General features: G+C 43.3%; 3 protein-coding genes and 1 long non-coding RNA gene across 7 annotated transcripts; 2 read left to right on the forward strand and 2 right to left on the reverse strand.

Moving 5' to 3' along the window:
* The first annotated feature begins 15,666 nt into the window (after nt 1-15,666).
* Nucleotides 15,667-30,348, forward strand: hhla1 (HHLA1 neighbor of OC90). Its single transcript, XM_088014773.1, has 13 exons — nt 15,667-15,798; nt 16,022-16,078; nt 16,906-16,989; nt 18,887-18,970; nt 19,152-19,235; nt 19,304-19,387; nt 20,971-21,027; nt 21,182-21,262; nt 22,226-22,258; nt 23,089-23,919; nt 27,319-27,457; nt 28,961-29,043; nt 29,972-30,348. Exons 1-13 carry the CDS (start codon nt 15,708-15,710, stop codon nt 30,013-30,015), a joined length of 1,752 nt encoding a protein of 583 aa, XP_087870899.1. The 5' UTR covers nt 15,667-15,707; the 3' UTR covers nt 30,016-30,348.
* A 3,726-nt stretch (nt 30,349-34,074) lies between these two features.
* Nucleotides 34,075-45,627, forward strand: oc90 (otoconin 90). Its single transcript, XM_088014774.1, has 17 exons — nt 34,075-34,117; nt 34,280-34,348; nt 35,635-35,854; nt 36,793-36,899; nt 36,974-37,105; nt 38,271-38,321; nt 38,811-38,861; nt 39,370-39,480; nt 39,656-39,709; nt 39,861-39,977; nt 40,594-40,752; nt 41,392-41,547; nt 43,007-43,123; nt 43,209-43,380; nt 44,169-44,278; nt 44,852-45,083; nt 45,378-45,627. The coding sequence occupies exons 1-17, from the start codon at nt 34,075-34,077 to the stop codon at nt 45,625-45,627; spliced, it is 2,151 nt and encodes a 716-aa protein (XP_087870900.1).
* A 32-nt stretch (nt 45,628-45,659) lies between these two features.
* On the reverse strand, nt 45,660-104,919 carry efr3a (EFR3 homolog A (S. cerevisiae)). Of its 4 annotated transcripts, none has more exons than XM_088015026.1 (25): nt 104,526-104,919; nt 104,195-104,330; nt 85,061-85,137; nt 83,917-84,044; nt 83,693-83,843; nt 78,040-78,161; nt 74,956-75,105; nt 70,308-70,448; nt 66,051-66,129; nt 65,389-65,524; nt 64,677-64,754; nt 61,689-61,856; nt 61,491-61,605; nt 60,314-60,365; nt 59,393-59,565; nt 59,242-59,317; nt 57,267-57,428; nt 55,207-55,338; nt 55,009-55,076; nt 54,486-54,613; nt 50,935-51,020; nt 50,774-50,822; nt 50,238-50,341; nt 50,076-50,125; nt 45,660-49,437 (listed from the first exon to the last, which is right to left on the reverse strand). In XM_088015026.1, the coding sequence occupies exons 2-25, from the start codon at nt 104,202-104,204 to the stop codon at nt 49,332-49,334; spliced, it is 2,541 nt and encodes an 846-aa protein (XP_087871152.1). In that variant the 5' UTR covers nt 104,205-104,330; nt 104,526-104,919; the 3' UTR covers nt 45,660-49,331. The 4 variants fall into 4 exon arrangements, with proteins under 4 accessions (XP_087871152.1, XP_087871151.1, XP_087871154.1 ...); XM_088015025.1 differs by having other exon boundaries at nt 50,774-50,825; XM_088015028.1 differs by lacking the exon at nt 64,677-64,754 and having other exon boundaries at nt 104,526-104,918.
* Nucleotides 104,920-126,092: 21,173 nt separating this feature from the next.
* LOC106928773 (uncharacterized) lies at nt 126,093-128,889 on the reverse strand. The gene is made up of 2 exons (XR_001420523.2): nt 128,591-128,889; nt 126,093-126,604 (listed from the first exon to the last, which is right to left on the reverse strand). It is a non-coding gene; the product is annotated as an uncharacterized LOC106928773 (long non-coding RNA).
* Between the last annotated feature and the right edge of the window lie 15,290 nt (nt 128,890-144,179).

Here is a 144,179-nt window from a genome sequence, read left to right on the forward strand (position 1 = left end):
GCATCCAATCAGGTCATTTATACAGAAATGACCCCAGAGGGCCGAGAGGAGCGGCTTCGTCGTCCATCGCTGCTGTTAGCGGTTGCAGCTTCTGCACCAGATTTACAGACCAGAAACATGCAAACCTTCGTATGGACAAAAAAATGAGGTTAAAATGTGTGACAAGTTTCTCAGTGCAGAACAGAGCAGAAAGTGGCTGGAGACGGATATGAACTTCTAACATGTAGAAAAGCTCTAAGAACCACCAGGTTCCTACTGAACCAGAACCCAGGAAAACCTGAAGCTTCAGAGGCTTCAGAGGCTGTGAAACGCTTCGTAAGAAACTTTGGGAAGTAAAAAAACATTTATAAAAGATGTTTTAACCTTTAAATTATGGGGCTGTGTGTAAATCTCAGATTTCTGACAACATTTTGAAGGATCAGAAAACTTCATAATGTGAAAATAAATTTGAAATAAAAAATAACTCACACAGAACCTGCTCTTGTAGCATTTTCAAGTTTCTCAGCTGAGATTTATTCAAGGCTTTCCCTAAAATGACCCAAACAGAGAAATATAATCAATTCTGATTTATTTTGGATTGTCTGAATAATTTATTTATGTTTGATTTACAGCAAAGTGTTGCTCCATTAACCTATTTCTGAGTCATAAACAGCTTTAAAAAGTGAAATCTGAAGGTTTTTAAAAGTTTTCTACATTAGTCGATGTTAATGTTGCTGTTTTGAACTCTGAGGTTTTTCTTGCTAAAGACAAAAATATTAATTTTAGAACATTTTGACTAAAGTTTACTGGGATTTTATGACAGAGCAACACAACGTAATGCAACATAGGAAAAGCAATGCTTCGCTTTCAGGTTTCTACAATAAATAATCAAGTCATTAAATTGTAAAAAGTGAAATGAATCCTCCTGTAGCAGCTGCCTAAAGTGAACCATAAAGTTGTAATTTCACTGCGATTAGCTGGTGCATGTTTTAAAACTTAATTCTTTACTATTTTTGCTATCAATGAAAATAATGTACTTATTAAGAAAGTAATTAAATCTACTGCTAATCTTTTTTATATATTTTGAAAAGTTAAACACTAAACTTATTATATGCTAAGATAAATGCATATTTAGCTTTGTTATGTTTGAATTGCTCTAAAATGGTTCAAAATCATTTAAATATATACCAGGCCTTAATAAATCTAGTGTAGGAAATGTTATTTATCCTACTTTGCAATAAGACATTTATATATACTTAAAGTTTCTTAATTGTATTTAAATCTTGTCCTATTTGTAATTTTGAAATCTGGATGTTATGAACGACCTGGAAACATTTTGAGGCCTGAACTGCTTTTCCTACTTTACTGTAGAATCACAGATTGTGACGTAAAACCTGAAAAACTTTGAAGACTTGATTTATCAGCTGGTATCGCATGTAGAAGCAGATAATACCACACCGAGCCTCCGCTCTGCTTTTATTACTCTACTATAAACTCTATGTAACAATCTCACTCTGTGTAGACGGTTTTATATTTTTGAAGCGCTGCAGATCTGCTGTATATTTTAAAAAGAAAATGTAGATTTAATAGGAAAAGCAGAACTCCTTGGAGGTGAATTCAAACTTGTTAGTCTGTTTTTTAATGAGCCGTAAGAAGATGTTTCCTCAGTTCCTTCAGCTGTCAAGAATTTTATAACTTATAGGGAATAGTTTGAATTTAATGGGGTTGTGTGGAGTAGCTATAAGTAGTCAGTTTTTTACCTACTAGGTAGGACTCAGTGTGATCTCAGTGACTTGTTAAGGACATTAGTTAGTGTGAAGGTGGTGAATGTAGCTGATAGTTGCTGTCACACTAACAGAAAAACCAACTCTCAAACTAATTTTCAAGATAATAAATGAGCTAACTGTAAAGCTAACAGGCTAATAGTTGAGCTAACAGTCCCATCTTCACCACGGGCCATTTGTTGGTCAGAAAACCTTTATGATTTGATTGTTGTGCTCAGGGACCAGACTCACTGCTACTAGCAATACAAGCTAATGTCGTTGTATTTTATGCATTTACCGACTAGAGAATATGCTGACAAACATATTTTATTCAGCAGGATATGTGACTAATTTTAATAAAAAATAAACAGAAGGATGAAAACTTTGCTAAGTTTGCCTGTTGCACCAAAACCTCTGACTTCACAGTTCAAACTGAATTTGGATTTCTCATTCATTTCAAACTTGGACTCAGATTTTTACTTCTGAGTACAAATGAAATTCAGAGTAAGTGTCAAACAGAACAGCTTTAATTCAGGCTAATGGTTCGGTTTACTCTGAAGCTATAGGCAAGGTCACCCTCAGCTAGCATGGTGCTAAGTGTTGAGCTAACAGTTGATTTACAGCCTTATAAATGTGCTAATAAATAATATGCAATGCTAACAGAGCATTAGCGGGGCAGAGTCTAATGTTTAATTACTGACCTCAGTGTTGAGCTATAAGCAAGACAACCGTCAAGCTAATGGCAAATCCACAGCTGTCAAGCTAACAAGCAAGATATGTCAAGCTAGCAGTTGGGCTAACAGACTTGCAGTCAGATTGACTGCCTGCCTGCCAACTTTATTTCCAAGTTATGGTAACAGCCAAGCTAACAGTCAAGCTAATGTTGCAGCTAGCTATGAAGCAAACAGATAACATTTAACTTTACTGTTGTGTTCTGCTAACTTTAAAACAAAGCTACATGTTAGAGCATAAATCTAAAACTTTCGAGTACAAAGGTAAAGTCCTCACATTAATTATTCCATCCTAAGTTATTTTAGGATGGGAGTTTTGGACCAAGATACATTTAGCAGCTCTTATATAGTCAGATGAGTAACGGAGAATTGACTGAAGGTACTGATAAGATACTGACTTCTTATAGATACCTCAGACAAACCCAGTGGTAGAAATTCAAACGGTTCCTTTAACTCCCTGTTGCTGCATCAGTCAGAGGCGACTCCAGTGAAATGGGCAACACGTTCGATTATCTGCTTAATCTGCTGCACAACAAATATAATCTGTTCCTCTAAGACACTTATATAAAACAAAATGTTGTAGGATTAGTTGTCACTGCACAGGCAGGATAATCTAGTAATCTGTATCCCTGTAGAGATTCACTCATTCACTCATTCATTCATTCATTGTGCCTCAAACTCCATCCAGAATGATTCAGTCATTCATGATTTAGTGTTTCGGACGCTTCGCCTCAGTTTATGAACGTGATTTAAAATCTGGTTTCTGTAAATCCGGTTCAGACGTTTCTGCTGTTTTCGGCTCAGTTGCAACACTCAGACCAACATGTAAAGTTTTTACTGTTTCTCTGTTTTTCTTCCTGTTCTGGTTGAAATGTTTTGATGTTTTCTTCTTCATTATTGTTCTTTAAAATGTTTTGCACAACAATATCTTTGCCTTTAGTTTATAAAACATTTTAAATGCATGCTGTACTTTTTTCTTCCACCTGAAATTCAACGTGTGGCTTCCTTTCAAATTGACTGACCTGCATCCATCAGTGAATCGCACTTGAAGAATGAGAGTCGACATCAAAACACTGTTAAACTTTATTTTTTTAATTAGAGAAAATGTCTTCCATGACGGGAAACAAACTGCAAAAAGAATAATGCTACCAAAACTATAAAATACCAATTCTCTTTATTACACCTACTGAAAACATCCAGTAATATTTTATATTCAGTAAAAAGTGTTTCAAATGAAAATGCTAGCATTACTTTTTGCAGTGAAAAATTGTCACTTTAATTTATTCTCACTTGAATTAAATCGATTTTATTACGTCAGAAACTTTTGTCCATTTTTTGCTTTTATTTTATTTGTCTTTTCATTTTGTCTGGTTTATCTGAAACATCTTCAACACAAGCAAAAAGTCATCAATCCAAATAACTTAGTGCAACTACCTGTTGTATTTTAATACAAACCAACATTTAGTAAAAGTTTGTCAGAACTCTGATGATGTAAAAACTTTTAATCAAATTAAATTCACTTAAATCAGATCAAACTTCTTCACTTTCAGCTCAGGTAGATGCCTGAATTATTTCTATTTGCTAAAAGCCACGATGATGATATTTCATCCACATTTTAACTGGTCAGCAGATATTTTATAAAAATATCTGTAATCTGTAATTTGTTTCTGTTTGGATGTTTTCAAATCAAATATTTTCTGTTCATTTTGCTTAATGTGAAGTTTTTCCCTCGTCATCCATGATGTTTTAAAATGTTTTAAATGTTTCCATCCTGACAGATTTAAAGATAAAAATGTCTGAATCCAGGTTCAGTTTCTTCTTCTTTGTTTCTTTGCTGATTAATTGTAATTTGGTTTTTGTATTTTGTGACTTTCTGACTGAACATCAGAACTGGATCAATATATTTCATTGATTGGTTTTAAATTTTCCCTTCAAAGTTTCCATTTAAACTATTGAATTGTTTTCTAGTTCATTCAAGTTTAGTTTTAAATTCAGACTCTGCTTTCTGTCCTTACATTGTTTCTGTTTGTAATGAGGGAAAATTTTAATTTCTCTGTTTCTTGGACTTTAATTTTTATTGATGAACATGTAGAATTGGAATTGATTTTTAGTCTGCGGTGGAAACGCTGCAGAGTTTTTACATTTTCCACAGAACAATGTCTGAACAAACTTTACTTCCTGGTTCCAACACCTGCATCGTTCTGCTGATGAATGAGTGAAAATGAAACACCTGGACTCTCCGACACGGTTCAGATGGAAAACATGCTGCTCACATTTTCTGTTTTTGCAGGAGAATAAAAGCCGTCCCACTTTAACGGATAATTTAAAAAGAACAACCATGATGACATCAAACTGTCTCATCGCGATAAGCATGCATCCGAGTCGCGCCGTTTCTCCGTGTTTAATAATTGTGACTGAAAAGGAGCACTTTATGGCATCATGTAGTTCAGAAGGCAATACTGCTCGAAGAAAAGTTGTTTTATGAATGTTTGTTTCCACGGTGAGCGGCGCCTCCTGCACTCGACCTGTAATGTTGCTGGACGTTTCGATTGCTACTGATTATTTGTGCCTTGGCCTTTTGCAGTTACGGTTTTATCTCATGCTTTTCTCGCGGAGGCCGTCAGACTCCGAACGCAAAACTGTCTGCGACGTCTGGACAGAGCGACGGGACTCTGTCCCCTCATGAGGACGTTAGAGACATCGACGGGACTCTGTCCCCTCATGAGGACGTTAGAGACATCGACGGGACTCTGTCCCCTCATGAGGACGTTAGAGACGGGACTCTGTCCCCTCATGAGGATGTTAGAGACATCGACGGGACTCTGTCCCCTCATGAGGACGTTAGAGACGGGACTCTGTCCCCTCATGAGGACGTTAGAGACGGGACTCTGTCCCCTCATGAGGACGTTAGAGACGGGACTCTGTCCCCTCATGAGGACGTTAGAGACGGGACTCTGTCCCCTCATGAGGACGTTAGAGACGGGACTCTGTCCCCTCATGAGGACGTTAGAGACGGGACTCTGTCCCCTCATGAGGACATTAGAGACATCAACGAGACTCCGTCGCCACATGAGGACGTTAGAGACGGGACTCTGTCCCCTCATGAGGACATTAGAGACATCAACGAGACTCCGTCGCCACATGAGGACGTTAGAGACGGGACTCTGTCCCCTCATGAGGAAGTTAAAGACATCGACGGGAATCTGTCCCCACATGAGGACGTTAGAGACATCGACGGGACTCTGTCCCCTCATGAGGACGTTAGAGACATCGACGGGACTCTGTCCCCTCATGAGGACGTTAGAGACATCGACGGGACTCTGTCCCCTCATGAGGACGTTAGAGACGGGACTCTGTCCCCTCATGAGGACGTTAGAGACGGGACTCTGTCCCCTCATGAGGACGTTAGAGACATCAACGAGACTCCGTCGCCACATGAGGACGTTAGAGACGGGACTCTGTCCCCTCATGAGGAAGTTAAAGACATCGACGGGACTCTGTCCCCACATGAGGACGTTAGAGACATCGACGGGACTCTGTCCCCTCATGAGGACGTTAGAGACATCGACGGGACTCTGTCCCCTCATGAGGACGTTAGAGACATTGACGGGACTCCGTCCCCACATGAGGACGTTAGAGACATCGACGGGACTCTGTCCCCTCATGAGGACGTTAAAGACATCGACGGGACTCCGTCCCCACATGAGGACGTTAGAGACATCGACGGGACTCTGTCCCCTCATGAGGACGTTAGAGACATCGACGGGACTCTGTCCCCTCATGAGGACGTTAGAGACGGGACTCTGTCCCCTCATGAGGACGTTAAAGACATCGATGGGACTCCGTCCCCACATGAGGACGTTAGAGACATCGACGGGACTCTGTCCCCACATGAGGACGTTAGAGACATTGACGGGACTCTGTCCCCACATGAGGATGTTAGAGACATCGACGGGACTCTGTCCCCACATGAGGACGTTAGAGACGGGACTCTGTCCCCTCATGAGGACGTTAGAGACATCAACGGGACTCTGTCCCCTCATGAGGACGTTAGAGACATCGACGGGACTCTGTCCCCTCACGAGGACGTTAGAGACGGGACTATGTCCCCTCGTGAGGACGTTAGAGACATCGAGGGGACTCTGTCCCCTCATGAGGACGTTAGACGTCGATGGGACTCTGTCCCCTCATGAGGACTTTAGAGACGTCGAGGGGACTCTGTCCCCTCATGAGGACGTTAGAGACGGGACTCTGTCCCCTCATGAGGACGTTAGAGACGGGACTCTGTCCCCTCATGAGGACGTTAGAGACGGGACTCTGTCCCCTCATGAGGACGTTAGAGACATCGACGGGACTCTGTCCCCTCACGAGGACGTTAGAGACGGGACTCTGTCCCCTCATGAGGACTTTAGAGACGTCGAGGGGACTCTGTCCCCTCATGAGGACGTTAGAGACGGGACTCTGTCCCCTCATGAGGACGTTAGAGACGGGACTCTGTCCCCTCATGAGGACGTTAGAGACGGGACTCTGTCCCCTCATGAGGACGTTAGAGACGGGACTATGTCCCCTCGTGAGGACGTTAGAGACATCGAGGGGACTCTGTCCCCTCACGAGGACGTTAGAGACGGGACTATGTCCCCTCATGAGGACGTTAGAGACATCGAGGGGACTCTGTCCCCTCATGAGGACATTAGACGTCGATGGGACTCTGTCCCCTCATGAGGACTTTAGAGACGTCGAGGGGACTCTGTCCCCTCATGAGGACGTTAGAGACTGGACTCTGTCTCCTCATGAGGACGTTAGAGACGGGACTCTGTCCCCTCATGAGGACGATAGAGACGGGACTCTGTCCCCTCATGAGGACGTTAGAGACGTCGAGGGGACTCTGTCCCCTCATGAGGACGTTAGAGACATCAACGAGACTCCGTCGCCACATGAGGACGTTAGAGACGGGACTCTGTCCCCTCATGAGGACGTTAGAGACATCGACGAGACTCTGTCCCCTCATGAGGACGTTAGAGACGGGACTCTGTCCCCTCATGAGGACGTTAGAGACATCGACGGGACTCTGTCCCCTCATGAGGACGTTAGAGACGGGACTCTGTCCCCTCATGAGGACGATAGAGACGGGACTCTGTCCCCTCATGAGGACGTTAGAGACGTCGAGGGGACTCTGTCCCCTCATGAGGACGTTAGAGACGTCGAGGGGACTCTGTCCCCTCATGAGGACGTTAGAGACATCAACGAGACTCCGTCGCCACATGAGGACGTTAGAGACGGGACTCTGTCCCCTCATGAGGACGTTAGAGACATCGACGAGACTCTGTCCCCTCATGAGGACGTTAGAGACATCGACGGGACTCTGTCCCCTCACGAGGACGTTAGAGACGGGACTATGTCCCCTCGTGAGGACGTTAGAGACATCGAGGGGACTCTGTCCCCTCATGAGGACGTTAGACGTCGATGGGACTCTGTCCCCTCATGAGGACTTTAGAGACGTCGAGGGGACTCTGTCCCCTCATGAGGACGTTAGAGACGGGACTCTGTCCCCTCATGAGGACGTTAGACGTCGATGGGACTCTGTCCCCTCATGAGGACGTTAGAGACATCGACGGGACTCTGTCCCCTCATGAGGACGTTAGAGACATCGACGGGACTCTGTCCCCTCATGAGGACGTTAGACGTCGATGGGACTCTGTCCCCTCATGAGGACGTTAGAGACATCGACGGGACTCTGTCCCCTCATGAGGACGTTAGAGACATCGACGGGACTCCGTCCCCACATGAGGACGTTAGAGACATTGACGGGACTCTGTCCCCTCATGAGGACGTTAGAGATGGGACTCTGTCCCCTCATGAGGACGTTAAAGACATCGACGGGACTCTGTCCCCACATGAGGACGTTAGAGACATCGACGGGACTCTGTCCCCTCATGAGGACGTTAAAGACATCGACGGGACTCCGTCCCCACATGAGGACGTTAGAGACATCGACGGGACTCTGTCCCCACATGAGGACGTTAGAGACATCGACGGGACTCTGTCCCCACATGAGGACGTTAGAGACGGGACTCTGTCCCCTCATGAGGACGTTAGAGACATCGACGGGACTCTGTCCCCTCATGAGGACGTTAGAGACATCGACGGGACTCTGTCCCCTCATGAGGACGTTAGAGACGGGACTCTGTCCCCTCATAAGGACGTTAGAGACATCGACGGGACTCTGTCCCCTCATGAGGACGTTAGAGACGGGACTCTGTCCCCTCATGAGGACGATAGAGACGGGACTCTGTCCCCTCATGAGGACGTTAGAGACGTCGAGGGGACTCTGTCCCCTCATGAGGACGTTAGAGACGTCGAGGGGACTCTGTCCCCTCATGAGGACGTTAGAGACGTCGAGGGGACTCTGTCCCCTCATGAGGACGTTAGAGACATCAACGAGACTCCGTCGCCACATGAGGACGTTAGAGACGGGACTCTGTCCCCTCATGAGGACGTTAGAGACATCGACGAGACTCCGTCGCCACATGAGGACGTTAGAGACGGGACTCTGTCCCCTCATGAGGACGTTAGAGACATCGACGGGACTCTGTCCCCTCATGAGGACGTTAGAGACATCGACGGGACTCTGTCCCCTCACGAGGACGTTAGAGACGGGACTATGTCCCCTCGTGAGGACGTTAGAGACATCGAGGGGACTCTGTCCCCTCATGAGGACGTTAGACGTCGATGGGACTCTGTCCCCTCATGAGGACTTTAGAGACGTCGAGGGGACTCTGTCCCCTCATGAGGACGTTAGAGACGGGACTCTGTCCCCTCATGAGGACGTTAGACGTCGATGGGACTCTGTCCCCTCATGAGGACGTTAGAGACATCGACGGGACTCTGTCCCCTCATGAGGACGTTAGAGACATCGACGGGACTCTGTCCCCTCATGAGGACGTTAGACGTCGATGGGACTCTGTCCCCTCATGAGGACGTTAGAGACATCGACGGGACTCTGTCCCCTCATGAGGACGTTAGAGACATCGACGGGACTCTGTCCCCTCATGAGGACGTTAGAGACATTGACGGGACTCCGTCCCCACATGAGGACGTTAGAGACATTGACGGGACTCTGTCCCCTCATGAGGACGTTAGAGACGGGACTCTGTCCCCTCATGAGGACGTTAAAGACATCGACGGGACTCTGTCCCCACATGAGGACGTTAGAGACATCGACGGGACTCTGTCCCCTCATGAGGACGTTAAAGACATCGACGGGACTCCGTCCCCACATGAGGACGTTAGAGACATCGACGGGACTCTGTCCCCACATGAGGACGTTAGAGACATCGACGGGACTCTGTCCCCACATGAGGACGTTAGAGACGGGACTCTGTCCCCTCATGAGGACGTTAGAGACATCGACGGGACTCTGTCCCCTCATGAGGACGTTAGAGACATCGACGGGACTCTGTCCCCTCACGAGGACGTTAGAGACGGGACTATGTCCCCTCATGAGGACGTTAGAGACATCGAGGGGACTCTGTCCCCTCATGAGGACGTTAGAGACGGGACTCTGTCCCCTCATGAGGACGTTAGAGACGGGACTCTGTCCCCTCATGAGGACGTTAGAGACATCGACGGGACTCTGTCCCCTCACGAGGACGTTAGAGACGGGACTATGTCCCCTCATGAGGACGTTAGAGACATCGAGGGGACTCTGTCCCCTCATGAGGACGTTAGACGTCGATGGGACTCTGTCCCCTCATGAGGACTTTAGAGACGTCGAGGGGACTCTGTCCCCTCATGAGGACGTTAGAGACGGGACTCTGTCCCCTCATGAGGACGTTAGAGACGGGACTCTGTCCCCTCATGAGGACGTTAGAGACGGGACTCTGTCCCCTCATGAGGACGTTAGAGACATCGACGGGACTCCGTCCCCACATGAGGACGTTAGAGACATTGACGGGACTCTGTCCCCTCATGAGGACGTTAGAGATGGGACTCTGTCCCCTCATGAGGACGTTAAAGACATCGACGGGACTCTGTCCCCACATGAGGACGTTAGAGACATCGACGGGACTCTGTCCCCTCATGAGGACGTTAAAGACATCGACGGGACTCCGTCCCCACATGAGGACGTTAGAGACATCGACGGGACTCTGTCCCCACATGAGGACGTTAGAGACATCGACGGGACTCTGTCCCCACATGAGGACGTTAGAGACGGGACTCTGTCCCCTCATGAGGACGTTAGAGACATCGACGGGACTCTGTCCCCTCATGAGGACGTTAGAGACATCGACGGGACTCTGTCCCCTCATGAGGACGTTAGAGACGGGACTCTGTCCCCTCATAAGGACGTTAGAGACATCGACGGGACTCTGTCCCCTCATGAGGACGTTAGAGACGGGACTCTGTCCCCTCATGAGGACGATAGAGACGGGACTCTGTCCCCTCATGAGGACGTTAGAGACGTCGAGGGGACTCTGTCCCCTCATGAGGACGTTAGAGACGTCGAGGGGACTCTGTCCCCTCATGAGGACGTTAGAGACGTCGAGGGGACTCTGTCCCCTCATGAGGACGTTAGAGACATCAACGAGACTCCGTCGCCACATGAGGACGTTAGAGACGGGACTCTGTCCCCTCATGAGGACGTTAGAGACATCGACGAGACTCCGTCGCCACATGAGGACGTTAGAGACGGGACTCTGTCCCCTCATGAGGACGTTAGAGACATCGACGGGACTCTGTCCCCTCATGAGGACGTTAGAGACATCGACGGGACTCTGTCCCCTCACGAGGACGTTAGAGACGGGACTATGTCCCCTCGTGAGGACGTTAGAGACATCGAGGGGACTCTGTCCCCTCATGAGGACGTTAGACGTCGATGGGACTCTGTCCCCTCATGAGGACTTTAGAGACGTCGAGGGGACTCTGTCCCCTCATGAGGACGTTAGAGACGGGACTCTGTCCCCTCATGAGGACGTTAGACGTCGATGGGACTCTGTCCCCTCATGAGGACGTTAGAGACATCGACGGGACTCTGTCCCCTCATGAGGACGTTAGAGACATCGACGGGACTCTGTCCCCTCATGAGGACGTTAGACGTCGATGGGACTCTGTCCCCTCATGAGGACGTTAGAGACATCGACGGGACTCTGTCCCCTCATGAGGACGTTAGAGACATCGACGGGACTCTGTCCCCTCATGAGGACGTTAGAGACATTGACGGGACTCCGTCCCCACATGAGGACGTTAGAGACATTGACGGGACTCTGTCCCCTCATGAGGACGTTAGAGACGGGACTCTGTCCCCTCATGAGGACGTTAAAGACATCGACGGGACTCTGTCCCCACATGAGGACGTTAGAGACATCGACGGGACTCTGTCCCCTCATGAGGACGTTAAAGACATCGACGGGACTCCGTCCCCACATGAGGACGTTAGAGACATCGACGGGACTCTGTCCCCACATGAGGACGTTAGAGACATCGACGGGACTCTGTCCCCACATGAGGACGTTAGAGACGGGACTCTGTCCCCTCATGAGGACGTTAGAGACATCGACGGGACTCTGTCCCCTCATGAGGACGTTAGAGACATCGACGGGACTCTGTCCCCTCACGAGGACGTTAGAGACGGGACTATGTCCCCTCATGAGGACGTTAGAGACATCGAGGGGACTCTGTCCCCTCATGAGGACGTTAGAGACGGGACTCTGTCCCCTCATGAGGACGTTAGAGACGGGACTCTGTCCCCTCATGAGGACGTTAGAGACATCGACGGGACTCTGTCCCCTCACGAGGACGTTAGAGACGGGACTATGTCCCCTCATGAGGACGTTAGAGACATCGAGGGGACTCTGTCCCCTCATGAGGACGTTAGACGTCGATGGGACTCTGTCCCCTCATGAGGACTTTAGAGACGTCGAGGGGACTCTGTCCCCTCATGAGGACGTTAGAGACGGGACTCTGTCCCCTCATGAGGACGTTAGAGACGGGACTCTGTCCCCTCATGAGGACGTTAGAGACGGGACTCTGTCCCCTCATGAGGACGTTAGACGTCGATGGGACTCTGTCCCCTCATGAGGACGTTAGAGACATCGACGGGACTCTGTCCCCTCATGAGGACGTTAGAGACGGGACTCTGTCCCCTCATGAGGACGTTAGACGTCTATGGGACTCTGTCCCCTCATGAGGACGTTAGAGACATCGACGGGACTCTGTCCCCTCATGAGGACGTTAGAGACATCGACGGGACTCTGTCCCCTCATGAGGATGTTAGAGACATCGACGGGACTCTGTCCCCTCATGAGGACGTTAGACGTCGATGGGACTCTGTCCCCTCATGAGGACGTTAGACGTCGATGGGACTCTGTCCCCTCATGAGGACGTTAGAGACATCGACGGGACTCTGTCCCCTCATGAGGACGTTAGAGACGTCGAGGGGACTCTGTCCCCTCATGAGGACGTTAGACGTCGATGGGACTCTGTCCCCTCATGAGGACGTTAGAGACATCGACGGGACTCTGTCCCCTCATGAGGACGTTAGAGACATCGACGGGACTGTGTCCCCTCATGAGGACGTTAGAGACGTCCTGCAGCCGCCGTCTCCGTTCTCAGGCAGGTTTACGTGAGGAAAAGACGGCAGCTTCTTACTGAAACGTTTTTATTCAGTTTAATTTTAGGAACGTTTGGACATTTTTACACTAGTGGCCTTCAGAGCTCTGCATCATTTCATTTATTTCTCATTTCAGTTTGAAAGAAAAACTACAGTTGCTGTTTTGATTCTGTCCTGAACCACTTTGGATATGTTGTTTTTATGATATAATATGCAAATGTATTCTTACTTGATTTTTTTTTATTTTGTGTTTTCAATTGCACCAGTTATTAATAAAGTAATAAACTGAAAACTGAGTCATTTTACTTCTTCATATTTGGAAACTTTGTCTTTGCTCCCATTTAACTCCCAGGAAACTTGCAGGTTATTTTTATAAAACTTTAGTGACTTTTCTAAACTGTTTTTGTTGTTCCATAAATATTATTGAATCTTTAAAAGTTAATCTGTGGGATTTTCTTTAAAGTTCAGGTTTTCAGTTAAAATATTAAATATGAAGCAAAATGTTTGATTGTTGGATTTGGTGAAATCAGAAATTTGGACTTTTGAAACAATCATTTAGTTTTTGTGATGCTGCTTTTGAAATTCAACATATTAAAACTTTGTAGATCAGAATGAAAACTACTGAAGTATTTTCTCCAGGTCTGTGAAACGTTGGACTCAGACTGAATAGAACCAAACAGAACCGGATCAGAACTCCAGTGGTTCTGATCCGAGCGTTTGCTCTGACTGCAGTTGGTTTTTCTTTTTGCGCTGCATCATGTCTGCTGCTGTTTTTAATTGTTTTGTTTTGTGGAGGTTTTTATTGGTTGGATTGTTGTTTTTATCGATAATGTTATTTAATGACTGTAATGTTATTTAATGTTATTTAATGTCTGTAATGTTATTTAATGTTATTTAATGTTATTTAATGTCTGTAATGTTATTTAATGTTATTTAATGTTATTTAATGACTGTAATGTTATTTAATGTTATTTAATGTTATTTAATGTCTGTAATGTTATTTAATGTTATTTAATGTCTGTAATGTTATTTAATGTTATTTAATGTTATTTAATGTCTGTAATGTTATTTAATGTTATTTAATGTTATTTAATGTCTGTAATGTTGCCACTTGTGATGTTTCCTCAGCAGGAACCAGAGAAACGTTTTTGTCTCGTTTTGGGTTATTTTCTGACAGACTTCTTGTTTCCTCCGGAGGAATCGGTTCCCTGCCTGGTTCCTCCTGAACGATCCGACATGAACGCCGCCTGCTGATTGTCTCTCTGATCTGAGGCTGCAGCAAATCATTATGACCGTTTAACTACACTGTAAAAGTTCCCACCTCTTCTCAGGCTGAAATAATTCACGGCCTGCTTGTTTCTCTTCAGACCAGGAAACTGAATAATAATTTATAAAAATAGTTTCCAGAACCTTCTGATCACACTGAGCTGCTGTTTGTGTTTAATTGGATCCAGATTGAGGATCAACATCTGAGTTTAGACTTTATCTTTGTTTCACTTCGTTTTTTATTTTTACTTTGATCCCAAAGTGAAATTAAATGTAAGTCGTTAATTCAGATTCTTCAAAGAGATAGTGATGGTTGTTGGTGGGAAGATCTCCTGCAGCAGTGTGTATTACAGCTGGTCTGAAGAAGCCTCTGACTGAAGACGCTCTGTTTTCCCTCTGTGTTTTGACATCCTGAACAAGCACAGTGCCACAGTGGGGAGAAACGTTCCGGTTTAACAGGAATCAAACCTGCAGATCGGATCATGTTATCTGGCTGAAGCATTTCGGATCAGTTGAAGGTTCTGGAGAAAATGTTTTTGTTGTTAAATAAAATCCAGCAGGAGCCGGGCTGCAGCAGCGGACGGGCTGCAGCAGCGGACGGGCTGCAGCAGCGGACGGGCTGCAGCAGCGGACGGGCTGCAGGAAGTGTCCAGAACCTTAAACTGGTTCTTGGTTCATCCGGTTTCTGCTGGTGGAAAATATCAGCTTCTTAACTTGGTAACATTTGTTCTTCCTTCTCCAAATCGACCAGAGTGTGAAAACGTCTGCACACATGTCCTGTCAGGTTAACTTCTGGACTTTGACTACACCACTCCAAGATAACTGTCCTGGTGAAATCAGAACTTTGACTAGGACTCACAGTGATGCTGCAGAGTTTCAGCTTTCTATTTGCATAAAAACTTGATCTTCCTCCTCCTCCCTGGACATTAACAAAGTAAATGTACTTCATGAAATAATCCTGTGTTGCCTCAGCGTTAGTCTCTCTTGCTCCCTCTGCAGGTCAGTGTTGTGAACTGCAGCCTTTCTGCAGTTTTCCCTGGAGGTCTGGTGTTTCTTACAGCGAGCTGCTGCAGGTGGTGAAGGATCTGAATTATTCTGAACTCTCCAAGCCGCCGGCCAGCTGCCAGCAGCTGCTGCTCAGAGGGGAGAAAACGGCCTAGTTGAATCCTCTGACCGGCGGTGTGTGTGACTCTGAGAAAGTTTGACAGTTTCATTCTGCACGGCTGAAACGCGGTCAGATCTCCTCTTCCTGGTTTTCCTTTGCAGAGATTCTGCTGGATTTTAAGGTTTTCTTTTCCTCCTCGTGTTGCTGCAGCTGCCGTGTTGCTGCAGCCGCCGTGTCTGACGCTCTGCAGCATCATGGCAGCTCTCAGGAGGCTTCTGCTGCTTCCTCGCCTCCAGTTAATCACCTGTGTTTCTGCAGCTTCTCTCCTCATCCTCTTCAGCCGAGGTTGGTCCATCAAAGCTTCTGATATTTAAAAATAACTTATTTTAGTGAATGTTCACTTTCTATCTGCAAAAAAAAAACTTTTTAATATATTTATGCATGAATGTAACAGCAGAAAATAAAATCATTAGAACTGTAAAGCTCTCATAGTTTTCATGTTTGCTGAATCCCATCAGTCAAAAACTTATAAATCTTTATAAAAGTTGTAATCTTTGTTTCTGAACAGATTTCAGAAGCAGCATGCAAGACGAGCGACACAAGAGAGACTTTAGTAATTTCTCAGGTATTTTTTCTCTTTCAAAAACACTTTATTACAAATTTCTCCTGATAAATTTAAAACTTTAGACACAAATTATTCAATAAATTTTAATAACTGACCATCACAAAATGAGAAAATACTCCGTTATCTCCTGTAGTGAAAAATAAACTTTTCTTTCTGTTTAATTTCCAGAAATTGTTTAGTTTTCATTAATGTTTCTGCAAAATATTAAATTAAGGTCAGAAAAAGTTTGAAGCTCAAAGTTTCCTGATGGATGAGAAGAACTTTCTAAAACTTGCAGGATTATAAAACACTTGAACAAACTCACACAAACTGTTTCTGAACTCTGGAGTTTTTCTGCAGAACTTAACGGATATATTATGGGATGTAGAAGGTTCTGCAGGACACTTTCCACAATCTGGATACTTTCCCAGAACGTTTTCCAGAACTTCCTGATTGTTTGCATGGATTCAAGCAGATTGTTTTCTGTAAACTACAGAAACTAGAGCCGGTCACAGAAACCTGAAGGTCAGAACGACGACAGCGCTGCTCTGGATTTATTGGATGTTTTCCAGTTTTCACAACGTACTGCTGATATTTCAAGGCACTTAAAAGGTTTTCTAGAACATACAGGGTGCTTTCTAGAACTTGCATTGTGTTTTCCTGAAAGTAAAGACTCTTTCCCAGAACATTTGAAAGCAGATAAAATAACCTTAAAACTCATCCTGTTGTCTGAGTTGTTTTCATTCATCTAATATAATTTGATTTCTGCTCCATGTTTAGACGTGACTCTGTATCAGTGATTCTGACCAAACCCAGAATAATCTCCGTCTCTCTGCTTCACCTCCCAGAAATCCCAGCGGAGAGCGCCATCGACCCCACCGCCATCGACCTCACGCCTCTGGTCAACACGCTGATCAATTCCAGCCAATCAGGTACGTCGTGGCAGTGTCGCCGCGTCGTGTCGCCGTTCTGCTCCGTCGTGTCGCCGCTCCGCCGCGTCGTGTCGCCGCTCCGCCGCGTCGTGTCGCCGCTCCGCCGCGTCGTGTTATTTAAACATGTCCAGAGGTTCTTCCTCTGGACGTGTTTCCAGATGCTGGCGGCGCATTTCTCTGTTCAGACTGCTGGACATGATGTCCAACCATCACCTGCTGAGGACAGAGACACGTCACGGTGCAAAATGGGCAGGGGGGACCAAGAACCAGAAGCTGATGAAGCTGATGAAGCTGAAACTGATGAAGCTGAAGCTGATGAAGCTGATGCTGATGAAGCTGATGCTGATGAAGCTGATGAAGCTGATGCTGATGAAGCTGATGCTGATGAAGCTGATGCTGATGAAGCTGATGCTGATGAAGCTGATGAAGCTGATGCTGATGAAGCTGATGAAGCTGAAGCTGCTGAAGCTGAAGGTGATGAAGCTGAAGCTGCTGAAGCTGAAGGTGATGAAGCTGAAACTGATGAAGCTGAAAGTGCTGAAGCTGAAGGTGATGAAGCTGAAACTGATGAAGCTGAAGGTGATGAAGCTGAAACTGATGAAGCTGAAAGTGCTGAAGCTGAAGGTGATGAAGCTAAAACTGATGAAGCTAAAACTGATGAAGCTGAAACTGATGAAGCTAAAACTGATGAAGCTGAAACTGATGAAGCTGAAGCTGCTGAAGCTGCTGAAGCTGCTGAAGCTGCTGAAGCTGCTGAAGCTGCTGAAGCTGCTGAAGCTGAAACTGCTGAAGCTGCTGAAGCTGCTGAAGCTGCTGAAGCTGAAACTGATGAAGCTGATGAAACTGATGAAGCTGATGAAGCTGAAACTGCTGAAACTGCTGAAGCTGCTGAAGCTGCTGAAGCTGAAACTGATGAAACTGATGAAGCTGATGAAGCTGAAGGTGATGAAGCTGAAGGTGATGAAGCTGAAGCTGATGAAGCTGCTGAAGCTGAAACTGATGAAGCTGAAGGTACTGAAGCTGAAACTGATGAAGCTAAAACTGATGAAGCTGAAGGTGATGAAGCTGAAGCTGCTGAAGCTGCTGAAGCTGAAACTGATGAAACTGCTGAAGCTGAAACTGATGAAGTTGATGAAACTGCTGAAGCTGATGAAGCTGAAGCTGCTGAAGCTGCTGAAGCTGAAGCTGCTGAAGCTGAAGCTGCTGAAGCTGATGAAGCTGATGAAACTGATGAAGCTGATGAAACTGATGAAGCTGAAGCTGATGAAACTGATGAAGCTGAAGCTGATGAAGCTGATGAAGCTGAAGCTGATGAAGCTGATGAAGCTGAAGATGATGAAGCTGAAGCTGATGAAGCTGATGAAGCTGATGAAGCTGAAGCTGATGAAGCTGATGAAGCTGAAGCTGATGAAGCTGAAGATGATGAAGCTGAAGCTGATGAAGCTGATGAAGCTGATGAAGCTGAAACTGATGAAACTGATGAAGCTAAAACTGATGAAACTGATGAAGCTGATGAAACTGATGAAGCTGATGAAGCTGAAACTGAAGCTGCTGGTCGTCATCCTGTCCTGAAACGCCCCTGAGGATGAAGGAAACGTTTCTCTAGATCCGGATGTCAAACCCATTTTCCTTCTGAGCCAAACCAACATCATGAATGTTCTCAGGTTGGGCAGAACGCTGATAAAATGCGTTAAACTGTTAAAATATCAATAAATCCTTAATGATGAACATGTTTTCAGTTCCTCCAGGTTTTCATGAGTTTTGTGATTTTGCAATAAAAATGTGATTTTGGTTTAGAAAACCTTCTGGTGATGTGAGGTGATGTCTTCATGCTTGTTGTTTAGAAGTGAAGGGTTTCGTCTCTCTGACCGGCCCGGTGCTGCTGAATGTGTTGCAGGCTCCCGCCAGCTCTTCTCCCTGCTCAGCGTCTCGTCCTACAGCTCTCTGGACCTGCACAAACTCACCCTGCTGGTTTACAACAGTAAATACGATTCACTTCTCTCACATGTTTATCAGGCCTGCAGGTCTCACTGCGCTGCTCAACATGTGCAAATACTGCCACCTGGTGGAGCCAGTGTGCTACAGCTGCAGTCACATCATTTTATCTTGGTGATAAAACAAATATTTAATAAAGCATTTCTCTTTGTTTTGCTGTGTTTTAGTCTCCAGTATGAAGAGCTTAGAAAGCGGTCTGTTCAGGAGGCGGTTCTGCTACTGCGTCACCAACGACACCAACGACCTGACCGGTGAGAACCCGGCTCCTCCCGACCCAAATCTGCAGCTCTTCTCCTCATCATAACCTTTTCACCCCAAGATTTCACCGCCATCCTTCTGGACGTGATGGGAAACTCAACCAGCTTCCTGCAGGAGCTGTTCAAGTCTTCCTCCATTCTGTCAGGTGTGAGCAGGACGCCTCCGTTTGAGCTCAGATTAAACACACCCAGAATAAACACTCAGATTAAACAGCTCAGAACACACTCAGATCAAACACACCCAGAATAAACACTCAGATTAAACACACTCAGGTTAAACACACTCAGATTAAACACATTCAGATTAAACACACCCAGAATAAACACTCAGATTAAACACACTCAGGTTAAACACACTCAGATTAAACACATTCAGATTAAACACACTCAGATTAAACACATTCAGATTAAACACATTCAGATTAAACAGTTCAGATTAAACACACTCAGGTTAAACACACTCAGGTTAAACACACTCATGTTAAACACACTCAGATTAAACACACCCAGAATAAACACTCAGATTAAACACACTCAGGTTAAACACACTCAGATTAAACACACTCAGATTAAACACATTCAGATTAAACACATTCAGATTAAACAGTTCAGATTAAACACACTCAGGTTAAACACACTCAGGTTAAACACACTCATGTTAAACACACTCAGGTTAAACACACTCAGATTAAACACACCCAGAATAAACACTCAGATTAAACACACTCAGGTTAAACACACTCAGATTAAACACACTCAGATTAAACACATTCAGATTAAACACATTCAGATTAAACACATTCAGATTAAACAGTTCAGATTAAACACACTCAGGTTAAACACACTCAGGTTAAACACACTCATGTTAAACACACTCAGGTTAAACACACTCAGATTAAACACACCCAGAATAAACACTCAGATTAAACACACTCAGGTTAAACACACTCAGATTAAACACACTCAGATTAAACAGTTCAGATTAAACACAAATACGGTTCTGGTTGTGCCTGGTTCTGGTTCTGTTTTGATCTGGTTTGATCTGGTTTGAACTGGTTTGATCTGGTTTGAACTGGTTTGATCTGGTTTGATCTGTTTTGAACTGGTTTGATCTGGTTTGATCTGTTTTGATCTGGTTTGAACTGGTTTGAACTGGTTTGAACTGGTTTGATCTGTTTTGAACTGGTTTGATCTGGTTTGAACTGGTTTGATCTGTTTTGAACTGGTTTGATCTGTTTTGATCTGGTTTGAACTGGTTTGATCTGGTTTGATCTGTTTTGAACTGGTTTGATCTGGTTTGAACTGGTTTGAACTGGTTTGAACCGGGTCCGTCTGCAGGCCCAGACAGGAGGAAACGTCTGCAGGAGAGGAGCTGCAGAGGAGACGGTTCAGTCCAAGGAAAACCTCCAGGACAAATTCAAGTTCTGCACAAAAACAGAGCAAATATATTTAATTTAATCAGCCCAGGAATTAATGAGGGAAGATCTGGATCAATGTTTCCTCCAATGATCCAGGAATAATTTCCTGGTCGATGATCTGAGGATGATCAGCTTCAAACTCTAAGAAAACAAGAATGAGAAGGACAGAAGTTATTAGGAGGATCAATATGCAGAATATTGATTGATCAGTTTAATCTGGAGCGATTTGAGGCCCTTAAAGTTCAGCGTTCAGCTCTGGCTGGAAACTTTGGCCTGTTTAATGTCTGATGTGTTTCCTGTTTGTGTCTCAGTCAGCCAGAGGAACAACTCCGACTGCATCTACATCTGTGTGATGGCGGGGAAGACGGGTAGGTAAAGATCTGCTGCGGCGACTTCAACCAGAATCATCTGTCATGTTTTCCCTCAGAGTCTTCAAGGCTGATGGAAGAAAACATTCTAGCTTCTCTAAAGGAAGTGAATCTTCCCGGAGCCTTTTGTCTGACTGAAGTGCGTTTTGTCCAGGCAGAGAGCTGAGCGGCTTCTGGGACGACGGCTCCGTCACGCCGCTCTTCAACCAGACGATTGTTGAAGGACCAAACAGAGGTTTGTTTAATCTGCTGGGAGATTTAATCCAGGTGCACTAATTATAAACTAAATAAACCTGCTGTTCGTTTCAAACTTAACCGTTAAAAGCTGCATGTTTTGGTTCCCTCCCTAGTGATTGTACCAACCTCCTCAGAAAGTCAGTTTTCTGCTGAGGCCTCTAACGAGCATCAATCAGTGCAGGTGTGTAAAACCAGGGAGAGACTAAAACATGCAGGATGCCTCCAGGACCCACTCTGGACACCCCTGGTTTAAAGCAGAGATGATTGTCAAGACCAGAATTTATATTATTTGCATTTTTAGGAAGAGGCTTAAAATTTTATTTAAAAAAAAAAAACTTCCCAAATAAACTTAAGAATTAAGGAGGAAAATATGAATCTGTAATATTTGGGATATGGATTAAAATCAGATGAACTGTTTCAGTTTGCTTTTCATATTCCTGAAGGTCTGAATAAAATGTAAAATAAAAAGAATAAATATGGAAAAATCTGTTGTCTGCATTTCTAAATGTGTTTCTGTTTTATTTACTGAAGTGAATCAAATATTTTAAATAGTTTTACAGAAAAACTTGTTTCATGTAAAAAGACTTGAACTGTGTGATTAAAGCTGTAAACTTATTTGTTAACATAATCTGTTGTAATATAATCTACACTTACTTTGTTTCCAAAGCTCTTTTAGCCAAACCGGCTAATGTAGCATCGTGCTAGCTTCTGACGCTGCCAGGTTTAGCTAACGCTAACAGACAGAAATTCAAACGTTTGTTTTCAGATTTATTCATCTGCTGTTGTATAAACTTTAAACTTATTTCTGTTTGATATTAATAATTTTTTGGTCTTTTTATGCAGCAGTTTCTTCTGTCATGTTTTCACACATAACTTAGCAAACAATAGCTTTATTTCAGTGTATTTTTTATCAAACAGGAACATTAACATCTGACCTTTGACCTTTCTGTCTTTCTTAAAGTGGCGAACCTCTCCTCCATTCGACTTCCTGTTGGTGAGCGGACTGCGTCTTAAAAACCAGATTATTCAGCTGTGATCCAGGTGTTAGTCTAGACCTCAGCTCAGGTTTGGTTCATTTCACTCAAAATCTGTTTCTCAATAAATCTCCATTATTTGGTTTAAGCTCAGCGGCATCTGCATGTTTACAAGTTTGATTCCTTCACTGATTCCTTCAACGCAGCAAATTATTAGATTTAAATCCTGTGAAAATAAGAATCCATAACAGCAGATGGAAAATCCATGAATTGTAAGGAAACTTGTTGCCTATATACAAACTAGTTGATACTTTTCAGAGCGTAAAGTTCAAAATCAGAAGACAAAACTAACTTAACTTTCAGCGAGAGATGTGAAAAGATGTCAATAATTACTGAATATTGATCAAACGTATTTGCTTGTCAGTTTGGTTCATTTAAAAAATGGGAAAAATGTCTGATAAGTGAAACAATCTGCCAAGTTAGTTTTGTCTTATTTCACATTTACTGCGATATTTACTCAAGAAACGGGACAAAAATCCTTTATTAGGATGTTGTTTTGCAGTGTAGCAGGTCATTTCCTGAAACCTTCATGGGAACTACAAAGTACTGTCCTGGAAGCTAATATTTGCCTTTGCAGGACTTATAAAGTACTTTTACTGGTTGCTCTTAAGGAACACTTTCCCAAAACCTAATGATCATTTCCTGGAAGTTGTGAGGTAACAGTTCTGACAGCCGGGTCCATAAAGGTACTGAAAGTAATTATTTGGTCTTTTAACTTTCTCATTATGCTTCTTTAATCTTAAATTTGATGCAGAAATCGTGACGGTTTCATTGCTCATGTTTCCTCCAGCTTCGCCACATCTGAGCAGAACATTGTCAACAACGTTAAAGGTCACGACCTCCGTGGCGGTCACACCGACGTCCTCCAGGCCTCCAGGCTTCACTACAGGACGTCCATCAACTGAGACGCCAAACATCAGGACGAGCCAAAGCGTCTCAACTCCACAGATCAGAACAGCAGGAGCAGCAGAGGCGACATCAGCTGGAACCACGAGACGACCAGCCAGCGCCGCTGCTGCAGCTCTGCCTGCAGTCACAGCCCGACCTCCTGCAGCCGCAACCACATCAGCAGCCGCTGCTGCAGCTCCGCCTGCAGTCACAGCCCGACCTCCTGCAGCTGCAGGCACATCAGCAGCCGCAGCTTCAGCTCCGCCTGCAGTCACAGCCCGACCTCCTGTAGCTGCAGCAACATCAGCAGCTCGAGCCACAGGCGTAACCGCAGCCGCTTCTTCAGCTCTGCCTACGATCACAGCCCGACCTCCTGCAGCTGCAGCCACATCAGCAGCTGCTGCTTCAGCTCTGCCTACGATCACAGCCCGACCTCCTGCAGCCACATCCACATCAGCAGCTCCAGCCACATCCACATCAGCAGCCACAACCATAGCCGCAGCTCCAGCTTCAGCTCCGTCTGAGGTCACACCCCGACCTCCTGCAGCCACAGCCGCAGCCGCCGCCCTGAAATCACCTGACAGTCTGGTGGAAACAAGCATTTCTCCAACATCTCCTCTACAAACGACCTTCACTAGACCTTCAACCCTCCGACCAGCAGGACAACCTGCAGAGACGACGCCGAGCAGCAGAGACAGAACACCTGACCGGCCCAGAGAAACGGAGAGACCAGGTAAACGCTGAGCAGGTGAACACTGACCAGGTGAACACTGACCAGGTGAACACTGACCAGGTAAACACTGACCAGGTAAACGCTGAGCAGGTGAACACTGACCAGGTAAACGCTGACCAGGTAAACACTGACCAGGTGAACACTGACCAGGTAAACGCTGACCAGGTGAACACTGACCAGGTGAATACTGAGCAGGTAAACGCTGACCAGGTAAACACTGACCAGGTGAACACTGACCAGGTGAATACTGAGCAGGTAAACACTGACCAGGTAAACACTGAGCAGGTAAACACTGAGCAGGTAAACACTGACCAGGTGAACACTGACCAGGTAAACGCTGACCAGGTAAACACTGACCAGGTGAACACTGACCAGGTGAACACTGACCAGGTGAATACTGAGCAGGTGAACACTGACCAGGTGAACACTGACCAGGTGAACACTGACCAGGTGAACACTGACCAGGTGAACACTGAGCAGGTGAACACTGAGCAGGTGAACACTGAGCAGGTTTCTGAGCAGGAAGGCGGTCAGCTGCTGATGAAAGGCCGGGTGTTTTATGATGGGAGGAAGTTCTTAAAATCAAACATTTTAAAGGTCAAAAGTCACTGAGTTGGGAACTAAATACTTAGTTTTCAAGCTAAATATTTATTTTCCAAACTGAACATGTAGGTCCAAGCTAAATATTCAGCTAATATAAAAATGTTTTTCACAAAAATAATTTATGGATGGATGAACCGTCTTAAAAGTCTTAAACCTGCATATTAGCTAAACATTTAGCTTGGACATAAATATTTAGTTTCTAACCCAGAATGTAGTTAGCAACTGGAATAGTTAGCTTGGCTGCTACATATTAGATTAAAAAATAAATATTTAGTTTTTAAAGTAAACATTTACCTCTGACTTAAACATTTAGTTGTGAACTAAATGTCTCTTTTTTAGCTTCCTGACTAAAAGTATCATTTAAAAGCTAAATGTTTAATATTTAGTTTGGATTCTGACATGATGAAAATGTGACTTTGGACAATGAAACCCACATTTTTCTTTATAACAGGTTATATAAACAAAAATATGCTTTTAAATTTTAAAGATTCGCAACCTGTTGGATTTCCAGGCAGCTGAAAATGTTTCCTGATTTATTTCTATATCAAGTTTTTCCTCCAGATCAGAGCAACAACTATCGTTTCCCCTCTTCAGCATCTTTACTGCTGGAACAATGAGGAACTTATTCTGTAGTGATTTCCTGCAGCGCAGCGTCTCGTCTGACGTCAAACAAACATTAAATACGTTTTTATTGCTTTTCTTTGTCACATTGAGACAAAACAGAGACATGACTGACTGATATGAACATGGAGGAGCAGCTTGGAGGCATCGTCATGCTGCTGTCCTCCAGCTGAGTGCCGGTACCGCTCGGCCCGCTTGACCCGAATAGAGCAGCATCAGAACCGTCCGCCGTCATTTCTGGGCTCATCGACGGCGTCTGATTCAGTTTGAGGCTGACGGGGGGCGAGGCGGGCGGAGGGGGTGGAGATGCTGCAGATGGAGGAGGCAGAGCCGGAGACGGTCGCCATGGCAACAGGAGGTGCAGCCCTTCTTTATGGAGGAGATTTAATACAGAATAGCACCAACGCTTAAAGAGGAATGATTAATAAATATCTGCATTTTTTATTAGATTTACATAAATACCAATTGTTTCTTTATTTTAATTTTAAGGATTGGTGTTTTTATGCCAATTTTTCTTTTAAATCTCTTTTTTGTTTTATTTATCAAGGTAATTTATTTTGAAAATTCACTCTAAAGTTTTCTTTGTTTTTTTAATGTATTTGAAAGACAAAAGATTTAAAATGTTGGTCTAAATCTGGAGTTCAGGGTGAATCTTGGCTTGGTCCGCAGTTCTCATCAGAACCACTAGATGGCGGTAACATCACACTGCAAAAGCAGAAGAAAAACCGTCCATCCTCCTCCATCACCTTGACTTTTGCCTAGCAACAGGCGGAGCTGCAGCAGCCTGCGCAGTTTGTCTTTAGTTTGCAGTAAAATGAGCTTTTAGCTGCGCAAGTTGCTGCGGGCAGAGAAACACGAACCACGATCTGATGATCGATCTGATGATCGATCGGCTGATCAATCGGCTCCGATCAGCTGGGAGGGAAAACTGAGAGGGTTGATCTGATCTGATCTGATCTGGGGAAAAGATGCAGTTCAGGTTTATATTCATGTTGATTCCTTTGTCAAAGGTTTGCATGCAGATGATGGAGCAAAATGACAGAAACAGACGAACATGTTCAGAGGAATCTCTACCTGAATCACATGAACTGGTTCACCAGCAGGAGGTGATTCAGTCCTTTGGTTCAGGTGTGTTGGACATCCAGGAGCTGTTGGACGTCACCACTGGGAGGACTGGTTGGACGGAGAGTTGGAGGGAGGAGTTCATTCCCACCAAATAATCTCTGAAATTTTCTAGGAAGAAAAATTAAATTTCTGAGTTTGAAAAAAAATCAGAAATTTTAAGATTAATCTCAAATGTTTTAGGAATAAAACATTAAATGAGTTTATGAGTTTGAAAAGTTGCAAATTTTCTAGAAAAACGTTGAAATTTCTAAAGAAAAAAAAAAGTCAGAATTTTTTTAGTTTTTCTTTAGTAAATGTCTGAGATTAATCTCAAAATTTCAGATTTTTTTTTCTAGAAAACGTTTCTGCGTCATAAATGTGTGTAAGTGGTTCCATCAGGCAGTGACCAAAGCATCTGACGGTTGGTGAGAACAGGCTGAGCAGAGGAAGCCTTACAGGTTGGATCAGCATCATGACCCAAAGCAAACCAAGTCAGAAAGTTAAAAATAAACAAAGGTTTTGGTGTGGCCTAGTCAAAGTCAGGGCTTTAAGCTGGAGTGAAATGATCTAAAGCAAACTGTTTATGTCCTAATATGCTCCAATGTACCTGAATAAAAACTTTTCTCCAAACCAGAGGCTCAAAATTTCTCCACAGAGATTTAAAGATTTATCAATAATTAAAGATTTATCCTTAATTAATGGATAAAATAATTGTAAATAATTTACTGAGTTAATATTCACCTATACTTGATCTGAATTGTGCTCCTTTCTGCAGGGTGAGTTTCTAAATGTCTCCTTAGTTTTGTTGAAATCTGTTTTATGCTAATGAGGAGCGGTTGCTCCTCTAATGGATTAACGACGTTTGTAACGAAGAATCTCCTGATTTGAATTTAAACGTCGATGCAGCAGGAAACCTTTTCCTCCCAGAGATTCATTATGTTTGCTTGTATTTCACCTTTTGCTTGTTGGTTTCTAATCTGTAATCAGGCAGCAGATAGAGACGCAGACCTCAGGGACTGTGGATGTGCTGAGTCTCTGACTGAAGTGACCTTTGACCCTGTCTCTCGAGAGGCTGTCCCTGGAGGAGGCCGGAGCCCGGCGGCGAAGCGGAGACGCTCGGCGAGCTGAAGCTGCAGCCCTGCATCCTGGAGCTCTGCCGGTTCTTCTCCCAGTGCCTCTGCAGGCCGCTGAGCCCGACGCGCACCAAAAGGTTTCCATACGTTCCTGAGTGACTCCGCCGCCCCCTACTGGCCAGGCTGTTAAATTATCCATCATCGGGTCAGATAGAAGGACAGAAACATGCAGGTCTAAGGTTAAAAACTCTTTGGTTTGCGACTAAAAGGAGTTTTTGCAGATATTCTGGAGTCGTTGCAGCTGGTTGAGCAACAAGAATAATAATCCCAACAAGGGAACCATAATCTGAGATAAACACACAAAATATGTTTATTGGCAGGTTGGATTCAGGAGAAACTGAGCAAGATTAACTGAAACGTTTCCAAAACGAGACCGGTTGTCTCAGATGGAGGTCGGAATGTAGGCGGACCGGGAACTGGAGAACTTTGGGTCAGTTTTCCTTCCAGAAAAAAGTTTGATGGTCTGGTCTGGTCTGGTTTGGTCTGGTCTGGTTTGGTTTGGTCTGGTCTGGTCTGGTCTGGTCTAGTCTAGTCTAGTCTAGTCTAGTCTAGTCTAGTCTAGTCTGGTTTGGTCTGGTTTGGTCTAGTCTGGTCTAGTCTAGTCTGGTCTAGTCTAGTCTAGTCTAGTCTAGTCTAGTCTGGTCTGGTTTGGTCTGGTCTGGTCTGGTCTGGTCTGGTTTGGTCTGGTCTGGTCTGGTCTGGTCTGGTCTGGTCTGGTTTGGTCTGGTCTGGTTTGGTTTGGTTTGGTCTAGTCTAGTCTGGTCTGGTCTGGTCTGGTTTGGTCTAGTCTGGTCTGGTCTGGTCTGGTTTGGTCTGGTCTGGTCTAGTCTAGTCTGGTCTGGTCTGGTCTGGTCTGGTTTGGTCTGGTCTGGTTTGGTTTGGTCTAGTCTAGTCTGGTCTGGTCTGGTCTGGTTTGGTCTAGTCTGGTCTGGTCTGGTCTGGTCTGGTTTGGTCTGGTTTGGTTTGGTCTGATTTGATCTGGTCTGGTCTGGTCTGGTTTGGTTTGGTCTGGTCTGGTTTGATCTGGTCTGGTTTGATTTGATCTGGTTTGGTCTGGTCTGATTTGATCTGGTCTGGTTTGGTTTGGTCTAGTCTAGTCTGGTCTGGTCTGATTTGATCTGGTCTGGTCTGATTTAGTCTGGTTTGGTTTGGTCTGGTAAATCATATGATCATCTTCTTGCTGTGGGTCGGCCTGACTCGGATCAGAACTTCATTCTGGGTCGTTGTTGACTTTAACTTCTACCGTTGGTAGCTGGTCGCCGCCTTCTGGACCTGGAGGGTTTTCCACTGAGAGGAAACCTTCAGGTAGAACCAGAACTCTCCTGATGTAACCCGTTACCATGGCAACCCAATCTGATACGCTGGTTTAGGAGAAACCCTGGAGATGCAACCAGCCTGGTGTCACAGTGAGGGGAGGAGAAGGTCTGACTTCAGCTCTCCTGAAGTCACTGAAAATCGTTTCTGAATTTCAGTGACTGCCTCAAGTTTTCATCCCCGTCGTTCTTCACTTTTCACCAAGATGAATGTTTTATTTCTGAATGTTTTATTTCTGAATGTTTCATTTCTGTTTGCTCTGACAGATACTGTGACGACAGCTTCCTGTGGTACGAGGAGCACACGTTCGAGGTGTGCCGAAGAGTCAAGAGAGTTTCCTTCTCCAGAAGTAAGTGACTGTAGATCCGAGGCGAAAAACTGAAAACGACGTTTCACAGAAACTAACCGGTCAGAAAATGAACCATTTGATTGGTTCGTTCTCCACCTGCGCTGAGACAAACATGGAGTTAGTGCCTCAAAAATGGCACGGCATTTAAAAAAAACACAATTTCACCTTAAAATGTTTCTTGTATATATTTATTAAGACGTTTTTGGCAACATGAGAAGAATCTGAAACACGTTCTGCAGCCGAGGCGCCTTGACGAACATCTAAGACCAGTTCCTGTCGCCTCCATCTGATTTTTGGTTCTGCGAATAAATAGATTCATGTTTTGATATTGAATTAGATCTAGAATATTTATTTAACTTTTCACAGTTTAGCACAGAAGTGAAGAACAATCCATGAAAGTGACCGAGCCTTTTCTGTAGGGCCCCTGAGCCCAGAGGCTTTAAAGCTTTTTATTTATTTGTGCAGAATGTTTTTGAAGCCGCAGCCCAGGTTTGTTCATTAGACATTATTGCTAATTATTTAATATTTCATAACATCAAGACAGGATATAACTGTTGGTTTGTGGAGTTTTTAGTTTATCTTTTATATTTTAATGGAAATGATGTAAATCCATCTGTAAAAAGTGTAAAATAAATAAAGTTACATCTACAGAGAGTCCCTTTAAACCTCTGAGGGGTTTTCTCATTAAGCGCTAATGAACACAGATGAATCAGTGGTGTTACTATGGCAACCTGGATCTTCATTAAACGCTTAGGTGTTTAGGATCAAAGTTTCTCTTGATCTTTGTCTGACGCAGCAGAAGGAGGTCTGACTGCAGGTCCATCATCGTGTTTCCGTCGGTTCCTGTTCCAGCACAAAGCTCTGAAGTTCTTCCTCTGGTGTCGGGTTCCCGGCTGTAACCTTCTCGGTTCTCCTCCTCCCTCCACAGATCTGAAACAGAGATGCTTGTCTAAGATGTGCAACAAACTGTGACCCGACAGGAAGCGGCAGAAACAAAGAGCCGTTCATCTTCCAACAACAGCTGGAAGCTGCTGGTGATTCACAAAACATGCAGTTTGCACCTTTTATCTGGATATTAATCACTAATCTGCCATGCAAAATATAAATAAAGTCTATTTAAGAGAAGAAGCTAGTTTTAAAACATTAGTCTTTATCGGTTGCCTCTGTTTACAGTTTGTTTTAATCCGACCTGCAAAAAAACAACAAGTTGATGAATGTAAACTTTAATCCATGTGACTTTGAAATATTTGATCTGTTCTTCATGTTTAAAAAGTAAATGGCTGTTTAATGTCATGAAGAAGAAACATGACGAATAATCTCAGTGTTTTACCCTGAATGTGACGAACATAATTCAGCTGGAAAACAAACACATTTCAGAAGAAAACGAGGTTTCTGTTAAGGATTTGTAGTGTGAGCGTCTCGTCTATTTATTACTCCTCATGCTGCAGGTTCATCAGATCCAGTGTTTGCAGAGTTCGGAGGATTTTACCCATAAAAGGCAGAAACGTTTATCTGTAGAAAACCAGCAGAGAAACTGGTTTTCGTTCTGGCGGTCAGGAAGTTGCTGTGCTTGAGTTTTGGTTTGCATGTCGGTAATTTGGCTTTTAATTCATGAAAGATGCTTGTTTACTAACATTTCTGCAGTCTTATTAAAGTATTTAAAATATTTCAAACTGTTTGATCGGCTTTTTTAAAGATTTCCATAAGTTAAAGGAAGTAAACGCCATGTTGATCGTTCCTCTGGGACGTTTTTAATAATTTCTTATCTTTAGATTTTTTTAGATCTGTGGTGAATTTGAGTTTTATTTTATCTGGAGTCATTTTTATGGAAAAGCTGCTTCTTTTAAGCCTTTTCTCTCTAAAAATCCTGACTTTCTGTTGGGGACAAAATCTCTTCAGAACATTTTTCATGCTTTATGAGGTCAGAACTCTGTGGCTCTTCGTCCAGTTTGGGAATTTAAGGCTTTATTTATTCAGGAAGCAGAGCTGGTAGCAAGTTTTTAAGGTTTTTATCTCAAAAGGAGTAAAATTATTCCTGGACACGTCGAGGGAAGTGAGGAACAAATCTGGATCTTAACTGTTTCCTAGAACAATATTCCCAAAGAGCCGTTTGCCAAAACCGCCTCAGTTCATCCCTGTTTATGTGAAGACCTCCTTCAGGAGATGACAGCGACGTCTGTCTGTCTCTTCTGGTCTTCCTAGAAGGAACAAACCTCCATTCAGACCTGATCCAAACTTTGAGTCTTGGTTTTTCTTCGTTGCTCAGTTTTCATCCAGCAGCTCTGAGGGAATCGTTGGAGCTAAAAGTTCATTATTTCTCTCATCCAAACATTTATTTTTACCTGTTTTCATAGATTGAATTAAATAAACGATAAATGTAAATAAAGCCGTGGATCTTTTGATGTTGGAGACGTTTTTACTTCGGATCTTAGAAACGGGTCAGATTTTCATGAAAAGCCTTCAGATGTTCTGTCACACCTGGATCCTCTCACCTGTCCGACTCAAAGCTTCCTGTCGGCCTGCTGCTCCGGCGGGCCGGCCCCTCCCTCCTGGTTGCACTCATTGATCCGAAGTCCCGGGAGGATCAGATGAGACCCGTTTGATCCTCCCGGGTCGCAGATCCAGAACCCTGCTGGACAAAGGCGGCTCTGTGGATCCCCCTGCTGGACCCGCCTGCATTTATAAAAAACCCTGACATACCTGCACGGGAACCGAACCGGGATAAGCTTCTGCTCAGGTGTCACCCGATAGCCGGTAAGAGCTGGAGGCTCCTTCCTCCTCCTCCTCCTCCTCCTCAGGTCGGAGTGATAAACAGCTACAGAAGCTGAGGATTCATTCTGCTGGGAACAGAACCTGACCCACTTTGGCTGGAGGCAGCAGAGCGAAGGAACAAACTCCAACGTCTGGAACACAAATAAGGTTAGACCTTCCAGTTTGTTTGACAGATGCATTAAATGGATGTTAATATTTGTTGTTTTCCTGTTAAATAAAAATGTTCTGTGAATATTCAGGCTGATATTAAACAATAAGTTGATTTTTAGCTGAAGGAAGTTCCTGCAGATCCTCTCTGGATGTTTCTGTCGTTTGGAGGTCGACTGAAAAACAGGCAGGCGAGGTCGAGTCAGAGCAGCTGGAAGAAAACAAAGCAATGAACAAAACTACAGGAGGACTTCAGGGTGAAGATAGAAGAGGTCTCCAGAAGTCTAGAGTTTATTCTTCCTCATGTTGGATGTTAACTGGGACCAAATCCTGGAGGGTCGATCAGTTTGTTCATTTTTGAAAACTTTTCTCTGGGTTTTCAGTCGGACTGTTTCAGTTTCTCACCAAATTGCTCCTGGATGCCAGAAAAGTTGCTCTTTGTTTCCATTTTTGATCCTTTGCTGCTGGAAGCTCTCAGCTTTTCTTCTCCATGTGTTGGAGACAGTCAGGAGAAACGGCTCCACCGGGCCTCCGCTCTCCGTCCTGGTTCTTCTGTTCCAGTCAGTCATGGTTTCCTTGGACAGAAGTGGTTTCTTTACTTCCCTTTCTTCACCTGCTGCCATTGTTGAGGAAGCTCTGCACTGGTGGCAACATGATTTTATTGGAGTTTACTACATGAAAAATCCCTCAAAGTCCAAACATGAATTTCTTTAAATTCTTCTCAACACGTCTTTAAGTTTAGTTTGTGTTTGATTTTTGCCATCTTGCCTTAAATCAGCTTATTTGCTCCTGTTTAGATGTAAAATCTGGATTAAATCACAGTGCAGGGCTGTGCATGCAGGTCCAGCTCAACCTCAGCAGTCATCACTCCTCCACTACCGTGCTTGGCTGTTGGTATCAGACGTTTGTGCCGAAATGTCCAAAATACAAACCCGTCGGATCGTTTCATGATTAGCATTTAGCATGCTAACAGGCTGTCGTATAATGTTGTTTGATAATCTGGGGCGGTAAAGCCGGAGCTCCTGTGCCTCAGCAGGCCGCTGTCTCCATTAACACGGAGGCTCAGGCTCTTCAGCTGACATTAGAGATAAAGTGTAGCAGCGAGGCAGTGATATCGCTTCCCGCTGCAGGTGAAACCCAGCCGGCTCTGTGAAGCATCAACAACCCACTTGTTGGTGTGGTGGAGCAGAGCCACAGGTGGGCTGAGCGGTTTGGAGCCATTAACCGCTGATGCAGCGGGCGCTGAAGGTCTCGTCTGGCGCAGCTGCAATAATCATTATGGTGATGGGGGTAATTTATGGAGCCGGTGTGAGATGCTGGAGTAAATGCAGGTCTCTGTTACAGCCGATGTTCCCTCCTCCTCCCTGATGGCTGTGATGAAGCCGACTATGATCGGCTGGCTTCATGTTCTCTCTGCACCAAATAAAAACATTAAAGGAAACAAACTGCAGCAGGAATTTATGTAAAACTGAACAACAGTCAAACTGAAACATGGCAGAAATCTGAATCACTTCCTGAAGCAAAAACAAATCTGATCCTGTGGAGGGTGAAATGTGATGTCATTGACACATGGAGGGCATCAACATGGCCGAATTTAATGCTTTAGTGTTTTTGATACGACGTTTTATCATTAGCTGCTGCTACATGCTGTGTTGGTAGCATTTAGCATTAGCTTCTACAAAATAGCTTGTTGGTATTCTGTTTTAGGATTAGCTTCTACAAAATAGCTTGTTGGTATTCTGTTTTAGCATTAGCTTCTACAAAATAGCTTGTTGGTATTCTGTTTTAGCATTAGCTTCTACAAAATAGCTTGTTGGTATTCTGTTTTAGGATTAGCTTCTGTTAAATACCTTGTTATTCTAGCACTAGAAGTGTTTAGGGATTCATTATGTATCGACATCAGTGCGGATGTGACGGTGTTTGGGGTCAGAGTTGGTGACCGTGGGGTCACCATGAGCTGACCGCCGCCTTAAAGGGCCGGTGCGGATCGCAGCTCTGAATTTTTCTCCAATAAAAGCTTCATAGTTTTCATCTGGAGGCTTCCTCCATCTGTTCTTGTTTTATTGTGGCTCTAATGTTTTTCCAATCAGATTTTCTCTGCAGGATCTCATCATGCTTCTGCTGTGGATCTTCATGCTGCCGGCTGCTTCCTGCAGTGAGTTTCACCCAATCACTGAGCTCTAGGCAGGCTGCTCCCTCTCTGCCCTCATGCTTTCCTTTATTTGTGTAATTACACTAATCACACAATGATTAATCAATTAACTGCTGATGTGTTAAATGTTGCATGCATGAATTAAATCTCCTCTTTTTTCTGCAGCGCTCTCCGGCAGCTCCGTGTTCTGTCCGGACCCAGAGGGCAGCAGCCGAGACGCAGGTCATGTAATTGGTGAGAAACATCCTTTATTATTGTTGTTTTATTTTTTATCTGGAACAATAAACTTCAGGCATGTTAACGGTCACCACACAAGCTGCTTGAATTAATCCTAATGAACCAGAGGAGCTGAAGGTTCAGCGGGTCGAGAGGATGAATCAACGAGCCGAACCGGATCACAGCCTGCAGGGAGGAACGTTTCCTTCAGGGACTTTCATCTTTACTTTAATTACTTTAATTAGCTGTTATTTACTCAAAGCAAAAAAACTAATAATCAGTTCCTAAACTTTCTCTCTCTCTTTAAAAACAGCCTCAACAGTTATTGGCACCATGTGAAACATAATAAGCATCAGAGTAAACTAATGTTTCAGAAAATGTTCTGTTAACTCGTTTGGATCATTATTCTGCTGAATAATGACTCATTTTTAGTTTTCCTGTAAGAAATGATTCTTATTTAAAATCTGAACTCATGCAGTCTGATGAGGCAGAGCAACAGTCCCACAGCATCACTCCTCCTCCACCGTACTGAGCAACTTGTTTCACAGCAGACCCACCGGGAGAGTTTGATGCTGAAGAGCCTCAGTGGACGTTCGCCTGGTTTCTGTTTGTTTTCCCAAATTATTCACAGAAAATCAACTTTTTTTTTTTTCACAGAGCAGATCTAAAATATTCTAAAGAATATTTTAGATCTGCCTGGGAAGCTGAAATACTTTAGTTTAATGTTTAACGACACATTATTGGTTGGTGTTTACAAAGCAGCCAATCCAGAGGCTGCATTTATTTTCCTTTGTGCTGATTGGCTGATGCCAGTTTGAAGATCTCATGTCATATTTATGATCCAGAGAATCAGAAAGTCGTAGATTACTGATTTAAAAGTTTGAGACATTTTCTCTGTTAGTAAAGAAAGGTTTTAAAACTGTTTAGTTTATTTTGATAGCACTTGTTGATGCCAATAAATTTGTCTTCAGTGATTTTTGAATCCCTCTGAATAAATGCTACATCAGATGATGGTAAGGAGTGACCGATGCTGCCAGCAGGAGATGTTTCATATGATGAAACGTTACAAAACACGCAAAAATCTGCTTTAATTATGACACAAAAAGATGATTTAAAGCCCTCTTTAAGTAATATTAACATTTAAACCAAAGTTGTGCAGCTGTGAGAAAACAAAGCTACTGATTATTACAAAATGATTGATTATAGATTAATTTTTTGAGACTGAGTGTAATAATCATACATGAACTCTCCTCTGGAAACCTGCAGACAGGATTGTCTGTGAGACGGACAGAAATCTGCTGAAGCTTGGTTTCGATTTGACCAGCTCCATCTTCTCCTTCCTCCGTCAGACTGTCTGGGTCTGCGCTTCGTCTGGCTCCACGCCGTCTTCGATAACTTCCCCTCACTGCTGAGCTTCGTGTCCAGGCTGCGGTGTGCATCAGGGCTGTGTCCGCGGGACCTGGAGGACTACGGCTGCTCCTGCAGACATGTGGCGTCTGGGAACCCGGTGGATCCTCTGGACACGTAAACGAAGCCCAGATGATTCCCAGATCCTCATCTCATTGATTAGAGGAGAATCTGTAAACTTTGATGCTCATCTGAACACATTTTAAGCAGAAGAAGAATTTGGAACAATGATTAGAAATACATTGACTTCTGTAAATTTGATTTTCTTTAGAAACAGAGCTGGATTGTAACCAGTTATATTTACTTGAGTAACTTTTTTGGAAAAAAAAAAACTTTTAGGAGTATTTGGGACCTGCCATGCAATGCATAGGGAGAGCAGTCATGGCAGGCACCTATTGTTCTACACCCAATAGAATGTCTGGATATTTGGGGCATTTGTGAGCTGCAGCTAAAACGCTGGGTCCGAAGTGGTGGGCACATTTCTGCAGCCCCATGTAAATTTCTTCAGGAAATTTCTAGTTTTACTATGCTGTACTTTCTACTTTTACCTGAGTAATTTTATTATGAGGTATTTTTACTCTTATTTGAGTAAAATTTCTGGATTTTCTACCCACTGAATGAAAAACAAATATGGTTTAACCAAAAATTCAACAGACACAGAAACACACCTGTAGTTTTTGTTAAAGTTTAATAAGTTTTTTATTGAAAGGAACTGATCTGGGAAAGACTTGTTTTACCTGATTTTATTATTTTTTGTTACTTATATGAATTATTGTAATTTTTGTCCTTAAAATACTACAATTTCCACTTAACTTTATATTTTGATCCAACCGTTTATTAAATGTTTAGATATTAAATAATTGATAATTTGATCAGTTGCTCAGTAGTTGAGTAAACCTTTTACCAAATACGCTTTTACTCTTGAGTAAAATACGTTGAAGTATTGCTACTTTTAATTGAGTGTAATTTTTGGGTTCTCTGCCTCTGGTTAGATATAAAATGCTGTCAGGTTTAAGTAAATCTCATGTTTTTGTTGTTGTTTTCTTCTGCTGCAGCTGTTGTGCAGCTCACAGGCAGTGCTACCAGAGTGCTGCCCCCTGCAGGCAGCGGCTGCCTCTGCCTCCGTATAACTTCTCCTGCTCCGCAGAAACCAGCAGCTGCGGTGAGTCTCAGACTGAACAGAACCTGGAGATCCTGTCTGAGGATTTGGGTTCATGGTTCCTCTTTCTCCTGCAGACGTTGGCGACCCGTGTCAGCAGAGGCTTTGTGGATGCGACCGAGCCGCCATCGACTGCTTGACGCGGAGCCGCTGCAACCCGAGTCTGAGGGGCCTGACGGAGGCCGCCTGCTCCGCTGGAAATGCTACAGGTGGGTTGGATCGGTTACATCCGTTTTACAGCAAACTGTTCGGATAATTATTAATATTTATATTATTATTATTGGAAATCTCTTATCAAGGTACATCTGACGTTATATTTGACCTGTTGGTGGTAAAATTGGTTGATCTTAAATAAGCTGGTTTCCAGCCACAGACTCCTCCGTAAACTGCTTTCATTTATTAACAATGACATTAAGTGTTTTTTTCTTTAAGTAGATGCTAAACTGAGATTGGAATTAGTTTGGATGTTACCACGATGTCACGGTTTGTTTTTAAGTTATAGTCAAAAATTACCAATCTAAATATTTAGCTAGCTAACTGGCTACATAGAGCTAGCACGTTTAGCTCTAGTTTGGAGACAAACTAAATATTTAGGTTTGAGATAAACATTTAGTTAGCAAGATTAATATATAGTTTTGAACTAAATATATAGCTGGCTAACCAACTATTTGGCTCCAAAGTAAGTATTTAGTTCACCAGCTAAATAAAATATTTGGTTAGCTAATTAAGTATTTAGCTAAACCGCTTCAAACTAAACATATTTAGCGTCAAACTATGACATTTATAAATGAATAACTTAGAAAAATTAATCTTTTTTTTTCTTTGACAGGCTAAATAACCCAAACTGCAGTAAAATCTTTTACTGTTTAATTTTACAAACTACAAATATTGATTTATGTATTTAGATTGCAAGAAGTCAGATTAGGTTCCAACCATTAGATGGCAGCAAATTGCTACAATATGATCCTCAGTATGTGTAGAATATGCATCACTTGGCATCTGTGGAAAATAACACGCCTCTGTGGCTGTTTGAGAAAAAAGACACAATAAGCATAGAAGGGTAAAGTCACCTGACCTTTAACCTCTACTCTTAGTGGGCGGCTGCAGATTTCTGGTCACTGGACCCTGATGTTTGACTGGTTTCACTGGTGTTCCAGAAGTTCCTGAATGGTTTATGCTTTAGTTTCTGAACTTGAGTCAATCTAAAATTCTCCTTCTGGGTTTGATGCTGCTCTTTCAAATTCTGGTTCTGTTAATTGGGTTCTGGTTTCTGCAGCAGCTTGACTCATTTTCTCATCTTCCTCCTCTCTTCCTGATCCGGGTCGGAGTCCGGTCAGCGGCTGGGATCTGTCATTAGTCTGGTTCTCGTTTCAGATTGGCTCGGTGGCGCCGTGGCAGCGGCTGACGTCGTCGTCAATGGAACAGGTGAGGCTGAGAGGACGGAGCCTCCACTCGTCTCTGGACGGTGCGTCACGTTTGGAGAGGGTCAGAGCGCAGCAAGCGGCTGATTCACACCTCAGCCAATTAAAACAACGACCTCCTGACGTCTCATCCTGCAGCTTCCTGCCCACGTTCATCTGGGAGGAGAAAAATCATTGAATCACAGAGCAGAGTGTCTAAATATAGCTGCAGGAAGAGGCTGAGCTGCTCTCAGACTGAGTTGAAGTGGAGGTCATTAAAGTGGAGAAGTCAACTTCACAGAGAAAAGTTAGTGGAGCCTGCTGGAGGTCTTCAAGGCTTCAGTCAGAGTTTTTGTCTTTGAAAGCTGACGCAGGCAGCCTCTGTTTGAACCAATCAGAATACGACGATTGTTCCACCTCTGAAGGACGAGCTCAGCTTAAAATCCTGCTAACGTCCAACTGCTGGCTCTTTTCCTGCCTGGACTCTAACCGGCCTCATCCTTCCTCTTTCCAGATGTTCTCACAGCAGCAGAGCGGCTGTCCAACGCCGCCCCGCCGCCCGCAGGTGAACATCCTGGATCCACAGGAAACATACCACACACTTTATCCTTCTGAATAATATTAATAATTAACTTTAATTCTGTTTAATTATGAGGATTTTAGAGAAAATAAATCGTTTTAACTTCAATAACAGAAAGTAATGGCAGTTTAGCCTCACATTCTTTGTATATTTATATTTATCCATAATATCCATAATATATTATAGTTATAATATATATAATACAATATAATATATATAATGTGGATAAATAATACAGCATATTAATTGGTTAATATGTTGTATTGTTATAGGAAAAATTAATTGAATGTATTAATAAAAGGAAATGATAAAAGTAACCAAGCCAACTTTATTTATAAACATTAAAGATAAAAGAGACGAACTGTAGATTATTGATTATCTTCCTGATTATCTTCAGGTTTCTGTGGCAGCTGGAGAAGACCATGACAACAAACACGTCATTTTTAATCTTGGTTCTTTATCAAACCTACTTTTACATCCTCTGAACCATCAGAACCGGACCGGGCGATGATCGGTGCTGTGGAAACCCAAACTGATCCGGGTGGGCTGGACGGGGAATTCATCACCGGACCACCAGAACCAACCGTCCTCCGGACCGGTCCTGGTACGACCAGAGAGGAACGGCGCCGTGCTGCGTCGTTTGCAGACATGAGCAGCAGAAACGGATTTTAAATGAAAAAGTTTCTCCTGCTCCTCTGAAGCCGAATCTGTTTCTAAAAGACGCACAAAACTGAAAATGTGAAACTGAAGTTTCACTGCATGTAAATGTTTTCTTGCAGAGCAGTGGGAGGAGCAGGCGGCAGAGCTGAAACACCAGAGTTTGATCTCTAATGGTAACGTTTAAATCTCCTGTTTCTGATCTTTTTCCTGAGCTGCTAATTAATCCATTTGGAGCTGATGGTCCCACAAATGGCACCATAAATCATTTCTCTGCCCACTGAGTGACTCACTTGGCTCAGACATTTCCAATCTCTGCATCCACAGGCCTGGGAGAGGCGGCAGCAGAAGAAGAAGTGGAGTGGGAGGACCAAGCTGAAGATCAGATGACCCAGAGTCCTGCACAAATCAGCCCAATGACCCCCAGGAGCCCCAGGAGCCCCGGTGAGCCACAGAAACATGGAAACCAGTCTGTTTTTAATGCAGATATTATGTTTCCTGATTCTAACAAGGAGCAGAGGTTCATGTTGCTTTTTTATAATTCACATGTCACATTTTTGTAGCTTTTATGTTAGAATGTATTTGTTACAGATGAAATGTTCATTAAAGTTGTTCTAGATCCTCCTGACTGAGTCAGGAATGTAAAATGGTTAAACTGCACCAGAATCTGATCTGTTTTGTTTTTAGTTTTAATAAAAAGCTGAAAGCAGCAGCTCAGGGTTCTTCCTCCTGTCCTCCTGCAGAACGGGGGAGGAAGTTTAGATTTTCTGAGATTATTGAGGAGGAAAAGTTTCTTCTTTCCTCACCAGGTGGGAGGTGCCAACGATTTATCTCAGGTTTTTAGGAGTGTGATTTCGTCAACAGCCTCCATTTCCTCACCATGTTTAGGAGGAAGGAGAAATCCACAACAATTGTCTTTGTTTTGTTGGTGTTAAGAACCAGATCGTCACCTGGTTTGATGTCAGACTGTGAAAGGGGCGGGGCTAAGCTCACAGCTCAGGATGACGAATCGCTTCCCATCGTTGGATTTTACAGCTGAAACCTTCTGAATCTGCTGCAGATCCAGTCCAGTTGGCCCCAAACGGGCCGCCGTCTCCATGGAGCCCTGCTGGGGTTTATTATGGGATGGATCAGACAGCGACGCAGATTCCTGCTGCTGGCGCCGCGCCGTCGGTTCTGACCACAGCATCCCTGAGGAGCACGCTGCTGGACGGAACCGGTAAACGTTTTAACAAGAAATGCTAAAACCGCTGAAAGTCACGCAAATAAAACTAGAATGAATGTTTTAGAGTTATTATATAAACATTTCATGATGTAAAAATGAATTGAGCTAATCTGATGTCTGACTGTTTATCCAACACTGAAACTCTGTGAATGAATGTGGAATAAGAAATCCATTTTTCCCATCATGCTGGTTTTAACGGTCATAACTCACCAGTTGATGCCACTGGTTTCAGGAAACCCCGGAACGCTGCAGGAAACGTTCCAGCATCCGTTCTGCTCTCTCTGCAGCTTCATAAAATCAGGTTCTGAGCTGCCGGGTCGTCCGGCGCCGGTTCCCTGCCAGGTAGAAAACCTGCAGCAGGTGGAGGAACCGTTTTCCTGTCGACTGGGTCTGTAGTGACGCCCTGAGGCTCTGGGACAGCGGAGCTGGGAATCCTGGCAGCTATCAGGCCAAACATTAATGAGCTGCTTCTAGCAGCTTTATGTTGGCTCCAGCTGCAAAGGAGGGAGGTCGGAGGTCATCTGAGGGTCTCTTCACTTGTACTTCCTGTTTCCTCTGTAGACGGCTGGACTCGGACTTGGAGACTCGGTGAAAATCAGGAATCTTCTGATCTTCACCTTTAATCTGCTGCAGGTGTGGAGCCTCTGTCACCTGCATCTCCAACCATCAGCCAGACCAAACCCACAGGAAGCTCAGCGTCAGCTGGGAAATCTGCACCAATCACAGCGACGACGACGCCTCTGTGTGAGGAAGAGGAGGAGGAGGAGGAAGGCTCGCAGGAGGAAGACGGTACCGCTGTTAAAGCAGCTCAGGGTTTCATACATTAAACCCATAAAACCTGAAGTCACTGAGCCGCCATCTTGGTAGGCAGCACAGCAAAGCTTAGATGAACCATGACGATTTAACACGCCTGACCAATCTGCAGAAGACGGATGCATCAACAAGATGGCTGCTGTCGAGATCGAACCATAGCATCTCTATACCAGCTGTAGTTACAGTTACAGATACCTACCAAGATGGCTGCCTTAGTAGAAGTGTGGCGTCACATGAGGGCTACGTACAGAGTTAACTGTCTGAGGAGGATAATCAGTTGATTTCTGACCATTTAGTGGTGGGAAGCTCATAAATCACAGATTAAACAGCTGTGTCCGAATTCAGGGTCTGCATCCTTCGAAGGACGGATTTGTAGGCTTATTACGTCATAGCGTGGCGACAAGGCCTGTCCGAATTCAAAGACTCCTTCAAATGCTCCTTCTTTTCCCCAGATTTGAAGGATGGGTCCGGTGTATCCTTCACGGCCCACGATATCCCATAATTCATTGCGGGTTCCAACTGGGCATTCAGGCAGAGCGATAATGGCGGCGAATAGCGACAAATTATTGAACTTTATTACACTTTAAATGACACAACGTGATTTGGTTCAACATTTTTAGGCGAGAATGTAAGTGTGTAAATCTCAAATATCTGCTCGGTTCATCAATACATCATCTAATTACAATATTGCTCTAACATTTTCGGACCTGTCTGCTCCCGCTGCTTTAACAGCCAGCTCCCCTCCAGCTGTCAGCCGGCCAGGCGCTCCAGGTTCAGTATACCGAGAGAAAACGCCTAACTCCTGGCACATTGTTATAAAAACTCCCGCTAGCTTTCCCCAATGAGTGGGAGTTAAACACCGATATTATTCAGACAGGTCTGGTTGAAAATGTTTGGTTTTCAAAGTATTTCAAAGCAGAGCACATCGGTTTGATTGATTAATTAAAGTTAAGCCTTCAAACATAATAGGTTTATTTAACCGTAATGTCCTATCTGCGATGTGGAGAGTATTATATTTGTAAATGAATAATTTGTATTCCTTGTAGAAAAGTGCAGTTCACATTTGAACATTTTATAATCAAAGTAAGAGATTTCCTTTTTGCTATGGAACATCCTTTACTATAAAAGGTGAAGAATAATATAGAAATCAGTAATACATGACTGAAAAACAAACTTCGGCTCCGTTGGTTTTTCTCCTCTCTGCTTCGCGCTGTCACCGTTGCTTGGCAACATGAGTTACGCTGAGGTGGGGGCGGGGACAGTTGGTGAAGGCTACACCTGTCCGAATCCACAGGTATTTTTCTTCCGGCCTCAGTTTATTCCCGGCCTTCGAAGGACCCGTCCTACTTACACCGGTCCTTCGAAGGATGCAGACCCTGAATTCGGACACAGCCTATGTCTCACAGGAGGTGAACCTGCTGATGTTTGTCATTAGGGGCGGAGCCAGGTCCGAAGAGGGCGGAGCCAGGTCCGAAGAGGGCGGTGCCGTTCTTCGCCTGGTCTCTGCTGGAGTCCGTCGGTCTGACCGACATCCAGCAGCCGGGCGGCCGAGGTGAGCCGCAGGTTGGGCCTCAGGACGTCCGTCGCTGGCGGTGAGACGTTTATCACATGAGCTGCTGAATGTGTCGTCCAATCAGAATGCAGCTCCTCCTTCAGCGTGTACGGCGGCGACGGCCGGAGCCGCAGGGAGCTGCCGGCGCTGGGGGAGATGCTGCGCTGCCTGACGGGGCGATGTCCGCACGAGTACGAGATGTACGGCTGCTACTGCGGACAGGAAGGGGCGGGACTTCCTCTGGACCAGCTGGACAGGTCAGCACGCCCCGTGGGAAGTTATTTACATAAAATACATTCATTCATTTATTCGGTAATTTATTGCTTTTTTAAAAACTTTATAATTGGAATTTTTTAGAATCATTAACGTCTCCAAGCCTGACCAATTTTCAGATTTGATAGGAATAATTACTGAAAAATAACTATATTTATAATGTGAATTTTCTCTTTGATAAATGGGCACAGTTATAAAAATAAAGTATAAAAATAAACATGGATACATATGAAATGTGAATATTAAACATAAACATCTTAAATATTAAGCCTTCTAAAAATTTATTTTCATTATCAAATATTGTGAATATAAACATTTTAAGTGTTTTAATTATATTTCAGATTTTAATATAAACATTTATATTGTCTTAATAGAAGCATTTTTAAAACATTTTAATACTGCTAAATAGTTATTCCAACTAAAATATTAATATTATTTTCTGCCTTTAACTTGAAATTTCTGAATTTTTTCTCTGAGAAAAATGTTTGGTAAAAGTTGAAAAATTGATTCTTAAAAGCAGAAACATCACATTAAAAAGTAATCAATTCAAAGTGATGTATTTATTTTTCTCAGTCTTTTAACCCTTTTGTTGTTCCTGATTTTTCTTTATTTCTGCTGTTTTTTGGAGGCACTTATTTCCTAAAGTTAGCTAAACTCAGGTAAAATGTGTAACGATGCTGTCTCCATGGTAACGACTCCCAGCATGTTTACTAGTTACTTCCTGCATAACTCAGTGATGGTTTCTGAGCCTGAAAGCTGCTCTGCTCCTCAGATGTTGCTTCTTCCATCGCTGCTGCCTGAACCAGATCGGCTCCATGGGCTGCCGGGCCGACAGGAAGCTCAACGCTCGCATTTCCTGCGAGAGCCGCAACAAACCGCGATGTGAGTGCAGGTTTAACGTCTGAGAAACTTCTCAACATTCAGCATAAATCAGAACGCAGAAGAGGATTATCAGAATGGGTTTAACAAGTTTTTCCTGTTCTGGAACGTTCCTGTTTTCAACCTGGAAGCTGCTTTCTGCAACGTGTGAACTTTGAACCCACAGGCTGCGTCCTCAACCCGGGACCAACCAGGTCCTTTCTTAAAGTTAGACGTTCTAAAATTGGACCTAAAGATCCGTTCAAAGATCACAAATGTGACTTTCAGTTTAATGCTTTTATAAGAAGTGCAGGTTGCTTTCCTTGAACTTTCCTGCTATTAACCCAGAACCTGAACTCCAGCAGTTCAGAGGAAGAAAATGCAGAGGAAGAAAATACAGACTGCTTTATGTTTCAAACTTCACAGGTTGTTTCCTGGAACCCATTTCTCTTTAAGGAGTCAAAATGTCTCTGAGCATAGAAGTCACTTCCCACAGCCTCCATCAGGGCTTTAATAAGTCATGAAGGTTCTGAAGATGTTGGCAGGAGGTTCTGATGTCGTCCAGATTCTGAATCCTCGTTTCCATTTCCTCTGCAGGTCGGGGCGTCACGGTGTGCGACAAACTGCAGTGTGTGTGCGATAAAACCACAGCAGAGTGCATGGCTGCAGCGCGCTTCAACCACAGCCTGCCGTCGCAGCGCTGCCGCGGCCCGGCGCCGCCCTGCCGCCGGGCCGGCAGGCCCGCAGCGGAACCGGCCCGGTCCAGTGAGGAGAGCAAACCCAGCCAGTCTGAGGAGCCTGAGACGAGTTCTGCTCAGTATTCAGACAGGTGGGATACGGAGAACCTCAGGGCCGACGGCTCGGGTCCATTTCCACCTCGAAGAACCTTACAGATCCAGTTAAAGGGATTTTCTGATGTTTTATTAGTGGAACTGGGTCCTGTGAAGAACTTACAACCAGCGGCAGCAGGCGATAAAATCTCCTTTATTAAATCTTAGTCAACAATTCCTTACTGTTGGAATAAATAAAATGTTACTTTTTATTTTAGTGTGTGGCTCCAAAACAACTATTTAGGGTAGGGTTAGGGTTAGTAGTTTTAATTAAAACAAATGTCTGTTTGCAGTGATCAAAGTTCTGATGTAATGAATGAAGAGACGCCGACTCCGGCTGGGCCATCGAGAGCTGAGACCAAAGAGCTGCAGACGGTCAGCGGGGTTCAGCAACCGGCAGAGAGACCGGGGGAGGAGGAGGAGGAGGAGGAAGCAGAGGAAGAGGCAGAGGAGGAGGAGGAGGCAGAGGAAGAGGTAGAGGAGGAGGCAGAGGAAGAGGCAGCAGAGGAAGAGGAGGAAGCAGAGGAAGAGGAAGAAAACTAAACCGACCACAGAAAACGTTGCAACTCAAACACTTGAATAGAAACATTTTATTTGAATCTCCAACATTACATTTCAACACATTCTGAGACATTATCGTAACGCCGAGGCTCTGCTGCAGCTCAGGTTCAGGAAATGACATCATACAAGCCAATCATCCAGAGTTTAAGTTCAGGTTAGTGAGTCCAGAACAAAAACACGACATTTCCTGAACCTGCAGGAAGAGCTGAGCCGTGGCGCCATCTAGTGGTCATAAATCACTGATTAACAACTCTGAGCGTCAGTGTTTTATCTTTGAAGGTGAACAGACGAGACATTTCTCTAAAACTGGCACAAGAACACAGACTGCTGCACCACAGACGAATAAAACGAGAAGGTTTCGCTGTTGCCGTGGAAACGAGCGGCTCCATCCTGGGCCGTCCCACAGTAAGGCCGGTCTGCCGTCTAACCACCAGCTGAACATAAAAACATTTCCATTCGTACCGTTGTGCCGTTTTTGTGCCTCAGAACCGTTTTAAGTGCAAACGGGGGGAACCGCGATCCGTTTGGGTTTGAAATGACAGAGCTGGTCTCTCTTCCACTCAGCCGCTAATACTGACAAACATTCATGTGCAAAAAGCAAGGAGTGGTCCAAACCCGGAGGTCTGGTGGCGGGTTTCTGTGCTGGTGAACTGATCCCAGTTTGACATGATTTCTGACCAAACGGCGACAATCTGGTGAAAAAAGGTTTAAATCTAAATAAAACTATAACAGCTCATTTCAATCAAAATAATTTCTATGATTCGAGACAAAGATTCATGATCCAATTCAAAGATTCATGATCCAATTCAAAGATTCATGATCCGATTCAAAGATTCATGATCCAATTCAAAGATTCATGATCCGATTCAAAGATTCATGATCCAATTCAAAGATTCATGATCCGATTCAAAGATTCATGATCCGATTCAAAGATTCATGATCCAATTCAAAGATTCATGATCCGATTCAAAGATTCATGATCCGATTCAAAGATTCATGATCCGATTCAAAGGCTCAGCGACGACAAACAAGAAACGATGATTCAGCATTTTTTCAATGATATGTCTGAAATCTACCAGGCAGCAACTGAACCATGTGATGCATAAAATGTACAAAAATATACGATCTGCTGCGTCAGCGACATTCATCACGTTTTCCAGCCACGTCTAAAACAAGCCAGTCTCCGGACCGGACCGGGCGGTGAAACGGGTTCTAGACGGATCGGGTTTCACAGCGTATTTTATATATAAAGAACGAATCATGCTGTTAGTTTGGGAAGGTCGGGATTCACAACCGGCTCCGGTTCGACCTGAACGGAGCCACTTTGGTTCGGGTTCTGTACAGAAGCTGGTGGGCGATCTCAACCTGCTCGGCTCTCCTTACAGCTGCACAGGTAAATTATTACTAGACAACGATGTGGATCACGTTGAGATGAAGCAGCCCGTCCTCTCCCAGAACCTCAGGTTCCTACAACAAACCGTCCCTGAAGTTAAAGTCTCATCTCCAGGAATCTCAGGTGAAATCTGAACAGGCTCCCGGTAAAAACCGCCCAGTACCTTTTATATCAGCCACCAAGATTATGGAAAGATACTGGTGGAGAAACACCAGACTGAATATCTAGTTGCTAGAAAGCATTTGAAAAATCTGTAAAATATTTAGATTTAATTCAGGAGCTGAAAGTTTTGCAGGATTAACTTTTATTTTCCAGCATCTTCTAGGGGAGAGCGGCTCTGCTACCATTAGCTTTAACTTCAGTAAATAATGTTTCAGTCTGAAACACTCCTGGTGGTCACGGTTGGTACTGCACCTTCAGGAGCCCCCATGTTGATCCGTTTCCATCTTTTGGACCAGAACTCAGCGACAGTCAGCGGTTCTTTCTGAACTAACAGATGTTCTGCAGGTTTGGTCTAGTCAAAGTAATGAAACCAATCTACAGTTCAGCTTTAACAGGCTCAGGTTGGTGAATAAAAACCATCAAAATTCACTTTTCAGGAAACACGACGAGCTCAACGTACGACAGAACCACCGGGAAACGATTCGGACCAGATCCAGCTCGATGTGCCCGGATCGTTTGCTCATGTCTGACCTTCAGCCTGGAGTCCTGATCAGACCAGAGGATTACAAAACCAGCTGCAGCCCGACCAGAACCAGGAACCTCCACACTCAGAACCGACCCACTTCTGCAAACTTTACACCTTCGGGTTTAGTAGCCATGACAACAGCCTCTAAGATTTTATTAAACCTGCTTTAAGAAACTCCAGGAATATCGATGCGATTTAAAGTGTTGATGAGGCTCACGAAGTCGTTGACATACCTCATAATCTGGAACTAATCCCGCGGTTTTAATCCCGGCCCGCCTGGTGAACCGAGCTGGAAGCGAACTCTGACAGAAGGGCAGCCTTCCTAAAACCACCATGGTGCCGTAAATACGACGTTATGGTGGGAAAGTGTCGCATCTTTAGCCAGTTAGCTGGTCAGGCAGTAGCCAAACAAGCTAGCGCTTTAAGTCCTTAAATTGTGATGCACTGCCCCCTGTTGTCCATGTGCTGAACTGCATGACGCTGGTGTTGATGTTGGAGCGTGACGGACAGACCGGGAAAGTAAACGGGTTGAAAACAGAAGTGCAAAAATTAATTATGACTGCGGTTGTTTCCACTTTGTTAAATATGTGGCAGCCATGTTGGATTTTTATCTCAAGGTTCATAAAAATTGTAATTCTTCATTATTCTGCTTAATAATGCATGAATGTTGAAGCTTTTCTGTTTATTTTGGTCAAACAAACTGAAGAAATATTTCTTCCATCAGATCTAAAATATTTCATCGTAATTCACAAGACAAAGTAAAATATGTCAAGATTTTTCCTTATCCTTAAAAAGCTAAACATGAAATTCTAGTGGCTGTGTTGTGATTAAGAAAAAATCATTTTAGTCTATGAACACAGAGGGCAGAAAAAAATTAAGATAAACAAGAAAACTTGTTGAATTACGTTAATTTTAACATTACAGTATTTATTATCTGTAAACAAAAGATTTATTTTTGGACCTTATGGTTCTGGAAAAATGTGTTATTTTGAAAATTAATCATCTGGTTCTGAAATATTTGGAAACTGATCATTTTTATCATTTTGTTCTCCAAGTAAAAACAAGACTAGTTGAGTTTATTTCTAAGTTATTCCTGGAAAATCTGACAGACAAAATCCCGTTTCACCGACTTCCTAGATTGAACAAATAGTGAGAATTTTAATCCAAGAATCGTTGTGAAAGTTGTGATTTTGTAAATCTTCAAATCCTTAAAAAGCTTCAGGAATGAAAGCTGGATCCGTTTCACCAACCGGGAGCCGTTTGAACTGAACTGGTTAGTGTTTTATGGGTAAATACAGACGATCGGGCCGATCCATCAGCTGTTCTACTGGATCCTCTGCTAAGAAGCTGCTGAACCTGCAGGTGGTTTTTATCTAACAGGATTGTTTGGTTTTTCTACACGGCGTGAAGCATCGACACGGAGAGTAAAGCGGTTTGCGTTGTTCTGGTTTTGTTCTGTTCGACCGTTTGGGTTCAGGGATGCGAATCAGAGAAACGACATACAGCCGGGTCAGCATGTCCGAGTCTCTGATTGGCTCCCTGCCGCCTCGCAGCGCGCTGATTGGAGGAAAAGCGGAGGTGGCCTTTGTTGATGTTTGGAGTCGTTCAGTAGACGCACAGGTCCGGGAACTTCATCTCGTAGACGGGAACGGACGGATGCTGGGTGTGACCCGCTGAGATGGAAACCACGCCGGACGGGCTGGGCGGCGGCCTGCAGGGAGAGACGCATCACCATGGAGAAAAACATCCCATACTGGTTTCACTGGTTTATTACTGGGTTGTGACTTTTTTTTCATTTCTTTATGACTTTTGTCAAATTCAGTTACGTTTAGTTGGTTTTACAGTGCAGCTGCTTGTCTTCATTAGTTTATTTAGTTCTAGAGGTAATTTTACTTTTTTCATACTTTAATTTTTAGGTGCCAAATTCAAAAAATATTGTGGTTATGTTTACATTGGGTAATGAAGAGTCAGCAGAAGAAGACATTTTCAAAACATGTTAATTATTGAACCACTTCAGTGTTTAATCAAAACTTTTGCCGTTTTGCTGCCAGGTAAAGTGTTGCTAGGAGGAACATGTCATAATAACTTCACATCAGCTCAAAAAGCTAATAAATACATTCATAAACATGAAAATGAAGAATATTATATCTATAATTTCAGTATGTTTTAGTTTCATAAGTGAACAGTACAGAGCCAGTTAGTTATTGTTTTTCCCCATAAATTATTGTTTTATCTTTGGCATATTCACTAATATTTTGCTCTAAATAATAAAAATCTTCTTTGGAAATCCTGAACAATGCATCTTAAGTTTCAGTAAAGCAAAGGAAACGTTTCTAATCGAAGTCTTACCGGATGGTGAGCTCAAAGATCTGGGCCAGGCGGTCGTGGAGCATGTTGGCCTGCAGGGAGGGAGGAGAGAGTCACTGCAGTCCTGGACTGAACAACGTTTGGTGAGAGTTTCAGAGTTCAGATGTTTAGGACCCGGTTCTGCTAACCGTCCTGGTTTCCCACCTTGGACTCGCAGTGGGCAGCGATCTCCTCAAACGGAGCTTTCTGGAACTTCTCCATCACCTGACGCCTCTTCTCCCTCTCCTGCTCCTCCAAGCCGGTCGTATCTGCAAGACGATCACATCGCTTTGATGAGACAGGAATACGACACGTCAGGTTCTGACTAAATGTTCTGCACATTTTGATGAAACAGAAACAGCAGAAGCATCGGCTGAGAAATGAGCTCAACCGTAACATTGATGAGGAAAAGCAGCCGTCAGGTTCTGCTGACCGGATTCGCTCTGTTAGCGAACCTTAAAGTCCAACTAACCCCACATTCAGCAAAAGTTAGAGAAAAACTGGACCAGTGGCTTGTTTGGAAATAAATATGGCAGCAAAGTTTAGGCTCACAAAACCTCTGGAACAGCGACGGTGGAGCCGTTTGGCCCAAAATGGAAACCATCACATCAGTACAAACAGAAGGCTTTAAAGCTCATCACAACTGTAAACATAGAAAACTAAAATCGTTCAGTGAGACGGGAGGAGCTGGATGATCTCACCGATGGCCTTCTTCAGGGTCTCAAACGTGATCTCCTCAGCCAGCTCCGACTGCTGGTGGGAGAAACCCAGACAATGTGATTCAGCGGGAACTCTTCACAGAATCAGCTTAAAACTCATTTTTATCTTTTCATACGTGACTGTGTCATAAAATGGGTCGGACCTTATCTGGCAGGCTGCTGGACATGATGTCCACCTGGAGAGAGATGGTGTCCACAAAACTCTTCCTGCGGGTCAGACGGTCTTCATCTGCAACAGACAGTTACAGCATTAAACTGCTGCGTTAGATAAAAAGAGCTTCAGGAGAATAAACTAAAAATGGCATCAGAACTAAAACAAATCACTGCTGGATTTTCCTCCATTTTCCAGAGCAGATCAGTCATTTGAAAGCATCTCCTGACATAATGACTGAACATTGAGAGAGCATTTCTAAAGCAGACCATTTGTGGAGAGGTGATGAATCGTTTGGACGAACTGAACCGACATTTCAAATTGGAAAAAGTCAATCTGAACAAAATGTCTGCAGGCATCGATTGTTAGAAAACAACAAACTGATTTCTCTAAATGTTTTTTCTGCACGTTAAGTCGTGATAATTTGCTACAGCAGCAGGTTGTTTCTCAGTGTCTGAGCCAAATGAATGACAGATTTTTGTACAAATCAGTGGTTTGATGATGAGCTTTAGCTTTGCAGAGCGAAATGACATTTTGTTGTGCGACAACTGGAGTCAGTCAAACAGTCTGACCATCTGTGTTCCCATAATAACGTTTTACTGTGAAGCAGTGAAACCCTGCAGACTAAAAACAGACTTTTAGCTGCTTCCATTTACTGCTGCTCTGCTTCACATTGCTGATTTAAACTCCAATCAGAATAAAAATGCTGGTCAGAACTGGAGCAGAAATGACACTGAAGTTTAGATTCCTCATCACCAACACACCATGGAGCTTTTAAATCCCTCAGTAGAGTGCCTGTCTGTTAGGTCTCCAAGCCGTCGCTTCCTTTGAGTTTTGCGTAAAAAGAAAAAGGCAAGTTTTGCATAAAATAAAGTAGCAAAATATAATGAATTAAGTAATGTAATATGCCCATTTTATATTAAAATTGAATGGTTAAAACAAACTAATGAATATTGTTGAAGATGAAATTACTTATAATCAAATATTTGTAGAAAGTCATATACTAATCGTTCTCGATAATGAAGTTTTTAAACATTCCTCACAGCTGTGTGGTTTTATAGAAGTTATTTTATGTCTGTGAGCAGAAACACACAGAAACTCCTGAGCTTCAGCCGCAGCGCTCCGGTTTTCTGTAGGGGAACAAATGGGATTCGTCCGGGCCGAACAGAGTCCGGTGAGGTTCTGAAAGCTGCCCCGCTGTTTGTTGTTGTGCAGGAGGAGATTAAAGTGCAGCAGAGTTTGACGGAGCAGGGTCAGCCGAGGTGTGAAAACAGAAGAGAAACGCGGCGCCTTATAATTAACTTTCTCCATGAGTCACGGCGACCTTTGCTGCGAACTCGGAGCAGGAATGACTCAGCAGTCGGCACTAATGAGGAACGTCGTCCCAAAAGACGGGAGATTAAAGGCGCGCAGAAAGCCGGGCTCTTACTTCACTGACATTTGCTCTTTATGTTTCATAAACTCTTTAAAATTCAGAGGAAAGCAGAGAAAAGCCTCACAGGCTGAAACTCCAGCAGGAAGAACATCGTTTACGCCGATTAAAGAGAAAATCTGATGAAAGAAAATAGTTTGCAGGTCACTTCTGAACATCATCTTCAAAAAATCTCACTGCAGTGCTGAAAACGGTTCTGTGTATTTTTCTTAGCATCCGCACGGAGTTTAAAAATATCACTACAACCAAAGCAGATGCACAGGAAAGTATTTCCCACATGAAGCTTTGCTAAAACAGAAACATTTATTTTACAACAGGAAGTAAAAGTAATAAACTCCTCCTCCTCACAGCAGAAACATAAAACACAGAGGTGGAAAACTTCAGCTAATGAAGGAGATCCCTTTTTGTGCCAACTTTGAAAACATTTGGCACATTTAGCTTCCCCTGATTAAAACATGTAAACTAATTTGACCCAAACAGCTTTGAATTTTTCTCCACAATCTGTTTGTTGTTTATCCGTTTCCTGCAGATCATTCAGGTTTTAGACGTGAAAATGTCACACAGATTCTGATTGTGTGATTTTTTTAAACTAATGTAAGTAAACAGAGTCTCTGTATCCTCATCTACTTTCTCCTCGTGTGAATCTCTTCATCCTCCAAACTAAGACGTCGCCTGGAGGCTCTTCTGCTCACACTTTCATTATTTTTGGTAAAACTTACAGCAGCGAACGTTGTGGAGTTACAACTGGAACATTTACCCTGATGTAAGAATAAAAAAGCTTTCAATAGATGGTGATGTGAAAGTGGTGCAAGTCGTGTTGCTAAACCAAAAAGAAACAGTTAATTTATTTTACTCTAAAATAAAAACAGATTAGTGCCAAACACATTTCAGCTACCAAACTACTGACATGAACTACATCCTGACATACTCACCACAACGAGTCCAGTCGCAAAGCAGGTAAAATAATTAAACAAGTTATTAAAGTGTTTTACAGTCTAAAACAACAACACAGCTTTTTGGTTTTGGTTTATTTTTTAATAGTTTGTCAGTTTTTCCTGATGGTTTATGAAAAGATTTGGATGTTTTTATAAGTTAACCTCTAATTGAAGTTTTACAAAACCATACATTTACCTCTGAGTAATATTATTTTGAAGTAATTATTTTCGTCTGATTGCGTTTTTTATACAAATATTTATTTACTCTTATCCTGGTCTTTTCTTGCATAAATATATCAAAGTGATGCATCTCGTAGTTGAGTAAAATCTTTGGTGGTGAAGCCAAACTGCCTCCAGAGAAACTCCTTCAAGATTTTCAGATTTTAGCTGAATAAACCATGTGGGCGGAGCCTGATCAGCGGACCAATCAGAACACTCGAATCCTCGGCAGGAAGGAGGACGCTACAGGGACTTTACCCAGGAAGTCTCAAGCTAAACTGAGCTCATGTCTTACCTACGGGAACTAAATCTACAGAAATCTACTGCGGCTCTACAGCAGCTTTTACCTCTGGACGTCTGCTTGCACCTGTGGATGATTTTTCCTACCGTGTAAAGAACTGAACACGAGGCAGCAGGAACAGAGCGAAAGTTTTAGTTAGAGCAAAAATACAGATTCAAATCAACCAACACTTCATTTTTACTCTTCATACTTTAATATAACATATTGACGTCTTATGCATCATTTTAGACTATTTTCTACAGTTCATGTTTATATTTTAGGTGTTTTATTTGTTTTTAACCAATTGTGTCAGTTCCACATTCTTTATAAACCTCTGAAAATTGCCAGCAATACTTTTAAAAAAGCTGAAGTCATAAGACAGACGTTAATTTAGTCTGATCAAGTACTTCCTTTGAGAAACATCTACTTCAAGTTTTAAATCATGTTACAAGCTGGTTCATATTATTCCTCTGTAAGGACCAGGAAAGTTCTAGAAAGCACCTCGTAAGTTCAACAGTACTTTACAGCTGCTCCTCTGGTCAGTAGTTACACACTGCACTGGTGCTTCCGTCATTTTAAAAAGGAAATGTCAAACATTTGCAATCTTGAATTGCTTTAAGTATTTTTTACTGATCGATCCCAACAGGTGTGAACATTCCAGAAGGAGGGTGTCGTACCTGTGACCTGGGGAATGTAAGGGATGGACAACCTCTCCGCGTTGTATCCTGGGCCTGCCAGGCACTCCGCCATGTCCGCCGTCTGGAAATACAGCTGCCTGTCGTCTTTGTCCAAAGACTCAGGAAGACTGGAGGACGACAGCAAAACATTAATCAGTAAATAAACACGATGTGACGGTCGTAAAACCTAAACCTGGTCTCATCAGCAGATCTTGAACTTTCAGGTTTAGTTATTATATTCCTCTCATACAGAATTAAAGGTCAACCGATGACCATTTAGTGCCATCTGGTGGAAAGGTGGAGGACTGCCGTTGTTTTTAAATATTACCAAACTCACTGTAATGTTTATTAGATGTAGAGTGATTCCAACAGGAGAAATAAAATAACAGGGTTTCGTGTTGGTCTGTGGTGAGTTGCTGAACAAACATGGCGGCTCCATCATGTATTCAGATGAAGACTCAGGTTAGGAACCAACGAATCCCTCTGATTTAGGTCTCAGACCTGCTGGAGAGTGCATACTTACGGACACTTGTCTCTGAAGATGTGTTCAGGCAGGAGGTACGGAGCGTCCATGTTTCTCAGCTCGATTACCTGAAGAGGCACAAATCACCAGAATTATGAGTCCACTTGGGAGTGAAGCTAAAGCAGGAAGGAGGATCCGATGCTAACAAAAACACCACATGTTCCATGTAACCAGCAGTGGCTTCGGTAGATGACGCACCTTGCTGACGTGTTGACAGAACGGCGGGTTGGCGATCATCTGACTCAGGAAGTTGAGGTACGCCGCCACCAGCGCCATGATGCCGCAGCGGATGGACATCGGCATGTTCTCCTCGTTGTTCAGAGCCATTTCCTGCAGGAAGCAGGAAGACGCTTACAGGGCAGGCTTTCTGCAACGCGCCGACTGCGTCATGCTGTCAGAACGAAGGTTGTTGTCCAGGCAACAACTCCAGCATAAAGAGCCCAACATGAAGCTGTGCAACCGTTTCTCTGCAGGCTGACGCAACATTACATAACGCATGATGTGGCTGATCCGATCACACTCCAGACACCAATACCTCATCACAGGCTGACGTCTCAGTACTCTGTTCAATAGTTAAAGTGATGGGTAGCAGTGTGCTGCACATCCATCCTGGAATACAGAAAAACCCAGCAGGTACTGAGGATGTTACTTTCTGCTACTTTCCAAAGTCCTGAGGGGGAATTTCCCAGGAGTTACAGGAGATTTTCCCAGAAAACAGAATTGCTTCCAGAACAGACACCAGTGATAAAAGTTTGCTCTACCTGGACTCACAGGCTACATTTCCAGAACCAACGTGCCCTGGTTCTGGTTTACTCTCCTGGGTCCGACCTGCTGCTGGACCTGCTGAGGCTACTTTGATTGAACAGTCTAGTGGTAAAAACCGTCAGTATAACAGGTTTGTTGTGAGCAACAAACCGATTCATCACCAACATTCAGATGAGAAATCTGAGTTCAGGATAAACAAACATGGCCGACTAACGTGATGGCGATACTTAGTGATTATATTTAATGGACTTTCTGTCCATCATGTCAGTATTTTTGTCGTCTGTGTTTCCGTCACCTTGTTTTCTCATCGTTCAACAGCTTCTCGTTCGTTATCAAGGAATGCCACACACAGACATCGGGCCGAGACGATCCAACATGTTGGACTTTAGATGGGAGCGGACCAGATCAGTCTGAACACACGGCAGGATGTCAGTTAGGATCAGAACCGACCTGATAGTCGGGACGGTTCTGAAGATTATTGGAGGAAAATCAGGACAAAAATCAGCATAAACCTCCTGAACGAGTCGTTATCCAAACCCTGTGATCTACTCTGATCTCTGCAAGAACTGATGCGTCTTTTTCCCAGAACCCAATCAAGTTTCTCCCTCTGAACTTATAGCCCACTTCACCAGAACCAGCAGGCTGCTGTAAACGGACCTTCACACTACTCCCAAACCTGACTCTGAACTTTGCTAGAACTGAGTCAACTCTCCTGAAACCCACATGGTACCGGCACATGGTACCGGCATGGTACCGACACATGGTACCAGCATGGTACAGGCACATAGTACAGGCACATGGTACCGGCATGGTACCGGGACATGGTACCGGGACATGGTACCGGGACATGGTACCGGCATGGTACCGGCATGGTACCGGCATGGTACCGACACATGGTACCAGCATGGTACAGGCACATGGTACAGGCACATGGTACCGGCATGGTACAGGCACATGGTACCGGGACATGGTACCGGGACATGGTACCGGGACATGGTACCGGGACATGGTACCGGGACATGGTACCGGGACATGGTACCGGGACATGGTACCGGCATGGTACAGGCACATGGTACCGGCACATGGTACCGGCACACCGACATGGTACAGGCACATGGTACCGGCACATGGTACCGGCACATGGTACCGGCACATGGTACCGGCACACCGACATGGTACAGGCACATAGTACAGGCACATGGTACCGGCATGGTACAGGCACATGGTACCGGGACATGGTACCGACACATGGTACCGGGACATGGTACCGGCATGGTACCGGCACATGGTACCGGCATGGATCGCCTCATAATCGCATCATAATGAAGTTACAAGTCACTCCGTCTTACAGCTGCAACATTATAAGAACCTTTTCAATGAAATACCATCTGCAAGCTCCAGGAAAACATGCAGTAAGTTCTAGAAAGGCCCTCTGCAGACCTGGGATCAGGCTACATCCTGGGTCCCAATGACCAGAGTGTGATGAGCTTCACCTGCAGAGCGACGGAGAGGCGGATCAGGTCGATGACCACTTCCTCGTTGGCCAGCTCGATGGTCAGGATGGCCAGCGTGGTGAAGAGCAGCTCGAAGTTCTTGTGGACGTTGTCTTCCTCTTTGCAGCCCAGGTAGACATGGCGGTAGAGCTGCTGGCCGTGCTGGGAGGGAAACGAAGACGACAACGTTAAAGGCTGAAACATCAGAGCTCAACGTTTCAGTAAAATCTTTCATTTCTTCCTGGATGTTCAGAAACGTTCAAACCACCAGGAGCATCATGGAGCCTCGTGCAGCGTCGGCCTCTCCACCCGACTCAAGTTACAAAACTCTCCGCATTTACAAAATCAGTTCTATTAATGAGAAAACTTCACTTTGGATCCATCTTTAACCAAGACCAGACTTCAGATATGGAGCCTGCTAAAGCAAAGACTGGAGACCAACCAGGACCCGACATGACTCCTGGTATCGACCCAAAGTCAGACATACAGAACCGTCCTTCAGACCGATGCTCTCTGAAAGGTTTTCCTTGGACTCTGGCTGCTTTTTGGAAGCATTTTGTTTGGTCCATGAATGTGTTTACCGTAAGCAAACAGAACCTGAGGAACGATTTAAACGGATCTTTATTCTGCTTTTTTCCCAGCATCCTCCATTCTCCTCCTCTGGAAGCAGAAAGAACTCAGCACGCATCAGGGATCAGTCTAATTCCTGGCAGAAACAACAGACCGACCGCCGTTTGTGGGACTGGAGCAAACAAACGGGTCTGTTTGTGTCGGTGCTAATGAAGCGTCGAGTCTCCTGGTGGGACGATGCGTCTCATTAATAGCCTCTTAACAGCTGCTGGACAGAAACGAAGCCGCCTGACAGTGAAGGATGGCAAACATTAAGGTCTGATCTGCTGCCGACGTTCAGTCAGCAGGGGGCAGCGTCCAAGGAAACACGACGGTTTTAAAAACACTCAGTCAACAGTTTGATCAACAAATGAGTCTGGGATCTAAAGATGTGAGAATTTACTGCAGTTTAACAGAATATCTTTCTTTTAGATTCTTTAAACGGCTTATTTCAACACATCGGCTTTACTTGGAAACTTAAAAGCCAAATTACTGACCCTGCTGTAAAGAGACTCTTTCCTGCTAAGATTCGGTGAATCCAGTCGTTTCTGGCTGAAAGCTGCAGGTCGAGTATGAAATAAATAACCGGGGCGCTGAGGCAGGTTAATGGAAAGCAAAGACGCCTCTAATGAGTTACATTGGGTTCCATTAAAGCAGAACTGGTGCCGGTTCCGGTTCTGCAGGCTGCAGCTGGTGTGAGAATCAGGGGTCAACCTGTTCAGCCGGCAGCGTCTTGAGGGAAATGTCACGATCTGAGGCTGAACGGCCACTTCCTGTTGGGGTCAGCGAGCTCGCAGGGCTCCTAAACGGAAACCAGCCGCACATTTCAGATGTCCTCCCAGGCTGGAACCCAGTTCATAGGATTCGGTCTCTGCTCTCTCAAAAAAAGGTCAGTTTCTCTCTAAGACTGTTTTTCTCTTTTTATACAAGCAATTCATCTAACTCTTCTATGCGAGTCAATTCAAGGACTGTGGATCCAAGAAGCGCTGCAGATTAATATCAGAATAATGAATAATAAAATAATCCCCATTACCTTCCCCATGGATGCTGAGAGGGTAACGCATGGAGAGATTAACAGCTTCTTCACATGCAAACCGAGCTCCACAACCTGAAAACTTTGTTCTTTATTTTCCTCAGCAGCTTAAGTTTCACCTTTCCTGGGATCTGAGGCTGAATCATTGAATCCGCTTTAATCCGACTCCAGTCTGTTTGTTAGAAAGTCCAGTTCAGTTGGTGAGGTGTGAACGCTAATCGACCTCTGGTCCTACTAACCTCGGTCTGGCTTCGGTAGAAGTGAACTTTGGGCTTTGGCTACAAATTAACTGTGGAAAATAGTTTGAACGAAACATAATCATCTACTTTTTACCTTTTTCATGAATGCAACATCTTGCTTGGATATTTTCTCCCTTTTAATCTTCAGAGCTGCAACGTTGGGAATGATCCTGCAGGAGGGAGGAAACCAAACCTGAGTCCGTCGCTCAGAGAGCAGGGAGGAGATCGTCCGACCGCGCCGTTACCTGATGCCGCGCAGCTTGGCGCGGTTGTCATGGCGATCAATGATGTTGTGGAGGATCTCCAGGACCAGCTGCCTCAACTCGCTGTCCTCCATCAGCGAGATGGAGAAGAGCGGGTCCAGGAAGGGAGGCGGCAGCGCCGCCGACATGGACTTGGACTTGAACCCGGAGGTCACCTGAGGAGGGAGCAGACGAGAGCCAAGTCGTTACAGCAGGGGGCGCCACCGAGCAACACCAGGATCAATTTAAACACCAAACATTTGACTAAACATGATCAGCACTTCAGCTGAACTCTGCTCCTCCAGGAGCCTCACAGATGAACCCGCTTTAACCTTTGACCCGGAGAGCAGCCCTCAGCCATCTGTGTGTTGCCGTGTCAGTCTGCTGGGTCACCGCAGTTTGAAACAAACCATTTCAGTCTGCAGCCTCAGGGTGAAGCCGGTGGCGAGCCGAGGAAGAGCAGAGACCCTCAGACGTAAGGGTTTGGATTTCTGCATGCACAGCGATGCATTCGGTGTGTTGCAGCAGCTTCTAGAGGCATGCATGTTTGCAACGTCTCTTATTTGAGCTTGTTTGCTTCTCAGCATTGATGAGGATGTGGAAGCTTTCCCAGGTTTGTGTGTTTGCAGTGTGCAGCTGCTGCAGCCTCACAGACATGCGTCTGTAGCTGCGTTTCCAAAACCATAGAAATGCACAAACTGAAATAATGAAAATTAATTCACTTAATGGAAACAAGTGGATCTCGAAAAAACACGTTTTTTGATAAGTTTTTGCGTTAGGATGAGATGGTTTTTTCAGCAGTATTTTTTATCTCTTCACATGATCAGCAGCTGGATGTTGCTACTGGTGGAAACGAAGAAGAAGACGACGACAGGAAGTGGTCGCAGGATGATGGTTTGTTTTTTCTCTCAGTCAGTTTCTCACCATGATGAGGGAGCTGAGCAGCATCGTCTGGATCCTCTTGGTTCCCTGATGCCTGAAACCAAACAGAACCGATCAGTAACTCAGAACATCTGGTCCCTGAACGCTGATAATTCACTGGATTAGACCAAGTTAAGGTGGAATAGTAAAGGTGGACTGGGAGGATGTGAAGTTGAATTGAATTGTTGACATGCTGCAGATTTGAACCTCAGCGCTGAAGGAAGGAAGCCTGTCTGAGTCAGGAGGAAGAGGAGGAAGAGGAGAACGGCGTTCATTTGATTTAGGATCATCCTTCCTGCTCCCTCAGGTCTGATGGATTTACTTGATTTTCCTTTTTCCATCTCGGCGACCGGCAGCTGAAGGCACCGCGGGGCGATCAGGAGAGAGAGAGTTTTACTCTCTGAATGACGAAGACATCAGCTGAGGGTCCAGAGACACGATGAAGATCCTCAGAGCATCAGACCGACTGAGGACGGCTGCAGGTAACGACCGTTAATAATCAATTATTATATAGATTATTCTGACAAATGAATTGAATTTAAAATTTTGACAAATTCTGCAGATTTTTCATTTAACCACTTAAAACTTTTTACACAATATTACAACATTAAAAATAACTGAATTTCTTTAAGAAAATCAACATTTTATTATAAACTGATATTTATTTTTTATTAACCGATTAGTAATTGGATAGAAAACAATTTTTTTTTGTTTGTTTTTTTACAGAATTTGAATGAGGTGAAGCTAAAACTCACTTTAGGAGAAATTTACAGACCAAGTTTTTTTTAAATGCAAAATATTTATATTTCTGTTCGGTTTTGGTTTAATTTCAGCTCTGAGTCTGTTGTTCTTTCAGTAAATGGCCTTTTTTGGACTCTGTATGCTCCAGTTAATGATTAATCGATTTCTAAATTAGTTGACGATTACTCCATTAATCGCCGGCTCCTGATACGATTCAGCAGGAAAAACGATCTTCATCTTCATCCAGTCGGTCTGCAGCGGGACAGTAAAAGGTTTCGTCTCAGTCTAGACTGGGATGTAGGCGGACGTCCATCTAAAATTATTTCCTTCCCCGTCTCTGTTAAAGTTTCTGCTGAGGATCTCTGCGGTGAGTCATGATGATGAAGAGCAGAGCGCGGCCCGGAAACCCCGGGGCGCCGCGATGCAACGGCTGACTCACCCGATCTTCACCGTGTCCAAGGTGTGGCACGGCGTCCCGTACACCGGCACCTTCCCCATGATGAACATCATGACTTCGGCTCGCTGGTAATCTGGCAGGTTTCCACCAAAGAAGCCTGCAGGGGGCAGCAGAGAGACGGGTCAGAGCTGCAGCAGCTGCGGCGCTGCTGGAGAACCGGCGAGGAGCGCGCCGCCGCACCGATGGTCTGGATGATGGCGTTCTGCACGATGCGCTCGTCGCTCTCGCGGCCGCGCACCGACGACACGCTGCTGCTGGAGTTCCTCCTGGAGCTGTCGCCCAGCTCGAAGTCCACGCTCATCCGCAGGTGTTTGAGCAGCGTGTTGAAGACCTCCAGGACCGTCGGACCTGCGGCACACCAGCAGGTTAAAACCCAACAGGATCTGGACGAGACCGACAGCTTCGCCCAGAAACAACGAGAAACCCACCAAACTCCAGAAAAACCCACCAAACTCCAGAAAAACCCACCAAACTCCAGAAAAACCCACCAAACTCCAGAAACCTGCCCAGATCTCAGCTTCTGCTGGACCCAGGGTGCAGAACCACATACGATTCATGTCTGTTTTACAATAATCCTACATAAAGACACTTGATCAACCAATGACCAATCAATGATGACGTCATGCTCGACAGGGTCCAGATTTCAAAATAAATTACTAATAAAGTGCAATGATACGGCATTTTAATGAAAACTTTGTGCTTTTCTGACACAAAATGGCTAAAAGAATTTTCCTCTGAACACTTTCTGAAATCCAGCCAAATGTTGTGAGAATCAGACGAAGTTTTAACAACCTGCCAATTTTATTCCAGTCAAACTCGTTCAAACAATAACAGCAATATTAATATCAGGAATCAGCTCATATTTTCTAATCAGTCCTTCCTTAACTGCACCTACATTTCAACCAGATATCTGAACGACTCAGCTTCTTGAAATGCTACGTATTCCTGAGATGTTTCATATTTAAAGCTTTTTCTGTGTTTTCTGGCACTTTCACTTCAGTTTAAAGTAAAAAAACCAAAACAGAGTTACAGGACAGAGAGAAACCAGAGTTTTACATTGATTACTGACAGAACAGAGATGAGGAATGAAACAAATAGTTACTGGAAACAAAAACGGTGTCTAGAAAAAGGGAAGCAGAACCATTTGGTTGGTCCTGTTATGTCATCTTTATGCATTTACAGGATAATATTCAGGAAATCTGACAAGTTAAAGAGATTCAGTCACATTAAATCCAACTTTCAGTGAATCATTTAAGCTCTGAATGATGTTTCTGATCCAAAATCCAAATTATGGAGGATTTTTCTTTTCAAACTGTGTAAAAATAAAGTGTCCATCATCCTTTTGGATGGTTTTATGGGGTTTTCTAACACTGAGATAACCAGCCATTTTAAGATTATGGCAGAAAATGTAGAATAATAAATAAATGTGCTAATCTGTGCTTGTTAAAATAATCCAGCTTCATCCCAGAGTAATTAGAAAAGGTTTGGCTCTGATGAGCAGCAGCAGCTGTTTGGTTCTGGGGTTTAAATGTGATTCAGTTTTTTCTGAAACTAAAATTAGCTCCAGGATGAGCAGACACCTGCAGAAAAGTGCAGCTCACAGTGACGGCAGGCCTAATTTATTCTGTCACAGGAAGCAACACCTCAGATTATCAGTCAGTGCTGACTGGTTCACCCCGGCTGCCTGGGGTCCCACGGGGCCCCAGCCCCCTAGAAACATTATTCACCAAGTGTGCAGAGTTTGAAATGGACAGACGGATTCTTCCAAAGCAAATGTAACAAATAAAACATTTAGATGTGACATTAAGCTGGTTCTCCAAAATAAGAGCTTAATCTACATGAGCACTATCAGCTACACCATCACAACACGGCTAACCTGCAGCTTCCCGACACTCCGGCTCCGTTTCACAACGAGGAGCGACCAGAAGAATCACACAAGTTCACTTTGATAGCATCAGATGGTTTTTCCAACAGTGTTTTAATCTGTGGCCAAACTGAAATGTCGAAGACAGAAATGAGACGCCGTGTTTGATTCGACCGTCGGTTCTTCTGGTCACTCTCCGCTGTCCTAAAACTACTCACTCAGACCTGCTGGGATTACAGGAGCATTTCTACATGGACCCGGCATCAACACGCATCCAAAGCATTTCATTCAGACGAAATATTTAAAAATATTCACTGATGCTTGAATTTACGTCTAAAGTAAAAGAACCGAACAAAACTGAAGATGTGAAACTTGAGAAATGGGATCCAGCTGAACAAAACAGTCACTGGCTTTGATTTATTAAGTCAGTTTAGGAAAAATGATCAGAAAAAAGAAATGGAGCAAACATGAAGCTAATCATTTTATAATTAGTGTTAAGAGTTGGAAATAAATAAAGAACTAAAACTGTGACATGTTGCACAGGTGATGTTACCATGTATGTCTAATATCCTTAGCAGAAAATTAATTACTGAGGAATATTTATCACCGATGCCTGCATCTAGATGCTAGTACAGCTAACAGTCAAGCTAGCAACAGTTAGCTTGTTTCTTAGCTCAGTTAGCTTGTGTCATTGTTCATCTGTAAGGTTAGCGTTTAGCTAACCAGCTGTTAGTTTGATGTTCTGCTAGGTTGCTAGCTCTAACTGTGGTTTGAGTTTTTGTTTTTAGCTGAGAGTTAAACTGCTAGCTCACGTTAGCTCAGCTGTTATCCAGCTCCTTAGCTCAGATAAAAATCATCTACTTGTTTGGTTGTTGGTTTCATTCTTCACTCAGTTTTTATCTCTAGCTTAGCTCTAAGCTCAACTGTTAGCTTAATTCCTAGCTTGGCTGTTAGCTCAATTTTTCTCTTGGGTCTTTAGCTTTGTCTCTAGCTCAGCTGTCAACTGGTTTTTAACGTGAATGTTAGCCCAACAATCAGCTAAATCCCCAGTTTGCCTTTTAGATCACGTTAGCTTGCCTAATCGTTAGCTTGCTACTTAGCTGAACTCCTTAATGAGAATTTCTCTGTTTTTCCAAACTGGCGGTTCTGACTGAACTTGATCAAATGGAAACATCTTTATGTCTTCAGTTTTGTCTCAAACAGGATGAGGTGTGGACCGCCTGATTTTCCCAGGACGCTTGTTGATGTCGGGCGAGTCGAGGGGAAAAGCTGCAGACATTTTAGCCACACTGCATGTACTGTACCGAGCCACAGATTGTGAGGAGTCGGGCTTTCGCTTTCAAAGTTGAACACGTCGCTTCCTTTGCACTCTGGGATCATTCCTGTCCACAAGGAATTTCGGTTTTATTTTCCCAAAACATGGAAGAAGAAACAAATTACAGCTTTTTTCTGAATTAATGAACGTTTTTAATTATTTCCTCTGGCGTGAGATTTTCACCTTCATTTAACAACAGAAACATTTTTTCATGGTGAATTAAAATGCTAATTTGTTTCTGCTGCTGTTCTCAAGGTGGTAACCTTCATGCCTCAGAAACATAATTTAATTACAACACGATTTACAGGAACAAACGGGAGCATTTCGATTCTGAAAGGAATAAAAATGTGATTTTAGATTTTTTTTTTTTTTTTTACAAAATTAGCATAAAATCAAATGTTTTGTCTTCAGCTTTATCTTTATTATCTATAATTGTCTTTTTGAAGAAAGTAAGTGCTTAATTTTTGCGAGTTTGAATCAAATTGAGTTTCATCGTTGATCAACCAACCATTTACTCAGAGACCTAAGAAATGTCAGGTTCTTTAAAAAAACGACTAATTTTCCATCTTCTCCAGCGAACTGCAGCGAAGGGGCTAAACGGACCTTTTCTCTGCAGAACCGGCGTTTCTACTCGATGTGAAACGGGACGTTTTCTGGTGGCGCCGCGGCTCGTTGAGGAAGCAGAACGTTTTCAGACTCACCCACGGATCCTTTAGCAGCGATGGCCACCGTCTCCAGCAGAACCTGGACGATGCCGGCTCTGACCCGCGGAGTGCTCTTGTTATTCCCGTCCAGGTGGGTCAGAACCTGCTGGATCACGTGGTGCGAGTGCTGAGCCTGGATCGGTCCGAGAAACACAAAAAATATCAAAATTAAGAACAGAGAGAAGGTGAACGGTTTTCTGCAGTCGGGTAGTAACGAGTAACTTTGGAAATATTTATTTTCAGGACTTTTACGATGCTGTACTTTCTACTCCAGTAAAATTTCTGGATTTCTATCCGCTGAATGAAAAACATCCATCTGCAGGTTTCCTGAAAGTTTTTTATTGGAAGAAACTCATTTGGAAAATTTTTCTTTTGCCTGATTTTATTTATATGAATTATTTTCATTTTGGTCCTTAAAACGTAAAATAAATTCATTCAAATTTATATTTTTGGTCCATCTGATTATGTAATTTTAAAAATTTAAATGATTGATAATTTGAGTAAACATTTAAACATATTAAAATCAAGATTGAAGTAAATTTTATTCAAGCCCAATCTCATCTGATAAAGTATAATAACCAGGATTTCATCCCAGAATGAGGAAACGTCTTCCTAAATCCTGCACTAATAATTAAAGGCAGTATTTCCATGAATGCTACCTGGATGGAGAACATGATGATTCTGAAGCAGGACACGGCGAACTCATTCGGGTCCCACAGGTGATGATTGTCCAGGTGACTGAGAACCAGAAGCAGAAAGAACCTCAAAATATGATTTTAACCAACTTCCTACGGAAAACCTTCCTGCACAAAAATGTAACTGCAAAAGAAACTCATATACTGGTCCTTCATATTTCAATATCTTTAAAAGTTTGTTTGTTTCAAACATATTAAGATATTTTCACTAGAAATCAGACCAACTTGGTCATATTTAGTGTTTTTTCCAGCAACTCGGTTGGTTCAGCTCTGCTGGTGGCTGATTGGTCGATTCACTGCAGGTTCACGGTCTCTAACTGGACCAGAACCAGACCAGAACCTTCCCGCTGTCTGAGCAGAACCAGCTTCTTTTTTAACATCATAGGAGGAAGATATGAATGAAACCAGGTGGCGTTGCGTTTTGAGAAAAATAAAATCACTGAATCGGTTTGAAACGGTAAAAATGCTGCAGAGAGAGAGAGAGAGAGAGAGAGAGAGAGAGAGAGAGAGAGAGAGAGAGAGGAAAAGATGAAGCAGCAAGAAGAAAGAAGGGAACAAAAGATGGAGGAGAGGAAGCTGCTTGGAGGAGAACGGTTCATGACGTCAATCCAAACCCCGAACCCCCTCCTCCCCGTTAACCCCAATCCCGCTATTTATAGTCTGAAGACGCTCGCCCCTCCCCCACCCGCTGCTGCCTGCAGAGTTCTGCAGGAGGACAAACGGGTCTGAGACACGCAGGCGCCTTAATGGACGCCCTTAGTATTCTCCACGCCGCTTTGCTCATGAAGGCGTTTAATATTCACGCAGCGTCTCCGACGCAGCGACAACGATTAATCTGAGGGAGAGAGAGGAGAGGGGGAGAGAGAGAGGAGGGGGAGAGAGAGGAGGGGGAGAAAGAGAGAGGAGGGGGGGGAGAGAGGAGAGGGGAGAGAGAGAGAGGAGAGAAAGCGAAAGAGGGGAGAGAGAGAGAGAGAGAGGAGAGGGGGGAGAGAGAGGAGGGGGGAGAGAGAGGAGGGGGGAGAGAGAGAGGAGAGGGGGAGAGAGAGGAGAGGGGAGAGAGAGAGAGGAGAGAAAGCGAAAGAGGGGAGAGAGAGAGAGAGAGAGAGAGAGAGAGAGAGAGGAGAGGGGGGAGAGAGAGGAGGGGGGAGAAAGAGAGAGGAGGGGGAGAGAGAGCAAGAGAGAGAGAGGAGAGAAAGCGAAAGAGGGGAGAGAGAGAGAGAGAGAGAGAGAGCGAGTACAGCAGGAGCTCCTTCACCCTCCTGGAGTCTCTCTCCCAAACTGTCGCGTTTAAACAGCAACTCAATATTCTTAACTTCAGATTAATCCATAGATAGAAAGTTTCATATTTTTTTATATTTTCTGTGTTTTTTATGCCTGTTTTGTCTAAAAATATCTTATTAGAGGAGAAAAACCACAAAACCTGCAATATTTAGCAAAATTAAATAAAGTTGAATATTTTTGATGTTGGTGTTTCAGCCTTGACCAAGTTTAAAATTAACAAAATAATTTTGATTATTTTTGGAGCAATGAGTTAAAAAGCAAAAACCATTCAAGAAAAATTCAATATTTTAATTTTTACTGCATTAAATCTTTTCAGCAACTTCAAACTGATCCAGATAAAGTTTTTCATATTCTTAAAATCTTTTCTCTGCTTTAGTGAAAGAGAAAAACACCAATTTTTTAAATATTTGTCCATAATAAACTATAGAGTGCTGTATTTTTGATGTGGGTATTTCAGCTTCGACCTGTTTGAAAATTAATAACATTGATTTCTTTATTTTTTTTGCATCATTATTTTTCAAGCAATGAGAGTTAAAAAGTAAAAACACTTAGAAAAGTTCAATAAAAACCAACAATAAAAAACTTTTAATGCATTAAATCTTTTCAAAAACTTCAGACTGTCGGATATAAATATTAATGTTTTTAATGATAAAAGGCGGCTAAAGAAGCAAAGTTTCAAAGCATCTGGAAGGGAAAGTATAACTAAACCATTAATTAATAATTAAAAAAAACATTAAACATTTATGAGAAAGAAAAACAACCATAAAATGAGCTAAATGTAAAAAACAAAGCTGAATTTTTGTCTGAGCTCAGATTCAGTAACAGGGTGTGATGCTGCGGCCGGCCTGCAGGGGGCGCAGCGCGCCAACCGGCCGGGCCTGGAGCCAGAAGTGAACATGAGAAACACTTACAGTAATAAAGTGTTAGTGTGAGAATGACACACTGCTGCTGTCTGTCAGGGTGTGTGTGTGTGTGTGTGTGTGTGTGTGTGTGTGTGTGTGTGTGTGTGTGTGTGTGAATCAAGTGTCACCTCAGATAAAAAGTGACTGGGTGTCAACAGAATGGATGGGAGACGTCAGGAGGTGAAACAAAGGCCTGCAGGAACCAAATTAATGACCAATTTGTTGCTTCATCCGCTGGATTATCTGACAGAATATGAACTAAAGACCCCGACACACACACACACACACACACACACTTAATATTTATGCCATTATTCTTTTTCCATTTTAAACCGTAAAGCTTCATATTCTAGCCTGTAGTTTTCTTTAAACATGCTGTGATTCAGAGGAAATGGTTTAAACCAACATCATTTCTGTCCCAAACCTGCTCATCTTATCAAAAATCATTTTATTTTTCCTTGCTTGAACTGTGGAAAAACTTAAATATCAATAAATACAGTAGAAGGATAATTAAATATTGTTTTTAAAAAAAGCCTCTGGGTTTCCCAGACAGGATTGTTTTCTAATTTGGAGGAGACAAACAGAGATGGTTGGACATGAAGGGAGAGAAAGCATGAAGGATGGATGGAGCAAACATCCAGACGCTGAATGACCAGCTGTTTGTTCGGTTTCCCTGCTCATCTTTCAGAAACGCAGCTCTGTTACCAGTGATAAGTGAGAAGACTCCCAGGTCAGCTGGTCGTAGAGAGAAGCAGGTGAGGAGGAAAGAAGAAAAGCTTTTAAACCAAACAAACTGAGAAGTGAGTCATGTTTCTGAAGCAGCTGTCAAACAGTAACAGCAGCATTAAAAGGTTCAGCTCTCGACTTAATTTGCAAGCATGAGTTACATATTTAGGGAAAACGTGTCACTCCAGCCTGCATGAACATGGAAATATTCAATAAAGCATTCAGGAACGACAGGGAGCCTTTTTGACTTTTTCTGCTAAAGGTTTGGGTTTTCTTCAGTTTGTGGAGTGAAAGCAGCAGCCGGGTCAGATGCACCAATAACTGACCATCAGTCTGACTCGTCCACAGCAGTTTGATGCTCAGCAGTATAACGGCAGGTTCACATGATGCTGCAGCGGATCAGCTGACCGCTGATGATCTGGTTATGAGGCTGAAGATCTCCAGGGAGAAAGGAGACATTTCAGAGAGCTGCTAATCTCCCCAGGAGAGAAGATCTCTGACCGCTCAGCAAAAACACGGCAGTGATAGTCCGATACACTCAGTTTGATCAGGAACCAGAACTCCATCATCTGCTCCAGCTGCTGCGGTTCCAACCAACCTGTTCCCCTCCTGGCCTGTGGGGGCGCTGCGCCGGAAACCACTGAAGGAAACCATAAAAACCTCTAGAGACACTGAGAGCAGCTTCCTTCATGAAGTAGAAACAAAAATGGAGGCGTCAGATTTTAGCGGTTGGAGGATTTCTCTTCAGTCTTTGGTTAAAAACCGAACCATTTCTCCTGCTAGCACTAGGCTACCATGTTAGCTTTGGTTGTATTTACCCAGAATGCCCTGCGCTGTAGTCCACTTCCTGCTTTTGGAGCGGTCTCCAGTCCGCTTGGAGTTCAGTTTCAAACCGAACCAGAGTTTACTAAAATAATAATTCGTAACAATAACCCCAAGTTAAAAATTTTAAAATAATCGTAATAATTCAGGAATAAAGAGATAATACGAGAATAAAGTTGTAATAATAAAATAAAGTCGAAGTAATAAGAATAAAGTCATAAATTACAAAGAGTAATAACATGAGGATAAAGTCACAGCTGTAAGACTTTATTCTCATAATATTAAAACTTTCTCCCTGTAATGATGGTTTTTCTCTTAACCTGCCTTTAATATTTGGTCACAGCAAAGTAAATCCACCAGCTACACTGATCTGCAACAGAATGGCTCAATAAGAGAATAATCAAGGTGGCCTAGTCAAAGTTCAGAGCTCAGCCTCATTGAAATGCTGCTGAGGAACCTTGGGAAGGAAAAATCTCCAGGTTGTACTCACACCAACACGGGCCGAACGGCGTTCTTCATGTTTCCGTAGGCGGCTCGGCCCAGCAGCTCCCTGAAGCAGTTCTCAGCCAGAGCCGCCGGGTTCTCCTCGCCATCCTGACCCGACCCGGACGGCGTGCTGGGATGCCCCGCCCTGCGGAGGGAAGCAGAGAAGCATGAGGAACAGAAAAGCTTTGCAAAGAGCAACAGAAGCCGCTAGCTCAGCAGAGCAACTGGGAAACAGGCAACAGGTCCGGAAACGGCAGCATCACGTAGCAACGCGCCGCGCCGGGGCAACGATCAATATTTCATAACAACACAGAGGCTGAGGAGACAAACCTCCAGGAAATAAGGAAAGGAGGGAAGAGAGAAGCTGACGTTAAATGAAAGTTTCATCAGAAGGAAAACCTGGAGAAGGAAACAACCAGGATGAATAATTGATGTGGCTGCAGAGGAGAAGCTGCAGCCGCATTAACAGCCAATCAGAGGCCAGCTCCTTCAAGGCCACGGCTCACATCGCAGTAATGGGACTGAGAAGTCTGACGGGAAGGTCAAAGGTCAGCTCATTGGACGGTGATGTTCAGAGCTGAGGTGTGAAATCTGAGCTGTCAGAGTTCACACTGCTGCCGGACCTTCAACGTCAGAGACGTCTGGAGGAAACAGCGGCTCAAACCAGGAGGAGGATGCTGCACACATTAGCTTCTGCTACTTCAGTGTTCACTTTAGCATTAGCTTCTGCTACATACTGTGTTCACTTTAGCATTAGCTTCTGGTACATACTGTGTTCACTTTAGCATTAGCTTCTGCTACTTCAGTGTTCACTTTAGCATTAGCTTCTGCTACATACTGTGTTCACTTTAGCATTAGCTTCTGCTACATACTGTGTTCACTTTAGCATTAGCTTCTGCTACTTCAGTGTTCACTTTAGCATTAGCTTCTGGTACATACTGTGTTCACTTTAGCATTAGCTTCTGGTACATACTGTGTTCACTTTAGCATTAGCTTCTGGTACATACTGTGTTCACTTTAGCATTAGCTTCTGCTACTTACTGTGTTCACTTTAGCATTAGCTTCTGCTACTTACTGTGTTCACTTTAGCATTAGCTTCTGCTACTTACAGTGTTCACTTTAGCATTAGCTTCTGCTACATACAGTGTTCACTTTAGCATTAGCTTCTGCTACATACGGTGTTCACTTTAGCATTAGCTTCTGCTACATACTGTGTTCACTTTAGCATTAGCTTCTGGTACATACGGTGTTCACTTTAGCATTAGCTTCTGCTACTTACTGTGTTCACTTTAGCATTATCTTCTGCTACATACAGTGTTCACTTTAGCATAATCTTCTGCTACATACTGTGTTCACTTTAGCATTAGCTTCTGCTACATACAGTGTTCACTTTAGCATTAGCTTCTGGTACATACGGTGTTCACTTTAGCATTAGCTTCTGCTACATACAGTGTTCACTTTAGCGTTAGCTTCTGGTACATACGGTGTTCACTTTAGCATCATCTTCTGCTACATACTGTGTTCACTTTAGCATCATCTTCTGCTACATACTGTGTTCACTTTAGCATTAGCTTATGCTAAATATAATGTTAGCATAGTAACTTAGTATTAGCTAAACTGTTTGTGGTTAGTGCCTTAGGGATAGCGCAGCTAGCTTCTTAGCTAGCAGTGCCCTCCACTAGCAGTCGCTCTCTCTCCGCCAGTGAAGGAAACTGATTTCTGTTGCTTGCATCCAGGATCTCAGCTCTTTCTCTCGATATTCACGCGTCTGCTCCATAATTGAGGCATCAAACTTAAATTTTCATGTCATTATTTCAGCTGAAGTCCTGATTCGTCTGTAAATCTCCCCTTTCCTCCCAACCACTGCTCTGCTGGAAGCGAAACCCTCAGAGTTCTTCCATTTCTCTCAGAACCGCCCCATTGAAGCCGCCGCAGCCACTTGTTGGGATAAAGCGTGGCAGAAGTAAATCACGTCCCCGGCAGCGAGCGCGGCCGCAGATGGACTCCAGGCGGCCGCGTCTCAGGAGGGAAGCAATGCAATTACCGTCGGCTCACGCCAGCGGTTCAGGGGAAATTAAATGCTTATTGCTTGTTAGAAGTGGGGAAATGATAGACAAAAATGAAACCTCCTGCTGTAATTGGAGGTGGATTGTTGTGGTTTAATAAAGTGGGCAGAACAGAAATAAGGTTTTCTGCTGCTAGTTAAAAAAAAAGTGTTAAAAATATGACTTTGTAGTCAGAATTTGTGTCCAAACAAACAAAAATATGGTCCATATTGAGAAAAACATAAAAAGAACTTCAGTTTTTAACTTGTTTCGTAACTTTTTGTTCTGATCCAATTATTGTTGTATCCTGTTCGATGCTGTGGGAAGGAAGGATTTCCAGTAGCAGTCAGTGTTGCATCGAATCTGAGCAGGCCTCTGACTGAAGACTGCTGTCTGACAGAGCCATGTCTGATGTCAGGCTAACAGCTCAATAGAGACGACATGTCCTTCCTGTTAGCTAGCTCTGCTAATCCACCTCATTTGCTTTTGCCGCTGCTCTCTAAAGCCCTGTGGTTAGAGGGATGTTGGAGTAGGGGATACGACGCAGAAGTTTTCCTCCTTCTCTCTGCATCTATGAACCCTCATCATTTTCATCTCCTCTGGGATTCAGGGTCAAAGTTCAGGTGTTATTTGAAATTTTGAGAAAAATAACTTGTTGCCACGTTTACGCATCATAACTGTCGAAAAGTAAAAATGTAAAAGCAGAAACACTTCCAGCTGCAGAGAACCAAGAACCAGAGGGAATAAATGTTAAAACAAGCAACAACTCAACCAAAGACGGAACCCATCAGAGCCGAGCTGCTCCAACATAAGCAGCGTTAACATTTCACAGCTAATAAAGTTATTTTTCATGTCCAGTAATCTCTGAAAGAGGAGAAAACTCCAGCTCTAAATAACTCCATGACCCCTCCTGTCCGGTTTGTCCGGTTTGGGTTCAGCGGCTGTTTGGGTTTCATCAGGTACGAACCGTTTACAGAACCTGAGTGGCTGATTGTGCAGCTGGAGGTCAGCGGCGTTTTAACGCCTCCAGATCGGCTCTGAATCGGCCATCAGGGTGGAACCGTGAACACCAGCGGCGCCTCGGCCTCCCTCCCTCTGCAGGCCAGACACGTCCGCCTCACCGAGGCAATTCAGAGAAACATGGCGGCCTTGAGCGGCGCCGTCCATCAGAACCTCGCCGCCGATCCGGAGGGAAACAAACAGGAACCAGGAAGACGTTCAGGCAGGAAAAACTACAGAACGGGTTCATTTCTGCATCGGCAGCAAAATGAGGAAAAAACTGCAGCAGGACTGAGATTCATTTAGAGGATCAGATTATTAGACATGGAGACATGAGTCAGGTCAAAGGTCAAGAGTTATTCAAACCCTAAATATATATATTTATAAATTTGGATGGACGGATTTAGAGTCCAGAGTTTTCAGAGTTTCTTCAAGAAAACAGAAACACGGACAGGACATGGATGTCAGAGAGCTGAACAGAACCAGAGAACCCACTTACACACACACACACACACACACACACACACACACACACACACACACACACTGAGGGTTCCTCCAACAGTGAGCTGAACTAAATGCTTATGATCGATAGATCGACCTCAGTGGCTGAAGATACTGACTACATGCAGACGCCCGGCGTTCTGGCCTGCAGAGCCGAACCGGTCCAGTCGCCTGACGGGGCGCCGGCGCCGCAGCCGAGCCTCTTAAAGGAAAAAGTCAGCAGAAGAAAGAAAACGGCAGCAGGAGAGGATCCAAAAATAGCTTTTTGTTCACATGGAAACCATACGGATGAGACGACAGCGAGGAAGACGGGAAGGTGAGGCGACGAGATCCGCGAGGAGAAATGAGAAAAAGAACCAGGAAGCTGAATAAACGGCAGACGGGCGTCGATTCACCGATATGCAGATTTACTAAATCTGCCTTTATTAGCTCAGAATCCACAGAAATAAGGAATAAAGTCGTTATTTCATGATTCCCATTGTTTTTCCAGAAAAACAGAAACTGTTTATACTCTAAAGCTTCAGATGAGAACCTGAAGTATTCTGGGAATTTTTCCACGTTGGAAAATTTCCATGGAAGAAATGGAATAAAAGATGCATTTTCTACAAAACTGCAGAAAAATACCAAAAATATGGACAGAAACTAGAAGGATTTGATTTTTGATATATTAAAAAAAATTGCTGTTATTTTTGAGAAGTTGAAGCTTTTTAAAGTGTAATGTAAAAACAAATTCCCCAAAATGAGATTTTACTCTCAAATTAACACACAAATACAAAATTATTCCCTTTTTTCTTTACCTGAACAACAATAAATTAAACTTGTAATATTTTAATTTGTCTTAATATTTATTTAACTTCTTTGGCTGATTATTTTCTATCATGTTGGTCTATAAACTGTTTCTAGATTATTTCCAGCCACAAATCTGAGAATTTTCTTCTAAAACCTTTGCCTCCGTTTTGATTTGAGGTAAAACAGACAGTAGTGCAGCACCGTGCTGCGCGGCACCATGGCGGCACGGCGGCGGTGCTGCGCCGCGCCGCGCCTCACTGCGCTTCGCCGCGCTGCTCCTCGCCGCGCTGCGCTGCGCCTCGCTGCGCTGCATACCTGTCCAGGTCGTCGGCGTCCTGCATGTTGAACAGCATGGAGGGAATCAGCTTGTCCATGTGCTGAGGCTCCCAAATGATGGCCTGCAGCTCATCGTTCACAGTTTTCCTCACGACTCCCTGCAGACCTTTGATCCCGGCGACTCGGATCCTGAAACACAGAGACGTTTAGTCACATAAACTCCACTAAACTGGAACCACATTTATTTTCACTAAAATGATTTCAAACACTTTCAGTTTGAGAATGAAGGTTTTCCATTTAACTGGTATTTACTGGAAATATTGAGAGGAATTTAAATAAACTGGAAGTTAAATTTGACTGAACTGAGATAAACTGGAATGTTTGTCCTTAGTTAAAGGAAGCACTAAACCGTTTAAAAGCTAGTAAAAGGCTAACAGCAGAAGGTTCCCACTAATGAGACTGAACATTTTTAACAGCTTCAGATATTTTCATTTCATTGTTTTTATCTGCAGATTCTTTGTTTTATCCAAGTCATGATGCTCTGACATCCCTTTAAAAACTTCCACTTCAGGATTAATGAAGTTTTTCTCACCAGGATGATGGAAAAGCCTTAAACTGGACTTTCCCTGCTGTGAATTAATGCAAGCTGCCCTTTAATCTGGTTTGAGATCTTATTTGCTCCCTGAATCGGTTTTGTTCATCTTGAATTGCCTCTGAACTCGATTTAAACTGGAACAAAGGGGCTCCAGATAAACTTTGTTGCAAAGATTTATGAGTTTAAAAACTTCTAAAATGATTTGTCGCATCAAACTGCCTCCAACACAAAGTGAGACTCATTTCCAGAGTCGAGTCCCAGAAGTCTGGCCCAGTCAAAGCCCATGAAACCAGGTCAGCTTTCAGCTCTGGACACAAAACTCAGAGCAATTAAACCGAAGACGAGGTCGGCGTTCCCGCCTCCGGCTTCCTGAGAATCCAGACCAGGACGAAACCTGAAATCAGAACTAAAACTGAAATCAAACTGCAGCCCACCTCCTCGTCCAGACAAATGGAAACAAACGTCCATTTTTATGCCCAAACGTTCGCTCCACTCAGAGTCCCAGCTGGCGCCGCCAAGGTTCACCAGATAATGCAGCCGCTCTGAAGGCAGCGGCCACTCGCTCAGTAAATGAGACAGAAGAGGCTTCAGGTATTGTTTTCACCCACTCCTCATCTTTATTAGCGCCAGACAGCCGCCTCTCAGCGGAGGACCACCAGCCCAGACTATTTTTACCTCCCTGTGATCAGGAGCTCCATCTTCCAAACACAAAACCTTCATTCGATTTAATTCAGTCACACTGAAGGAATAAAAGCAGGTTAATATTTCCATTGTGTCATTTTGGGTTGATATGAGGATAAAATATTACAGGGAATCATATTTACTCTCTGCCTGGAAACCAACACGGTTGGATTTCTGCCACTTCCCTAAAACGTCTTTTTGTTTCCTGTTCTTTGCTCAATGAGGGAAAACACAAATTTACTGCAGAAGATTACGGCTCAGGAAAACAGATTCACTCCATGAAACACACAGAAGTTACAGAAATATTTAACCTGGAGACAAAACAGGAAACGAGAAGGAAGAAGGTTTGAGCTGGTGCTTTCAGCCGCATCGCAGGTAGAAATCACATTTAGTTCAGTTTAATCACTCTGTAAAGGTAACAGACATAAAAATGATCAATTAATTATAAACAAAGTTCTTCATTTGAAGCAGACCTGTTCAACACTGAATCCAACCGTTTGAGCTCACATCAGTCCCACAGGCTGAGATTCTTTAACAAATTAACACAAAACTGTCGATATTCTTCCAATGCCAGAAAAAAACATTTCCTTTAATAAGAAATGCAATTAAAATCACATGATGAGTCATTAAAAATCATGCCATGATGCTGCCACTTCCTGTCGTCTTCTTCATGGTTTCTGCCAGTAGTAACATCGTTAGTCGTATCGGTAGATTAGTCGATTCTTTGGCTTTCTGAACTCGTACTGAAGGTCAGTAAATAAACGAAGGTAACTCAGAAAGAATCTTTAACTTGATTTTAATGAATTTTTTCTGAGATGAAAGTTATTCATCAGGTTTTTGTTTCTGTTCAGCAGCGATTGGATTCAGAGTTTGGTTGTGAAAACCAAACAGTCCGAATGTTCAGAACCGGCGCAGAGAAAGGCTTCGTCTCCCTCCCTACACGCCGACTCTGCCTGGTTCTTTTATTTGAGGATTAACGTTTCTCTAAAAGGCATGTTTGGTTTCTCCGTTTTTCCTCGGGTTTTAATCCTCGCGTCTCTAAATAACCTTCCTCGCCTCTGAAGATGACTAATTATTCTACCGTGTTGGATTCAGATTAGCAGCGACGCCACACGTTTCCTCCTTCAGGAAACCGGTCTGAACACGTCTGGATGCTAGCTTAGCCTTTCAGCCAGGAGCCGATTACGCCGATGGAGAGAATGAAGCTCAAAGCAGAAGAAATGCAGCTTTTTATCTTATTTATGCTTAAACACAGAGTGAATTTCTTCATGACAGATTCCTTCAGAGGACGTGACTGAAGCATTTGTCTTGTGTGATCAGTTTTTCGGTCCGTCTCTGATACCTGAACATGAAGCTGCGACTCCAATGAACCCGACTGCTGAGGACCCAACCCACCGGGGGAAACCGTCAATAAGTCCCTCCAGTCTGACAAATTCACATTATACTAATAATAAATAACTGAATTATTGAATAATAAACATGAGTCCAAACAACGAGCCATGAGGAACAACAAGTTCTTTTCTTAGGCTTTAAGTCTCAGACACAGAAACCAGAAAATGTAATAAAAACTAAACCCAATAAAGTGAATCCCTCTGAACAAGAAACGTTTCTACATTTTAGCCCCAGATGAAGGGTCAGCATTTAAAAACAAGCTGGTTTGTAAAACTGAAGGACAGCAGTTTGAATAAATCTTCTGGTCGCCAAGAACCTTCTGCTAAGAAACTAACCTAAATATTAAAGTGATGATTATTACAATAAACTGAAGTCCTGTAAACTTTCACACCTTCTTTTAAACCCTGGGAACGAATGAAACGATGTGTTTGTGATGCAGCAGCAACTGGACTCACCTGGTTCTGGTCTCTGGGTCTTCGTGAGTCGAGTGGCACATGGCGCTGAACTGGGACACGAAGAAGTCGTAGCGGCGATGGTAGGAAGGCGTGTCCTCCTCGATGTTGGCAAACTTCACAAACTGCAGCGGCCGAAGCAGGAAATGAAAAGTTAGAGAACAATCCTGACAGCAGAACCAGGTCCAGGTCCGGAGCCAGGTCCGACCGCGGCAGGACCAGAACCAGGTCCAGGTCCGGAGCCATGTCCGACCGCGGCAGGACCAGAACCAGGTCCAGGTCCGGAACCAGGTCCGACAGCGTCGGGACCAGAACCAGGTCCAGGTCCGGAGCCAGGTCCGACCGCGTCGGGACCTGAAACAGGTCCAGGTCCGGAGCCAGGTCCCAGAACCAGGTCCGACCGCAGCGGGACCAGAACCAGGTCCGATCACGGCGGGACCAGAACCAGGTCCAGGTCCGGAGCCAGGTCCCAGAACCAGGTCCAACCACGGCGGGACCAGAACCAGGTCCGACCGCGGCCAGAACCAGGTCCGACCGCGGAGGGACCAGGTCCATTTAACGTCTGATAAAGAAAATTAAAAATCTATTAAAGGAATCAAGTTTGATCAGGAGCCAAATCTTCCAGCCGAAACTAAAACCTGAGGAATCTTGACGAGTTGTGGTTCTAATAAATCACATGAAGTTTGTTTTTTATGGATCACAGCCTTCGTGTTTCGTTTCAGGCCCGTTTGTGTCGCTTCGACTCGGCAGCAACTTCAGCTGCTCTCTGACTTTCATCAGCAGTCAACGCGGTAAAACCCAGGTCTGAGCTAAAGGAGCCCCTCGCTAAGGGCTTTTCTCCAGGTGGTTCTGGTCCAGGTCTCATCAGAGCAGCAGTGAGGATAATTCAGGCCTGCTGGATGCCTGGCGGCGGAGCAGTTACGCCTCCGATTCAAACGATTGTGTTTGTTTCCCCCGGGTGAAGCGAGGCGCTCGCTCTGAAATGAGAAGACATTAAGGCCGCCGAGTGAAATGGGCTGGTTTTAACTTTATTATGCAGACTAATTGGTAAAGCGAAGCAGCATCCATTCTCAAAGTCAAAGGCGGCGAGCCGCGACAGAGACACTGACCAGCCGGCGACATTCCCATCAGCCGGCCTGAAACTCGACTCGCAGGCGGCAAGTAGAACCAAAATACAGATATATGAATGTTTTTACTCCTAGAATTGGTTCAAAAACCTGAAAATGAAAAATGATTGAAAGAAATGAAACGATGAAACGGGAACTAATTATCTGAGGCGTTTTATGTCTGTGCTCTCCATCTCAGACATTAATATAGATTTTAGTTGTGACAAACATTAAAAATATTTGAGAAAAAGATTAGTTGCCAATTATGGAGGATTTTAAAACGAGTCTCTTGACATTTTCGCTCAAACCCAGAATTATCTCCGCAGGAAATCAGCTTTGCTCGACGTCTACCAGCAACAGGGACGTTTAATCTGGTCCATGTTCTCACGCTGAGATAATCACGCTTTTCAAACGAGAAAAGTTTACCCATTTTCATCACACCAGGACCTGAAACAACCCCCGCCGCCCCCAAATTAAGTCACTTTTTACAGCTGACAAAAACTTCCACAAGTGTTTTGGCTTAGTCAAAGTTTTTAATTTCCTCAAAATCCAGGTAAATATTAGTATTTTGGTTTCAACCTTCTAAAGGATTATAACCTTTAACATATAGAGGTGGAAACACAGAACAGGAATAAGATCTGAAAACACTTTGGGAGGAGCGGCTTTAGGGGGGAGAGGAGCCCGGCGGCTTTAGGGGGGAGAGAGGAGCCCGGCGGCTTTAGGGGGGAGAGAGGAGCCCGGCGGCTTTAAGGGAGAGAGGAGCCCCTTAAAGCCGCCGGGCTTTAAGGGGCTCCTCTTAAAGGAGGAGCCCCTCCTTTAAGAGGAGCTCCTCCTCTTAAAGGAGGAGGAGCCTCCTTTAAGGCTCCTCCTTAAAGGAGGAGCCGTTCATCCATCTAAGGATGAAAGGCTCTCTCGGGCTCTCTCGGGGAGAGCCCGAGAGCCGCCGGGCTCTCCCCCCTAAAAGAGGAGCCCGGCGGCTTTAGGGGGGAGAGAGGAGCCCGGCGGCTTTAGGGGGGAGAGAGGAGCCCGGCGGCTTTAGGGGGGAGAGAGGAGCCCGGCGGCTTTAGGGGGGAGAGGAGCCCGGCGGCTTTAGGGGGGAGAGAGGAGCCCGGCGGCTTTAGGGGGGAGAGAGGAGCCCGGCGGCTTTAAGGGGGTTTGCAAGGTTCAGGTAAGTTCCCAGTAAGTTGCAGTAAAGTTTGGGCATTAATACTAAACCAACTTTCACTAATTATAAATTTGTCGATAACTGAGATGAGTTTCATATTAAAAGTTCAAGGTTTTATTGTAAAATTGTGTTTTCAACAATTATCCTGATCTATAATTATGTAACTCTTATATCTGTAAATTCTCCTGATGCTAAAGTGATTCTTTACACACTCAATTCAGAATCAATTAATTTTTTCAGACATTAGTTACAGTTTAAGAGAGTTTGGTTCAGAAACGGGTTGAAACATCAGAAACAAAGATTTCTAATAATAGCTGCGATAACTGGAGCCGACTCTGTGCTGACCATCTGTGAACCGAGTGGAAATGTGTGAAACCACAGGAGGACGAAGCAACAGAAGGAAACAAACGAGTTTCATCAAGAGTTCATGGCAGAGTCACTGCAGAGGCTAAAATTTTAATCTTAGTAATTTATGGTTTCATTATGGAAAGAAAACCAGAACTCTGATTTTATTTTGGGATTTTTGGAGCAAAATCATAAAATGTTTTATTCCCAAACCCATCGACCGACGTCAGGTTATTAGGTCCCTAAACGCTGGACTCTGAGGTTTCATGCGTCTCAACAGAGACAGATGAAAGAAGATGCAGGAAACAGCAGAGATGCATCAGAAGTTGAATCTGAGCCCTGGACATAAGCTGGTAGGAGTAAAGCGAAGATGGATGTTTGGGTTTTAATAAGAATCATTGTTCTGCTGCCTGCGGAGTGATTTATCACCTCCTCCCACCAGGGCTTGTTTTCCCTCTCCTGGGTCACCTTCTCATCGGAAAACTTTAAAAACAACAGATTTGCAGCACAGATTGAAATGTAAGGAGCTTTGTTCACAACAGTTCTAGTCATAAATGTCTTTTATATAAAGCAGTAAAAACAGCAGCAGACGTGCAGAACAAGTCTGGACGTTTTTCTCCGAGTTTTATCTTAAAGAAGGTAAAACGTGCAAAAACAGAATAAAAAAGAACAGATGTGATGAAATTACATCCAAAGAAAAGTTAAACATCATCATCTTGCATGTGAAGGATGCATCACATCATTTACACAAACAGCTGCCATAGATCTGGCGCCCTTTCTGCGTGGCGCCCACATGCATCGCCCGTAGTGCAAACTGACTCTTTGGCTGCGACGTCGACAGGAACATTTCTGACTTCTGAAGCTTAACGGTGAACCTGGACCTTCATCCACTTGGCAGCAAACCAAACAGCTCCAACGCCTGGATGAGACGCAGACGTCTCCTCTGATTGGCTGATGGATGATGAGCACCATGGCTGAATCATGAATACATCACGCGCAACCGCCATGATTTTTAATTACTTATTGCCAAACAAACTTATGCACCTGATTTTAATTTAATTTCTTATTTAATGGAAACACAGTAAATGCGAAATTGTGTTTGTTTTTTTATCAGCAGCAGAATATTTGTGCACATTTGTAACAGAAACGCAGCTGATGATATTTCTCCATTTGGATGCTGCAGTTTCAGGTTTTCTGCTTCCATGTCTTTAGCTCATGTATTTTTCTAAACTTCGTTTTTGTTGCTGCGATCTCAGTTTTGTCATATAAAATAAACTAAACTGGTGGTGATGGACTGGAAGCAGCCGACTCTTCCTGATCCGACAGAACAACGTGAAGCAGATCTGCTGCGACCACCAGGAGGACAATCTAACTGCCACGGTTCTGCATCGTTCTCCTCTGTCACAGAATAAATACCACACATAAATAATGCAGGTCCATCTGAACCCGCGGCTCAGATGGAGCGCCAGCAATAGCCGGGATGACAGAACCCAGAGGAAACTACTTTTATTTCACCTTCAGAGGGAAGGAAACAGATCTGGAAGCAGCTTCAGGATGATTTCACCGTTTCCTCTCGCTGCGTTATTGGGCCACAATGAGAGCAGAATTAGCTCTTAAACCTCCACCAGCCTCTGGGCTGCAGCCAACTCACATATTTAGCCCATTTCATAAAAATAAGGTAATAAGTTTGAGTTTAATAGCTAACTTTGTGGATTATGAGCTCATATTTTCTGGGATTTATTGCGCAGCACATGCAGGCAAACATTAAAGCACAATTACAGCGAAAGCAGCCATGCTTCTCCCTGATGCAGGGACAGAAAAAGATTTTAATATCTGCTAAAAGACAGTTAATTAAAAATGAAACTTCATTTCACAGCCTGCTTTTGTTTTTTACTGCCAGCAGCAGTTCGATTTCTGCACCATAAAGAGCAGGAACGCCAGTAAGGTTGTTCCAGATGCTGCAGCATCAATGCTGCAGCAGCAGCAGCATCAATGCTGCAGCAGCAGCAGCATCAATGCTGCAGCAGCAGCAGCATCAATGCTGCAGCAGCAGCAGCAGAGTCTCTCCTGAATCCTGGATCTGCTCTGAAGCAGCAAATAAACTTAAACCAATTCCATAAAACGTCCAGATTAATGGATCATCATCAGGTGGTTCTGATCCATAAACGCTCTAGAGAAACGGTCCTCCATGTTTTCGTCTCTGCTGCTCCTGGTCAGGATATGGAGGACTAATCCTGCCAAAACTGGCAAGAGATAAATAAATTGCTAATATTGCACCGAAAAAAAAAATCTGAACTTTAATTTATTTGGTTACACAAGAAGTTAATATTCATCATTTTCAACAGTATTAATTCAACATCATCTCCAGTTAATTTTTGCATTTCACTTCAAATCTTGTTTTATTAATTCCCCTTTTTATTTCATTAATATTTCTAATTTTTCAATTTACGTTTTTTATTAAAACATTTATTTACCGTCATGTTTTATTACATTATATTTAGTTTTTCCATATTCTGCATGTCGTATTTTACCGTCATTTTTTAATCATACATTGATTTTTCCTATTTACACTTTGCTTCATCCTGTTTTGTCCTTTATTTACACATTTTTTTATTTGTCTAAATAAATAAATCCCTAACAAAATACACAATATGGGAAAAAATAGAAAAACAAATAATGAAACATAAAAAACAAATAAAAACAATAGTATTGGAAATAAAATTAAATAATTAAATATGTAAAATTAATACTGTTGATAATGATAGTATTAATTAGTGTCACCATATCATAAAATAACTTGGGAAAATTCTTATATTTTATTTTTTTATTCAATGTTTGGCACATTATTTACCTGTAAAGTCATTTATTATCTGTATTAAAATAATAAACTGATTTCCTTTAAGCTCCATCTCTACTGGTTTCTGAATCTCCTGGAGACGTAAAGGAGACAGAAGTCGAGTTTCCGTCTCTCCAAACAGCAGCGAGTTCAGAGTGAGTTCTGGTGAAAACCTGTGTGTGACCCGGTGGCGGCGCTGCTTACCGAGTTCGTTCCCAGAACCTGCAGGTCCGGTTCTCTGGACTCCAGCAGCTTGGCCACCATGTGCAGGAAACTCTCCACAAAGGGCTTGATGCTCTGGGAGTGGCACGCCATCAGCAGCTGGTCCAGCGCCTCCATGGCGATCACCACGTACCTGCAGGCAACATGGCCGCCGTCAGACCCAGACTCCAGGTTCTGGTCCGGCTCCGTTCGGACCGGCTCCTCACCCGTAGCGATGCCGCACCACGTCTCTGCTCAGCCGGTCAGCGAGGTACGCCCCGATCCGGTCCAGCTTCTCCGGCGCCGACACGGCGTAGAACGTCAGCTTCTCCATGTCCGACTTGCTGAGGCCATCCTGGCAGAAGCAGAGCGGAGAAAACGGGTCGGCGCGGTCCGGACTCAGAACATTCCTCCCAGATCAGACCATCAGAGATTAACTGACGACGCTCAGATCTACCGCCTGACGTCTCCATGGTTTTTATTTCATTAGCTTTAACCTAAACTTAACGTCTAATTCATAATAAAACAGATTAAAACGTTAAAGCTGCAGTACGCGACTTTCATAAAAACTAAATGTTTTGTACATCTGTTGCCATGAGCAGACGGCATGAGACAGAATCTGTGAAAACATCGACCTCCTCCTCCCGGAGCTAAGGTCCCAGCTGAAGAAATGCACCAGAAACAACCAATCAGAGCCAGGAGGAGGGGCTTAGTGCTGTCAATCAATACTGGGAACACGCTACTAAATTCGCTGAAGGAGGAGGAACAACTTAACGTTTCAGAAAAGTTGTTCATCAAATGTCATCGGTGGCTATGCTAACTAGCCTTAGCATTTATGGCAGACTGCTAGCCAGGGGGATGATTGACAGCACCAAGGACCGCCTCCTGGCTCTGATTGGTTCTCTGGGAGAAGGCAGAGAAGCTTGACTTTTTCACAGATTATCTGTCTTATAACATGATTATCAACAAATCTCTAAAAACTGTTTTATAAAAGTTACACTCTGCAGCTTTGAAGCAGAGGTGTCCAAACTTTATGCCCTGATGGACGGAAAAATAAAACCACTGATAGGCCACAAAACTCATTACCAAGCAAAAATGTGTTAATTGTGAATTTTTTTCCTATTTTTCAGTTTTTAGCTGCTCAAAATTAAACCAAATTTTAATGAAATCTGCATATCATTAAAATCCAAAACATAAAAAACTCCTTCAGACTTATTATCTGTTGTGTCATCAACTGATTTCCATTTCATTGGCTAAACATTTTTACCAGTCTTAACTTCTGGTCAGGGGCCTGACACAATCATTTACAGGGCCACTTCTGGCCCGCGGGCCTCAGTTTGGGCCCCCGGTGCTGAACCCTGTTGGACTCACTTTGGGATCCTCGGGGAAGATGTTGTCCACCAGACGCTTGTACCGGGGCCTCAGGGGCCCGCAGCAGCCACACACTCCTGGGAAACGAGACAAACATGTCGGGTCAGAACCACCAGAACCTGCTGCAGCTTAAAAACCTCCAGAACCAAAACCAGTTCTGGATCCGCCGGCCCAGCATGACTCAGCTACACAACAGCCCGACTTCCTCTGCATCCAGCCGCCGCCCGTCTTCAAACACAAACCAGCTTCAGTGAGTCAATAAGACGATGAGTCAGAGTCACGGCGAGGAAGATCGGGTCGGCGGCGGGTCGGCTGGAGGCCGAGGCAGAACCCAGACAGGTTCTGACTGAACCACAGATAGATCCTAATCATTACCATACGGTAACCTGATTTACTTACATCAATAAGTAAATCAATAAGGAAATACATTTTGCTTTGGGGCTGTTAAATAAATCGTGAGAGGAAAAATAAATACACAGATATAAATAATTGGGCTTTAAGGCATTAATAAATAAAATAAAGTACGAACATGAAAATATAGAAATAAAAATATGTATGGAGAACAAATTCATGAACTCTGGAGTTTTTATGCTGGACATAAATAAAATGTTCTTTGGAGCTGTCAAAAATAAATACTGGAAGGATATATTAGAAAATAAATAGAGATGCTTGGCTGGATGCTGGCGGCAAAATAAATAACTTAAATTAAAAGAGAAAAAATGAATAAATAAAGGTGGTTGAGCTGAAAAAGAGGTTGGAGGGTAAAATTTGAAATATGTCCACAGACATTTTAAAGATTATTTTCATTCCTGAATGTTTTCTGAAATCAAAGATCCAGAAACTTTTAAAACTAAATCAATCTGCTTTGTGCAGCGATTCCTCCTCTCTTCTAGTGAGAACAACTGAGTGGACTCCAGTAACAACACACACCCACACAGTAACAACACACACACACCCACACACACACAGCATTTAACAACCTGAACCAGGTGAGTCAGGTGAGCTCAGAGTGTCAAAGGTCAACAGCGGCTCGATGAGGTGAGCTCAGCTCAACAGATGAATCGATTCAACCCCAGACGGCTGAAGTCCCGACCCGAATACCAAACAGGAAGAAACGGATTTCTGCTTCGATTCCCAGCAGGCGCTCAGCGACTTTCTGCTCCAGAAAAGCTTCGTTAAAGGCGACTTCATAAAAAACCCGTTTCGGCAGAACTGCCGGAGCAGAGCTTGTTCATGACTGGCAGCAGCCGGGCGTCAACATTACATCGACACCAACGGGATTTCAGCAAGAAGTAAAAGTCTGGACATCAGAAGCCTGAAGCAGAGAGAAATGTTAAATATTCATAAGCTTATTTATTGGTTTTGACCTGAAACTGTGAATTCCTGTCAGACATGATCAGGCTCCTGCAGAGGCTGAGATGGAAGCATCTGGGAGGTTTTTCTGCCATGGAGGCGCTAATGTCAAGCTAGCGCAGAACAACGTAAAGCTAGCGCAAATCGACGTCAAGCTAGCGCAATCCGACGACAAGCTAGCGCAAATCGACGAGAAGCTAGCGCAAATCGACGTCAAGCTAGCGCAAGACAGCGTCAAGCTAGCCCAAGACAACGTCAAGCTAGCCCAAGACAACGTCAAGCTAGCCCAAGACAACGTCAAGCTAGCCCAAGACAACGTCAAGCTAGCGCAAAACAAGGTCAAGCTAGCGCAAATCAACGTTACGCTGGCGCAAATCAACCTCACGCTAGCGCAAATCAACGTCACGCTAGCGCAAGACAACGTCAAGCTGGCGCAAGACAACGTCAAGCTGGCGCAAGACAACATCAAGCTAGCATAAAACAACGTCAAGCGAGCGCAAGACAACATCAAGCTAGCATAAAACAACGTCAAGCGAGCGCAAGACAACGTCAAGCTGGCGCAAGACAACGTCAAGCTGGCGCAAGACAACATCAAGCTAGAATAAAACAACGTCAAGCTGCAGCTCCAAAACTGCAGCTTGACATTTCGAACAAGATTCTGGGATCATTTATTTCACATCTGATCCGTTGCCCTGGCAACGCTGATCGAGTCCATTTGAACTGGTTGGTTTAAAGAATCCAAACTGGTTTTGTAAAGGATACTAAACTGAAACTTTGCTTCTCTTACAAACGTCTGACTTCAACCATTGTTATTTTATGTGTAAAAATTAATTCTACTTTATATGGAAACTGATATGTCTTAATTCTATTATCTGGTAAAATAAAAAGAAATTCGGTAACACTTTATTTGAAGGGGGGTGAATAAGACTGTCATGACACCTTCATAACTCCTGTCATGAACATGAATAACCCTTCATGAATATTTATGACTGTTGTCATAAAGCGTCATTTGGTAAATTATGACACTTTTAATACAAAGTTGACATTATTCAAAATGTCTTTGTTATGACAACTTGACATTAACCAAGAAATCATTACTGATATAAATTTGTTATAAAAGTATTAATGATTGCACTTTAAAAATTAGGTAACTTTATGTTATTAAAGGTAAAGTTTAAACAGTAATGATTTCTTGGTTAATGTCAAGTTGTCATAACAAAGACATTTTGAATAATGTCAACTTTGTATTAAAAGTGTCATAATTTACCAAATGACGCTTTATGACAACAGTCATAAATATTCATGAAGGCTTATTCATGTTCATTTCAGGTGTTATGACATGTTTATGACAGTGTCATGACAGTCTTATTCAACCCCCTTCAAATAAAGTGTTACCAGAAATTCAGTTAGATTTACTAATCTTTAAAAATAAAACATCTAAATACAAACAAGGTAAAATATTTACTTAATATTTGACTGTAATTGATATTTTGTGAAAAAAAGTTAATTGATTAAGTGCATGTAACAAGACCCAAGTTAAATTGATCTAATTTATTCTAAAATCCTTAGTTGTGTGATTAATATAATTTACTAGATATAAACAAGTAAAGCACTAATATCCACTTGAAAAATGTTGGTGGAAATTTTTCCAAGGATTTTAAGTAAATCACATTTTTCCGGCCAACATTACTGTCAGTAATCTGAACCCATTCAGTGTTTATGATGAAGATCCGACCTTCTGACTGTAACTGGGAGCTGAATGAAAATAAATGACTGGATTCAGTTGTTTGTTTCTCAGGCGGCGCCAGCAGCAGAAAATGAACAACGTTGAAGTTTATTCTGGCTGAGAGCTTCATGCCTTCGATACGGTAACTGAGGCAATGCATCAGGTTTAGTGTCCGCTGACGAACCTGCAAGGAGAGGACGGCATAATCCCGACGCGCAGCAGAAGACTGATGAATTACACCGACGAGCTTCACTCGGCCGGCCGAGGGGAGACGATTACAGCCGATCAGATCCATCAACGCAGCGCAGCGAGGATACAAACATCTGCAGCGGTCAGGGGGAAACGCACCAAAACGTAAAATAAGTTACATGTTCAGACGCGGCTCTGACCTGAGAAGGTCACCAACGTAACCCAACGACTCATGAATAAAAACCCAACAGGAAGGACTAAAAACCAAACAACAGAACCAGTTTGAACGATTCTGACCAGCTGGTTGTTTGTCTTTAATGTTAAATATGTAGAAGAAGAAACTGAATCCTATTTGAATTCAGCTGCAGAGGTCAGAGGCTTTAATTAGCTCAAGATTTACACAAACTGAATATTTTTCTTTACAGACGGCAGAGCTTTATTTTAAACGTTCACACACAGCATCCATCAGAGTTGAATTAACGGCTTTAAACAAATAAAACTCGCCCGTGACCTTTGAACTTTAGGGTCCAAACAGACGACCTCTTCGTCCTTCATCCAGTCACCAGCTGGAGACCAGATGGGCTGAATAAACGACCCAGTGAGGAGTTTTCATTCAGGAACCTCTGAGGTAAAAGGTTCACCGACTGAACAGACGATTCCTCACGGTTTGGTTCACGTCTGGAGAATTCATGGTTTGGTTTTTAGTCCGACTGAGTTGAATCATTTCTGTTGAGCTGAAGTATCGACTCGTCATCTGAAGCTTTAACTCTGGGCTGTTTAACGGTGTAACCTTTAGATTCATGAACACATGAATCACCTCCTTCATGACTTGATCATCTGATCCAGGAGACGCCTGGCATCACACCCACCTTCCAGGATCTCCGGACCTACCGGCATTCGGGAATCCTCGTCTGTTTGAGGCCCGGTTGTAGTTGAACGCTCCGTCCGCCTCGGTTTGAGGAACCTGCCTGTATCTCCTCAGAACGTCACAGAGAGACGGCATGATGGGAGGAAGTTTTACTCCTCAGGTCAAAATAATTCTGCTCCAGATCTTCAGAAGACGCCAACATGTAAAACATGCAGATCTGCGTTTCTGCCTCCCCAGGTGAGACCATGTGTCCATCTGCCACACCTTCAGACTCTGCTGCCGGTCCGGCTGCACCTGTGTGACGGACGGCAGGCTCAGCCAATCGGCTTCAGCCGTGTGACTCCGATCACCTGGAGTTACCTCACAGTGAGGCGAAGACGAGCCTCTGCGGTGCCGGCCCGGCCGCGGCGGCTCGGGTTACCGGCCGCGTTGTTCACAGGAAAATGTGACCCAACGAGGCGAAGGGAAACTGTGGAACCGGAGAGGCTTCAGGAGGGCCTCACCTGACGCAGAGCGGCCGGGTTTCCATGCAAATCACATGCAAACGGTAAACAAACGATGACAAACGTTCATATCTGATGGCGACTGATTCACATCCGGGAGGAAACAGAAGCATTAAGTTTAATGAACGACTGAAACAAAACTCAAGTTTTAATTCCTGACCACCTGAAAAAATTAACATTGACCTGCTTTGAAACATGTTCAGGGCTGAGATGTTTTTCCTTAATGTGTGTAAATAATTATTGAAGGTTTATTTTATTTCATCGATGCTGGAAATGCATCTGGTCTCAACCTGAACAGCTCATGAACTTTTACACCCAAAACTAAATTATTTATCCAAAACCTCAAAGGGTTTAGAAAAGTTCCTCTTTCCCAGAGTAAATTTAAATTGTACCTAAAGCGCAGACACTAAAACACAATGTTCACACCAACGGTGAACATTAGCAGTGTTTGGCAACAACCACAACAAAAACAACCACAACAAAAACTCTGCAGCTTAAAGTGTAATTTTCAAATTGCCAGTTTGTGATGTTTACAGCCAAACAAAGTAAAAAAAAAACAAAAAAAACAGAATCGCTCTTTGTCAGGTTTTGTTTCAACCTTTAGAATCTGAGTTGGATCTTTTCTTCTGATGCTCCACAGGTCAGAAGAAAACAAAGACAAACTGTGTGGCCTCCTCACATCCGGAGTAAAACTGTTTCCAGCAGTTTGGGTAGAAACCAGTTTTAAATAAACACTTCAGCTCAGTGAAAAGCTCCAGCAGAGCTTTAATCTACACCCGAACCACCAGAGGCACATAATCTAAAAGATTAAACGCGGCTCCCTCCCTGCTGGTTAATACCTCCAACAGGACCAGAACAACCCAAACGGCTCGAGGACGGACGTCCGTCCAGCTGCTGCAGAGGAGACATCAGGGCGTCCATGAAGATTTAGGAACGATGATTTACGTGAGACAAAACAACAAAACTTTGAGTTGATAAGAGATCAGCTGGTTTCACTGATGACATTATGAAGGCTGAGATCGTTTCTTTAGATAAACAGGCTCCAAAACCTGCCTCAGTCTGACCTTCATACCCATCATCATCATCACCATCATCCTGCTGCTGCTTTATTAAGACGAAGGTGACGGGTCACAGCGCTTATAAGCAGAGAGAGTTTATGATATTTAGTCCAAACAAATAAAACTGAAACAGCTGAGAGTAAATAAGCCAAACAAATGAAGGAATGAATAACGGTTATGGATCCGGCTGCTGCTTTCATGGCCTGGAGGAAACAGACATGATGGATCATAAATCTGCTGCTGCTCATCCTGACCGCACGTTTCTGCAGACATAACCGCTGCTGAAGCTTCACCAGCTTCAAACCGAGTCCACTTCTACCGTCATCACAGCACGTCTTCCCAAACTGAAATACTAATTATTCATTTAACTAATAACGGTTTCTAAAAAAACATGTTTATGACAGAATAAATTAATGCATGTTTGAGAAATCCTATAATCTCCATGGAAACCATTCAGCTGTGCAAAACGCCTGGGTGGACCTAGCCCCGCCTTCCAGGCACAGCTCCTCCCCCAGCTCCTCCAGACTAGCCAGCAGCGATTAGCAAACCTCTGGTGGAGCTGCTGAGCTCGTTATAGGAGCTTCAGAGCAACGCAGGCTAAACGTTGCTAAAAGATTAATGATGACTTCCTGGAGGCGGAGCTTCAGAAAGACCAGCCACTTCTTAAAGAGACAGAGATCCAATTTCAAGGCATTAAATTACAAAGTCAAATTTCTTTCAAGTCGTATTTGATTTATATGCAACAGTTTAAGCTAATATAGTTACTTGATGTTATAAAATGTCTCTGTGTGGCTGGAAAACTGTCCCTTTAAAAAGAGGAAAAACAAAAAGAAACTTTCTGATTATAACTCCTCTCTGATTCATAATGTTTATTTGCTCAGGTCAGTAAAGAAGCTTCAGAACCAGCAGGTTCTGCTGCTCCGGATCAGGGAGGTCGGGTTCATAACGATCCTAAAGCCAGGAGCCGCGGTCCGTTCGCCTCGGCAGAGAGCCAGGAGGGGCGGACAGCGGCAAAATACAGCCACCAAGAGGGCATAGCAGCCGGTGAGAAGAGGAGGAGAGGATGGAGAAGATGGAGGGAGGAGGACAGGATGGAGGGAGGAAAGGATGGAGGGATGAGGAGAGGATGGAGAGGATGAAAAGAGGCCCATGGGGAGCTGGGAGATGGAGGGACGGCTGGCTGCAGAGACAAATGAGACCAATTTAAAGTCACTTCTCCCTCCTCCATCCTCCTGCATCCCTCCATCCTCCTGCATCCCTCCATCCTCCTCCAGACAGTGAGTCTCTGCAGACGACTGCAGCCAAAATGATGAGATGAGATCAACAAACCCTGAAGACCGACAGAAATTAAAGAGAAACTGAAGCACAAGCAGAAACAGGTGGGGGAGGGAGGAGTCAGGCTGCTAACCTGACGAGACAAAGCGACATAAACATTTAAAATTAGAGACCGACCACAAATCCTCACTTTTCTGGTGGCAGAACCAACATTTGGACAAAAAAAAAAAAACGGAATAAACGGCTGAAATGATCAAACTGATTATTTAAAAATTATCGACCAATTTATAAATAAATTAACTGGAGAATTTTTAAAACTTGCTAAGAACAATGTAATCACACCCATAATTAAGACAAACTGCACAAAATATAAACAATTAAGATAAAAACTTTAGTGTGCAAATCTGAGCTCTGTGGATGCTCCAGTTTTAGATTCTGTAAAATAATCTGCGAATCTCCTTTTGCTTCCAAACAGGGAACCAATCAGAGGGCTGAGCTTTTATCTGCATTGTTTGCAACCAATGATCAACCTTTCACTGAGAGAATGCCCTTTTATAAATATTACTTATTTTTTTAAAATTAATTTATTTGCATTTTTTAAGCTGAAATGAAAAATCTGCAGAATGTTTTCATTTTTTCCTCCAATCACATCAGAATAACTGATAACTAAAGTAACCGGGAGCCGTAGAATAAAACCTAAAAAGTTCAATATTTATTCTCTATCTTTGTTCATAATAATGGAGATCAGAAACATTCCTACATTTTCTGGAGTTTTTCCTTCCACTTAATTATAACCAATCAGGATGCAGCATATCAAATTAAAACTTATTAAAGGCGACTCCTCTCCTATATTATGGATTTTTCTGTGGAACATTAAATTTGCTTAAATGCAGATTTTATCTAATATTCAAATGAAAACGCAGTTTGGATGAAAACATAAAAGACGTTCGCCTCTGATTCCTCCTTCCTGAAGAATCAGAGGAAATCAGTTTCCCTCTGAGCAGAACCAGACGTTACGGACCGAATCTTCCTATTTTGTTACAAACTAATAAAAAATGCATCTCTTCTCGTTTCCAACAGGCTGCAGCTTCGAAGGGAAAAACGGAGCAAGTGTCAAATCAGGACAAAAACATATCCGTTTCCATGGCAACAACACATCCCGTTTGTGGCGCTCTATAATTTTGTTCTGCTAATTTTTTATCCCATCCAGGTCAAAAGGGTTTGAGTTTATATCATAAGTCAACTTTCCGGGTCTGTTAATCATCCAGTGAGGCAGAAACAGCCAGAGGACGACAGACTGGATCCGCCAGTCCAAAGTAACGCCATCCCATAATAAACCTGCAGAGAAAATGAAGACTTTAAACTGGTGTGACTGGATTCAAACTGCTGGTCATGAGAGAGAGACATCCACTGACGCTATGAATTCAGATCAGACCAGATGAAAATGAGCAGGACACAGAGTAATTACTAAATTAATCCTGGAAGTTCGATTCCAGGAACCGGGGATTCTGGGAAACCAGCGTTGTCTCAATTTACACCAATTTAATTTGGAAATCTACAAAACTTCCCACATCTCTTCATTTTAACCTTAAACCAGGATCCTGACACAATCTGAGTGGAAAATGATCTAGAAAAGCTGTATGGATGAGGCAAGTTAAAAACTGAATGTTTATGAATAAAAGCTTCAATTTAAGGCTAAACCAAAATCCACATGGTGACTATATTCATAATTAATACAAACTAAATCCTAAAAGCAATGACATTAAGACCCCGGTCTTTCTGCATGGAGTTTGCATGTTCTCCCTGTGCATGCGTGGGTTTTCTCCGGGTACTCCGGTTTCCTCCCACAATCCAAAACAAAACATGACTATGTGTGTATGCATGGTTGTTTGTCTCTGTGTTGCCCTGCGACAGACTGGCGACCTGTCCAGGGTGTACCCCACCTCTCGCCCGGAACGATAGCTGGAGATAGGCACCAGCGCCCCTGCCGACCCCACTGAGGGACAAGGGTGTAAAGAAAATGGATGGATGGAAGAAACAGCAGAAACTTAACAGACCTGCACAGCAATGCCATAACCAAGGTGGTTCTATAAATAGCAGAAAGACTCCATAGTTACAACAGGTTAATGCCAGATGAAAAATAAATCAACAATAAAAGCAAAGAAATATTAATCCTTTTAGTTTGGGATCCGGTTCCCAGAAACAAATTACTCCAGTTTAGAGCAGTTCAGTAAAATGTGATGGTAACCAGTTAATATTAGCAAATACAAGATATGTTTATCTGTCATTTAGCAGGATTTTATGTTTCCATCAATATACTCAAACAGTGAATAAAACAGTGAACAGAAAATATTTTAGCAGCTATGCTAATCAGATCTTCTAATGATAGTTTAGCTACCAGTCAACATAATCAATCTCTAAATGATGTTTAGCATAAAAATCAAAGATGTAATGGAGAGAAATCTCATTTTCTTAGCTGCTAAGAGAAGGAATCCTCAGCTAGCCCTGGACGTAGATGCGTACTTGGGGTTTAGCAAAGCTAATTTTGGTTTAGAATGGTGAAGCTAACGCTTGTCTGGAAGAACCCAGCTAGCCAAGGGGCAGCAAAGCTAATTTTAGCCTAGCTAGAAGCAGTCAAGCTAATTTTAGCCTAGCTAGAAGCAGTCAAGCTGCTGTTAGCTTAGAAACAACCAAGCTAATTTTAGCCTAGGAGCAGATGAGCTAATCTAAGAGAAGTCAAGCTAACGTTGGATGCTATGCCAGCCTAGGAATGGCTGTGTTCCATTATTTCACATAAATATATATTTTGTTTTTTTGTGTTCATAAAATTATGAAAAAAGTTGAGCATATTTAAACTTTTTAGGCTCAGTGAGAAGATCACTGAATACAGCTTTGAAAACAATAATGGAGCCTAAAAACACCACCAGATAAAATCGGGAGACTTTATAAACTTCTGTATACCATTCAGAGTAAAACGATACCAGTGAAACCGTCATCATTTAAGAAAAAGCTTCTGTTGAATGAATCCAAGTTTTGTTTCCATCCTAAAAATACCACATCAAGTTATTTGTGCTTCTGTCTGCAGGCATGTAGCCCAGCTTCTGTTTTGGAATAACATGACACGCACGTCTCCCAAAGACAGAAAAGGAAATCTGTCCGTCTCTCGGTGAGGTAGCGCCACGGATGGGAGGGACTTAATTAAGCGTGAAAGGCATCAGATGACCTCTGGTGCTTTCAGCCGCGCTGCCAATCAAACATCTGTCAGCCTGCAGCTGAAGGACGGCGTCCAAACAACCGCGCATCCTTCATGCTCAGATTCCCCTGCAAACCCGCCGCTGGCCATCAGAAACGCTCCAAACAGATCTGTGAAGAAGGATCTGCTCCCTCACAGGCGTCTTCTTTTGTCACATTAATTTCATTATTGGAAATGACAAACTGTTAAGTGATTTACATTTATAAATTAATTATTGTTTACAAACAGGAGCCAGGACCTGAGCCTGGCGATTCCCAACCAACACCTTGTGTTTTATTAACTTTATATTCCAGTAAGGTATTTAAACGTAGCTCAACCCAACATCTGAACTTCCCGGCGTCCATGTTTACTTTGAAACAGGAAGTAGTAGTTGTTTTGAAGCAATCTGATTGGTAGCTCTGCGCTATACTGCCCCCTGTGGGTTTGGATGTTTCAAACAGCGCTGATTTGTGCAAGTGGATACAAACTTTTCTGAAACCAAGTCGGTGCTTTTAACGACTCGGTTATGCGTCTCAAACTTCTTCCTTTGTGGAGGAATTAAAACGGTTCTGAAAAACAGAACATGTCAAAATTCAACCGCCGGTATTCTGACCCGCTCTACTTCGCAGAATTGTTGCTGCGTTGACGGGACTACTGGGATCAGATTGGTTTGGATAACTCCTCTCTAGATGGAAATACAAATTTAACCTGATTTATTCCTCTGGTTCATGATCTGAAACATTTACACACAACAAAAACTCAAGAACCTGTAGGGGGAAATGCTTTCCTCACATAAATGGAAAATATTAAAACAGATTCTTCAAATTAAAGTTTTTAAGACTAGAAAGCCGTGAACTTCTACTACATCATCAAATAAATAAATAAATAAATAAAACCAAAGCAACACTAACCTCTGGCAGTAAAACACAAACAGGTCAAACGGGAGTAAAAAATACTGATTTGAGTCAAATACAGCAGAATTAAATCATTTATCAGACAACCGTTACCACATTTCTTCCCCTGAAAATATTAATATCCAGAAATGAAGGTAAGATCATAGCTGGATGATCTTACTGTAAACAGAAACCACGGAAAGAGACAGAGGAGTAAATTAATCCTTTCTAAAAGTTTAAACTGCTTTGGAAACGCCATGTTTTCTTCCTGTTTAACCTTCAGAGTAAATCCTTAATAAGTCAGGAGTTTCTGAGGAGGGCAGACCATAAAACAGCAGTTAGTACCATCATCATCATCATCATCATCATCATCATCATCAATCAGCGCCCTGCAGCGGCTCGTCCCTCCTTGTTACGGCTACCTGGCCTCAGCGCCCCCTCTGATTGGTCTCAAGGTGCGCCGGTCAGGCGGAACCAGCTCGCTGATTGGCTAACGGGCCTCAGGAGCAGATCGATGGCCGCGGCCGAGCGCGGGATCGTCCACAGACCCTTCGGGCTCCATCTCTGTCTGCCAGAGTCAGAAATGAACAGCCTCCTACCGGACTCGTTGCTCTCTGAATCCATCCTGTTGGAGGTGAAGCAGTGAACGGCCTCCCAGGTGGACCTCCGCTCCTCCGTCTCTCCTGCTGTCTCCGTGGCCAGCCTCTCTCTCTCTCTCTCCCCCCCCTCCTGCCTCAGACTCCGGCAGTCATCGCTGACCTTGCGGTGTTTGTGTTTCCCCTCGCCGACGGGAGCAGCAGCCGCTCTGCAGAGACCGGAGTGTGCAACCTCCCCTAAACTCTAATTATTCCTCAGAGGAGAACTCAAGAAGCAAACCCTGATGAGCAGAGGGTTTGTTTGCCGTTAAAATTATTTTACCTGACTCGACAACCTGCAGGTGAAGGGTTTCCATATTTTAGAAAACCTGGCCATCTGCTTTTTGTGTAAATATGTGTGGGTTTGAGGTTGTGTAATCCAGATAACGCAGCTCAATCTGCAGACTGATTTAAACCTGAAGCCTGAGGGAGGCCTCATAAACTCCAACATGACCCTCACCATCACCGCTAACTGTAAGCTAGTCAGAAACCAGACCGTTAGTCTAACATCGCTTTTATTTAGTTGATTTCACTGAAAAAATGTCAAATGACAAGGATGTAAACCAGACGTGTCATTTATCATTTAGATGAGGAAAGAAGATGACGGATAGCAGCTGTTAATCCTAAAGACTAGCAGATTTGCAGCTAACGCTTTTTACAAGGCAAGAAGCAAGATTAATAAATCCAAATATTGCATTATTCTGAATAATTGTGAACAACGTTTATGGCATACTGGTATAAATGATGTGGCAAAGTCATCCATTTAAAAAAAATAAACATGGAGGGAGAAGTATGGGCTAAGCTAGCTACAAGCTAGCTAGATAAATTAGCTCAACTTGAACAAGTTGGCAGCAGTGAAGGCATTCCACACCAGAAGGCTCAAATTAAATGATTATTTTGCACAAAAATGTAATTTTCTTTTTGATTAAACATCTTTCCAACTGATTACCAGGCATCTGATTCCTCTGCAGAATAACTGAGACTTTCAGTGACTTCATGTGCATCACTGAAGCGCTTTGGCCACGGCTGTAAATAACCGAGACGCGGCGTGGAGGCCAGGTCACCATCTCATACTTTGATCCACTGACGTCCTAAAAAGGACAAACTGCAGAACCGACGGCTCACATGGAGTCAACCGTTCTCTAAAAGGAAAAGAAATTCAGCCTCAGCGTCCAGCGAAGGATTTTCATTCTAAACATGCAGTTTAAAGGTTCGTCACAGTTATCCTTAAAACGGCTGTTGATCAGGAAACAAAGACGAACCACAGAGAGGTGAAGCACAGCAGAACTTTGGATTTTTCCCTGAGAAAATGTCAACAGGTCAGACCGACACGCTGCAGAAACTCAGCCATTTAGCTGAAACGTGGGGGAGTAAATGTCAGCCGTCTCCTCACATGATGGGGCCGCACTTCAGCCGAACAAACCCGGCTCCTGATTTCCATCTGAAAGGTAAAAGCTCTCACTCCGCTCCTCAGGAGAGGCCCGTCCTTCAGGGACGGCAGGTCTCCACGTGTTCGCTTCAGAACGACACAAAGCAGATGTTCATGACGTTTCATTCAGCTCTGCGTGTCTCTGAGCAGCCAGAGATTATTCATCTGTTGGGATTTAATTTTCTTTATGAGACAAAAGACTCAAGAAATAAATCAGGACTGGACCAGGTGGAGCAGGAAGGTACAAACAAAACTGATCATATTCTGGTTTTAACCATTTAAACCAGAGCTTTTATTTTGAAGGCAGGTTTTAACAACTGGCAGCCATGTTGGTAGGTACCTGCTTCATAGTAATTCGTTTAACACTTAGTAGGAAAATAATCTGATAATCAAAAAGATTAAGATTAGCTACACTGCAAAAACAAAATCTTACCAAGTATTTTTTTGTCTAGTTTCTAGTGAAAATATTTCAGTAGACTTGAAATAAGACAAAACTAACTTAGAATAACTTTTCAGCAAAATAAACGATTTTATAACATTGACAAAAAAAAAAACTAGTTTAAAGTGAAATAATCTGCCATTTTCCCAGATTATAAATTAAAATCTTCCACTGGCAGATTATTTCCCCTAAAACTAGAATTTTTTTTATTAAAATTTATTATTGACATAGAACAAGATCCTATTTCTTGCTGAACAGTTACTTGTAAGTCTGTTCTTATTCCTAGTGTACTGAGATATTTCCAGACAAAAATGCACGGTAAGATTTTGTGTTTTTACAGTGTATGATTTAAACCATTAAACCTCATTTCAAAAGGTTTGTATCGTATCCGATCCACCATCAGGGTTTCGGTTTCAGAAATAAACTGCAGCGATGGATTCATCCTGAAGTTCTCCTCCATTTCAGCCCAATCCGGATTATTTTAGTATAATCAGAAGTTTGGTGTTTGCAGAAACCAGCAGGTGCTGCACTGCAGATATTTCACACGTTGCAGCCTGATGCTGAGCAAACATCTGAAAGGAGAAAATCCTTACAGAAGTGCTGAAAAGCAACAAGCTGAGCGTCACACATCCAGCCGACGGAGATAAAAGCTGAGAGACGCGACCGGCGGAGGGAAACAGAGGGAGGCCCACGCTGCTTTGAAGTTATATTTAGGACAAAATCCTTCTTTGCAGAACAAACCGTCTTATTCTATGAATACTAATCAGAGGCAACAACTGAGGGAGGAACCGTCCTCAGAGCACAGGAAGCCGCGCCGCGTTTGATCCGGTTCGGGACGCATCAGCCTACAGCTGCTCCATTCAGGCCACATTCACCAACAGGAGACAGGAAACAGTTCAGCCTAATTCAATGTTAACTGGAAAACTGAAAAGTGTGGAGGTCCTCGGGTTCACATGGGAAAAAACTTAAAGTTCTTCTCTTCTTCCTGAAGCAGATCGCTGTTTGGAAAGCTCAGGAGAACATGAAGGCCTCGACCCAATAAAGGAGGAAATAAAGTTTCTCCCAGCAGGAATCCCATCATGCACCTGGGCTGATCACAGATGAGCTCATCAGGCTGCACAGCATCTTTCCGCTGCATTACTGAGGCGTTAACGCTTCAGGAGCCTGCAGACCAGGATGGCCTGCAGACCACACAGAAACGGCTGCAGTGATGGCAGGAAGGATCTGAGATGCTGCAGCTTTGTGCACCGAGGACGCAGCGACCCGTCACTGAAGGAGCATTAATGCAATATGATCCTAGTTATAGTTATTAGACTACCAACCATTTGAAAAAATAATTATTTCCAACAAGATGGTTGTTGTAATAAAAGTTACATTTAGTAAATCTGCTGTTATCACAATGAAACAACTTTAGTTTTAGTTTCCTACTGATCTTTTCTCCTGCCTTAAACAGCAGCAGAGATGTTAATGTAGCTCATATTTAATGCAGTCCAAGCATTTCCTCTGTTACTGATATTGCAGACAATGATTCTGGGATCATGATAAACTATATTGTTCATCCCTAAAGAGCCAACAATGACTCCAAAAGTTATTCTTGGCTTCTTTCTGCAGAGACTTTCTGCTTCTCCATTTCTTCCTCCTGCCACTTTAACCAATCAGCGATCAATACTGCACTCGTCACATTACTGCTAATGCAATCAGCAGTTTACCACAGGGAGTGATTATCTGGCAGACATGAGGCGCATCAGCAGGCTGAAATATCACCTCCAGAAAACAAAGATGCTCTATCTGCAGAGAGATGCTCCTGCTGTTGGGCTTTTTGGCTCCAGATTCTGGTTTCCTGTTCGGCTCGTCTCTAGAGCCGAGTCGGGATTCAACAGGAGGAACGTTAAACAGCAGCTGGTTTCCTGTCAGAGCATGCGCACACACACACACACACACACACACACACACACACACACACACACACACACACACACACACACACACACACACACACACACCCCATATTCTTCCAGAACGTGTTTAGGATTTAACTTTAACAGAATAAAACTGTTACAGTTTAATAATAAAAGCCTGAAGATGAATTTACATGTTTGACTTTAAAACTCTTCCTAAATAAATGTTCGTTCATCATTTCTTCAGCTGCTGTTGCTCCAGACGAAACTGGACATTAAAGACCTGGACGAGTTCTGAACGACCCGGTCCAGAAGTTCATTTTGTTCTGGTCGGACCAGAGAACTTTCCTCAATGTTTTCTGAGCCCTGAACTGAACACAGGAAGCTCCTGTGGAGCTCTGCTGTCTCCATGGAAACGGTGAAGATGTAGCTGAACGGTGCGGAGGAACAGCAGCATTGAACCGAACCCGGTCCATCACACAGAACCGAACCCGGTCCATCACACAGAACCGAACCCGGTCCATCACAAACCCGGTCCATCACAAACCCGGTCCATCACACAGAACCGAACCCAGTCCATCACAAACCCGGTCCATCACACAGAACCGAACCCGGTCCATCACAAACCCGGTCCATCACACAGAACCGAACCCAGTCCATCACAAACCCGGTCCATCACATAGAACCGAACCCGGTCCATCACACAGAACCGAACCCGGTCCATCACAAACCCGGTCCATCACACAGAACCGAACCCGGTCCATCACACAGAACCGAACCCAGTCCATCACAAACCCGGTCCATCACACAGAACCGAACCCGGTCCATCACAAACCCGGTCCATCACACAGAACCGAACCCGGTCCATCACACAGAACCGAACCCAGTCCATCACAAACCCGGTCCATCACACAGAACCGAACCCAGTCCATCACAAACCCGGTCCATCACACAGAACCGAACCCGGTCCATCACAAACCCGGTCCATCACACAGAACCGAACCCAGTCCATCACAAACCCGGTCCATCACATAGAACCGAACCCGGTCCATCACACAGAACCGAACCCGGTCCATCACAAACCCGGTCCATCACACAGAACCGAACCCGGTCCATCACACAGAACCGAACCCGGTCCATCACAAACCCGGTCCATCACATAGAACCGAACCCGGTCCATCACACAGAACCGAACCCAGTCCATCACAAACCCGGTCCATCACACAGAACCGAACCCAGTCCATCACAAACCCGGTCCATCACACAGAACCGAACCCGGTCCATCACAAACCCGGTCCATCACACAGAACCGAACCCGGTCCATCACAAACCCGGTCCATCACACAGAACCGAACCCGGTCCAGTCCAGACTGATGCACAGAAACTTTAGATTGAAGCCGAACCTTTCAAGAGTTAAAAAATAGACATCATTGGTTTTTTAAAACATATTTTTTTTAAATTAAAAAAACCATAAAGGATCCGAGCGGAACCATTGTACTTCATCGTCCTGCATGTTTCTGGTACGCCAGTAAATCTGACGCACAGACAAACCGCAGCGATGGACGACAAAGCTGCTTCAGAAAATGATCAGAAACTTTCATCTCCATGTAGGAAAAACCTAGAAGATCTTCAGCCCAAATCTGAAGATTTAATATTTAATCTCAAAGTTTTATTTTTGATTCCTGCTCCAACTTCTCTGATTCTCTTATTTGGCCTTCATTTCCGTTTCCTGTCTGCATGAAAGAACCAGAAAACTGAAATTAAAGAACGTCAAACAGTTCAGAACATTGGTTCTGATCCAATCTGTGATCCAACAAAAACCCCTGAAATAATCTGACCACACCTGAATGAGCGGCCATCTTGGACATTTTCATGCAAATCCTTTAAATTCCCTCTTATAAAAACCAAGAGAAAGAACCAGAAAAATACCCAGAAATGATTTTCCCCCTTTAGTCACTTTAATCAGAACCTGCGGGATAAAATAAGCATGAAAGCCTCAACATGGCTCCTCTTCCTTCCTCCTAATTTCGGCTCTTCTTAAAGAGGATAAAAGGAAGATGAAAAGCTCTCTAGTGTCTCCCGCTGAAGTGACCCATTTGTTAAATTTCCTCGGAGACCGCAGCGCGTCCCGCAGCGCGGATCCAGCCTCCAACACGCTCTGCTTCTCCAACCCATGCAGCTCAGACCGCTTCCTCACCTGAACACTCTGATTTCCTGACGATTTTAAACGCAACACAGAAACGATACCATAATTCAAACATTTTATAATCTACAGGTTCTGGTGTTTGAAATCAAAGTTTTTCTCTGGGTTTAAAATCATTTTTAGACACTTTTACAAAAACTGAATGTTTGTGACAAAAGGTAAAACTGACATTTTTATTCTGTGAGGAAGTAATTTGTTTTCCAAGTGAATGTACTTCCTTTATAAAACAAGAGTTGATGAACCACCTGCATTCAAATAGGATGTTTTATTTATCCGTCACAAATCACATGCAGTAGTTTATGAATATGTATTTTAATGTTACAATCAGACGTTTAAAACCTGAGCTGCAGTTCTTCCACTGATTTTGTTTCACATTTATCATTTTCTTCTGATTGCAAGGCTTTTATTTGACGGTATATTTCCATTATTTTGGTAATTACTACAATACTATTACTTTCTGGGTTAATAAGGACGAGTTATTTGAGTTTATATTAGTTTTTTTCCATTACCAGGTTTATTCTTCATCATTTTATTTCATAACTATGTTCAACCTTTCTGTAATTTGAGGACATTTTATGACCTTCATGGCTTTAATTTATAATCATTGTTACTGTAAACGTTTAATTTCTGTAATATGTTTCAATCTTTTTTACGACTTATACCTTTTTAATTTTATTTCACACTTTTGTATTTTTTATTACTTTTCTCACAGTCGCCACCTTAGTTTTCTTATTACCTGACTTTTCATTTTAAAATATATATAGTTACTATTTTGATTATATTTCAAATATATTGTGTAATACTTGTTCTTTCCTGATTTTTTTAACAACTGTTGCTTTTTAGCAAACTACTTTTCTGCTAAAATAAAACAAAAACATTAACTGTACAAGGAAAAAACTAAAGTAAAAGCTTATAAGCAACAAAAAAATAAATCCAAAGGGACAGTTTTGTGTTCCTACATGCATTTCTTCCTCCCAACTTAAAGATTTTCCTTCATAAATTTAACTTTGGTTTAAAACACCAGGATTATTTTACTGATTAACAATTTATTGTCAGATTAATCAACATTTTCATCCATGTCAATATATTTTTAATCCAGTGGTTCCAAAACCTCACAGTTAATTTAAGAATAACAGAAGAAAAAAGTGATCAGCTGAAGACCCGTGTTTTAGTTTTTCCACGGCCCAGAGTGGGACCCCGACCCCAGGTTTAGGAAACCCCTCTCTTTACCTCTGCGTCAAGTACCAGACAACAGGTATCCCACACAGACGCGTGTCCGTGAACGCACCACTCCAGTGTTTACCTTGAACCCTGGTGGCTTTCTCGTAATTAGTTCAATAAACGCAGCAGTTTCACACTCAAACACGAACCCTGCTTCCCCAGCGTGTCCACGCACCCCCACGGCCACAGTCCCACGGTCACACAGCGCTTACCGGCGGGCATTGTGGAGCTAAAGTACCGCAGACCGTTCCAGCCGAGCCCCGTCAGTTAGCCTCCATGTAGCTTCTCCTGCCGCCGCTCCGCTTCACCTGGTATCCGGGTACAGAGAGTCTGGAAGCCGCGGATCACCTGTTCGGAGCCGAGAGACAGAATTAACGCCCAGCCAGGCTGCCCCGCTCCGGGCTGCCGCTGCCCGCTGACACGGAGCCACAGCCCCCCTAACAGCTCCTCCTGTCCAGGGAGGCTTTCACCGAGCTGCCGCTGAGACGCTGCGGAGCTTTAACAGCGACATTAGCGCTAAAAGCAGCGCAGAGAGGGACATACCTGGAGGTAAACATCCGCAGATTAACTCCCATATAAAACTGCCTGGCTTCCTGCTTTACGGTGACAGACAACACGGAAGTGAGAGCAGCAGCGGAGCCAAACAAGCCAAAACATATGCGGGCTGAGCAGCCAGAGAGGCGGCTAATTATAGCAGCCTGAGGCAAGGTGTGTCTGCGGAGAAATGTCCTCGGATGTCCTCTGACGGGACACTTCAGTTTACACTGTGTCTGCAGAAACTTGTCCTCCAAACACTGGACACATTGTCCCAGATTTCACCTGTCTCTGCTTGGTGACAGATTTTCTTCACTCTTATTGGTCGAAAAAACGTGAAATTGTGGGCTCAGGTGGGTCAAATGAAGGTCAACCTGTGTGGCTCTGTCCCAGGCAGGGACACACCTGGAGGCCAACAGGTGCGTTTGTTCCTAACAGATGGATGTTTCCATGGTTGGATGTTTTAGCTCCATCTATAGTCAGAGGTAGATTAGAAAATGGCGGACAGGTGCGACTGCAGTACTCTGGGTAGGCCACGCCCCCAGGTGGCAGACCTCCAGCTCAGGTAAACATCAACCTGAGCTGGTTGTTTGTTTCCTGACAGATGTAAACAATGCCACAAGCAAGATGGCGGATATTTCAAGACATTTCAAATTGTTTCTCTTCATTTCCATCTATTAAAGGGTTAATGTCGCTAACCGCTGTTGTTCTCTTGTTTGCTCCAGTAGTTACTGCAGCTCTTAGTGTCATTTTATCCTTTCTAACTCGTTATAAATGCTGCAGAGGTGTAGCTCCATCCTTCAGCGTCACCAATGATTGTCATTAAAGTCAGCAGAGACACCAGCGTCCCGCAGACGGTAATTATCCAGAGTGAAAACATCTGATGTGTGAATGTGAGAAAGTTTTCCGTTGGTGCTGCTTTTTAAGCTCTTAAGGACCTTTGCTGCTCCGTCTGCTGGACTTAAGGCTGATTAAAGGCTTTGGCCTCAGATGGCACGCCGAGCACGTTGAAGTCAAATGAGTGGCAGCGCCGTCGCCTCTAGATGGGAAAATAATAATAAAAAACGGCTTGTTTAATTACTGTAATGCACAAACATCCACATGTTATCGCTGTGCAGAGTGGGATTAAAATGGAGCTGGAAGGGGTGGGGCTTATCGCAACATGTGGTCACTGAACACATTAACAGATTTAGAGGTTTTAGTAGAGCAGTCAGGTACAGTGTGAGTCCACTAATAATTTACTTATTAAAGTGACATAATGCATATTAAAAACCAATAAAAGCATTAATTTATTGGTTTTCTTCTGGGCATCTGAAGGAGGTTGCAGAGCTGCAGCATGACATCACACCCCAGGTAACAGCGTTCCAGTTAACATTTATTATTTTTAATAAACATATTTCTTTATTGGGTTTCACCTGTATGTCCTGATTAAAGTAGATGACTGTTTGCCTGAGCATGATGGGTGGCAGGGGCCCTTGGCCCCCGGTGCCCACCCTGTGGGTGCTGAGGTGTGATACATCCTGGGTCAGTTAATAACTGAACTTACTGAATACATGATATATAAATGCACACAACTTTTAATTGAGTTAATGAATTATTAAAATAAGTTAAACTTCCAGCCCCAGTCTGTACATATGACCTAAACTATGACCCACTAGCGCTGCTGTTTGAGATCAGATGCTTCTGATTTCACATTTTCTGTTCTGTAAATGGTAAACCAAAGCCAACGTTAATATAAAACTGCTGCAGAGCCAGAATGGTAAACTGAAAAACTGATCAACTTCCTGACTCCGTTACCAACATTGTTCCTGTTTGCCATGAACCAGAATAAAGAGACAGAATGATTTTAGAAATTTAATTAAAAACCTTCTAAATCACAGATTTACATTCGCTAAGCTAACTTTGTAACCTCCTGACAGGGCAGCAGGTCCTGGATGTTTGTCGGCCATGCTAGCTGGATGCTAATTCTAACTAGCTCCCTCCTGGCTGCAGAGCTTCTTTGTTCATTTCTTAAGAAGAACAGAGTAAACGACGTGTAGCAGAAAATCCAGCCTCATTGAGGGAAATTGTTCAGTTTTTCCTCCTTCAGTTCAGCAGCAGCGATGTGCAGCGACCCTCAGCTCAGTATTGATGATCCTAAGCGGTAAAACGGTGAAGTCAATGAAACGCTCAGACAGCCGCAGTTTTCTCATTACTCTGGGAATTGACTGCTGATTGTGTGGCTGCCGCTTCAGGATGTTTTCATGCAGCTCGTTGGAAACAGTTTAGGTGTAAATGAGCGGATTCTGAAACGACGGCGTTCCTGGGAACGACGGAGCAGCAGGTCCTGGGAACGACGACGGAGCAGCAGGTCCTTTAAACAGGACGTTACATGTTTAGGACATCTAAGATGAAGCTTGATTTGAGTTTTAGCAAAGATGAAACAAAAGATTTTAAATTGCTTAAAATTTAGGATTTAAAGGAATTACTTTGTTAAAGTGCAAATAATATCTCTGCTGTTTGTTGTGTTGCCATAGTTACAATCTAATGTGGGGAGTTCAGCTCAGATAATATTGTTATTGTATTGAAATACAATAAAATTTAAGGTGACGGTTCAGGAGAGAGCATTAAAATGTGTCGTAAAAGCAAAACAGACCAAAGATTTACAGGAAATTCAGTTTTTATAAGAACAGAGATGAGTTTCCATCTGAGGGAATAAAGTGTCACCACCTGAGTCTAAAGCTGTTTCTGAAGGTTCACAGACTCATAAACAACATTATTTAGACTTTTGGTCAGTTTTTGATACGCTTTTCAAAAAACAAACAAAAACATTAATATCTGGCTTCAGCCGGTTCAAGGTCAATTCTCACATTCTCAGAAAAAAAAGCCAAAGCACAGATTATTTATTTATAATAAACAAAATTATTGTTTATTGTGGTGCAATTTTGTTATAAAACATTTGTAAATTGAAATGTTAAAATTGCACACATTAACCAAACGGTCAGATCTCAATATTTTTGTCATAATAACACATTTATAATATTTTAACCATAAAAACTAAAACTTTATTTAATCCCATGTAGTGATTTAGGTTCCTCCATATCCTACGTCTCCATGGCAACGTGTGTTTATGCCTCCGACGGAGGAAAAGGGATCGTTCTGTATCCAGGTTTTACTGCAGCAGCTTCCAGGGAGCGAACCTGAACCAACAACATGAAAACATGAAAATAAAATGAAAACAACATGGAAACAAAATGAAAACATTAAAATAAAAAGAAAACAAAATAAAAATAAAATGAAAACAACATGAAAACACAATGAAAACAACATGAAAACAAAATGAAAACATGAAAATAAAATGAAAACATGAAAACAAAGTGAAAACAACATGAAAACAAAGTGAAAACATGAAAATAAAATGAAAACATGAAAACAAAATGTCTCTCCAGACAAAAACAGAACAAAAGTTCCAACGATCAGGAAACTCGTGACTCGTCTGTTCTCCTCCCTAACAGTTTCTTTCTTTGCTCCGACTGGCTGCTGCATTCAATGTTAAATTAAGTAAACATGTTCTCTGTTCAGACTCTGTTCTCTGTTTGAGCTTCAGGTTCGGCCCAAACATTGTCTGGACTCGACCTGGCAGACCAGCGGATCAGCTCTGAGCAGTCAGAGCTGATGAATCAGTTAGAACCTGCTCTGCTGCATAAAGACTCTGACTCACTGCACATCTACAGCCAGGATTATAATCTGATGTTCTTCACTTTTAAGTCCTAAGAAGGACTTAACAGATAATTTACAGTATTTATGTATTTCACTGCAGTTCTACTATCAACTTCAGCTAAAATATGAAAACATTTACAGTATAAACAGAATTAAACTAATTGTGTTGGTCGCTAACTGGCTAAAGGGAACAAAGCGTCATGTGTTAAATAACCATCCAAACAGTGAAGAGCTGATAAGAATGTTAAAACAGTTAGACCTGGAAACTTTGACTTTCAAATGTTTCCATTTAGATCTTGGATGCGTAGCAGAGAAACCTTAGTTTTCCTGGAGGAGTCGGTGCAGAAGCTTTGACAGCTCAGCAACAGAGGCCTGGTGACGACGGTACAGCTGACGACGCAGGAGTCACAAAGAGCCGGAAATAAACCGGTGGCCATCAATCAAAACGTCTCTGTTCCCAAAAACCCCAAACAGTGAGTCATCTTCTGCAGAGGAAGAGGAGCAACGATGCAGTTTTCATGAGTTTTTATTATGCAACTTACTGTAGATTTAGATTTTATTCCAGTTAATGAGATAAAGATACAGCATCTTAAAGTTTACTCAAATTAATTTAAGATTGTTTAATAAAATAATAAGAAGTAAAGTTGGAATGTACAACCTTCATTGGACAGCTGTCAGTTTCACACTCCACTGCAGCAGGTGGCGATAATGAGCCGGTTTTACATCCAGCCACTCAGCTCCTTCAGACTAGCCAGCAGCAATTAGCAAACACCTGGTAGGACTGCTCATCAGCGGAGCTCATTACAGGAGCTACTTCTCAGAGTAAAACATTGTTAAAGGGTTAATAGAGAAGCCATGTTGGGATGACTTCCTGGAGGCGGAGCTTCAGAAAGAACAGGAGATTTTTAAAGAGACAGAGGCCCAATTTCAAGGTGCTACATTAGGAATCAATATTTCATTAGTCATATTTAATATATAGCATTTTCATAACTACTGAAGGTAACATAGTTAATTAATTATGCTATAAAATGGAACTTAATGGAAATTACAATACTGCTGCTGTAAAGCAGCACGTTACCTTAATATCGAATATTAAGGTAACGTGTGAAAATCAGACTTTGAAGACAATTATAAAAGAATTGATCATTGAGTAATCAGGAATACTGTTGGTAAACTTAACTGATGAAAAGTTTTCACTGATTTCATGTCAGACAGTAAAAGGTTGTTTTTTCTACAGTCTGTAAAAATCTAGAGAAAAACTTCCTGAGTCCTGCCTCACAAAAATATACAGACCCAGCGGCAATAATCCCTCTTAATACTTGGCTTTAGCTTTTATATCATATATTATAATAAAACATGTTAATGAAGCTGCTGAAGCCTCATTAGAAGGTAAAACCCGTTCAGGTGAGGAAACGGGGACCTGCAGTAACTGTTTCTGGCCGTAGAGGGCAGAGTTGAGCTGCAGTCCAGCTCTCGTCACCGGGCTCAGAGCGAGGCATGACGGGAACATTTCCCCTCAGAAACCATCAGCAGATCGGCTGTCGGTCCAAATCTCTGCAGGTTTCAGCTGCAGAACTATTACTAAATAAAAACAAAGAAAAACAATCAGTTTGAAAGTAAAAGGATGAAGAGCCAGAGCATCTTCCTCCAGCTCCTCTTCATCACAGCTCTGTCTGCTCCTCCAGACTGGTTTAAAATAAATCAATCCGTTTTGTTTCCCCCTCTCTGTTCTCCAGAACTCCTACTGGGCCGGGTCATTTTTCTTCTTCATGTAATATCTGCAGCAGTCGCGCTGAGGACGCTTTGATTTCCCATCGCTCAGCCAGTTGACATTTATTCCACAAACACTTGACATTTGGAAATTGTCTTCCTGTGTGAGGAACCTGCAGCCCCTCTGCAGCGCCGTCCCGCCGGCCGGCCTTTGTACCGAGCAGCTGGACAGTTGGGACCCGCTCCGCTCTCAAATTGATGGTTTCTGCAGAAAAGTCTGAAGCTTTCAGTCCAAACATGAATCTGAATGTCTGATCGATTTCCTCTCATCCACTTCAGGGCTGTTTGGTTTCCTTCAGTGGTCTTAAAGGGGCAGTACTTTGCTTTCCAGGCACAGGGAGCCATTTTATGACACAACCAGGTAACTATGTTAAGAAAATACGCAACATATCTAATATGACTTATGACTAATTTCACATTGAAATTGGGCCTCTGTCTCTTTAAGAAGCTCCTGCTCTTTCTGAAGCTCCGCCTCCAGGAAGTCTTCCTAACATGGCTCCTCTGTTAACCCTTTAACGTTTTTACCAGCATTTAACTAAGAAGCAGCTCCTGTAATGAGCTCAGCTGCTCCACCAGGTGTTTGCTAATTGCTGCTGGCTAGTCTGAAGGAGCTGAGTGGGGGAGGAGCTGCGTCTTGAAGGCGGGGCTAAGTCCACCCAGATGTTTGCACAGCTGAATGGTTGCCATGGTGATTAAAGGATTTCTCATGACAAAATCAAATCAACACTCCAGATTTGTTTCTGATAAGGGAATAAATTTATAACATGATTTTAAAAGTAACTTTCACACGATACCAGCCTCTAAAACCGTTTAGTTGATTTACGGGTAGAAGTCAAAAAGAAGCAAAAAGCATGATTATTAAAACATTAATAGTTTAATTCCAAACATTTTCTCAGATGCCAGTAAAACATTTATCTCTAAATGAAAAGAGAAGCCTCTCCACCTGAACCGGACCCGGAGTTCGTCCTCTCCTGCTGCAAAGTCTCACCGTTTTCTCTGACTTTCACAGCTTGTCATGTCATTTTTCCACACCTGCACTGCCCTCCTTCACCCTGCAGACTGTGATTTCCATCAGAAACATTATGTACCGGCAGGGTAGCGCTGCGTTCTGCGCTGAGCTCGGATCAGCGCCGGTTCTCTCGCAGCTGTGAGTGGAAGGAGGAGGAGACCCTGCTGGTCTGAGCTCAACATTATGAGTTCAAATCACAGAGAGCGCAAACAAAACCTCCAAACCACAGCCTGAGCTTCAGGCAGGTCGGCCGCTTCATTTGCATGTCAATGAGGAATCTGATCACATCTCAGCGGCGGCAGCGAAACGCTCGACACCGGGACGGATGATTCTGATCTGGAAACATCTGCAACAATGGCAGAAAGAGCAAACCTCAAAACATTTTATCTTTTCAGCTGTGGATGTTTTCCTCCCAACAGCATCATGTTTCACTGACTGATAACAATGAGTAGGTATAAAGGGGACACAATACACATAATTCACATTTTGCACATTTTTGTACGTCTGTTTGGGTTTCAACTGCTTCTAAAAACAGACTGCTAAAAAAAGGGAAAGAAAACCACAAGCTGTCTTCTACCAATAAGTTTTATGGTGTCTGGAAAATAAGCAGTTTCAAAAACCTCCCAAATGACCTGCTACCTAGCAACCCCAGCCTGTCACCTAGCAACCCAAACTGTTTGCTCAGCTGGTTTTATCAATCAATCAAGTTTTATTTGTATAGCTCATTTCAGAAACAAGGCATTTCAAAGTGCATTTTATCATCACAAACACAAAAACACAAAGTCATGTAACATAGAATCAACAATCAAAACATTATGATTTTATTCCTGTATAATGGCTGCTGGAAAAGACAAATGTTTCGTTGTTGACTTATCTAGAAACCACTTGCTGCATTGTTGTTGGTTGTGCAGGAGGCTCTAGTTTTGCTTTTCAAAGATATACGGCTATAAACTGCGCATCAGTTTGCAGCCATTTTCACGTGTGAGTCTAAACGTTGAGTTGGGGGGCGTGGCCAGCAGCAGCTTCCTTGGATTTAAAGTGACAAAAGTCCTGAAACATCTCAAACAGGCAGAACTGAGCAGAATAAAATCTCAGAATGACTTTGTGCCAAAATGTACTGAACATTTTTTGTATAGACCATAAACCTTGGAGGTTAATGAAGGTAAACCAGTGATTCCTCCTGTAAAGGAGCGGCTGGTTGTGGCTCAGACAGCAGCAGTGGGTTTCTCAGGCAACACTAACAGAGTTTCTGACTGCGGGAGCCGATGACTCATCGCTGTAGCCGTTATACGGGCGGCGCCTCAATCAGCCTCTCCTGATGGGAGCAGATGGCGTGTGGCAGCCCAACCAGTGAGGACGGCTGGGCGTGTGTGTGTGTGTGTGTGTGTGTGTGTGTGTGTGTGTGTGTGTGTGTGTGTGTGTGTGTGTGTGTGTGTGTGTGTGTGTGTGTTGGATGAAGACCGGTGCAAACAGCAGCATGAAGCTGCCTGGCATCAGCAGCTGATCGGAGCCGGAGGTCCAGCTGTGGGAGGACCTGCAGCGGGACGGTGGGATTAGAGATGTGTGTGTTCATCACATGACATGTGATCTGAATAGATCCCAGTTGATCCAATTAGAGTCTGGAGTGATTAACAGCACAAAGTTTCCTCAGAAGCAGAAAACATGCTCATACAAAAACTTCAAGGTTTGTAATAAATGGGTTCGATGGGAAAAGGCTGGTTGGTTTAAAACTAACAGACTCTCAGGATGTTTCCCCTGACAGTCCAGGAGACTCGGAGCGATTGGGGATCAAAGTTGCAACATGTTTTACATTTCCAGATGCTGTGAGGCAAACCAACCAAATCCTTTGACCTACCTGTTCCCCTCCTGGCCTGTGGAGGCGCTGCAACAAGAACCACTGAAAGGAAACGACATAAAAACCTCTGAAGACACTGAGAGCAACTTCCTTCTTCAAGAAGTGTAAACAAAGATGGCGTGGGATCAGATTTTAGCGATTGTTGAATTTCTCTTTTGTCCTGGTAAAAAAAACACGATCCGTTTCTCTTGCTAACGCGAGGCTAGCTTGGTTGTTTTGGTTGTATTTACCCAGAATGCCCTGCCATTTTATTGTTTCGCTGCCATTAGCACATTTAGCAGCACATACACAACGTTGAATGACCCGGGCCGCCGCGGTTCGGGCCACACGGCAGCCAGAAGCTCATGGTGATGAACTTTCCTCCAACGACCTGAAGTCAGAGCCGCTGCCGGGCCGGTTCCCCGCCCCAGGTCCCATCTGGATCCGATTCACCGTTTCTAACCCGACCAGAACAGCACAGCAGAAAACCTGAACCAGTAAATGAGCCAGCTGTGGTTTTACTGGTTTCCTGACTGAAGGAGGAAATGCGGGCAGAATAAAACCCAAAGCTTTAAAAAGAACTGAAATAAAAGGAGTTAAAAAAAGTGGCGTAAATTAATGTAATTTTTTAAAAACAATGTTTATCCAAGAAATGTTTCTCCTTCACAACAAAATACATTTAAAAACAAATAGCAGGTAATGCTTTCAAGAACAGTTCAGCCAAATAAGATAGAAATAAATATCTTAGATCGTCAACTGAAGACACCAGCAGAGGAGGATGACGAGCCTACAAGTCTGGAAATGAAGACAGTTTCAAATAAATAATTTTTTCTATTATATAAACATTTTTAAAACCTTGTTGCCATTGAAGACATGAAAGAGAGCATTATTTCCGGATCCACCATAAAATAAATTTGCTTAATGGAGACAAATCAATTTAGAAGAAATTCCTGAGCCTGGAAGAGGCAAAACTGCAACAGAAACAAACAACGAGTCACATGATCAGCAGCCGGACGTTTCTACTGGTGGAGACGACAAAGATGACGACAGGAAGTGGCAGGAGGACATGGCGCCGCATGTTTTAATGACAAACGGATTCACATGTGATTTTAGTTGTGTTTCATATTGAAGTTTTGCTCATATTTGTAATGGAAACGAAGTTAGAGATGACAGAAAAAACTAAAAACAAACCAAAGATTTGACAGTAAACGGCTTTAGAACAATAATTTTTTTTCATGTTTTTTTCATTCTGTGCTTGACTACTTTAAAATGCCAGGAATGATTTAGGGAGGTAAAAAGCAGTGTGTGGTTGAGGCATTCAGCCGCCTGGAAATCAATTATAAAGGAAATAAAGCTGCCAGGATGAAGTTAGAGCCACCATGAGGAAGAGGAGCCTGAAGGAGGAGCAGCTCCTGGGTAGAATGGCAGCGATGAGAGGAAGCCGTCAGCGGCCCCAATTTCCCCCCTGTTCCCCCCAGCAGCCCCCAGTTCCCCCCAGTTGCCCCCAGCAGCCCCCAGTTCCCCACAGTTCCCCCAGCAGCCCCCAGTTCCCCCAGCAGCCCCCAGTTCCCCCAGCAGCCCCCAGTTCCCCCAGCAGCCCTGGCTCCAGCGTGTGGCCGCTCTGCCCTGGGCTGGCTGTGGGGCAGCTGGAGGAAAGCAGCAGTTCTGAGGCTCTTCCAGGTTTTTCCTCGTTTCTTCATGATCCGGAAGGACAGCTGGCAGGAAACTACAGTTTGTTGTTTCTTTGGAAGCTGAGCTGCATTTCATTCCTTAAAGCCGACATCAGGACAGCTCTGCATCCAGCTTGTGCCTGTAAACGAACCCATCTGTGCTGCAGTCAGTAACTGCTATTTAGCAGTCAGCAAGCTAACTAAATAGAAGTTGTGATGCATTGCTAACAGCAACTGCTGCTTTTCTAACTTCCAGTACAAGCTAGCTGTGCTGAGGTGCTACAGCCAACCAACTGCAGCATTAAAGCAGCAGTAAAGGTTACTGCTGCTTTTCTAACTTCTTGTATCAGTCAGCTGTGCTGCAGTAATAATCCAAATGTGATTTTATTTCTATCCACGTCTGAAGCAGCGCTGCAGTTTTTACTAACATTTCCACTCACAAATAAAATAAAGTGACAAAATAATCAGAATAAAAAATAAATTAAAATCAAGAATATATTTACAGTACAAGTTTCCTCTACATCTCATTGGTTAGAACATTTATAATGTTTCTATTGTTTACTGTGATTTAAAATGTTCTCAGTTTACTTATTTATTTTTAAATCAAAGTGATTTACTCCAGACCTGACCGAGCGTGAAACAAACGCTGCGGCTGATGTTTGCATGCATGGCTGGAAGAGCCGGACACTCAATAAATGTTCGAGGGAGATAATAAATTGCTCACTGTAGCGTAAAATAATCAACAGCCAACAAATAAATCACAGGAATACGAACCGCAGCAGGCAGAGAGAAAAGTTAGCGCCGAGTCTGAATGTCTGATGTTCCGAGGCAGAACGGTTTTCTCTCTGCAGTAAATGAGAAATCAGTTTCACTCGGATGTTTTTCTTCTTCTTCTGCTCCATATTCTTCCAGCATCAACTGTTCGCCAGAATTGGCTGAAATTAAACAAACTCATTTCAAAAACAACAGAAAAAGATCAACTCCAGAAGCATAAAAGATGTTTCTTCGAACATTTTTGTCTTTTCTGACATTTAAATCAAGATTCTACCAGTTATGGAAAAACGTATTAAAACCACCAGAGAACAAACTCTTCATTCCTGCTTGGAAGTAAACGCAGCTCTGTCATGTTTAGGAGTTTCAAAAGTGTCTGAAATAATTTAGCTAACTATTTGCTAACTAAATATTTAGCTATTTCATGTAATTATGTTATTTATATGAAATATTTTCATTTTGGTCCTTAAAATACTAAAATTTCACATAACTATATTTTGGTCCATCTGTAGATAAAATATTTTAAATATTAAATGACGTTTTGATCAGTTGAGCCACATTTTAACAAAATACTTTTCACAAACTAAATATTTAGCGAAAAACGGCGATGAAACATTGAACAAGTTTGGGTTCAGATCTCCAAATAAAAACAACGGCTCACTTAAAATAAAGACTATAAATAGTTATATTGCACTTATTCATTGATATAAAGTTAACTTTAAACTAATATAATGCCAGAAATCGTCTCAGACTGAAGTGGTAAATTCATGCGAGTCACAGCTGGATCATTTCCAGATCGATCATCCAGACCTGCAGGACATTTAGTGACAAAACACTGACTGTGATCTCTGCAAATGATCAATTTTATGTGGCAAAGTAAACTATTTTTGACAGAAAATATGTAGTTTGTTTCCTGTAAATATGTGAAATTACTCTGGAGATGTATCAGACCGTCCTGCAGCCGTTATGTGAGACAAAACCTTCTGATTAGATTTTAGCTCCCTGTCTGTGTTTTGACTCTTCCATGCCTGCCAATGTGTTTCTTCATCTTTATTTCATTATTTCATGTATAAGACCCACCACCGAGTGCCTGACCTCTGACCCCGGCGCTGTTTTTGATGTTGCTAATGCTGCTAATCTGTCTGCGGCTCGGCTGGAGCCTCGACACACAGACAATAAGCAGATTTCCTCTTTTCATTTACAGAAAGGAAACACAGACAGCCACATGCTGAGAGATTCCTGCATCTGCTGCTCAACACACACACACACACACACACGGTCCCATCAGGTCAGCCCTCCTGGATCTGTGTTATTACATCTGGCACAGCGTGGAGCAAATCCCTTCCATATTTTCTTTTTTTAAGTTAGCAGGACAATGAAAGAGAAAGAAGATTAGCGCCCGTAATCCACTGTGTGTGTGTGTGTGTGTGTGTGTGTGTGTGTGTGTGTGTGTGTGTGTGTGTGGTTCTGGTATCTCTGCCTGCTTGTGTTTCGGCGTCAATGTGAAGCTGAAATGAAGCTAACTGAAGCGTGGCGGGTCGCCAGCAGCTCTCACTCCTTCACTGAACGGAGAGAATGATGAAGTGATGATGGAGAGAAGAAACAGGAAGCAGAGACAACGCAGCATCAATCCGTCACAGAAAAACGACGCAGCGGCTCAGAGAAATCTGTTTCACTGAGAAATCCTGAGAATCAGCAAAGCAGCAGGACACCGATAACATTCACACCGTTTCAAACTCAAATCGCATTTTGTTTTGTTTTTAATACGGAGGTAAAGTGGTGAAAATTTACAGCACAATCAGTAACCGTGGTAACTTCAGTTGTAAAAATGTTATACATATCAAATATAACTTAAAAGAAATGTTGCTTTACCAGCTTTGCCTGAGAAAAAAGGAGCTCCTACAATGAGCCCAGAGGATGTTTGCTAATTGGTGCTGGCTAGTCTGAAGGAGCTGAGTGGGTTTGTCCTGAAAGCCGGGGCTAGGTCCACCCAGGTGCTTAGTGCAGCTGGATGGTTGCCATGGTGATTACAGGATTTCTCCAACATGCATGAAAGAATCAAAGCAACACTTGATGAGGGAATTAAATTATAGCTTGATGGAAAGATCAATCAAACCCATTTTACCTGATACCGCCCCTTTAAATTCAGAGGATTTATAAAAACATGTTCAGAGGTTAGTTTGAGGCAAACTGACTGATTTTTCATGCATCTGGAGCAAAAGGCAGCAGCGTTTTCAAACCTCCAGCTGCTTCGGGGCGACGAGGTTTGAGACTTTGTGATCCGACAGGTGAGCTTCCTTCTAAGTCCGTGACGTAAACGCTTCCCAGCTGAATCTAATTATAGAGCACCTGCACCGCGTCGCGCTCCCTCTGGGGTTAATTGAACCGACACGCTGAACCACTGGACCCCTGACCGTCAATCAAACCCAACGAGAAACGGCAGAAAGTGGGTCGATACAGGAAGAGAGCTTTTAGATGTTGGGAGTTTTGAAGTCTTGATAATGGCTGTCAGGTGCAAAGCGAATGGCAGACAAAGTGCAAGCTGAGTGTCAGGTCATAAACTCACTTCACTGGAGGATAATAAGAGTTTGTGCGTCTCCCGTTCCCCTGCTGCACGGCCGGTTGCTCTGCTTATGGAGAGACGGAGGAAGTCACAGCCTGAGGAGTCGGGAACAAACAGAGCAGCAGAGTTCAGCACATGGAGCTTCTTCTCGGCTGCACAGTGGTGCAGTTGGTAGAGCTGTTGGCCTGCAGCAAGAAGGTTCTGGGTTTGATTCCTTTCTGCATGGAGTTTGCTTGCTCTCCCTGTGCATGGTGGGTTCTCTCCAGGTACTCCATTTTCCTCCCACAGTCCAAAAACATGACTGTCAGGTTAATTGGCCTCTCCAAATCGTCCCCAGGTGTGAGAGTGTGTGCATGGTTGTCTGTCCTGACCGTCTCTGTGCTGCCCTGCGACAGACTGACGCGCCCCACAGTTTGGGAACCTCTGCTTCAGTTTAACAGACGGTCTGATCTGAACCTGGATCACATCAGGTTTAAATGCATCTCTGTCTGTAAATCAGCTAAAATGCAGTAAACTGATTTTATGTCATTCCGCTGCAGCGACTTGCAGACCTGCTCTCACCAAACCTGAGATTATTTCCTACCTGGAGCTGTGAAGCTCGTTAAACCAGCTGACAGCAAAAATCTCCTCCATAAAACACATTTAACCTTAAAACCAGGATGTTTTTACTGAGATTAGGGATTTACATCCACAATAAAGTAAATCCTCCTTCAGCTGGCCATTTTAACACCTTTACTATGAAAGTCTGCAGCTGCTGCTGCTGTTTGAGTGAAGCTGGCCTGTTCTTTAACTGGGAGAACAAGCAGCTCTTCCCCTTTCATCGTTTCTCCTTTTGATTCGACGGCCGCGCCGTTTCGGGCGGCGTCCCGACGGTTCGGCCCGCGGTTCAAACCGAGCCGCGCCGTAATTCACCACACAAAGGCGAACAAAGGCGCAGCTCCCCTCGGGCCTCTTTATCTTTCTTGCTTTAATTGAGCCACTCCATCAAAGCGCGGCGTCTTGAACTGCAGCGCCGTGTCGTTTTAATTTTCCCTCATTACCTTTTATGTAACTTAGCGGCTCTCCGACGGGAGACCAGTCAGTTTTAAGATGAAAATGAAAGAGTCGCTCGAGGTAAGACATTAAAACGAGAACGGCTCACAGAGCGGCGCTTTGCTAACAACGTCTGCCGAGGATTTTTGACCTTTGACCTCTCAGATGGGAGACGTGTTAGAAAAAGAAAACAACTGAATATTATTCTTTTTTCTTTTAATTTCCTCCAAGAAATATGAAGCATTTGATGTTTGCACAGCCCTGATGGTCCCGGGATATCATTTTAGTCATTCGGGCTTTGACTAGGCTTTTGCAGCACATTCATTCTTTCACTTTTCCACCGTTCTGTTGTAGATCTGATGCTAATTGGGACCGTTGTCCCGTTTATGACTCAGTTTGCATATGACTTTTTCCACATTTGATTCTGGAAATGTTTCATCTCCTCCAGTAACCCGGAACCGAAACTATATTTTAGTGAACTGATGAATCGATTTTCTTTAATTATCAGAGATCAACGATCGGCCGATACTTGCATGAGAAACTGATTTTATCTGAAAATCAGCCGCTGTCCCTGTTAGAGAACCGAACAATTTATCAGACAAAAGAACTGGCTGCTTAAAACAAACTGATTGGCTTGAAACGGCAATCGGTCCTACAATCTTAAAAATAAACATAACTTACCAGATTTTACAATTTATCATTTTATAAAATGTTATATTTTATTAATTTATGATGAACTACAATTTGAAGTAGAAAAATCCCAAAGAAAAACATAAAAATAAAATAAAAATTGTCTTAAATGGGCCGTTTTTTTATGAAAAAGCAAATTATTGGTGGCCTAGTTTTTAAGTATTAATTCTAATTTAATCACTAAAAAATAATTTTTTTGTACCATTAGTGTCATTTTCGTGTTAAAAACAGAAAATGAGCTTAAACTTTTGTATTTAGAAACTCTGCTCTCTGGCCAAAGTTGTTCAGAACCACAAGCGGTTCTGCTGGTCTGAACTGGACATTTTTATCTTTTACTGGTGAACCTCAGGATGGAGGGAGCTCTATGGAAAACAGGACGCTCTAACAGTTTTCTACCTTAAAACTAATTTTGGTTCATATATAGCCGTCCGTGTTTAATCTGTTAATAAAACAGAAATAATTTTAAAAGTTTCCATCAACCTTCTCCTCTCTGCAGCTCTGCTCTTCATCCAGACGCTGATTGTGGCGTCAATTCGCTCGGCGGCAGAGAGACTCCGGCGCGTCGCTGCTGGTCAGGAGCTGATCTGGATTTGAACCCATAACCTTCAAATCAGATGAAGTTATGATCCATAAACCGGTAAAGTTCCCTGATGCTGATCGCTGAGGGAAATTTGATGATTATTTTTATGGCTGCAGGTCTGGTTTTATTGACCCACAAAGCAGCTGATGATGTCGGACGACGCCGGGTTTTATTTAGGCCAGAGCAGGACTAAACCCATCAGGAGCACGAGGAGAAACGCTCACCAGAGAGAGAAAAGGAGAAGAAAGAGAAACGTGGAGATACACGACTCTGTCCAGCTTCAGATTTTCAATCAGAACATTTTCCACTGAAGCAGCTCAGAATCAGCAACTGGAAAATCTGGATCAGTGGATCTAATCTGGGCGGATCCACATCAATCTGGATCAGTGGATCTTATCTGGGCGGATCCACATCAATCTGGATCAGTGGATCTAATCTGGGCGGATCCACATCAATCTGGATCAGTGGATCTAATCTGGGCGGATCCACATCAATCTGGATCAGTGGATCTAATCTGGGCGGATCCACATCAATCTGGATCAGTGGATCTTATCTGGGCGGATCCACATCATCAAACCGACTACAAATAAAGGCCTGAAATATTTCATATGTGCAAAGAGAATCCACAGAATATAAAATTCTTACTTATGGAAAAAATACGGAACTTTTTTCAAAACATTTTTAACCAAATTATAATTTTAAACCTGCATGAATTTGAGAAAAACTTTAATAGGAAACTGAAGATGGCAGAAACCAGAAAGTGTTTTGTGTTAACCCAGATTTTCCTGATTCTCTTCTTTACACAAAAACCCCGAGAGCTAAACGACAGATTGACACAAAATAATGAAACCAGCAACTGAAACTGTAAAAACTGAATATTTTTTAGTGTCAGGGTTATCAGAGGGGTGATGATGATTAACTAGGGATGTTAATGAACCACATGTTCACTTTAAACTAGGGCTGTTGTAAACAAATATTTTAGTAATCGAGTAATCTATCGATTATTCTTACGATTAATCGAGTAATCGGATTAAAAAAATATATAAAATGAAATATTGGTAAATCTGGCTTAATACCGGTGTTACTATCAGATATCAATATCAGTCCAATTTTTCATATTTGAGCATCCCTAACAGTTGCTTTTTTGTAGTTTAGAAAACTAACCTGTAACAATAATAGCTCACTTTCTAAGTTAACCAGAAGAAAAGTTATAGAAAAATCTGAAATTATATTGAATTTAATAACAAAGAGGCAGGCTCACAAATATGCTCATAAAAAATGTCTACAATCCAGCTTTTAGTTTATGTATTCATCTTCAGTGAGTTTAATAGATTAATTAAACTCACCTTGCCACCTAACCTGTCACGCTTTGGGTTTGAAAATACGGGAAATGCCGCCTGGAGTGGGAGGAGAGGGCGAATGAACGAACATGGGGTGGAGGGGAGGAAATAGACCAGCGGACTGACGAACCGTTAGACCGGGGGACGAACACGGGGGAAGCAATACGGGATATTTACGACACCTTCACTGGTCACACTCAGAAACTCATCTACCAGCCATGTACGATGCGCTCCGCCACCCGTTTCTTCAGACCGGGATATGAAATTTATTGTGCGGTTCGTCGGTAAAGCTACATTTACACGGTAAGCATCAGCTACTCAGCCGCCCGCCCTGTTCAGGCTATCCGCTCACCTCAGCGCTCTTCCCGCCGTTCGCTTTCAACCAGCAGCCCCGGAGGAGAAATGCTGCCGTACTCCAGGCATTCCCCCAGTCATTTTAAGGTCGGGCATTATCATCAATCAATAAAATCCCCACGGGCCAATCTTGAAGATTGGACTTTATGCCGCTGAGACTTAGCTTTTGTCAACAACTCAGAGGCGGAAGTGAGAGCTCCGCGCAACGCAAATGAAGTCCCGGCCGGAACACGGTGCGCTAACTAATAAAACATAAATTAACGAAGCTTCGAGGCAGGTAAATTTTCCTCGAGGAATTTTAGTAATCGAGGTACTCGAATCATTCGAGGAATCGTTTCAGCCCTACTTTAAACTGGCAACTTATTGGAAAAACCAATAAAAAAACACACCAACGGCCTGTAAAGCTCAGCATGTTAACCAGCTGTGAGTTTCTCTGAGTTAAACACAAAGTTTACCTTTTTAAAACATTTGAAACGGTTTGAAGCCTGGACCGGTTTCTTCATAATGTCAGCTAATTTTTCAAAAACTGTGGCTTTTATAGTTTCTAAGTTTCTGATCCTGTTTTTCTCCTGACATGTGAGATCAGGTGACCTTTTATTTTTTAATCAGAGTTATACAAACACAAACAAAACCCACCAAACTGAATCCTTTTCCTGCTGTCGCCTGTAAGCCGCTCCTCTGCCGGCGATCAGCCACCTGCGGCTGACTGTCGGGCAGATGAGGCTGCAGGCCGAACGGCGGTGAAGCCCAGGACCTTCTGGAGCAAATTATTAAAGACTCAGCTGCTCATAAAGCTGCAGGCTCCATGTCCGGCGCGTCCTGGTTATCGGAGCAGATCGGAGCCGTGCTGTGTTGGTGGGCCTCGTTCAGGTGGGCTCCAGTTACAGGAAGCAGCACTCGGCTCCTGACGTCAGCCGCTTTAGTTACGTCAAGCCGTAAACGTATTTTACCAGGAGATAAAAGATAAAACTGGCTGCAGGATGATTCCCCCCAAAAAGAAAAGAAAATTCAGTTCAGATTCGGTTTTTCTTTATACAGAACCAAAACAGCAGCGTTTACCAGCAGGTTCAATGCAGCTATATGGATTATAATATGATCCAAATTCTGATCAGTTCATCACCATTAACAAAAGTTATGTAGTCACATTTAATCCCAACAGCAAAATGCAATCACTTCCCATTATTCACAATAGTGCACTGAACACTGTATGTAATTTGTAATTACTTATTGTGTAATTTAATTGGTTATTTATTCATCACTTAAATAAATCTTGTATCACTGGATAAATATGCAATATCCAGTTTCTATGAATTTTAAAAATTACACATCTTAAAACTCAGTTGTAGTAAATTACATCAAACCCAAAATTACAAATAAGTTGTTTTTGTCTCATATCTATTCTGGTATTTCAGACATAAATAATCAGAAAGCTGATTTACTGAGTTTATCTTCCAAAATCCTTCATCACTCTCCAGATCCAGGGAGCAAAACACGTCTACTGGGGTCTTCAGCACAGCAGGACTGAGCATCGAAGAGCTTTTGGGGAAAATCTGCGCCATCTTAGCTGCACTAACAGCAAAGCAGGATTGATGCTTATTTACGACACCCGTCCAAAAGGCAGCGATCAGGATTCATCCATTTGTGTCTCACTGGGAGGAGACATCAGAGCGCCACGGCTTCCCCTGAATGAGCTGGAAAATGTCGCTGGTTGGAGGAATTTTCTACTTCTGAAGTTTAAAGGATCTTTGCAGAAAGTTTCCAGATGAAACTGTTTGCTGCTCCTCAGCTGAACCAGACAGAAGTAAACAAAGTAAACATCAGCCTGGACCTCAGCGCTGCGTGGCCCCATCAGCGTGGCCCCATCAGCGTGGCCCCATCAGCCTGGACCTCAGCGCTGCGTGGCCCCATCAGCCTGGACCTCAGCGTGGCCCCATCAGCCTGGACCTCAGCGCTGCGTGGCCCCATCAGCGTGGCCCCATCAGCCTGGACCTCAGCACTGCGTGGCCCCATCAGTGTGGGCCCATCAGCGTGGGCCCATCAGCATGGGCCCATCAGCGTGGGCCCATCAGCCTGGACCTCAGCGCTGCGTGGCCCCATCAGCGTGGGCCCATCAGTGTGGGCCCATCAGCCTGGACCTCAGCGCTGCGTGGCCCCATCAGCGTGGGCCCATCAGCGTGGCCCCATCAGCCTGGACCTCAGCGCTGCGTGGCCCCATCAGCGTGGCCCCATCAGCGTGGCCCCATCAGCCTGGACCTCAGCGCTGCGTGGCCCCATCAGCGTGGCCCCATCAGCCTGGACCTCAGCGCTGCGTGGCCCCATCAGCGTGGGCCCATCAGTGTGGGCCCATCAGCGTGGCCCCATCAGCGTGGGCCCATCAGCCTGGACCTCAGCGCTGCGTGGCCCCATCAGCGTGGGCCCATCAGCCTGGACCTCAGCGCTGCGTGGCCCCATCAGCGTGGGCCCATCAGCGTGGCTCCATCAGCGTGGGCCCATCAGCCTGGACCTCAGCGTGGCCCCATCAGCCTGGACCTGTGGTTCTGGGTGTTTTTGCTCCTGTCCTGATTGGAGTGCCAGGGACCGCCGGAGCAGACCGAAGCCCTTCCTGCTCCTCGTGACCTTTCGCGACCTCTCGCTGCACTGATTCTGTTAAAAGCCTCCAAATCCGCCCGTCATTAGCGAAGCGCCGAGCTCTTCTCTGATTGCTTTCGTGACCAAAAATTAAAAAAAGATTTGATCCATAACATGTCACTATGAAAATCTGGAGTAAACAGTTTGGAGACGTCCGTGTTTTCCACCACGGGCAACGTGTTTACTGGGAGTTAGAAATGGGAATCTCTGGCTCCCAGTTTCTGTCAGTCTAGTTGTACAGCCATGTGACCGACCTGGGGTCCGTCCCAGGTTGGTCCGTGTGACCCGGTTGGTCCGTGTGACCCGGTTGGTCCGTGTGACCCGGTTGGTCCGTGTGACCCGGTTGGTCCGTGTGACCCGGTTGGTCCGTCCCGTCTCCAGGCCCAAATGATGAACTGATCAGAGATGTTCAAAGCTTGGGATGTTTTATAACATAATCCTGCTTTAAACTTCTTCACTGCAAAAACACAAAAATGTGAACCAAGTAGTTTGTCTAGAATTAATTGCTCATCTTAATACAGTTGAAATAAGGCTGAGCTAACACAGAAATAACTTTTCAACAAAATATAGGAACTTGTTTATTTTTTTCATTTATAACGTGGTAAAAATGTCAAACTTTACATTAAGTTCAGATTTGTGCCATGAAGAATGTGAAAATAGGAGAGGAGGAGTTGCGTAAAGGTTCAATCCCACCTTTCCTGTTTAATCCACCTTAATCCGACTCCGGTCAGTGCAGCTTTCGACACTGTTGACCAGGACATTCTACTGAATCGACTGCAGAGTTGGGTCGGACTCTCCGGTCCAGTGCTCAACTGGTTTGAATCTTACATAAATAACAGGGATTTCTTTGTTTTAATCGGAAACTTCTCATCAGAGAGGTCAAAGGTCACATGTGGGGTACCCCAAGGTTCAATCCTAGGACCCCTTCTTTTCAATATTTATATGCTCCCACTGGCTCAGGTTATAACAGGAAATAAGATCAGCTACCAGAACTACGCGGATGATACACCGCTCTGTTCTAAGCATCTATTCAGTGATTGGATGGGGTCAAAGGTCACCTGGTGACATCGTGATGTAGAGCTGTGTATCATCCGCGTAGTTATGGTAGCTAATCTTATTTCCTGTTATAACCTGAGCCAGTGGGAATCGAACTCTTGTCCTACAAACCTCAGTCTGGCTTTGGTCGAAGTGAACTCTGGTTCGGTTTAAATGCATATGTCCAAAAGCAGGAAGTGGACCACAGCGCAGGGCATTCTGGGTAAAGACAACCAAAACAAACGTGCTAGCCTAGCGCTAGCAGGAGAAGTGACTCGTCTTTTACCAAAGACAAAAGAGAAATCCTCCAAGTGTTAAATCGGATGCCACCACATTCCTGAAGAAAGAAGTTGCTCTCAGTGTCTTCAGAGGTTTTCATGTCGTTTCCTTCAGCGGTTCTTGCTGCAGCGCCCCCACAGGCCAGGAGGGGAACAGGTTGCTCAGAGGTTTTGGTTGGTTTGACAGAGAGCTGAGGGAAAAAGAACCACAGCAGCTGGAGATGGAGCAGGTGATGTGTATTTATGGAGAGCCAAGAAATGCTGAATATAGGAAGAAAGATCAACTTAAGGCTTTTCTTTAAAAGAAAATATAGAAACAGTAATTCACTTTTCTCTCCAGTTTTTATAAAGAAACTGTCGTGCAGCTCCACACTGATCTTGACATCGTGATGTTGTGCTTCTTCCGGATGAATCTGCACATTAATCCGATGTCTGAGGCAAACAGCCTCTCTATGTGGTCAGGTTCAAGAGCGAAGCGCAAACTGCTGAAGCCCAGGCGTCATGGAAAATGTTGGAAGGTCATCTATGTGTCGTTAATTACAGCATGAATCAACTTTCTCATGAAATGTCACCGTTGGTTGGTGAGCGTTCAGTTCAGTTAAACCCCCGGTGGGTTCAGACTTGTTCATGTCACTGATTCAGAGCCACTTGTATCTGCGGGAGTCCGCTGTCTGCGCCGCCGCTGCCTCATTAAGCGTGCTGCTGCCTCTGTTCAAAGAAGAAGATTGTTCCCCAGCAGATCGTCCTGCTGTATGGCTCCATGTAAACATCAGTGGATGAGGGAAGAACAGCAGGATGTGCAGAGTCGAACCCACGACCAATGAAAGACGTCAGCCTAATTAGAGAGACCAGCGTGAGATTCTTTTAGAATCAGGATGTTTCCCCAAAACTAAAATGATATAAACATCATCTTACTGCTTTTATTCAAAACAACCTCATTATGAGAGAGCCATGGCGCTCCTTGGTTTCCAACAGTAAAAATAAAACTCTTCAGACTCGACTTGTTCCCGAAAGACTTGAGATTTGACTTGGACTCGTAGTGAGAGACTCGAATCTAAGCACCAGATTTTATCTCATGTAATAAGTAGTGATACAAAAAGCCTGTATTTTCAATAGGGTAAATATTATATTTGATCAGTAATAATATATTATAAAGATAACCCTTTTTTGTCGTTTTTTGCATTCTGAATATTAGAAGATTAAAACATAACTATTCATAAAAATTAAGAGATTTAAAGATAATAAAATGTTAATGTAAGTTTGGTAAAAGGACAAACGGTTCTTTGGCCTAAAATAACTATTTGTCTTTTAGGTCCAAACCTGGACTATTTGGATTCAAGTCTGTGACTTGACTTGAAAAATTTACTGATGAACATCTGCAGAAACCACAGCCGGGGCTTTAACATGTTCAATTTAATTAATTAATTACATAGATTTTAACACATTAAAGATGTTAGCGCAGTTAATCACTTATTTTTAGTTTCTTTTACATTCAAAAGTCCCAATCCGGAACCTTTGTATTCACGTTTCTGGTACAGCCATAAATCTGACGTACAAGAAGTAAAAATCCCGCTAACGGTGAAGGAAGACGGAGCCGCTTCTCTCGGCCCACTCAGGATTAATTTCTGCTTCTAAACGGATCTGATTGGACGCTGGAAAAGACAGTTGTCGTGTTCATGTTGTGCTAACGGGAGTTAGCATATCAGTGAAGCTATTCAAGTCTAAACTAGCATCTCAATGCTAAACATGTAGCAGCTAATGCTAACATCAACGGTCAATCATCAGTTATTTCTGAAACACTGAAAAGCTGAATGGATAGAACAACACTTTGCTTCAATCTGATGGTTTAATTATATAAATAAATGATTAACACAGTAAATATCTTTGTTCTTAAGCTCAGACATCTATTCTATAATTAGCAGCAAAAAGCATCAGTTTTTCAATTAAATTGCGATTAATTAATTACAGGCTCTGTAATTATACCAAATACAAAAGAAATAAATGGAAACTTCTCAGTTTAAAAGAACGTTTTTAATTAAACCTCTCATTACTCTTGAAGAAATATCCTGATAAAACAGAAAAAGTTTAGTCTGATTTGAATTCACAAGCGAAGAAAACATCTTTAGTGAAAATTAATGTTTAGTTTCAGCTGCAGATCCTAAAGCCGTCTAATATCGTCTCCAGTTTCTTATTCTGGCTGCAGTCTGCTTTACAATCAGAAGTCCTGGACTGAATCAGCATTCATCATGTCGGACCAATCAAGACTCAATATTGATTCTGCTGCTTTAATAACAACAGAGAGCTGAGTCACCCAGCGGCTGGAATAAACGCTTCATCATCTGGCACTGCCATGCTGAACTCAACGCTCGCCCCTAACCACTGGAATCACCATGTTGGCGTCACAGGAAGTAGTTCTGATTCGTTCATCAGGCAGAAAAGATGATCACATTACAGAGTCACGGTTTGACTGCACAACCGGCCCAGGAAGGGAAAACTGGGAAAGATGAGTTTGACTCATCACAGCTGAAGGTTCGAAACCAGCAGCTGTTTATTCTGATGGAAATAACCTGCTGAATAATAATAATAATAATAATAATAATAATAAATGCCCTTTAAGAGAAGACAAAAATAACACTTTCCACATTGGAGTTACAATAAAACATGCAACTGCAATATTTCAGATTTTTTTTAAAGAACTTTGTTCTAGAACATTGAGTTTATTTAGTTTGTTTTTTTAGTTTTGTAATCCACATTGTATGAAATTAATAGATTAAAATTAAGAAGCAACTATAGTTTCTGCCCCAAAAACACCTTTTCATACCTTTAATGTGAGTCAGTCAGTGTTTGTGTCTGCAGCATCTTTCCCACATTCCTCCTGCAGACTGAGGGAGATGAATGCAGAGCAGCCTGGACAGTAATTAGCTGTAATTAGTCCACAGGGAAACTGGAAAACCTGGAACCGTGGAGTCGGGCTGTAGAACAGACCACAGGACGGCCGGTCGATGCTCCTGATCCAATCAGACTCTTCCTCCCGTCTGACCCGCTGAGACGCCGCCACGGCTCTGATTAAGGAAGTGACACCTGAAGCGAAGCTCCTGGTGGAGGCTCGGTTCAGCAGCCGCTCCGCTGCTCTGGGTCGGCTGGTGCTGAACCTTTCACTCTGCTGCAGCTGCAGGATGGAACTTTTTATAAGAAACAGTCAGGATGTCGTTTGTCATGAGACAAACTGTGAAAAGATCTGAAGAAATGCTCCAAAAACAACCAATCAGAGCCAGGAGGCGGGGCTTAGCGCTGTCAATCATTCTCATGTACTCACTGCTAAATATAACGGCAGAGAAACAAATTATCGTCACAGGAAAACTGTCTATGTGCGTCATCTGTGGCCAAGAAGCAGCTAATTAGCATTCAGTTAGCATGCATGCTAACTAGCCTGAGCATTCTCAGCTAGTCTGCTATGCTGCTAGCTACAGAGCTCAAAGAGGGAGGGGGAGTTATCTTTTTGTTTCAGACATTTGAAGGAAAAATCTGTATAATTAGGAACTAACTGCTTATTGGATGGAAATCTGGAAAGTAAAGCAATGATGGTGGTTTAATTTAAGCAAACTGCTCATGCTGTGAGGTTTAGCACACACACACTCCACCCTGTGGGTAAAGCGTAAATTTGGGTTGAGGAGGCAGATTGAGAGCAGCAGACGGCTGCAGGACAGCCCAGTTTTCCTGCTCAGGTCGTTTCATTTAACCTCCTGTCACCGAGTCCCTGCAAGGCGCCGCGTTAGCGAGAATGGCGCTCCGCAGAGGAGCATCAGACCAGCTCAACATATTCACTCAGTTCTGGGTTTTCAGATTAAAACTCACGAATCGGGTTTGGATGTTATGTCCTGAAAGATATTTATGTATATTCTTGCTTGCAGAGTTTGTGAGAATCTCAGTGCAGGATCAGTCTGACTGATGCTGAACAGAGACGCCTCACAGCAGAGCATCTGCAGACCGGATCGAACCACAGCAAGAACACAAACAGTCGTCTCCAAATGTTATTTACTTCATATCAGTGAAACTTCCAGATCTTTGTCCTAAGAAGCAAAAACTATCAGACTTATTGGTAGAGAAGCAAAAGGCAAACAGTTCAATTATCTATACAGCGCCGATACAGAAGAAATGTTGTTACAAAATGTAATTTAATTCAATAATATTCCAATTATCCTAGTTGTCAAACAGCACATTAAGCTTAGATTATTGTTTAAATTAGTTTTAAAAGTTTCTGCATGCAGAGTTAGAGCTTTCATATTTGTATAGCAGATTTCAGCAACACAGCAGCTCCAAGTGCTTTAAACCATCAAACAATAACCATTTATAAAACAATAAACAATACATTTGGTAAAAAGCCATAATAAAAATCAAGCAAATAAATACAGGTGAAATACACTGATTAATGTCAGAGTTCACCCTGATCTCTGGTGGAAGGTGTGTTGACTCTAGATCCATAACTCTAGATCTATAACTCTAGATCCATAACTCTAGATCTACAACTCTAGATCTATAACTCTAGATCTATAACTCTAGATCCATAACTCTAGATCTACAACTCTAGATCTATAACTCTAGATCTATAAATATAGATCCATAAATCTAGATCTACAACTCTAGATCTATAACTCTAGATCTATAACTCTAGTTCTATAACTCTAGATCCATAACTCTAGATCTACAACTCTAGATCTATAACTCTGGTTCTATAACTCTAGATCTATAACTAACTCTAGATTGTTCTGTTTCTGTTCAGCTGGAGAAAGTTCTGGTACCTCCACAAGCATCTGTTCTGTGATTGGATGGCTCAGGGTCACCTGGTGACATCAGCAGAGTATCGCCTAGGAAACAAACAGAACCAGAAAATGGAGGCAAACATAAACCACAACCCAAATGTTCAACACAAGAACCAGAATTACAGCTTAACTCAAACAAACACCAAGAAAACAGAGTTAAATAAAAAATGTCTAAAAGGAAAAACCCTGCCAAGTTAATTTGATCTCCACTGTGGATGGTTCCCATGGCAACACGCTTATTTTAAACATTTCAGCCTTATAGGTTACGCACACAAAGCAGATAATATTAGCTGGTGAGCATCATGAAGTTTTTACATGCCTCTAGATCTGCGCGTTATAGAAGTGACTGCTTGTTTGGTGATCTGAAACTCAAGACAAGTTTCAGCTCAATTAATTGAAATGCTTCAACCCACCTGAATGAAACGATGGAGTTACATCCCCATCGAGTCTGAGGAGCCATTCGTTTGGTTCAGGTGTGTTGGAGCGAGGCTGCACCAAAACTCATCTGATCATAAACTGCTCTGTGAGTTGGCAAGAGAAATCTCCACAGCGTTCATCGGATCTTTAATAATGTCAAAGCTTTGAGTCGCATTAATCCTGTTAGAGGTCAAGTATTTACCAGGTTCCAGCTGGTGAAGCTGTGTTTTGTGTTTTCTGTGGTGTCTCAGTGGACACCAGCATGAAGGGCCTTGTTCTGCAGTCCTTATCCTCCCTGAACACAGTTAATGGACTCAGAGCCAGGAGCGGCCGGCCGTGTTCTGGTGCCATCCGTCCTCGGCTGATGACCCATGGCCCGTGTCAGTAAACACATCATCCTCAATCAGCCGCGCTGCCACCTGGCTCAGGTCGGCGGAGGATTCTCCAGCTTCACTCCGTCCTCTGACAGAAACGGACGCTAAAACCTTAATGTAACTTCAGTTTTACCACAGATGATTCAGACGGAGCTGAACGTACGTCACAGCAAGATCAGGAGAGTTTTAGGAGGATTTGAGGAATATTTTATTAACTCAGTCTTTGTCTCATCCTGGACTGGGAATCTGTCCACTGTGGAGACGTCCAGTCAGTGTCAGCTAACTGTGGGCTAACTCTGAGCTAAGTGTGAGCTAACTGTGAGCTAGCAGTCTGCTAACGTTAGCAGTGAGTAGAGACTTCTACAGAAAAAGCACTTTGAGCCTCAAACCCAGATCCCAGCAGCAGCTCAGAGTCTTAAACGCTGAAGAAACCATCAGTCAGTGAGATTGACAGGATAGACGAGGAATCAAAATACATAAATTATAAAATACCAAAACATATTAAGTATTAAAATCTCCAGCTACTGTCTAGTCTTTGAGACGACTTTATTTCTGCAGCTGGACAGAGAATGACCGCACTAAACCGTAAAGTTTAAACCGTAAAGTTTAAACCGTAAAGCTTAAACCGTAAAGTTTAACGAGACGACAGGAGGCGAAACGAAGCAACTTTCTCCCAACAGGTGGAGCAGAGAAAAACTGCTGGAGCAGAGGGTCCAACTGGGTAGATGTGGTCATGTCTACTATAAATGAAAGGTGTGTTGTTAATACACCAATGCTTCGTTTTGTACCCAACATTTAAGTTGTGTGAAGATTTTAATTTATTGGGAACAATTTAGCCAGAAATAAAGAAAAAGGAGAAATCCTTCATTCCCAAAAGATTTACTTTCTAAAGTGGAGCATTCCAGTTTTCACCATGATGCTTCACATATACACACATAAAACTTTATCAGAAAATGCTTTGGGTTTGTTTCAAATGTAATGGACATGGAGACGAAAAAGAAAGAGAGAAAGGTTTGAAGGGAAGAAAGAGTGGAGAGAAAGGAGGACAGAGAGCACAAGTCAGTAGAGTGAGTCTGAACACCTGTGTGAGAAATAAACAGCATGGTATGTTCTCTTATGTTTCCCAGTTTGAAGAGCAATGAGGCTCATGAACACGTCGGCCTCTGCAGCATATCGACACTTTAGCACATTAAATAATGAATCTACTGATGAAGATGGGAGTTTAAAGCTATTTCAGGTGATCTGTGTGTGTGTGTGTGTGTGTGTGTGTGTGTGTGTGTGTGTGTGCTCCCATTTGCTCCTCTGAAGTAACTGGGGTGTGAAACAGAGTTAAAGGATCAGTTCTGCTAATGCATCAATCAGAGTTAATGGCTTCGGCAGACAGAATGTTTTCTTTCTGCTTCTGACCCGATTTTTATTCCATTCAGCGAAAATTAAAACAAACAAAACTTTAACACAAACATAACCAAACAACAAAATGAACATCTGACTGAGAAAAACCCATGAAGAAGAACGCTCCCCGATCAGAACCACCAGGCTGGATCTGATTTCCTGCTGCTGCTTTCTGACTTCATTTATTTTTCCTGGTGATTTTATAAAGTATTAATAGGAATTCCTAAAACTGCTTGAATCAGGTTTGAATGTTTACCAGGCAGGTTTTTTTTTAAATAACTCGCCTCTTTCTGAAGAAGTGAGACCTTTCGCTTGTGAACTTCTTTTATTTATGGGAGGAATAAATCTTGCAGCAGCAGGAATCCTTTGAGAAACACTCCTGGCTTAAATATTTCATCACCACCTGATTTTTCTCGGGTTTCTTGAGTTTTTCAAGTGAAGCAGTAATGTGAGAATCTGCCTGGATCTCCTCGGTTTAATTAATAACTTTAGTTTTGTATTTTAAAGAACTCATCCATAAAGCCATTATATCAGAATAATGTCTGCACTGAGGCTGAAACCTGAGTGTTGCTGCAGACAGTTTGGTGAAGCAGAGGGAATCCTGGATGTGTGTGTGTGTGTGTGTGTGTGTGTGTGTGTGTGTGTGTGTGTGTGTGTGCGTGTGTGTGTGTGTGTGTGTGTGGTCTGGGCAGATATTCCAGGTCATTTTCTATTTGTGGAAGTGGAACCAGCGCAGTCTGTCTAGACAGTCGGCCGACCCGCCGCCTTCCCGCTGCTCCTGGTGGAAACTCCAAACATCCAGATTCTGGTTTTGGCCTCCAGGCAGAAACTCGCCTGTTTTACCAGAAACATGATGAAAGCAAATCGACTCAAAATGGAAACATTTTGACCAAAAACACAAAGAAAAACAAAGAGTTAAAAGACTCACAATGCAGAAGCCAGTCACAGTTTTACTTTTATTCTAAACTGGTGGCAAACTTCCCACTGATTTGACATTTTTGATTCATTTTATCATTTGTTCAAACAAAGCGCCAGCAGCCGATTCACCAAGCAGCCTGGAAAATAAATAAGTTCCCAAAACACAAACCTGGAATCCCAGTCATCTGTTTTATTTGTCTTCTTCACTCACTTACAACATCCACACTGAGGCTTGTGGTCAACTTTTTAGCTGATCACAAGCCGACTAATCAGTGCATTGTGTTTTTCAGGCAAGTAAAAGCTCGGAAAAAATATATCTAGAGTTTTTACCAATCCAATTATTGCAGGGAGAAAGAACAATGTGTTATTATTAATGTTAATATTAATGTGATCTTCCATATGATAAATACATTTTAGATTTTAGGGAGCATCATCTTCTTTTTAGATTCAAATAAACACTTTAAGATCTGCTCTTATTTCATTTTTAAGCAGTGTTAAAGTTTAAAACAACTTAAAAGAGAGTTTCTGAGTTTTCTCAGGTTTTGGTCAAACAGGAAGTGAAGGCGTGCAGTGCAGCAGCGATGAGGACATCAGACCTGAATTCATTAACTGATGATAAAAGCTGCATTAGCGCCTGGCTGGCTGCGCCGCATCACTTTTAGATGTGAAGTGACTTCAGGAAACGTCCTGCGATCAGAAACCAGAAAACGCTGCGAGGCTCTAAGCAGAGCAAACTGTTCATGAACACGAATGAAACATTCGATTCGTTCTGCAGAAGGAGCTCAACATGATCTGATGCCAAAGTGGAAGTAAAACAGAAAACATGCAGAGTTCAGATACTGCAGGTCAGAATCACGTATTTATCCATAAGAGTTCAGGACTGAACGTTTCAGCAAAACTTCATCTATTCTAAATGAACCAGTTTCATTGGGTGAAATGGATAAAACTGTTTCAAAGTGTTCAGAGAACATCTACTGCATTTTTCAGTTTCTACCTTTTTATGTTTTCTTCACAAATTATCTTCAAACGAGCAAAGATTCATGTTTTAATTTCCTGAAACAAAACAATCTTTTTTCTCCTGGTCTGATGCTGCCAGCGTCGGTCAGGCTCTGCGCTGGTGGCCTCCACCATTATTCAAACTGGTGAAAAGGTTTCTGTCTAAAGAATCCCAGCAGATTGCTTAAAGTCATGCACCACTCCTGCTGGACCTGCAGGGGGCGACAGCAGGAAATAACTTGCTGTGAGTCACTTTTTAACATCATACCAAACATGCATGTAGCAACAGTAGAGAGGAAAAACTTCCCTTTAGCAGGAGGAAACCTGGAGCAGAACCAGAACCTGCTTCAGTTCCAGCAGCTGCAGAACAAGCCCACCTCACCATTCCTCCACTGCCATGCATCACAAGGTGTTTGTGCTGATACACTATGCTTGGTTTCCTCCAAAAAATGAATCTTTTCAGGTGAGATATTTATTTTTCACAATATGTTTTTGCTAAAATCGAAGTTTCTGGTTGTAAATTGAATCTAAAGCCTGCATGCCGGGGACATCCGGCCCCTGGCTGTGAGTCTGATTCCCTCTCAGCTGCTCTGGCACGTTGCTCTTGGTGCAGCAGAAGCCGTTAATTATAGCAGGCAGTTCACAGCTTCGATAGCAGTGCCGCGGCGCTCCACGACATCCCAACTGTCAGCTTAATCACAGAGCAGGGCCACGACACCGGCCGCGCCGCGCCGCCATCGCCTCGTCCCACTCTGCTAAACATGACAGGAATCTGCAGCCTCGTGGCCCAACCTGCTCCAGCAGCTCCGAGTGGAGAAACAGGCAAACTGCTGCAGATGGAGAGGAGCTGACGCTGGTTAGCCCACGGTCACACTCCTGATGCTGAACATTTCATTTCGTATTGGTGGCTGTTTGTTTGAATTTCATCCTTAGTTTGTTTTTGAACCTGCCAAAGTTCAACACACATCTGTGAAGTGTCCATCTGTTTAAATCTGGTTTAATTTGTGTTTTTCTTCATCAGCAAACACAAACTTGGTAGCTGATAAAATGGAGCCATTTGTGAAGCTACAATCAACGATGAACAGCAGGAATTTGAGTCATTCAGCCTGTTAAAAAATGGGGATTCATTTCTCAAAGGCACATTCACCATGTTATTGATTTATATATAAATGTTAGTTTCAAGCAAAATGTTTAATTGATTAAATAAATATTTATCTCTAAATATTTAGTTAGCATGTTAAATATTTAACTCCATACTAAATAGTTAGCTTCAAGCTAAGCATTTAGCTTGAAGCTAACTATTAAACTAATTAAGATTTAACAGGCTATATTTTAAATATTTAGCTAACAAGTAAAATATTTAGTTTGCAGCTAAATATTTTCAGAGGTAAATTCGTGCCTAACGCAAATTTACTGGGCGATAACCGGAAGTAGACTACCAAAATAAAAGTGTCTTCTGAATAATAACTTCTGCTTTTGAATCACTTCCTGTTACCTCATTATCATCGTTTCTTTTCCCTTTTTCTTGTACAATTCAGCTTAAAGCGTGAGCCGTTTTAAAGGCAGCACGTTTACAGATAGAGCAACAGTGATGCGCCGACGGATTCAGTCTGGAAAAGTAAAACATTTTCAACTTTTGGAAATTCAGAAAATTCGAACGTTTTTTCTAGAAAAATTGAGATTTTTTTTAATAAATGTATACCAATGGCACTAGCACGCAGTCGTTCCAGATGATTTCCAGGTAAAGCTGTTTGTAGAAAGAAGAGACAGATCAATCTAAAACAGGAAGCAGGAATTTCTGCTGCTGATTTTCAGGATCAAACCGGTGGAGATGCGCCGACACCGACCCTCCACCTGCTAACCGCTGCAGGTGTTGGAGTGGTTCTCCTAGCAGCAGCAGCTGCAGCATCAAGTGCTTCTCTAATGCTGCAGCTGCCACTTGAGCCTGAGATGCTGCTGGAGATGCAGACGTGAGCTGAACGCCGTCAGACCTGCTCTGCAGCGGACGGCTGTGAGCCTCATTACCGGCCCGTTTCTGTCCGCGCTCATGTGAGACGTGACGACTTCCTGTCCTGCAGAGTCTGGAAAAAACGCGGCTCATTAACCGAGTTCTCCTTCAAACACACTCCCCGCCCAACCCTCCTCAAAAACACACACAGATGGAGTCAGTCTCACTCTGACTGATCTGTGTTGATTGTTCAGTCGCTGTAAACACACGCTGGTGGATTTACGCTGCACACAGATGGAGAACTCAATATTTTAGGAATTTGTTGTGAGACTTTGTTGTTTCTTTCCCTGCATAAATACAGTAAGTGGAAATTCATTCAGCTGAGTGGAAATTATATTTCCTCACTGAATGAAGCCATTCATCGCTCCTTCCTTCAATCTAACCTGAAGAAAACTGTTGCATTCTTCAGTTTCAGTTCATTTATATTGACCCAAATCATAACAGAACCACTTCATATCGAGTCCAATCATGTAGATTCAATTACATACGGTTCATTCCTGTGTAAGTTATTACACAATACAATTATAGTCGATCATTATTGATGAATTATGGTGAAAAATATCTGTATGTGGCATTGAGTGTCTTCAGTCAGAGGTTTCTTCAGATTGGCTGGAATACAAACTGCTACAGGAGATCCTAAACATACTGTTTGGTCATTTGTGACCAAATGGTTTAATTGTTGTCTTGTCTGAACATAAATACCATCTGCAAAAGATGGATCCTTTCAGACTAAGGTCATGTTAAATCAGGGGAGTCCAAAGTGTGGTTCTGGGGCCTTTTGTGGCCCTTGGACTGATTTTGTGCAGCCCCCTAACTGCAGTTAAAGAATGATATAAATTTAGCTCATCCAGCACAGGAGGTAGAAGAAGATTAAGACTTTTTATTTTCACCAAGGAAAAATTACCAACATTATTTTGTCTTTTCATGAAGGCAGAGAAGAAAACCAAAAGGAGAAACAGAGAAAGCCAATGAAAATATGCTGCAGAGCGACGAGATCCGAGTTTAACACAACTGAAGTGAAACACATAAATCTACATTTAGCTCACTTTGTTTTTACCTTCAGTTCTGATCAATATGTCGTTACTCATTCAGGCTCAGCTCTGTAACTGTCGGCTCCTCAGGTCAATACCTCCACCGGCTGCTTTCATTTCATCTTCACGCTGAAAAAGAGCAGAAGTCACAAAAACATCTGAAGCCACGAGACAAACTAGATACAAATAAATATGACAAAATGTTTTTTTTATAGTTTAGCATAATTAGCAGAATACCAGAGAGAAACTGTCAACCTTCCTTATCATGTGAAAGAAATTAATTTTCCTCAGAACGAAGCAGATTGATTGATGTTGATTAAAAATTTAATTACGAAATTACACTAATGACATGAAGGAACCAGAACATCAGACTTACCTTACAATTTGTTTTGATTTAGTTAGCTACCGATGATAACTGATGCTAACTCCTGCTAACGGCGTTAGCTCCTGCTACTGGTGTTAGCGAGTAGATCACAAGCTGATCACGTTGGTTTGTTTCATGTCTAGAGTTTAACAGCACATGAAAATTTTGAGGCAGTTTTTATGAACCCAGACTTTCTGTAGTCAACCTCAACATCCTGGACATTTTGTGTTTTGTTTGTTAGCTTCAGTCGACTGTAGCTCGGCTGCGTCATCGGCCGGCGCTCTGTGCAGGTGAAAAAATGGCGACCTCTGTTGGTGAACAATGGGATATCGATGTACGTTTTTAAAGTAACTGAGTTTTTATGCATCACAAACAACATTTTAGGTTAATAGGAGAATTACAACGTATTTGGCTGATATGTACAACTATTAATATATCCTTTAAAACTTCTAAAGTGAAATGAAAAGAGACAAAAGTGAACAGAGCACAGAACAGAAAAAATAACTTAGTAACTAATGGAAATAACCTGAAAATGACAAAACTTAAAAATGATTCCATTCATCCATCCATCCATCCATCCACCCACCCATCCACCCACCCACCCATCCATCCACCATCCATCCACCATCCATCCATCCATCCATCCATCCATCCATCCATCCATCCATCCATCCATCCATCCATCCACCCACCCATCCATCCACCATCCATCCACCATCCATCCATCCATCCACCATCCATCCACCATCCATCCATCCATCCATCCATCCATCCATCCATCCATCCATCCACCCACCCACCCATCCATCCATCCATCCATCCATCCATCCATCCATCCATCCATCCACCCACCCATCCATCCATCCATCCATCCATCCATCCATCCATCCATCCACCCACCCACCCACCCATCCACCATCCATCCACCATCCATCCATCCATCCATCCATCCATCCATCCATCCACCCACCCACCCACCCATCCATCCATCCATCCATCCATCCATCCATCCACCCACCCACCCACCCACCCACCCATCCATCCATCCATCCACCCACCCACCCACCCATCCATCCATCCATCCATCCATCCATCCATCCATCCACCCACCCACCCACCCATCCACCATCCATCCACCATCCATCCATCCATCCATCCATCCATCCATCCATCCATCCATCCATCCATCCATCCACCCACCCATCCATCCACCCACCCACCCATCCATCCATCCATCCATCCATCCATCCATCCATCCATCCATCCATCCATCCATCCATCCATCCATTCTCTCCTCAGCATGCTCTCCATCATCTTTTCATCCCCGAGTCTTACAGTCTCACTCTGAGTTGATCAAGAGTGTCGACTCTTTGCAGCTTTTTGCTTTTCACACCAGTGAGTAAAACAGGAAATAAATATTTCAGCTTTGCAGCAAACACAGCTGAGGACTTTCAGTATCTTGGCCTGCAAAGTTAGACTCCGCTGAGTCGGTTCTGCTCTCTTAAAGCCAAACTCTTTCTCACAGGGACAGTTTCACAAGGAAGAGGACGTCTCCTGGTGCGTCCAACCCTTCAAGTCTTACCACAAACTTATTCAGCACACTTCCTGCTAAGGAGCTGTTGGTTTTTCCCACTTAATCATTTGTGCAGTTGGAGAATTATATTGGATGTTTAAAGGGTTTGTTAAATCAAGCACTAATGACAATAACATCAAAATCCAAATGAGACAAGAGATTTGAACAAATGCTGCCACAGTGAACATTTGAGGATGAAAAGGAAGAAAACTTTTGATTAAAAGAAAACACTCCCTCTTGCAAATCTACAGTTTTACATATCAGGTCCAGATTCTAGATTTGATAAATTTAGAAGAACACAATAACGTTTCCACATTGTCTTTATTTATCAGACAGAGAAGAAGCCATAAAGCAAAAGGTGACAGAAAAAAACCTCCTCCCTGGTTGCACAGGGTTTAAATGTGAAATGTATTGATTTATTTGGCAGGAACAACAACTAACATTCCTGTAAAATTACCAGAATTAGTCAGTTTTCTAATTTTCATTCATAGTCCCTGGACAGATGGAACAAAATATCATACAATGACAAAACAGTTAAAATGAACTTAACTTGCAAATTCTGTCAATAAACACATAAAAATATAGTAAACAATACCATTATTAAAAAAGCAAAGTCAAATAGTTATGGCAGGGGTCCCCAAACTACGGCCCGCGGGCCGGATCCGGCCCGCCACGTCATTTGGTCTGGCCCCCTGAACAATGCCGGATCCGGCCCGCCTGCTCATACCAGAGAGCATTCAGTGTTTTTTTTTCATATATTGCATTTTCCGGTTTATATGTGGATTTTTCTTCAACCACCAGGGGGGCTTTTGAGCAGATGTGAAACTAACTTTCCCTCAATGGAATATATACTCGTCAGTCACCGTTTCACTCACGGTTTTTTCCATTTGCATTCTGGGTAACAATCTATCTAATAGCGCGAATGTGTCGTCACGCGCCCCCCCAAACCCCCCGCTCGACAGTTTCTAAGACAGAACAGCCCCCCCCCCCCGCCGTCGACAGGAATTTTCTAAGGTTTCTTTCTCCAAAAACTAAGACCGGCCCCCGACCAGAAAAAGGAACAGCTATGTGGCCCTCGCAGGAAAAAGTTTGGGGACCCCTGAGTTATGGGTTTGAGTGTGAAAGAGACACAGTGTGGTTCTCTTTCTCTCTGCTCTGAGTCAAACCAACCTGTTCCCCTCCTGGCCTGTGGGGGCGCTGCACCGGGAACCACTGAAGGAAATGACACAAAAACCTCTGAAGACACTGAGCCCAACTTTCTTCTTCACCAAATGTAAAAAAAAAAAAATGGAGTGGCATCAAATTTTGTTGTATAATTTCTGTTTTGTCTTTGGCTAGCACATTTGTTTTGGTCGTATCTACCCAGAATGCCCTGCACTGTAGTCCACTTCCTGCTTTTGGAGCGGTCTCCGGTCCGCTTGGCATTCACACATGCATTCAAACCGAACCAGAGTTCACTTCAGCAGAACAAAGACAGAGGTTTGGAGGACCAGAGTTAGATTGGCATTCACACCTCACCAAACGAACTGGACTTTCTAAACAAACGAACTGGAGTTGGATAAAAGCGGATTAAACGTGACTGGTGTGAATACACCCCGAGTGTCCTTAACTTCAAAGTGGGGAACCAGTGGGTTTAATTCCAGTTTTCTGTGATTCCCGGCGATGTTACAGACGATTAACACGACAGCTCAGAGCCAAACATGAACTATCAGCAGCCAGAGGGCCGGGGAGCTGAGAGCAGCAGATTACCAGGGAGCGCGCTGAGGAGCGAGGAGGCAGGAGGAGAGGCATGGATAAAAAACAGAACGTATGGATGAGTCATCTCCCCAGCCAGGCAGGCAGCCTCTCAGATACAATGCCAGCACACTCGGCTGTTTGCTGCAGACTCAGATCGCTGTGTTGCCGTGGAGCGTGATCTCTCCAACATGCATCCGTCTGCAGAGAACGCTCCAACATCTTTAATCATCTGCAGAGAAGCTTACAAAGCTGCAGCACGCTCAACACACCAGTCCACTGTTTGCTTCTTCTGCTTGGCTCAAGACTTCAGCTCTCATCTGGTGATGCAACATCAAGACAGGGATTAACTGGGGACATATTTCAGCTGCCCAAACAAGCATCCTGCTCAGCTGAGTCACAGCAGCATGTCGTAATGATGGAAATTTGGGGCATGTTCTCATGGAAATAGATTTTTTCTTCTCCCTGAGCTCAGCATGCAGCTTCAACTCTGAGATCATGGCTCTAAATTGGAAAAGGGATTATATTCCCATTCCCGAATGGAAGTGACCTGAAGTTTAAGAACCTCAGGGGGACGAATTCATGAGTGGAAGTAGAGCTGAGATAGAGATAGACGAGTCTGCAGTGATGTGAGCCGAGCGGCTTAACTACACATTTTTAGTTTGCTTAATATTTCTGTAACTTATCGGGGGAAAGAAAAGAAATTCTCTATGCCAACAAAATGATTCATATAAGATTTCCAATTCTCATTTATACAACAGTGTATGAGTTATTTAATGTCCCCTTGGGGTCAATAAAGTATTTATGAATTGAATTTGTATTGAGAGGCACTGTAAATCGAAAAAAGGGAAGAGTAAAAAATCTTTTTTTCTAGAAAAAAAACAGTTGAAATTCTTTGAATAATCACAAATTTGCTTAAAAATATCAGAAATGCTCAAGAAAAAGTCAGAAATTTCTAAAAGTTGAAATTTATTACTTTTCAAAGTAATTTTTTGATATACTTGAGATTAACCTCAAAATTTAATTTCTGAGTGTTTTCTAGTAACCTTTCAAACTCAGAAATTTCCTTATTTTTCTAGAAAAATTTCTGAGCTTTTTGGTGGAAATGTACTTATCTATCTACAATGACCCTAACACGCCATCGTACATTTACTGCTATAATTCAGAATAGATTTTAACATGTCCCAAAATCTATTTTAATAACTAAAAAACAAATAAAACTAATCGCTGGTTGTCGGTCTCTATTTTCTAACTCTAAGCGCGACTTCTACTGTCGCCATGGAGACGGTAGTGGAATTTACGCATGCGCGGGAAGCACCAGAACAAACAGGACGCTAAACACTTCCGGTCCTGAGCTCTGAGAGGCGTGTTGTGATTGGTCAGACGTTTGTGGCGTGTTCATGCAAAAACGCGCTCAAACAGTAAAGTTGATATTCTACCTCAATGGGGTATATGCCACGGACTTCCGTTTTAGCACTTCCGCATTTTTTTTCCACATAGCCTGCTTCCGGTGCACAGGTCACTCTGTGTTAGAGATTGAATTTTTCACTTGGTCTTTGCTGGATTTGCCCACAGTAACCGTTAACCATTTTAAAAACAAAAAGCAGCAGGAGGATGTAACTTCATAACCTCATTTTCTAAGCAGAATCTCAGAGGGAAAAAAAGAGAAATTACGTTGTCTAACGTAAGAACAGATGATAGCAGCCAAGTGGGATAAAAACACTCTAACGTGGATAATAATGATGAAACAGCAAAGGTAGATAATCATATATTCGGGATTCGGGAAATACGTGATTTGCACCATTTGTTCTGTGGGTTTTATGTGGGTCGGTGCCACTTAAACGGCTGTAAAGCGAAGGTTTTGGACCTTAATCTGACTGACTTCTTGTGTGGTTTGGAGCGTTGCTGCTCTTGGCTGTTTTTAAATTACCGTGCTCGGTATCGCTCCGACTGCATGTTAAATGTATTTTATATAATTGTCACATAAACAAAAACTAAGGAGTTGCCTAAAAATAATTTCATACTCCATATAACACAAACGCATCAACACACACGTATTGACTTACCTTGTGCCGAATCGCTGCCTCTGTTCTCAGCCTGTTCCCGTTGCAGTGGATTTCCTCCGGCATTATTTTCCTCCAACAAATTATTCCACTAAACGAACCACGTACAACTCCCTTTATATCCCCCATCTTCCCATTTCTGACGCTGGATCTTCAATATCCTCAAGCTTTGAAATAGCAGGCAGCTACAAACCGCGTGTTAGCTGTAGTGGCTAAGTTTTGGCTACAGTCCGCTGTCGCCTTGATATCAGCTGGAAAATGAAAAAACTAAGCACTGGATGGTACCGACTAATTACTGGACACAACGGCACACCACAAAACTCAGTCGTTGTACCAGCAGCTCACAGATATTTTAAGTTTTGCTCTTTTTCATGGTACAGATCTTGCAGCTTCGGCCAAGAACAATAGGAGCAAGCAGGACCCGGAACCAACCTATGTGGAATAAATTCAAACGGAAATACGTCACCACCTCTCGTGGCATATACCCCATTACTCCGCTAGCACTACCTGGTTTTTCTATCCACAGGCGACATAGTTACGCAGTAGGTATTATTTACATTTTCTGTGATTCTTTCACTTTTGGGTGGAAATGCAACGGAGTCGTTGTCTCTCTGTTACCGCTTCGTAAAAGCAAAACGTAGGGAGGAAGGAATCCGATAAGCGATCTGAGTCGACCTTGCTGTGAATTGGTGCAACAGTGAACTGAAGTGTTGAATGTTT

Source organism: Poecilia mexicana, unplaced genomic scaffold (assembly GCF_051168715.1).
Source record: "Poecilia mexicana isolate PSO_F unplaced genomic scaffold, ASM5116871v1 scaffold_17, whole genome shotgun sequence".
NCBI classification, from domain to species: domain Eukaryota; kingdom Metazoa; phylum Chordata; class Actinopteri; order Cyprinodontiformes; family Poeciliidae; genus Poecilia; species Poecilia mexicana.

Excerpts from the sequence above, each read along its gene's own strand:
- hhla1 (XM_088014773.1), top strand. The coding sequence starts at position 15,708 with ATGGCAGCTCTCAGGAGGCTTCTGCTGCTTCCTCGCCTCCAGTTAATC. Across the intron at positions 18,971-19,151 it reads CACCCTGCTGGTTTACAACA|TCTCCAGTATGAAGAGCTTA; the intron begins GTAAATACGATT and ends GCTGTGTTTTAG. Across the intron at positions 22,259-23,088 it reads CTCCATTCGACTTCCTGTTG|CTTCGCCACATCTGAGCAGA; the intron begins GTGAGCGGACTG and ends TGTTTCCTCCAG.
- oc90 (XM_088014774.1), top strand. The coding sequence starts at position 34,075 with ATGCTTCTGCTGTGGATCTTCATGCTGCCGGCTGCTTCCTGCA. Across the intron at positions 37,106-38,270 it reads CTCCGCTGGAAATGCTACAG|ATTGGCTCGGTGGCGCCGTG; the intron begins GTGGGTTGGATC and ends TTCTCGTTTCAG. Across the intron at positions 39,978-40,593 it reads CAGGAGCCCCAGGAGCCCCG|ATCCAGTCCAGTTGGCCCCA; the intron begins GTGAGCCACAGA and ends AATCTGCTGCAG.
- efr3a (XM_088015025.1), bottom strand. Across the intron at positions 78,162-83,692 it reads AGGTTCTGGGAACGAACTCG|TTTGTGAAGTTTGCCAACAT; the intron begins GTAAGCAGCGCC and ends CGGCCGCTGCAG. Across the intron at positions 66,130-70,307 it reads GCCGTTCGGCCCGTGTTGGT|TCACCTGGACAATCATCACC; the intron begins GTGAGTACAACC and ends TCTGGTTCTCAG.